We start from the raw sequence: 144179 nt of genomic DNA on the forward strand, positions 1-144179 counted from the left end.
ACATTAGTATGGACAACCTATAACCTTGATACTCTTATCAAATAATAACTTCCTCATAGTTATAATTTTTTTTTATAATCATAGGAACATGCACAATTTTGCCCCATTGTACATGACCCACAAGCCACCAGCACTAGCTAATAATTGTCACCGATCACTGGTGCCAGAAAAAGGTTTCCAATCGCCTAAAAATTTTGAAGTCACTTTTCAACATTAACATTTGTTTGTATCATACTTAGGGCCTCCGTATTTAGACCTCGTATAAATACTCGGGGGACTCAAATATAATTATGTAATAAATGAATGGGCAAATATGTAATAAGTGGGGAGTCCTTATTCTATAAAATGACTCCTTACTCTCCTCATTAGGGGAGGCCAATTCTTAGGCCTGACTACCACCCTCAGAAGCCTCACTCTCCTATTCAGAGGCTCTCTATCCCTCATAGACAAATACAATATCAGTGTGGACGTAGCCCAAACATTGGGGTGAACCACGATACATCTTGTGTTATTTACATTTCTTGCAGATTCACGGTCGAACTTACGTTGTTCCAAGACCTCCGGTTTTGTGCATCAACATTTGGCGCTGTCTGTGGGAATCGATACGAAAAGTTGTGTCGGTTCTTTTTCATTTTTTTCACCTCCGTAGTGAATCTGTAAAATCACAAAGCTATCGACACTCCAAGCACCGTGCTCGCTCTCCCACTTCCGCTCAAACCCCATTCTCATCCTCCGTTACACCTCCCTTAAACCCCTTTCTTCCTTATCCTCACAGCCCGTCACCCACTTCACCATCACAGACCAATCCCTCTGAGTCTGTCTTATCAATTTCAATCCCCATGCTTGCTTATAGCTTTCGAGACCATAATCTCAACTGGGTGTCCATTGTTTTCAAATTTTTGATCGGAGTAGAAGAAAATTAAGAGAACCCATGAGTCTTCTTCCTTTTGAGCTTGGTTTGCTACCATTTCCAGAACTGGGTTCTTTATTCCATTGAAGATTTTCAAGTGGGTTTTGGTGCAAAGCTTCAAGCTTTGGAAGTTTCTGCTGCCATGGATACTCCCCCGGCAGAGGAGGTCTGAAGAAGATCCAAGTGCTGGAAGCGGGTCAGGCTGACTTCAAGAAAGAGATGACCAAGCTCAGGCACTCCGAGTATGTCAAATCAGAGCACCAGAGGGCCCATTCCGTCTTGCCGCAACACTCAAGTTTCTCGTCTGTACCCAGAAGGAGAATCGCTGAGGACGACGATGCTGCTGGTAATGGAGGTCACGATGCGGCGGCTTGGAAGATAGGGTTTTCTTCATTTCGGCATTCCTTGCCACTTCAGAGGGAGAGCCGCAGCCATGATCTTCCCATTGGAGGCAGTGGCGGCGGCGACGACGTCAATGGAGGAAGTAGTAGCACCGGACCTTTAACTGTGAACTTTACGGATAGGCAGTATCTGAACATATTGCAGTCAATTGGGCAATCTGTGCATATATTTGATATCAATGGGCTTATAATTTACTGATAGAAATGCAAGAGCAGGCAACAAGTTATCTCGCTGCGAGCTCTCTGCCTTCCAGCAACAGAATAATGAAAGCAGAAAACAAAAGCAAAAGAGAGGTGCGGTGGAAAAGAGAACGACAAAAGCAAAAGAGAGAGGTGCAAGCTGTGGGAAACAAAAGCGGAAGCAAAGCAAAAAAAAAAAACTGAGAAAAAACATAAAGCAAAAGAGAGTTTTTCCTCTGCGAGAGCACATGGGGACACTGCAAAAGCAAGGAATAAACACCCCACCAAAATGATGTGATTTACTTTTCTTGTTTTTTGAATGATTTGATTTATTTTTCTTATCTTTCGGAGACAATTGTATAAACCCATTAGAGGGTAAAAAACAAAAAAAAAAAAAAAAAAAACAAAAAGGCAAAGCCCAAAATAATGGGCTAGAATGTTATGTGGAGGGCGAAGGCCCATATGCCCAAAAGAGCCAAGCCCTCTATTATCACCAACCAGGTGATCAAAAGTACGTCAAGTGCTACAAAAAATTATTCAGCAGTCTGCCGTTATTACCACCAACTTGGTGATCAAAAGTAAGCCCAGTACTCCAAAATTATTCGGCAGCCTGCCGCTATTATCACCAACCAGGTGATCAAAAGTACGCCCAGTACTCCAAAATTATTCGGCAACTTGCCGCTATTATCACCCACTAGGTGATCAAAAGTACGTCCAGTACTCCAAAATTATACATGAGCATCACTGATGTCAATCATACATAAACATTCATGAGCATCACTCATGACAATCATACATAAACATTCATGACCATCATTCATGTCAACTTTTATGAGCATCACTCATGCCAACATCCATAAGCATCACTCATGCCAACATCCATGAGCATCACTCATGTCAATCAACATAAACATTCATGAGCATCACTCATGTCAATCTAGCTTCAAATGTTTCATTTACAGAGTTCTAGCTTCAAAAGCTTCATTTACAGAGCTCTAGCTTCAAAGCTTCACTTGAAAAGTTTTGCCTACAAAGCTTCAGTGCAGGGTATACAAATACTGCATCCGAACAACCGCCACTTCGGCCCATACATGGATTCAATTTGAAGTCTCCAGCCAACAGACTCTATTGACCGAAGACTTGCGGAACTACATTATGTACCATATATTGTACCATATATTGGGCCTCATGAAAAATACTTGGGGGACTTAGCCCATTATTTATGTATTGAGGAGTGAGCCCTTATTCTATAAAAGGGACTCCCTAACTTTCATTAAAGAGCATCCATTATTCATGTACTGATGAGCGAACCCTTATTTTATAAAAGGGACTTCCTCACTTTCATTAGAGAGCATCGCCGCCAGCTGAGCAACCGCCTCGCAGTGAGCATCACTCCTAACCCATTATTCATGTACTGAGGAGCGAGCCCTTATTTTATAAAAGGACTCCCTCACCTTCATTAGAGAGCATCGCCGCCAGCTGAGCAATCACCTCGCCGCGAGCATCACTCATAACCCATTATTCATGTACTGAGAAGCGAGACCTTATTTTATAAAAAGGACTCATTCACCTTCATTAGAATAGCATCACCACCAGCTGAGCAACCGCCTCACCGCGAGCATCACTCTTAACCCATCACTTATGTATTGAGGAATGAACCCTTATTCTATAAAAGGGACTCTCTCACCTTCAACGCCACAAGCCGAGCCAACCAAGGCAACATAAGCCACAAGCAGAGCAGCCTCGCAACATGTGCTACTTCTAGTTGAACATCATTTCAGATCGGGTATCGCCTCATATCGAGTATCAATCCTATAGGACATCTAGTTACTTCGGCTCACACATGGACTGAGTTTCAAGTCTCCAGCCAAAAGACTCTTTTGACTGAAGACTTAGGGGACTACTGTTTGTACCATACTTAAGGCCTCCATATTTAGACCTCGGATAAATACTCGGGGGACTCAAATGTAATTATGTAATAAATGAAGGGGTAAATATGTAATAAGTTAGGAGCCTTTATTCTATAAAAGGACTCCTCACTCTCCTCATTAGGGGAGGCCATTTCTTAGGCCTGACTACCACCCTCAGAAGCCTCACTCTCCTATTCAGAGGCTTTCTCTCCCTCATAGAGAAATACAATATTAGTGTGGACGTAGCCCAAACATTGGGGTGAACCACGATACATCTTGTGTTATTTACATTTCTTGCAGATTCACGGTAGGACTTACGCTGTTCCAAGACCTCCGGTTTTGTGCATCAACAACATTAATAAAAATAACATATGTGCAACTTTTTTTACTAAGTTTAGTTTTTTTTTTTTCAATGAGAACTTTATTAATTAGTCATGAGATGATAATGGTGTTCCACTCACGGAGGAACTTACTTGTTCTCCCACTTATTATTAATGTACCATTACTCTACGAACTTAATAAAACGACCCATTCATACTCTTTATCATCATCTAAAAACAAGGTATACCAAAAATCCTTCAATTTGGAGGTCTTTTAGCAATCTATAGGTGTCACATTAATTAAGCGGTTTTTGTAACAAATAACATACTCATGATGAAGCATCCATTTGCTTGATGCATATAAATGACTAAGGGATCTCCAAATTGAATGATTTTTTTGCAAATGATCTTTAGGTAATGACAAAGAGTATAAACGGGTTTGATTATAAAGTTCATACGGTAAATATACGTTAAATATAAGTGGTGGAACAAGTAAGTTACCCCATATGTGAAATATAAGCATTATCCTTAATTAGGTTTAGGTAAATGAGGAATGTCACATCGATTCCTCCTATGTAGATAGTTAGAAAATAATTTTTCGGTCCATTAGTGATTAGAAAAGTAATTTACGTCTATCACTTATGCAATGTTACTTAATGAGGCCGTTTATTTCCCTTTTTTCTACATGTATTGCATTACAGTGTACGTTGTGTAATTCTGCAAATTCAAATTAAAGTCGTATTAAAGTATCTATTTTATTATGGTCAAACTAGTCGCACCCAACTTTCGAACAGTATATTTGACTAATTTGGCTACAATAATATCATAACATCTTATTGATTTAAAAATGAATTTCCCACGTATATATGAAAAAGTTCGAGAAAGTTCAAACTTGTAAAATATATGAATAATGAACTATATTTTCGAAATTTCGAGATTACTTTGATTTGATCCAATCTAAAAAAAATTAAAAATAAATTAACCACCTAATCTGAAAAGTAGAAATCTTATTTACTATCAGATATGTCTGAAAATCACCCTTAACCCGGCAGTTCCATTCCTGCACATAACTGCATTTCACTAGGAAAAGTAAACCGCCGCTTGATCAACATATTGCAATATGAACGACCACTTACAACTTGTACGCTGTCTAGTTTATCACACTCACATGGTAATGCTTCCGCACTCAAAATCTGTGCTCCCTTTAAAAGGCTCCCTGATCTGTTGGTAGGAAAAATATGAGAGAAACTATTGTGAGGTGCATATATACCAACAAATAAAGCTTCATGTGAAACAACAAAGAAAAATCAATGTTAATTGCATCACAAATAGCTTAGATATTTATGCTAACTACGACAAGATTCATTGTGTCAAGATAGGTTGTGAGCTTCAACAAAAAGTTACCCATTAATTATGCAACTATTGGGTTCGGTGTCTTGTAAGTTTTAGAAAAGAATCAAAATATGGACTCTTTGGAAACAACATTGTGACTCCAAAGTCATCTAAGCAGTAACTAATTAATCCATTCTTCATTGGTAAAATTAAAGGAGAAAATATAGCAATTCCCCTTGTACTTATCATTTGTTTAATTTTCGATTGGTCAGTAGAACTTTCTATCAAGTTTCAAGCCCTCTAATCTCTGAAAATGTCGAAATTCCTCTCTTCTTGGGTCCGTCAACTTTTCCTTTAAATTTGAAGTCATTTTTGTTGAATTCAAACGGGATTTCCCCACATTTATAAGAATAAACGATAAAGTGTTTGCTCTCCAATTTAAATCAAGCATCCAAGTATGTGGGTTTAGTTACGAAAAAGCTCTTCTTAATGACAATGATAATAACCTTAAAAAGTACTAACATTCCTGTGTATATGCTTATATAGTATATATTATATAAGAACATAACATATATATAAGGAATTGTTATTAGCATTCCAAAAATCACATTTGGCACTCCAAACTTTCTATAATTAGAAAGAAATATACACTTGTGAGGAGTGTAGAATGAGATTTTTGGAGTGCTAATAACAATTTCCTATATATATATATATATATATATATATATATATATATATATATGTATGGAGACAATCTACTTACAATGGAGTCGAGCCGGCAATATTCCTCTCACCCAAACTGTAGAAAGGTATCAAGAAAGCACGTTGGGTAAAGAAAGGAAGGTCATAACCAGGTGGAGCTATCTTCCCTATCATTGGCTCGTCGAACAGTTCACCTTTATGGCTTTCAAGGTCCCAGCTAAAGATCAATTCTGAAGTGCCATAGAAAATGACATGAGCATTCGGACTTATTGCATAGGGTTTCAACACTATATCTGCACTGGGTATAAGCTTTGTATCCGACCCCCATACCCAACCATTCCAAACAGCACTATATTTGAGAGTCCATTGGTCACCAGATTCACGTCGATCATTATAAGACCAAAAACGAAAAGTTTTTGAACTATCACATGTTACATAACAAACAAGATCCTTTGACACCCCAAGACATCCCATTGTTGCACCTGTCTTATCATCGTCCCCAAGAACACGAGGGAGTTCAAAGGCTCGAGCTTTAACGGTATTGAGGTCAATACATAAAACTTTCTGTGAACTAGCAAGGCCATATAACACCCCGCGCAAGTATACAAAATGCCTGCAAACCTTGGAAGTTTTAAATCCATCAACAAAATTGGGGTCGAGTTGCAATCCACGACGAGCCCACTGTCCAGATTGCGAAGAAAATATGTCCATCATCAGAGTTAGGGTTGGGGTTGGGGTTGGGACTGGGCAACCACTGGATTTGGATTGTGGGGAATAATCAATTCGAACAATTCTATAGTGGTTGGATTCAAGAGGGTCAAAAGCCAAGGCAGCGCAAAAATGCTCACGCTCATGTGCACATGCTATAGGTACGGAGACATGTTGTTTGGTGATGGGGTTGAACACACAGAATTGACAAGTGCGCAGGTTGAAGAACAGAATTAACCCATTACAACAGTCAAGATAACTGTCAGATACGTCGCGCACCTGAGTGACAACTAGTTTATCGGGTTCTAGAATGTCATTATTCCAGAATGTGGTCCAGTAGTTATAATTATGATGCAAACATACGTAATTGAGTTGAAGATACGAATCATCATCAGCTGGCCACAGAGTACGGTAGTAAAGACCTATAATAGGAGACTGCGACCAAAATCTCCGCAACCAAACATCAGAGATTATTCGATGCCATGACTTGGCAACTATCTTGCATTTCATCAAATCTAACTGTGATAATCTGCTCAAAATATGAAACCACAAATCATCACACATACATAAATCCCTCGTACCCGAATCATTCAATTCGACAGCAGCAGCCGGAGAGCCAACCATGATGATCTCTAGTTATTCTGGTAAAGTTGAAAGAAACAGAAGTATCGGAAACCCTAAAATTTTGAAACTTAAGGGCAGCGTCCGAAACCCGAGAATTCAGAAATTCAATCAGGACCTGAATTAAGCCTCGAAAGAAACCATCGACTAACAATAAACTGTACGCAGATCAATTTGTAAAGTCTTCGTACTACATCTTATGTTGACGTGTGAGTCATAAATCAATTAGTATTGGAATGTAATTTGGTTTCCTACATTAAAGGGATTCCTACCTAGTTTAGGATAAACTCTTTTATTATTATTCATTGTACCGCAAGGTGTGGATGTATATATATTGCCTCCATATTGGAGATATGAGAATAAGAATCAATCAAAGTTATTTTCCTATTCCTATTCGGATTGGGATTTTTTATTTGGATTTGATGACTTTAAACCAAGCATCATGCTACTGCCTTTTTCCCCCTTTAGCTTCAGTTACGAAATATCGTGTAGTTTTGATATGAAATGACAACCTTACCCTCACTCTAAGCACCCTTAATTCCTATCTAGGATTTCTCCACAACCGCGTTACTCTCTAAAAGCCTCTCATGCCTCTGTGTAGATGTAATCAATTGATTATCATAGTGAATAACCAAAGATATGACATTAGCATAGACATAACCTAGAACCTCAGTACTCTTATAAAATAATAACTTCCTCGTACTTATTAAAAAAATTTAATTCTAAATTGGGCCAGTTATATATAAGAGTACAACTTGAGTGGGTTGCAAGGTCAACCCAACTCTAACCCAACCCTCACAAAAGTGGTTAAATTTTAGATTGGATTTCATTCGGGTTTATTTGAGGTCAGACCTATTAAATAGTAAATAAGAAAAAATAGTTAGTCTGTTGTGACATATGTTCTTATCAATATGTGATTGTGTAAATCCTAAGTAGAGATAAAATAGGAATCCTTTGGGATCTAGAAGATCTTTCCTAATATACTTTGTATTACTTGGAGATCAAGTTTCTCTCCTCCTAATTACTATAAATAAAGGCACAAGGACTGGGGAATTAACAAACAATTCCTCAAGTCTATTCTCCAATCTCTCTTCTTCTCTTTGATGCACATCTCTGTACAATATAGGCCACAACACGTTATCAGCACGCTCTTCACGCTGTGCTTAAAAGAATTTAAAGAGAATTTATTCGTCTACAATCAGGGGAGTATTACGTTTCAATTATTTTTAATTGATTAAATCTTGATTTTATTGCATTCATATATTCTTATTGATTAAATTTATTTTTCTTCTTATGTTGAACGTGATACAAGCTTGAAGATGAAAGTCGAAATTGAAGAAATAATTTTTCTGCATCAAACCAGTTCATTCATATCATCACGCAATCAGGTTCTTCCAAAACAACGGTTTTTAACTCGATATTTTTGAAGCCCTGATCGCATGAACATTCACCATGATGCATGACCCAACTTTACGTTTAACGTATTTTAGATTCTACATAAATTGTGTATGCCTCATAACCAAAATTGCTACAATTATGTGAATTTGATATTTTTCATGAATTGAATCTTACATATGTACATGCATTGAAACTATTATTTGCATATGCATCAAAGTAAATACGTGATTCATTGAAATATATATACAATTGAATTATTTATGAATATAATTGAATTGAAAAAAAAAAAATTTGGAAACGGGAAAATTAGGGTTCTTCGAACCCATGCCTTTGCATTATGCAAAAGCCGCAAGAACCCTAGGGTTCCCTCCCCGTGACCCCAACAATATTGGGCTCACACGAGCCCACTATAGATTGCAAAGCACTGGAGCAAAACCCTTGCTCCATCTGAAAAACGCCTTCGGCATCAAACCCTAACACAAGGTGCCGCCCGAAGTCGGCCACGGCTTCAACGCCGTTATTGCTGGGCAATCACACTTGCAGTTGTGATTGGGACCTCGCCATTGTCGAAGACGATGGGTTTTTTTTTTCAGAAACCCGATGAACATCGACGGGTTCTTTGAACCCCAATCGTTCTCGGACCTCTGACTTTGAAACCAAAGTTTCCGTCTACAACTCGGGTTCCCCAGTTGAACCCCCAAGCTTTGCATTGTCATAGACCCCGAGGACAGTCGCCAGAAGCGACACCGGCGTTCCCCCGGTTCGAATCTGACACCCAGCGACGCTGGGTTGTTCTGGTTTTCTTCAACCCGAGCCCTATTGGGCTCCAGTTCCTCGGCCCGTGTGAAAAGAAAAAAACATTTTTTTGGCCTGCCAGCAGCAGCCCAACCCATTCCCCGTGAGCCTGCAGCTCACCCGTGACCCCCCTTAGTTATTTCTCTCCTGCCCGTGGGCCTGCAGCCCCGCCAGAGACTAAACCTAGCCCAATTTTGGGCTTAGGTCACATGGCAAGATTTATATATAGCCACTCGAGGACTTATTTTGGGCCACAAATTTTATTTGCCTAATTATTTTAGGCCCAATGGGTTATATATTTTTTCACCCACATTTTAATTTGGCCCTGAAGTCCAAATAAATTAATTCAATTATAATTATAAACCTGAAGTTATATCTTTGTATATCCTTGTTGTATATTTGCTTGCATATATATATATATATATATATATATATATATATATATATATATATGTGTTTGTCTGCAGATATTATGAACTTAAAATTCATACTTCCGAACCCCAAGTTTCGGAAAAGTGCCATATGAACCTGAAGTTTCTTAATGCGCAACACTCATGTTGAGACCCGAAGTTCTCCATGCTTAAATCCGTTTAAACCAAACCATGTCTTAGAACCTGAATGTTCTAAATTTGTTGTTTATGGAAATTTTATTTCCTAAAACACCAATCACATTCTTGTTTCCTCCATTCAGCGTATTGTCGAACCGTAACAAGTTCTAAGACATGGCACTACCCTATATTGTCCAATGGTATTAACTTTACCATAAACATTTGGAAGAGAGAAATTTGACATGGCACTACCCTATATTGTCCAATGGTATTAACTTTACCATAAAGGGAAGCCTTATACTCACTTCGTTCCGGAAGAACACATTTTTGAGCTTTAAGGATATTCGAGAGTATTATTACCATATTGAAACCAATGTAGAAAAATGGAGTAAAATTCCTTGGCATATTACCATTTTGCACTTCTTACGAATATAGTTAAATGCATATTCTAGAGAAGATGGAACGCTTAACGAATGGATTACATCCATTCAAGTCCACTATGTGGCCGGCCAGAAGCCCGCGATTCCTAAGGAATTTTCGCTATGGATGTACGTTTGGGATATCTAGGATGATTCGTGATGCGCCGTTTTGGGCATCCTTTTACCAGAAGTAAAGAAATCATACCTGGACACGTATTATACCTTAGCACCCTCCATCTTTTTAGAAAGGATTCAAATGGGACATTTGTGGATAGATTCAACCACCCTACGGACCATTTAAATATTCTATAGTATTGGTTGATGCTTCTACACGTTTGTCACACGTGTGGTTGTTGTCCACAAGTTGCATTCTCCACACTGGTAGCTCAGATTAACAAGCTCAGGGCTCACCACCCTGATTATCTGATCAAATTTATTTGATTGGATAAGTTGGAGAATTTACATCGACATTTACATCGAACAATTTAAATCTCGATGGATATTGCATGTCGGTTGGGTTTTTTGAAAGTTGAACATCCAGTCTCATGTTCATACCCAGAACGACCCAGCAAAAGTATTCATTAAACACCTTCAAATGATTGCGTGGTCGACTGGTCATACGTACCACAGTTCCCGACCTCTGCTTGGGGCCATGCAATATTGCAAGCAACCATGTTGGTCTGCCTGAGGCCCGTCACGACCCAACCTTATAAAGCGCGTGTCAGTTGGTTACCAGATACGAACCCGACATATCGCATCTGCGCATCTTTGGTTGTGCGGTCTATATGCCATTTTGCGCCGCCCTTACGCACACAAAAACAAAGGGGTCTTCAGGGAAGGATGGAAATCTATGTCGGTTATCATTCTCCTTCTAATATTCGTTACTAAAAAACCTTTGACAGGCGATCTCTTTACCGCTCGTTTTGCGGGTTATCACTTTTATGAGACAGTCTTCCCGTCGTTAGGGGGAGATAAGAACGTCACCGTTCCTAAAGAACGACGCGAATTATCGTGGACGTCCCCACTATGTCTCATATCGATCCTAATCTAGATCGTCAGAGTTTAACCAGACACTTCCTCTGATCTAGTAAAAGTGACGAGATCACATATACCAGCTGCAAATGTGCCTGCAAAGATGTGTACCAAATGTACTTCGGACCTTTGTCCTGAAAGTAGGAAAGCCACAATTGTGGCCGACCCTCGTACATTGACGGCTAGCCAATCAATCTATCTTATGCCAGAAGCATGGTAGATCACTCGGTTCGAGGATTCACCTCCCCAAAAGAGGAGGAACGTGGCACGAATGAATCCGCCCCTCGATCGCTGTCTCAGACCTTTTCATCTCATGAGATTAAATTCAGATAACTCCCGAGACCTGAAATTCTTGGTCCAGTATACTAGTTTGGATGAGATATGGAATTGGAATGAGATTATCATAAATGATGTTTCATTTATATGGTACCGACATAAATGAAAAGCGACGATAACGAACCGCGTTCCGTTGATTAATATCAACGTAGAACTGATTGGTCAACTAAAAGAATCAATCTATGACAAATGAGATGAATGAAATAGTGCAATATGACGCCTTGTGGCGCAAGGTTTCTCTCATACGCCATGTGATTGATCGCAGCATTACAAACGTGGTTGTAGTATCTCTGGGATCGTGATATGAACCTACATGGAGTTTCCAAAGGACTTACATGTACTGATTCAAATAGTTCTAGACCACAAGAACATCCTCTTGATTCTCAAGCGGCCTTCACTTTACAGATGCAGAACTATCCGGGCATATGTGGTATACCCGTCTAAGTGAATGTTTGATCAGTTAGGGATATATGCCCCTGCGTGTATAAAATCCGAAATTGCTAAAGTTGAGAAAATTAACTCACATATCGGACTATAAGATGAATGATCTTGGGAGAACTTGACATTACCTCGACCTGAAGTTTCGAGCTAGTTTTGATGGTATTCTGGTTCACCACTCAAACTAGACCCAGAAGGTGTTACGTCTGAGTATATCCTGATCATCTGTATGCTAGATGCAAATGAGACCTTTACGAAGGGTATGGAGCATAAGGTTCCATATTGGAACGTGAGGCAGCCATATCTAAGTACCATTGGCGTTTGTTGTACTTAGCTCAAATGCACTAGATCAGACATCTTATGTGCTGATAATCTTTTGGCATAAAGCAGCACTGCGCCTAACACGCCACCACCAAATTTGGTGTTAAAGACGTTTTCTGTTACTACGGATTTGGGCTTATTCCCTATGCATCTCAGAATAGACCACACCCCCTTGATCTTCGGAATGATGCCTACCTTGTGGGATTCGCTGAATCAGACCATTTGTCTGACCGCACAAGGTATATTCCCGCATGGTTATGTCTTTACCATTAAGGAACACCGCAATATCTTGGAGGTTAATTAGATAGACCTTTTGTTGCGAAATCTTTTTGAATCGTTCCAAGACTCACTATGTCTCATCACGTGAGAGATATGGTCGAGAATTCTTGTTGAGCATATTCAAAAATCCTTGCGATTTTCATCCATCGTTGAGTCCCAACAACGATCCATGAATACAACGCTGTATGTATCGACCAGATCATGATACATCCAAAAAGTCAACACCAAGCATATTGTATCTACATCAGCATGAGCATCAGAAGATTGAAGTCAAGCAGTCCAATCCCAGACAACCTTACCGACATCTACACAAAGTCACTACCAAAGTCTACCTTCCAGAAGCTTGTCCAATGAATTGGTATGCGTAACTTTCTCATTTGCAATGCTTGTAGTTTCATTTGGAAGTTTTGTCAAACTCAGGGGGAGTATCTAGAAGTATACTCACTTGATCTTAATGTACTCTTTTTCCCTACGATTAGGAGCATTTTTCCCACTGGGTTTTTGCTACCTAACTAGGTTTTAACGAGGCACCCATCTTGGGCTGATCATACCCTTGTGAGCTCTTCTACTTGCGTCCAGAAGACGTATAGTTTTGACTTAATGCAACTTCTCACTTTTCTCCTTAGCCTATGGGCTTTTCTCCCACCTTGGGTTTTGCCATAGTAAGGTTTTGTGAGTTTTACCACTCCTGCATTCTTCCGTCTTTTGAGACTCGCATTCGCTACTTGTGCCGACTAAACGAGACGATTTCATCCACTACTTCTACATTTGCCTGAAGATCTGATGCGCCATCTACATGAGTATTTGCACACTCAAGGGGGAGTGTTGTGACATATGTTCTTATCAATATGTGATTGTGTAAATCCTAAGTAGAGATAAAATAGGAATCCTTTGGGATCTAGAAGATCTTTCCTAATATACTTTGTATTACTTGGAGAGCAAGTTTCTCTCCTCCTAATTACTATAAATAAAGGCACAAGGACTGGGGAATTAACAAACAATTCCTCAAGTCTATTCTCCAATCTCTCTTCTTCTCTTTGCTGCACATCTCTGTAAAATATAGGCCACAACATAGTCGTATATATTTTATATGTGAAACAATTATTATTAAAGCAAAATACATAAAGGACATAATAATTACCAAATGGAATCAAGTATCTTTAGTGCTACATGAAACCCGATGCCAAAAACTTAAACAATATCAACTACACCTATAAATGGAATTTAAAATAGACACCTGCTTTAAAAATCATATATATTAACACTAAGCTCAGTATCTTAGAAGGAAGAAGAAAGCAATGAAAACCTTCATAGAAAAATGTAGAGAGATAGAAGAGAGAGAAGAATGAACTGCTATGAATGTATTGATTGATTGAGAATTACAGATAATTGCTATATATACTACAACCTTCGATTCATAGCTAAGTAATCAAAAACTAATGAACTTCTCTTATCCTTTTAGTTGTCTAACCACAATCCTAACAACCTTGGCTAATGTGTAAGCCATATGTCAAAACCCTATCTTGCCGATGTGTACATATATCTATCAACATCGCCCCTCAATCTCAGCTGGGTTTCCAAGCTTGAGATTGAATGAATGCTTGAGGAATGAAGGACTCTGTAGACCCTTAGTTAGTATGTATGCAGTTTGACCTTCAGTAGGTAGATATTGAACTTGCAAATCCCCATTTTGAACTTTCTCCAGTACGAAATGATATTTGTGTCTAAATGTTTGATCCTCAAGTGAAAAACTGGTTTGGCAATTAATCCAATTGCATATTTGTTATCACAGTATATCACTGGAGGAAAAGGTAAGACAACATCCATATCTCGAAGAACATTTATAATCCAAGCAACATCAGCTGCAGTATGTGCCAATGCGTTATACTCAGCTTCTGTAGAACTCCTTGATACAGAATCTTACTTCTTTGACTGCCATGAAACTGGGTTATTACCAATGTATACAACATAGCCTGTCACAAATCGCCTTGTGTTCAAATCTGTAGCCCAAACATAATCACTAAAGGCTGTGATCCCTATTGCAGTGTCAACTGAAAATCTGATACCACTTTGTATAGTTCCTTTTAAGAATCGCAGGATCTTTTTTACTACCCAAAAATGTATCTATGTGGGAGAAGTCATGAATTTACACACAAAATTCACAACATATGAAATATCTGGCCTTGTAAAGGTCAAATACTGCAATGAGCCAACAATACTACAATACAAACTTGGATCAGGCAATATGGTACCTTCAGTGACTAGCAATGGATTATAAGGCTTGCATGGTGTAGATGCTGGTTTGCAGGACTCCATACCAGTTTTATGCAATAAGTGTTTTATATACTTAGATTGGTTGACACAGATATCACCATTCTTCTTGTAATTAACTTGCAAACCAAGAAAATAAGTCAACTTTTCCATATCTTTAAGCTCAAACACCTCAGATAACTCTGTGATTACACTTTGTACCTTGCACGAGTTTGATCCAGTTAAGATAATGTCATCTACATACAACAGTATAATGACTACATCACTATTATCTTGCTTAACAAATAAACTGGAATCTGAAGCAGAAGCTTTGAACCCCATTGCAGGTAAGTAACTTGTGAACTTGGAGTTCCAGGCCCTCGGAGCTTGCTTAAGACCATACAACAACTTGATTAACTTGCAAATATACGAATGATTGGCTATATCCACAAATCCCTGAGGCTGTTTCATGTAAATTTCCTCTTGAAGATCACCATGCAGAAATGCATTCTTAATATCTAACTGCCTTAGCTCCTATTAATTAATTGTGGCCAATGCTAATAATACTCTCACTATGGTATGTTGAACCACATGACTAAATGTTTCTGAGTAATCAACTCCTTGTTCCTGTGAAAAATCTTGTGCGACCAACCGAGCTTTATACTTAGAGATTGAGCCATCAGGATTCCTTTTGAGTTTATAAGCTCATTTGCTGCCAACAATTGACCTGTCATCAGGTAGTGGAACAATTTCCCAAGTTCCTTGAGCTATAAGGGAATTATATTCTGCATTGTGGCATAGATGCAGCTTTTCGAAACGTTGTTGGTTCTGCAGCATTAACAGAACTGGCTATAAATGAAAAACCTCCACCAAAAAGCTTATCTTGAGTTAATTGCAAAGATTGCAGCTCAGGTAAGGCAACAAGATATCCCTTATGACTCCTTTGTGGTAACACACCACTCTTCGATCGAGTAATCATTGGATGCATTGAATCAGCTTTGGAGTTACCAACATCAGATAAGATGGGAGTTAAAATAGGAAGTATTACCTCAAGTTGTGTGTCATGATGAACATGCAACATTTGTGACATACTAGAAGGAGTGGAAGTGAGGGTAGAAAACTCCAGTTGTGAAGAAGTACCATGTGACAGTGAACTAGAACTAAAGCTTGTATCTAGAGAAAAATTTGATGTCTATGAGTATAAGCCATGTGAAATTGGTACCTGTTGTAATGAAGTATCATGTGTAGAAGAACTAGTAGCAGCACTACTTTCAGATATTGAAACAGACATATTAATTTGATATTCACTATTATCTTTCGTTTGATTTCTGTGAGGCACACTAAGAACATAGGTATAGGCATTTGAACCACAATGGGTCTTTGAACCATAGATTGAGCTTGGTGTGATCTATCTGCACTTGCAGTTGAATGTACCTTATAGGGAAACCTCGATTCATCATGTAGTACATGTCTAGACACTAACAATTTTCTAGTTGTCATGTTGTAACAGATTACTCCCTTATATCCCATAGCATAACCCAAGAAGAGACACTGCACTGACCTTGCTTCCAGTTTGTTTGAATTGTATGGCCTGAGGAAAGGATAAACAACTGTACCAAATACTTTTAGATGTTGTATTTCTGGTACTATACCAAATAGAATTTTATATGGAGATTTCATCTCTAATACCCTACAAGGCATTCTATTTATAAGAAATGTTGCATAAGCACATGCATGAAACCATAATGTTGAAGGTAAATTTGCCTCAGCCATTAAACTCAATGCTGTCTCCACTAGGTGTCTATGTTTCCTCTTAGAAATACCATTATGTTGAGGAGCATAAGGACATGAAATTATATGAATTATGCCTTTTGATTCCTGAAAATTAGTAAACCATTTGCTCACATATTCTCCCCCTCCATTTGTTGGTACACACTTAATTGAAGTATTAAACTGATTAGACACAAAAGCATGAAATTTCACAAACATAGACATTGCTTCAGACTTGTTAATCAGAGGAAAGATCCACACAAATCTGGAATACTCATCAATAAAACTGATATAATATATGTATCCTTCTATTGAAATCTTTGGAAAAGGCCCCCATACATCTAAATGCACTTTTTCAAACATACAACTAGCTCTACTTTGCCTTAAAGAAAATGGTTGTCTACACATTTTATTAGTAATACATGAAGAACACACTTAATGAGACACATCTATACTAACTAGTACTTTTGCAAATCTCAACATAATTGCCAATATTTCCTCAGAAGGGTGCCCCAACCTCTTATGCCATATTGCAATTTTAACTGCCTTCCCTTGTGTAAGGGCTGGTTTGGTATTGCTGTGATTTGAAAAAAAAGCTGCTTCTGCTGTGCTGTGAGAATAAGCAGCTGTGAAATAAAGCAGCAGAACGTTTGGTAAACTTTTTTGTAAAAGTGCTTTTGGAAAAAAAAAGCAGTATGATAGTGTTTGGTAAACTTTTATGTAAAACAGTTGTGACTGTGTGAAATGACCAAAAAGGGTATAATATTGGATGTGCTATTAATTTAATTTTCTTAACAAATAAAGGTGAATTACTAAATATAATTTATTTTTAAAAGAAAATTATTTATAAACTTTATCTTAAATATTAATTAGTACGACAAACTACTTCAATTGAAATATTTTAGACTAAATAGCTAAGATTCATTAGTACAATATTGTTAATGTACTTGAAAGTAGTCTAATTAGATGCATTCATCAAATTTGCCGCTATTCTATTTCTTAATGCCTCTATCTCATGTGATCCTTCAACTTGATAATTTAAGTATTCTTCATCATCATCATCACTACTATCGCTCTCTTCACAAAAGTCACTGGGATCATCAAAATGACGATCACGTTCAAAATAAAAAGCACACAAAAACAAAGTCTCCAAAGGTTGTCAAATGATGTTTCTTTTGGGTACAGTGGACAGAAACAACACCAACAACACAACACAACTTGAACAGAAACAAGACGAGGTCTGGCTAAACCAACCTTGTCGTCGCCAAGCAACTCCTGATACACAGTTGCACAAGAAAGTGTTTATCATATTGCTACATGAGTACCAGAACAAAGCATTTATCATATTTTCAAAGCCCAATAACATTTCTCTTCATTAGATGAAATAATACATCATGTTATTTGTTCTAACCTCAAATTAAACTCTAAAACAAAACAGTATAGCCAAAATTGGATGCTGCATATCAAAGGTAAAATTCAACCTAAACTTCAAACGGATCTCCTTTATATCACAAACAAATCTTGATCATATCAGTGTTAGCGCCGTGCAAAGCCACGACTGAGGCTTGCAGAGTCCCTTTGCCTTTGCATGTTCAACTGCAAACTGTATGCTCTCTTCTGTGGACTCGGCATGAGAAGCTCTAACGAGAGCTGAGAAGAGAAGTGGCAGAACGCCACGGTAAACAAGGTCATGCCTTGTCGGAGCTGCATTGCTACATGAGGTCTCAAAATAAGCTTCGTTGTGCTTCCTCCTTTCTTCAGCATGAAAATCATCGCTGCCTTGATGCAATTAGCCACAAGCTTCGCCGTCCAAGAAGTTGAAGCAAGCCACATTCATCCCAGCGAATGTTATAAAGCAGAACCCTGATGAGACAATCCAGACCTGCATAAGAAAAAGAGTAAACTCTCTGGATATGATTCCATAATTGCATTTTGTACAAAATATTAATAATTTGCACATTGGCAAGTTGAATGTAATTATAAAAGCGCAAATAGAAATGGGTATCGACATGCAACAATACATCACAAACCTACCAAACTGTCATGCATTATTAAACTCACTAGACAATTCTATAGTACATAAATCACCAATGATCATCTGACCTAATGGCATCCAATCTCCACTTTCTTGGACAATGTCCTGAGATAAAATCTCATGAACAATAATTGTTGACTATAAACAAATCATTCGTTATGGGAATCATAAGACAAGAATGAGGTGATGCAAGGTCATCGTAACATCTAAGTAATATGGACCTACAGTACAAAAGTATTCTAAGTCGTATCTTTCATAGTCAGTTAAGAAACGAGTCATCATTTATTAAAGGCAACCCATGCTACAACCGAAACAAATGGATAAATAAAAAGGGTTAGTATTACGCTGAAGAAAAACCCACAAATGTAGAGACAATATATGGATCTACAAATAACAGCTAACAAGTTATTATCCTCGTTCTTCAATCATAAGAGCTTAAACATATAGCTAAGATGCTTGAACCGAAATGTTGCATGGAACTACACAAGCAAAGTCCTCTAAGTAAAAAGCTTCCCATTCTAAAAACTACTATACCTTGACTTTGTTATCATCTGCTCTAGTGGCTAACAGTTGTGCATCTGGTGAATAAGCAAGACAATTCACATCGAAGTAATGCCCCTGCTGCTTCAATATATAACTCTCTGACTTCCACTCCCACACAAGCAACTGTCCAAGTTTCGCACACCCAAACGTCAGCCAATTTCCAAGTTCATTAAAAACTGCGGTTGTAATTTTCTCTCTTAATATCGACAACAAGTGCAAGCACACAAAATCAGGCATTTCATACAACCCAAATACACCATTTGAGAACCTAACAACCAACATATTAAAAAATGAACAACTTGTGCGCGTATTTGAACTCTTTAATCCAAATCAAGATTTAGGGAACATGCATTATCACTTCTCACGCTTAACATGCATCAAGATTCAGTCAAGGAAAATGAATAGAGAAGTAATCAATTTTTCTTACTTCTCTCTCAATTCAGTACACAGCTCATTAACATGACTTACATTGGAAACTATGGCGTGCATCCATTTTCCAGGTACATTTATGTTTGTACCACAACTATATGCGTCTATATCGGTGTATCTATAGTAGCTACAACAGTGATATACTTACTGGGTGCTGGGGTTGAGGAAAAAGATGCAATCTAAGCTTGGCCATCACCATTTAAGATAGAGCTCGACTGCGGGAGTTATGCTAATTTTGGTCGCGGTAAACCAACAACACAGCCAGATCATTCTTTTATATGGAAGGGTTTGTATTTTTTTCTCTTCCGCCAGAAGTTTTTTGTAGGACTAATTTGTAGAGTTACCGAAACAGCAGAAGTACGGGCTGATTAAAGTGTAATCCTCACTATAATAGACACATTTGGAAAAAGTGTAATCCTCACTATAATGGTGATCTGTTAGACAACTACCAAACCAAGTTTGCAGGAGAATTCAGAAACTCTCCATAACCAAGTTTCATGTGTTGATCCGGTGGATCTTGGACCAACGTAAATCCGACCGTGAATCATACAAACACACAAGAACACAAAGATATATCGTGGTTCACCTCAAGTTGGGCTACGTCTACACTGATGTTGATAAATGTTGATGAAGGTTACAGTATGCATGGAGGCTATAGAGGCTTAGTATTTGCTCTCTGTATTATTTTCTGCCTCTCTGTCTGTTTCCTCTCTCATTCAGTCCCCCCTAAGTGAAGGTGAGGTGGATCCCTTTTATAAAATAAGGGTTTCCTTCTCTTACATAAATCATGGGCTCAGTAATGAAGCCCAAATATCGAGGCCCAAATATATGGTATAACATGAGTCCCCCAAGTCTTCAGTCAATAGAGTCTTTTGGCTGGAGACTTCAAATCCAATCCATGTGCGGGCCGAAGTGACTAGATGTCGTCCAGAACTAGTACTTAACATGAGACGGTGTTTAACGTCAAGCAATACTCAGCTAGAGGTAGCACACGTTGCGAGGCTGCTCGGCTAGAGGCAATGCTCTCGGTGAAGTGATTCCTCGGCTGTAGGCGGTGCTCGTTGCGAGGTGGCTTGGCTTGTGGCGTTCCTCGTTGCGAGTATGCACTTGACGTCAGCGTGCGCTCATTATAAGCAAGTGTCTGAGCAAATAGGTGTTCGATCAGACAAGAGATCATCGTTCGGACTAAATCTTTGTCACCGTAAGCATGTGTCTCATCAGTCTATAAGTTGGTAGGCTTTTTTAATCAGTGACAATGTTGATCAATAGAGCTAGTTGCTCAATAATTCCTAACAATAAATGATCGTATAAGTATGAACACATAATGATTAAATCAAATTGACAAAGTTTGTCAAGGAAAAATATTGTACTAGGTGCCTACTACAAGTAATAATTTATTCAGTTGTGTGGTAAATCACATGTTGTATAAGTGACATAGTTAAAGGCAATCACATGACACTAGGCAGCACGTTAAGGTTGCACAAATAAATGACTATTTAAACATGTGTGATGCGACTATGATTAGTGAAATCTGAGTTATGGATTTGGGAAGCATTCTTAGCATAATAATCTTAACATGATGAATGTAGGTATAATACACACATATACATACATGCATAACTATACATATATATATACATGCATAACTATCATATATATACGTGCATAACCCTGTATTGTGTACCGTGCCCTAACATTCAAATAATGAAAATAAATGGTTTGATCAGAATATGCCACGTGTTGTAGTATAATCATGTGATAAAATCATTAAATAATGTAAACGGTGTAGTGGGTGTAAAGAATAAAGAGGGTTCTAGGTGGATGTGATCAGTAGTCATGTATGACAATAATTATAATAAAATATTTAAGTAATGAATGTAGTGTTCATGAATGATTAAAGTTGGCAAGATTAAGTTGTGTGTCAGACGGTCTTGTAACAAACATTAGTAATAATAAAATAATAAATAAATAATTTAAGAAAACATAATGATGTTTTCTTTCATTCATGGTCGACAATTTCAAAGGTGAAAAGTAGAGACATTATGCAGACTAGCTTGTATACTTTTGGCCGCCAACTCACATCCACTTTTAGCAAATAAAATAAAAAAGGAAAAGTAAAAATATTATCATGATTGTTCCTTTATTTGACCCATTTTTTCAAAGGCAGAGAATTTGTTTATTTACTACAACCTATTGCTTTTTGGAGAAAGTGGAGCACCATTTATAAAATAATTGAGAAATAACATTAAGAAATATAAAATCTTGTCTTCTTCGTGAGTGTTTCCACTGGTGGATGGTGGTGACAAGGGTTCAGCCCCCACTAGCAAGCTTTTTTAGTGTGGTCAGGATCCGTTTTGTTAGGGTGACGGTGATGAGGCCCTTGCGGGTGACGGTGATGAAACCCTTGCGGAGGCCGTCGAGGCCGGGGATCGTGAGAACCATGATCGCCTGACCAACCTGTTGGCGCCGTTTTCTCCATGATTACCAGGTCCACAGGGTAAGCCGCGAGGAACTGCGGGGTCACTATCGTCATTGGGTTTGCCAATGGCTGTGTGCTCGGCCATTTGGTTTAATAATATAGGTACTCTTTTCCACTACTTCAGCTCTTCAGATGATGAGACTCTGGGATAAGAGGAGCCCTTGATGGGTTTCTGGCCGTACTTTCTCCAAGCCCAAGAATCTGACGGCGGCGAAGTGTTGTTGTTCTCATTTTTATGGGTACCGACACCACTCGTTTCTGTATAGCTCGCCGAGCACTTTTTTTTGTGGGAGAAGGTGGAAGTGGTGATCTTGGAGTGGTCGCTAAAATTGGTGGACGGTGGGGGAGAGTCTGACCTGTTTTCCGCCGTGGAGGATGTGGTGTTGTCATTCTCCTCCTGATTGCTTATAATCTGTTTGCTATTGCTGCTGAAGAATATGGGGTCCATTTTTGGAACTTTTGGAGCTCTGAATTTGATGATGATGCTTGCAGAGAAACAGAAAGCGACTACTCAGAGCAGAGACGAAGGAAAGAGAGAGGTTAGAGAGAAAGGGAGATAGAAGTTTGTGGTTTGATGAGGGGGGTTTGCGAAGGTTTTCTGGAAAAGCCAAAGATAGAGGTTTTGGGTTCTTGGGTTGTGCAGATTCAAGGTGGTGAGATGAAAAAAATGAAAGATAACCGATATAGCTTTTCGTGTTGTTTCCCACAGACGGCGCCAAATGTTGATGCACAAAATCCGGTGGATCTTGGACCAACGTAAATCCGATCGTGAATCATACAAATGCACAAGAACACAAAGATATATCGTGGTTCACCTCAAGTTGGGCTACGTTCACACTGATGTCGATAAATGTTGATGAAGGTTATAATATGCATGAAGGTTATAGAGGATTATTATTTGCTCTCTATATTATTCTCTGCCTCTCTGTCTGTTTCCTCTCTCCTTCAGTCCCCCCTAAGTGAAGGTGAGGATGATCCCTTTTATAGAATAAGGGTTTCCTCCTCTTACATAAATTATGGGCTCAATAATGAAGCCCAAATATCGAGGCCCAAATATATGGTATAACATCATGTAATGGTGGAATGAAGAATTCAGAAGAAAAAAAGAAAAAAAAGACACATAGCTTAAATGAATAATTCAGAAGAAAAAAAATATAAAACACGATAGCAAACTGAAAGAGAGATAAGATACGAGCACTGACCTGGAGGTTAGAGTTTAAGAAGAGACTACGAGAGCTTGAAGAAGACGATGAAACAACGTCGTAAAGGGGTGTGCTGAATCGCAAGAGACGAAGGAACGGTGCATGACAAATCAGAAGCAGAGCAAAGCTTTATAAGAAATTATCCTTTACCTAAACCCAAATCAGAAGTAGACCTCCACAAACCCTAATTTTTTTTCCCCAATTAATTTTTTCCACAAACCATATCACCTTCCCCAATTAATTTTTTTCCCACCCTTCATCCCCAATTGTTTTTCCCGACACCCATACCCTCATCCCTTTGCTCTTCCCACCCCTCTTTCCTTCTTAATCTCCCATCCCCAAATTTAAAAATCCAAACTAATAAATAACAAATTTTTACAAGAGAAGCTTACCAAAGGAACCCGGAGAACGAGAGAACGAGAGAGATCGCTGGTTTTCCTGGTTCAGGTATGCGAGAGTGTGCTAAAGGCGAGAGGAAAAGAAGGCAATTTTGGGTTATTGACAAATTCATTAAATGCACCACTGTTCACCCATGTTTTAAAAAATAAGTTGTTTTTGGGAAGCTGCTATTTGCAGCTTCAGGTTTTGGCTTATTTTCACCCCAAACTTTGAAATAATGCTGCTTTTGAAAGTTTACCAAACACCAAAAACCCTCCTAGCTTTTTTTCATACCAGCTTATTTTTAATCACCTCAATCTCAAACTGCACCTAAACACTATCATAGGTATGGTGAAGTGTTCCCTATCACTCATTCCTTGATATAGTATCACTTTGGTTGCCTTGTCCTGTATACAAAACACAAGATCATCACATATAAACCAGCATCCATTGTCATGACATAACTTCTTCACTAATAATAAGTTCACAATAATATTAGGAACATGTAAGACATTTTTCAAATATAGAAAATGAGCTGGAGTGATTAGAGTAGTTGAACCAATATGTTTCACATCCAAACCTTGACCATTGCCAATGATTATCTTCTCATCTCCATTGTAAGATGTGACTTGATTTAAATTGTTGACATTTACAGTCATATGGTGTGTAGCTCCAGTGTTTAACACCCATGTATCTGCAGCAGAAAAACCTTGTGGAAAGTTATCAATCCTTGTTGGAGAGAAGCTTTGAGTTCCGTGAGCAATCATGGCAGTGATTGTTGGTGGTGGGGTTGGTGCTCCTTGATAGGCATAGTTATTCCTATGATAGCAATCCAGGGCAACATGGCCTTTCTTACCACATATCTGACATACTAATATCTAGTATGGATTAGGATTGGAACCATTGATACTCTGAAAATGACAATTAGGTGTTGTGTGACATCTCCAAGAACAGATTTGACATTCAGGTGTAATGGATAATCTGAAGTTGGTATTACCATTCCAATTCTGCCAAGTAGAACCACTTTTAGAACCACCAATAAATAACTGATCATTATAACTAGATTGTGATCCCTTGCCTTAACCAGAAGAAAAGCCACCATTATTCCTTCTGAATTTGCTACCAAAATATGGCTTTGAAGCATTGTTTCCATATGCATTTCTATTGGAATTAGATATGCCATGATTGGTTTGAGAATTGAATGACCTGTGATTACTGCCAGTAAATCCATAACCCTTTTGATAACCATTTGCTCTCATGTTTGAACTTTCTCCCATTTAAGTACCATTACCTTGATATGAACCATTTCCAAAACCTCATTGATAACCATTTGCTCCCATATTCAAACTTTCACTCTGATAAGTCCCATTAGTACCACTGTTATGATCAACAGACCTATCACCATTCATGTATATTGCAGACATAGTACTAGTAAGAGAAGTAACTTTGGACTCAAAATTTAAATCAGCACTGAAAAGTTGTGCCCTCAAGTCTTTTAAAGAAATCGGAGTGTCTCTTGCCAATATTACAGTCTTGATCATATCAAACTCCTGTGGCAAGCCAGTTAGTGCAGCAATAACCAGATCATTGTTAAAGTCCCTTTCTTCTGTAGAAATCAATTGATCCCTTATAGCTTTCAGTCTTAAAAGAGAATTTTCAATTGAATCACCTCCTTTGTGTGCAGTATGCAACTCAGTTTTCAACTGATTAATCTGTGATACTGACACAGAAGCAAAGCGATCTTGTAAAAATTACATGCTTCCTGTCATGTAACACTTCACAACTTCTAACACATAATGGCAATCGGCCTTAGAATTCATCAAATAGAAAGAAATGCTCACTGACGCAAATCAACAAACAACTAGAATGTGCAAACCTTTGCTATGTTGAAACACCATAATTCGAGCACCAAGAACAGCAAATCACTCACACGAACCGAGCAACTACAAATCATGCGGCGGAATAGCGAAAACAAATCACCAAGGTTCGACCTTCAGCGATGATACCATATTAACATTAAGCTCAGTATCTCAGAAGGAAGAAGAAAATAAAGAAAACCTTCACAGAAAAATGTAGAGAGAGAGAGAGATAGAGAGAAAAGAGAGAGAATAATGAGCTGCTATGAATGTATTGATTGATTGAGAATTACAGAGAACTGCTATATATACTACAATCTTTGCTTCATAGCTAAGTAATCGAAAACTAACTAACTTTTCTTATCCTTATAGCTATCTAACCACAATCATAACAACCTTGGCTGACGTGTAAGTCATTTGTCAAAACCCTAGCTTGCTGATGTGTACATATATCTGTCAACAATATTTACTTGTAAATTAAAAGATGTTGGGTAAATCTCAATTTACTACCCTCAAGTTTCATGGTTTTCAACATTTGGTACATAAAGTTTTTTTTTTTGTCCAAGAGTCATACCTAAAGTGTTAATTTTGGGACAGTCTCATATATCCGTTGATGTGAGAATTACTTGACACACAAATTAAACCCTCTTTTGACAATTGTAGTATAGATGTAAGTAGGGTATCGTTCTAGGCCGGGGATTAGGAGGGATTGCTAATCTATTCTAAATTAATTTAAAAATATTAAACAAGACTCAAGGACACAAAACTAGGCTAAAAACTCTAATAACTCGAAACACACTTAGAATGACTCAAAATAATGAAAAAAATCAAATTAGACACTAGGAACTGAAATGAACGGAAATTGAATTAATAGACTAACAATAAAGAAAACTAACTAAATAATATAATTTAATAATGGATGGGTGTTTGGTTTTGATGAAAAGTAAATTAAACTTAATTAAATTACAGAATTGACAAAAACATAAAATTAAGGTAAAATGATAAATGACGGACTAGCTAGAGGGTTCTTCTCCACACATGACACATATGCAACCTAAATTGATTTTCAGTTGTTCTTTCAATAAATTGTAAATCTCAACGCCCCAAATTAACCGTGAATTGCACTAATTAACCCTCAGTTTTTCCACAAGTTATTAGGTTGGATGATTGCATACGACAACCCAAAACATTCCCTACAAGTTCCCTACATGAATTGCATAATAGAGATACAAGCAAGAATCATTAAGTTCTATGAAAAACATAAGCATTGACGAGGCACTCGTTACTATGATTTGCATGAAACTTATGCCAAGAATTTACTTAACGTGATTGTGACTAGCAACCTTTACTACTTGTGAATATAAGTTCATAACGATTAGGTGAAATTCACTTATATTTTAGCATCAAATTCATGCATGTAAATTAAGGGTGCACTCTCAACCAACATACACAAATCAGTTTTTATACGAACGGATAAGTAAATTGAATTCACAACTTATGAAATCACAACTGAAGGTAATCAATTCATATTACAAATATAATCATGACTTTGAATTAACCTCTAGCCAAAATCAGTTTATTTACACATTATTACAAAACAGAAATAAAAGAGAAGTTTGGAAAGATTAAACCGAAAGAGGATCTGCTGCGTTCGTGCCCACTTCTCTCTCTCCCTGCCCGCGTCAGTCTTCCTTGCGTCAGTCTCAGCTGCAAGGGTAGCTTCCCCCGTGCTCACCTCTCTCCATACTCACCATGCCGTGCTCACCTTTGGACTCTCCCCGCTTCACTCTTCTGACCGTCCTTGCGAGCTGCCCCTCTGACTTTTCTTCCGCTGCCAAGCTAAAGCTGCCCAAAGGCAGCTTTCCTCCAAGGCTCCTGCCCTCTCGTTTCTCTCACTACCGCTGCCCAATGGCAGCCCTCGTGTTCTCTGTCCGTGCTCACAGCTGCCAAATAGCAGCTGTTCCTCTTCAGCCTCCTGTCCGTTTCACTTCTCTCTCTCTGCGTCTCTGCGAGCTGCCCAAAGGGCAGCTCCTTTCTTTTCTCCCCCTTCTGCATGCCCCCTTCTGCACCCCCCCCTTTCCGTGCCTTTCTATCCCTATTTTATTTCTTTTCTATCCCACCTAACTTCCCTCTATCCTCCTTTCTTATTTTTCTTTCTTTCCCCACTCAAACTGCGCTGTCAGTCTCTCCCCGCCAGTGCTGTGCCTCTGTTTCCACCTCTCTCTTATTTTATTTCCACTCACGCTGCCAAGGGCAGCTCCCCCTTATTATTTTTTTCGCACTACCTCAGTGCTTTCTCTCCACTCGGGTTCCGCGTTCCCTTCTCCTATCTTTTCCCTATTTTATTTTTCTTTCCTGCTGACCAGTCCTCCCCTTCTTTTAGCTGCTGTGTCTTTTCTTTTCTCTAAGCTCAGTTAAACCTGGAAGATTTAAGTCTTCTATATCAACTTCATTTGATGAAGCATAATGTCCCTGTATAACCTCCAGTAGCTCTTTAAGACTTTCAGTATATAATCTCACTGACTGCAAACTCTGAATAAAGAGATCCTGCATGCAAATTTCACACAAACATGTCGAAAATGAGTTTTTCATTAAATTACTTTTCAGTTTATGTTTTTGGCTAGATAGTAAAGACGTTAATTACTCTATGTACTTATTTCCAACTTATTTTAATGGAATACAATCTTGACGAAGTTATTACATAAAATTTCACTTGTTCTATTTTTATTTTCTTTGCATAACAAATCCTATAAACACAAATCCTATACTACAATCTTTGCTTCATAGCTAAGTAATCGAAAACTAACTAACTTTTCTTATCCTTATAGCTATCTAACCACAATCATAACAACCTTGGCTGACGTGTAAGTCATTTGTCAAAACCCTAGCTTGCTGATGTGTACATATATCTGTCAACAATATTTACTTGTAAATTAAAAGATGTTGGGTAAATCTCAATTTACTACCCTCAAGTTTCATGGTTTTCAACATTTGGTACATAAAATTTTTTTTTTTGTCCAAGAGTCATACCTAAAGTGTTAATTTTGGGACAGTCTCATATATCCGTTAGTCTGGCTATTAAGTCTCCCGTTAACTAATGACGCGGTGCCCATGTGGACAATAAGTGGGCACCACGAGTCATTAAGGGGTCCACGTGAAAATTAAAAATTCAAAAAAACAAACCCACCCTTCTTCTACCTTCCCTAACCCCCTCCCTCCATTCTTTCCTCTGCAACCCGTACCCTCCCTTATCTCCTCTGCAACCTGCACTCTTCTCTTCTCTCCTCTGCAACCCGCACCACCCTCCTTCATCTCCTCTGCAACCCACACCCACCTCTGAAATCAACATTCCTAGCTGCAATCAATATTAAAAATCCAGCTCACAACATCACTAACTGGTCAATCTAAACAACCCAATTAAACCCAAATTCCCAAATTACTAAAAGTTAATTCCCAGTATTAAAATTAACGATTTTTAACATTTGAGAACCAAAATCAACAAGAAAACATCAATCAGAGAGAAAAAAAAAGACTACCCAGAAGAAAAAAACGGAACAATCAATCCGTTTGCAAGAAACCCAGTTGGATTTAGATGAAAATTATGAGCTACCAGTGTGAAACTCCATATAAATCTCAAAAATAAAATCAAGAAAATTAAATCAAAATAGGGAGGGAACGGGGGTCAGGTGAGGTAGGAGAGGTGGGTGTGGGTTGCAGAGAAGATAAGGGAGGGTGGTGCGGGTTGCAGAGGAAAGAAGGGAGAAAATGGGTTGGGGGAGGTAGAAGACGGTTGGGTTATTTATTTATTTATTTATTTGAATTTTTAATTTCCACGTGGATCCTTTAATGACACGTGGTGCCCAGTCATTGTCCACATGGGCACCACGTCATTAGTTAATGGGAGACTTAACCGCCAAATTAACGGATGTATGAGACTGTCCCAAAATTAACACTTTAGGTATGACTCTGGGACGAAAAAAATTTTATGTACCAAATGTTGAAAACCTCAAAACTTAAGGGTAATAAACTGAGATTTATCAAAAAATGTTATATAAGAGTATCGTCTGATGAGTTTATAATGTTTTTAAGACATAAGAGCAACTCCAGCATGGGCTGGTGCTTAGGGGGAAGGGGAGTTAACAGGGCTAGATAGCCCAACTGAAGTGCTCCAGCATGTGGGAGCCCGAGGAACAGGCCAGGCCCAAGCAACATGCTTGAGAGGAATTGCCAGCCCGCAAGCCCGAGTGGATGTGACGCCAGTCTGCTGATGTTACAGTTGGGAAGCCATGTGGCTTCCCACGGTCCATTCGATCTCAACGACTCTTTAAATTGGACCGTCCGATTTGCAATGGTAATAAAAATAAAAAAAACTTATTTAATATCAACCGTTGGATTTAAGATCAACGGTTGATATTATTCTACTTTATAAATTAAAAAAAGAAAAAATATTTTTAAAATTAAGAAAAGTTACCGTTGTGACACATGGCACAATCTGGAGTGTTGGAATTCAAAACTTTTTTTAAATCGAACGACAGAGATTAATTAGTTCAATAAAAAATTTAAAAAAAATTGTAAAAAATCTGAATTTTTAAAAAAAATATTGTTTTTACTTTTCTATAAATACCTTCTTATTATCATTTACCTTACACCACAATTTCATATTTTCCCAACTACTTTCTATCAAATTCCTATCTTTCTCTCAAAGTTTCAATCCAATTTTTTTCAACAAAATGACTACTGTTGTAGGTACGAATTGGTGGCTTCTTGAAGATGTTGCGTTGTGTACTAGCTGGGTTGAAGTTACTCATAGTTCGCTTAAGGGTAATGAGATGCAGTTGCGAGAAATATGGAGTCTTATTCATACCAATTATCTTGAGAAAATGGGTGGGAAAAGAACCAAAGAATCGATGTCCAGTCATTGGAAATTACTTAGCCAATCGTTTAGTACGTGGAGAGACGCCTTGGCACAAGCTAGTACTAATCTTCGAAGTGGGGAAAATTACACGGATCATGTAACAATATATTATTTATTTGTTTGTACTATATCCAAATTTACATTATAATTATTTGTTTGTATTATTTATTTGTTACCTACTTTCATTATAATTATTTCTTCTCCCGCATTGTGTAGCAACTTCATGCACAAGTTTTGTATGGTGCCAAAACCAAAAATAAATCATTCAACCGGTGGGAATGTTGGAATATTGTCAAAGATTATCCTAAATTCAGAGTTGTGCATGTCGGTCCAGAAGTTTTCATAAACAGCACCCCTCTACAGTCTACAACCGATCATGGCTCCTATGTTCATGAAGATGATGCAGAAGAAGTGCCCGAAACGCCCTTCCCAGAACTAGCGTCGAGTTCGACCCGTTATCCAATTAGGCCTGAAGATAAGAAGGCTTCAAAGAGAAAAGGGAGTGTTTCCAAAAATGATTATGCAAAATACATGGAAGAACTTGCTCGCCAAGGTGAATTGACTTTGGCGCGGGAAATGGCGAAATTTGAGGCTGATAAGGCTAGAGATAAGACAAAAGCTGCAGCTATTGAGAGAGAATTTCAAGCTAATCAGAGAGAAAGAGAGCTACTTAAGCAAGAAAGGGAACATGTTAGACAAGAAAGAATGGTTCAACGAGATCGTGAAATTATGAGCACACCTTTAGAAGGGAAGTCTCCAAATTCTAAATATTTTTGGAAGTCGGAGAAAGCAAACGTGGTGCGAATGAGGAGTGCAAGATAAGCGAGAGCAAGAAAAGATCATCCTAGCACCACAAATTGGTTAAGTGATGATGAATAGAGTAGTTTTGTAATCGAAGCCCATAATTTTCCAATCACTTTGGGTTGTAATTTATTATTTATTGAATAGAGTACTTTATGTTGTTTCCAATTTATTGAATTTAGTACTTTATTTAAAGTGAGAGTAAATTTATTTAATTTGGTAAGTTATTTATACTAAGAGAATATATATTCAAATGACAAACACACACCAAATAAAATTACATAAACATACCAAATAATAAAAAATGAAGTAAAAAAAAAACACACCAACTAAAATTAAATAAACACACCAAATAAAACCAAACACACTAAATGAACTTATGCAGCCATTAGTAAGGGAGTCCCAATCAGGTTTTCGCTTTGAACCTCTTGAGGTTGGAGAAGAAAGAGGTGGAGTTACAGGAGCACTATTGGATATTCTAAGAGGAGGAAGATTTGTGGGAATGGAAGCTATGTTACGCAGGAACGGAAGAAGGTAAGAGGGGTTTCCATCAAAACGAGTAGGACTTGGGAAAGAGGAGGAGGATGGACTGGCATGGTAAGATGGCACAAGACTTGGGAAAGCTGAGGATTGTGGACTTTGTTGAATAGAGGAACATGCACTCATATTTGTTGGGGGGCCTGCAATTTCCATTGGAGATGGCTTGCATCCCTGCATCCAAAACAAGCATTCCGCACACAAACTCAACAAAAAAGGATACAATATGAACGAATAAACCAATTAACAGAAAGCTAAATCAGTAGCTTTAAAATTCCTGGGTTTTCCCCTAATGTCAATTGAAATCCAACATATTGACACATGGAGCAGAGTAAATTGATGACCTGCTGAATCCTTAGAGCAAAGAAAAACAAATACTTTCGAGAACAAACAACATCGGAGATCTCACAAAAGATTGAAGACAAAATTGCATGCCTAAATCTCAACCATTTCACCCACAACTTTCAACAAATCAAGACAATTTCATAATCCATCTTCTTAATCTAGTGAGAGACCCAATTCATGATAATCCAGATCCTGACTCATATCAGAACCAGAACAGAGAAACAGTAATGCAAAAAACAGAAGGGTTTGGTTATTTTGTGAGAACAAAAAGCTTCCCACTAATTAAGATCAACAAGAAACAAGCTCCTTAAGCTGGAATCACCAAGCTTCAATCCACACCTCCTTATCCAATGATCCTCAAAGATCAAAACCCAGCTGGGATTTCAACAAGAAAGCAAGGATTCACAAAATCAACCAAAACCAAGTCCAATATGATTTTGCATGCAGAGATCTATGAAACCCAAAAGCGAAAAGCAAAAGCAGAAACCCAGTTATAGAAAAAGCGGATTCAGTCAAATCTGCATAACAGTCGGATGAAATCCCACAAACCTTGCGGTAGGTGGTGCCATCCTCTTCCACAACCCAGCCAGCTTCAGCACAGAGAGCTTTCAAGACCTCGTTGTTATCGCAGTGCTTGGGAAGCTTGTAGCTTCCCTGAGCTCTGAGACCAGAATACATCTTAGCAGCAATGGCTCTTCTCCTCCTCTCTCTCCTCTTATTGTTCTCTCTCTCTTTCCATGTTGGTAACCTCCCCGATGAACCACCGCCTGTCATTTAGCTTTTCCGAGACGGCCACCTCCTACCCTTCTGAGCTTTCTCTCTCTAGAATCTGTTTTCTCGTGGGAGAGAGGCAGAGAGAGAGGGGTATGGTATGGTATGGTATGGTATGGTGTGTTGCAGTGGGAAGGGGAGGGAAGAGGAAGAGGGAGCACTATTTTTCTGGCTGTCCCACGAGGAAAGCGCTTTCTTTATTCAAAGGGTCTCGATCCTCTTCCCTATTACACATATCATGCAAATTGGATTTCCAAAGGCACAATTTTTTATAATAAGTTGGTAATTTGGGTTTAATGTTAATGAGGTGGGAATTTTTTAATGGAATCCAAATCTTGGGTAGTAATTTGATTTAAGCTTGAAAAATCGATATCTACGTTCGCTTGAAAAATAAGCTACGTGATGGACGGAATAAAAAATTTTCAACTCAATTGAAATAAGTCTGTACTTGGAAAGATGTAAACGAAATTAACTATGATCTCTTTTGTATTTTAGTTTGTGTAATGTACACGAGAGAAAAGAGTGAGGAGGTTGTGTTTAGTACGGAGTTGTGATCCAAAACGACTAGAAAAACATTACAAAATATGTCTGTTACGATTAGATTGTAAACTCAAATATCTTAAATGCTTGGAAGTAATCTTAAAACTTGGCCCTAAAAAGATGTAAAATTTTCGTTACCTGAAAGAAGAGCCTAACAACTTCAAAGAGAAAATTGGAAAATCATGGTGATTGACAACGATTTTTTGACGTGACTTTCAAACTTGAAAGTAGGCATGTTAAGATCTAAAGGAGGAAACCCAGACAAACCCTAGACCACTCAAAGTAATGTGTTAGATGTGGACCTATTATATTCACTCGAGTAAACATATTGCAATCTCATCATGTCAAAATAACACTCTACTTCCACTTTCGACCACATTAACAGCTCGAGGCATAGATTTTGTAGTATGTTTCGGAATATCTTATTAATTAGAGCATACTAAAATTTCAGAATTTATAAATTGATAGTTGATAATATAATAAACTTAATACTAAGGACGATACAATAAGATTGAAGAAGCCCATATGTTAGGGCAAAGCGGTGAACTTGATGTGCATTGTCGTTCTTTACGAAATGACAGTTCATTGCCTAAATCAAGATCATGTTTGATTAAGAAGGAAAATCTGTTAAGATTCTTGCGATGAAAATTAATACTATAAATAGTCTCTGATAGTCTCTAATCAATTATTTGGTCATTTCGTCAAGAATGACCGTTAATTTGAGAGTATTTTTGTCAAATTAACTATTCCACGTGAATTGATAGTTTCTTTAATTTAACGGAGATTCTTTACAAAATAACTAAAATGATTTATAATAAATAATCCAAAAACCACTTTGGTTGATTTTAAAATTTTAAGAATATTCATAAAGACTATTTTGATTAAAAAACCATTAAAAAGCCAAAATTGGGGATTGCTCTGACGTGATGTTCAGTTTGAACGGTATAGATACGGACAAACAATGAGCTCAGAAATTGAAAAAAAGTTGTAGGGCCCGCCCGTCCTCCCTCCATCTTAATAGCCTCCAAATCATGTTAGACCCGCTGGTACTTTTTCTGCCAACAGGATCCTCTCTAGAATTTTTTTGTTAAGGATTCCGAAAATTCGTTAGGTGTACGTAGTACAATTAATTATTATTAAGTATTATTTATGTTTAATTTTAAATAAAAATATTTAAAAATATTTTTAACTACACGATATACGATAAATAAATATAATTTAAAAATTTTCAAAATCTTCACAAAAAGAATCCGACAAGAATCTGAATTCTTTTTCAAGGATGTAGTGGTCAGTCGGCTACACACTGTGAGACACATGAACCCATATACAAGTATTATACGAAAACATGCCTCTAGGCCCCCTAATCAAAGGCCCTACCCCAGCTCGAGAAATTATTTAGTGTGATTAGTACATTAGGTGGTATATCATATGTCATTATATAAATAATGAGATATATGTGTTAAAAAGTTAATAACTTAAAAAATAAAAAATTTCACCACTTGTATAAAAATAAGTGGTATACCCTCCTTCGTATTCCGATCTTAATAAAAAATTTCTCTCCCGGCCATCTACGACGGGGACCACGACAACCCTTGACATGTCCACCAGTGGCTCTTCACAGATTGTGGTTCCCACCTAATCTCTTTTCCTTTTCTTTTTTCTTTTTAATTTTTTGTTAATACAAAGTTATATTTCTAATATAAATTACTCCAAAAAATGGGAAGATTTGCACAAAAAATGTTGTGAGTTAAAGATGAATGCTCCGACTTCTTGAACAATTCAGTGCTTGTTTTCTGGGAACGGGCAGGTTGCGCATCGCCGGAATTGAAAAGCTACATGAAGATGAGGTTGCCCTTCGACAATAAACCCTGAAGAAAGAAAGTGGGTGGGACCCACTTTGTATTAATTTAGTTTTGTTTTTAAATTACTTTTTTAATATTTAATTGTTTTTATATGCCACCTCATCAAAACATGTTGGTTTTCTATTTGACACGTCATTATTTAACAACACATCTAACTGAATATTAACTGTTGTATGAAGTTGAATTGAAATATAAGTAATTGTATGAAATTGAAATATTTTAAAGATATTATATGAGGTTGTAATTGCACAAAAACTTATAATCCCACCTCATGAATTGTTTTGATGGACCGAGTCTTCCTCTCAATTTTATTGTTCAAACCCTCATCCTTTCAATAGCTATTATAAATTTATGGCACGCTTATATAAAGGTAATCGTAAAAAAAAAAAAACGTAATTTTGATTATAGAAAACTCATGTTTACCAAATATTGAGAAATCAAGAGAGAGTTGGAGCCCACACAAATTAAGGAATCTAAGGTCATCTCCAATCGAAAGGTCCAGAGGGCCAGAAAGCCGAAAATAGCCCGAAAACCGTCTCCAATCGATGGCTAAGCCAGAGGGCTCTGGAATCTGGGAGGGGCCCCACGGGATCGGAGAGGGCTAGAGGACTGGAGGGTTGTTGGGCTGGCTGGCTATTTTTTTTTTAATGCTTTGTTATTTCTGTCGGTTATAGCCGACAAAAATAATATATATTATATTATTAGTGTCGGTTATAACCGACACTAATAGCCAGTGGCGGATCCAGGAAATAATGTTTGTGGGGTCATAGCGCGCGTAGCGCGAAATTTTTTTTTAGCCTCGTTTGGTACTTCGGACTGTACTGACTATTTCAATCGGATATGATAAATAGTCGTCGGATGGTACTAACTACATTAGTCGGGCGTTTGGTGCAGTGTCGAATTAATCTGTGCATAGAAGTTCCATGCACAGATTAATTCGACACTGCACCAAAATAATTCGAATTAATCTGTGCATGGAAGTTCCATGATGGAACAATAATAAATTTTTTTACTAATTTTTAACAAAATAATTGGTGTTAAAATGAAAAAACTCACAATATAAACAAATCATCAATATAATCAAAATAAATATGAATTGAATTTCAATTAAATTAAATATATTCTACATATACAAAATATTCAAAATAAATACTCACAATATAAACAAACCATCAACATAATCAAAATAAATATGAATTGGATTTCAATTAAATTAAATATCTCATCTTGCATTCTACATATAAAAAATAATGAAAATAAAAACTCACAATATAAATTATGTTTTGCCCCATGACCTTTTGGCCCCATGACCTTTTGGCCCTCGGTTGGAGACGGTTTTTTGTGACAAGGCTAAAACGAGCCCTTTGGCCCTCGGTTGGAGACGGAGGCAAATATGGCCATGTACTGTTCATTAAAATATTAATATCTTGGAGAATCTTGGAGGGCCAGAGGGCTAAAACGAGTCCTCTAAGGCCATCTCCAACCGAAGGCTGGCCAGAGGGCTCGTTTGAGCCCTCTAGCCCTCCAAGATTCCCCAAGATATTAATATTTTAATGAACAGTACATGGCTATATTTGCCTCCGTCTCCAACCGAGGGCCATAGGGCCAAATATAATTTATTATTTAAAAACTACAATTTAATGTTGTATAAATGGCCTAGGAAGTTATACGAAAAATAGAATTGAAAAAAAATATGAAACAAATTTTGTGAAATAAAAGTTATAGGAAAACAAATATGGAACAAAATTTGATTCATATGAAAAGGAAAAAAAAAGGGGAAAAAAAGAAGTTTACATTCATTAAAAAAAAAGAAGTTTAAATTCATTAAAAAAAAGAAAAAAAAAGAGGCCTAATAATACAACGGCTACTAGCCGTTATATTAAAAAACATTTCAAACTATTAGTGTCGGTTATAACCGACACTAATAGTAGAACTATTAAAAAAAGAATATCTTTAATGCTGTCGTCTATAACCGACAGCAATAGGAAATCATTAAAAAAAAATAGCCAGCCGCCAGCCCTCCAGCCCTCTCCGATCCCGTGGGGCCCTCCCAGATTCCAGAGCCCTCTAGCCTAGCCCTCGGTTGGAGACGGTTTTAGGGCTATTTTCGGCCCTCTGGCCCTCTGGACCCTTCGGTTGGAGATGGCCTAAGGCCATCTCTAACCTAGGGCTGGCTAGAGGGTTCGTTTTAGTCCTCTGGCCCTCCAAGATATTAAGGCCATCTCCAACCGAAGGGTGTCCAGAGGGCCAGAGGGCCGAAAATAGCCCTAAAACCGTCTCCAACCGAAGGCTAGGCCAGAGGGCTCGGGAATCTGGGAGGGCCCCATGGGATCGAAGAGGGCTGGAGGGCTGGAGGGCTGGCTGCTTTCGGCCAGCCAGCCAGCCCCGGGCTGACTATTTTTTTTTTAATGTTTCTCATTTCTGTCGGTTATAACCGACAGAAATAACAATTTGAATTTAAACTTCCAACGGCTAGCGCCACTAGCCGTTGTAAACCTCTTTTTTTTTTATGAATTTAAACCTTTTTTTTTCTATAACTTCCTATAACTTCTATTTTACAAAATTTGTTTCAATTTTTTTAATTCTATTTTTTTCCTATAACTTATATTTTACAAAATTTGGTTCATATTTTTTTTTCATATAACTTCTATTTTACAAAATTTGTTTCATATTTTTTTTAAATTCCATTTTTTTCCTATAACTTCTATTTCACAAAATTTGTTTCATATTTTTTTTAAATTCTATTTTTTTCCTATAACTTCCTAAGCCATTATACAACATTAAATTAAATTACGTAACATGAAACAACATTAAACAATATGAAACAACATTAAATAACATTAACCAACATAAAAATTATACAACACTAACTAACATGATTTTTAAATAAAATTAAGTTGTAGTTTTTAAATAATAAATTATGTTTGGCCCTATGGCCCTTTGGCCCTCGGTTGGAGACGGTTTTTTGTGACAGGGCTAAAACGAGCCCTCTGGCCCTCTGGCCCTCGGTTGGAGACGGAGGAAAATATGACCATGTACTGTTCATTAAAATATTAATATCTTGGAGAATCTTGGAGGGCCAGAGGACTAAAACGAGCCCTCTGGCCAGCCATCGGTTGGAGATGGCCTAATATTTTAATGAACAGTACAGGGCCATATTTGTCTCCGTTTCCAACCGAGGGCCAAAGGGCCAGAGGGCTCGTTTTAGCCCTGTCACAAAAAACCGTCTACAACCGAGGGCCAAACATAATTTATTATTTAAAAACTACAATTTAAATTCAAATCCAACGGTTAAATGTTTTTAAAAATGTTGTTTAAGTTTCATGTTGTTAAATTTTTTTTTATGTTATATAATTTGTATGTTGGTTAATGTTATTTAATGTTATTTCATATTGTTTAATGTTGTTTCATGTTACTTAATTTAATTTAATGTTGTATAAGTGGCCTAGGAAGTTATAGGAAAAAAATAGAATTGAAAAAAAATATGAAACAAATTTTGTGAAATAGAAGTTATAGGAAAAAAAAGGAATTTTAAAAAATATGACAAATTTTGTAAAATAGAAGTTATATGAAAAAAAAATATGAATCCAATTTTGTAAAATAGAAGTTATAGGAAAAAAATAGAATTTAAAAAAAATTGAAACAAATTTTGTGAAATAGAAGTTATAGGAAAATAATGGAATTTAAAAAAAAATATGAAACAAATTTTGTAAAATAGAAGTTATAGGAAAAAAATGGAATTTAAAAAAAATTGAAACAAATTTTGTAAAATAGAAGTTATAGGAAAAAAAATAGAATTTAAAAAAAATTGAAACAAATTTTGTAAAATAGAATTGAAAAACAATATGAAACAAAATTTGATTCATATGAAAAGGAAAAAAAAGGGAAAAAAACAAGTTTAAATTCATATAAAAAAATAACAAAGTTAATACAACGGCTACTAGCCGTTATATTCAAAAAATTTCAAACTATTAGTGTCGGTTATAACCGACACTAATAGTAATTAAAAAAAATTGCCTTTGAATAACTATTATTGTCGGTTATAACCGACAGTAATAGAAAAACTATAAAAAAAAAATAGCCAGCCCGAGGCTAGCTAGCCGGCCGAAAGCAGCCAGCCCTTTGGCCCTTTGGCCCTTTGAAATTCCGTGGGACCCTCCCAGATTCCAGAGTCCTCTGGCCTAGCCCTCGGTTGGAGACGGTTTTAGGGCAATTTTCGGCCCTCTTGCCATCTGAACCTTTCGGTTGGAGATGGCCTGACCAGCCATCGGTTGGAGATGGCCTAACTCTTGAAATTGAATTCCCTATATAGATGATGTATTTGAGTTCCGAGAGGGTAAGGGAATCGGAATGCATTTTTCCATCTTTTATGCCCTCTCATTTGTCTGCTCATCCTTGTGATTCTCGCTTAAGAGATGGTGGACGTGTTTCTCGCTCACTGGTTAGTCCTCGTGTGATGTCGCTTTCACGACCGCAAACACGAGGTCTAGAGCCAGATTGCTCGCGACTTTGGCAATATCAATGCTCGTCTGGTCCTTGACGGCTACAATTGCTTTCGAAATCGTGCTATGCACGATGAAATTGGTTGCCGGGAAGCTGAATTTGGCTATAATTGTGTTTGGTGGGTATAATCATGCTTAGTGGCTTTCTGGGCTGTAGAGTGGAATGGGTGGGTTATAATCTTGTTTGGTCTTCGAGGAATATGAATTTGGCGAGTTTTTTTAAACTATTCTTTAACCAAAAAAATTTATAAAAAAAGACAAATTTTTTATAGTCACGACATTTTAACTCTTCATGTCAAGTTATCAACGGACATGGGTCCTCTCTGGATTCATGTATCTTAATCCACCAAATCCATGTATCTGGACCATTAAAATTTGATTCAACGGCTACAAACAAATTTTCACTTTAAAATTTATAATAACTTTAGCCGTTGAATCAAATTTCAACAGTCCGGATTCATGAATTTGGTGGATTAGGATACATGGATCCGGAGATGACACATGTTCGTTATCAACCAAACAAATGAAAACAACTATTTTTTTTGCCGGAAAATAAAAACAACAAATTAAAATTTGGAAAAAAAAACTAATTAAAAATAAATATATGAATAAAATAAAGATTTTGTTTAATTTTTTTATTTTATAAATAATAATGCTAAGGAGACCAAACTTTCATACCAAATGATGTGTTACCAATAGAAAATAAGTACGTTAACGAATACTTAAGTAATAATCAAATAATCAATTTGGTTTAAAAAATTTAGTTTCTCTAGCATTACCCTTAAATTTCATATTGATTCTTATTCCAATTCAGGTGAATTAGGTCAATTTGACTCCTACTTTGATTTTAGAACATTGAAGTTAATATCTTCAACAAAAATCTGATTCTCACTCCTCATTCTAACTCCTTGTCAATTCAATTCATTCTCAATCCATTTTTTCCTATTTTGATTACGGCAACGTAAACGAGTGATTAGTATAAGTTATTCTATCATTTGTCAACAAAAGAAAAATAAAACATAAATTCTGAAGTTAATAAACATTTATCCGTAAATGGAAATCGTATACTGAAAGTTGATCGAATATAAAAACGCAATAACTTTTGGTGACTTGGGAAAATACAACATAACAAAATAATACCATATTGTTCTTCGTTTGTGGGCAATTCCTTGTGACATGCAACATAAGAATTCACGACTACATTCAGTTTGGAATTACATAACAGAGCCCTTAACTGGAAGCCACAGCAAGCGCTGACTAAATGAGTCCCTTAAAATGATGAGCGGAAGAGCGGAAGAACCCTAGTTACTATCCTAATGAACTTGTTCGACAAAGAAAGCAGAAGATAGATATAAAAACAAAATGGTTTTCCTTATGGTCATTTTCAAAGAAGCATTCAATCCACGTACATCGATGCAATGCTACATAACACAATGAAAAAATTCACATTGACAGCAGTAAATCACTTGTTTGTATGACTTTGAACCGCCTCCGAGAATAATCCAACTTATGTCGATCAAACAAAAATGTACAAAGAACCCTAAGTTATCGATTACGACTAGTGGAAATTCTTTGTTGAGCAGGAAAAAAGGAAAAGAGGTACCTAAGCTAAAAGCTGACCTGTTTAGATAGGGATACCGAAGCCTGTGATGTGTGGTACTCAACCTTGAACTGGAAAACCCAGTAACATCAAGCACTTTCCATGACATATGGTACTTACCCTGAAAAAACCAAGGGGAAATATACTTGTAAACAAAAAATGTTATGCAAGCTTCCTTCTGATCAGTTTCTAGTGTTTTTAAGACATAAGGGCTCATCATGAATAACTGCAGTTGAACATCATTTGCGCATGCGACTTATAAGGTTCTCACCTCTTTCTAGTTTCTAGACCACTCGTATATCACAATATAATTATAATGCAAATATAAATGAGCAAATGATTTCAGACAAATTCACTCGTAATTTTAGAAAATGTACATTGATAATGATAGATAAAGGAGATCCACGTAAGATTGTACATAGTATCCTTTCAAGAGGGAGAAACATACAAAGTGGTGGCGCATTCTTAGAACTTTAGACAACTTTTACGACTTATGATGTTATTCTATATTAGCAATTGAGCAACATAACCCTGGACGGTATCAAACTCTCATGTTTTCAACAGTACATTGTCAAGTGTAAGTTTTTTCTTCATATAACAATGCATTATTAAATTAAAGAGTCAAGTAGCGATAAACCTGTTTTTATACAAGTTATCCCAACAATTGGAAGCATAAGAGATTCACAAACTTAACAATGTATTATTAAATTAAGGAGTCACGAAATGTATCAGGATAACAATTAACAAAGTAAGCTTTTAATTGACTCTTAATCCTGAATTAACACTCGCTGATCCAGCTAATAATGAAGGTTAGTGTTCGTGAGCTGGCTGATTCTCGCCGTAATACTGTTGATATGTTAACATTTTATCAATTCAAAATTGTCATTATATACTTTAAAAAGGTTGAAAAAATTCAAAAACTTGTAAATTATATGAATAATGAATTATATTCTGGAAATTCCAAAATTACTTTGATTTGATCTAATCTAAATTTTTATTTAAAGAAACCACCTAATCTGAAAAGTAGAAATCTTATTCATGGTGATCGGATAGTCTGAAAATCACCTTTAATCCGGCAGCTCCATTCCTACACATAACTGCATTTCACTTGGAAAAAGAAACCGCCTCTTGAACAACATATTCCAATATGAACGACCGCGTACAACTTGAAAGCTATCTTTTAGATTATCACACTCACATGGTAATGCTTCCGCACTCGAAATCTCTGCTCCCTTCAAAAGGTTCCCTGATCTGTTCAGTAGGAAAAATATGAGAGAAAATATTGTGAGGAGCATATGTACCAACAAATTAAGCTTAATGTGAAAGAACAAAGAAAATCAAGGTTAATTGCATCACAAATAGCTTAGATATTTAGGCTAAGTACGAAAAGATTCATCTTTTCAACTGTCAAGATATAGGTTGTGAGCTTAAATAAAAAAATTGACTGATGCCATGTTTTGCACTGCAAATTAGGGTGTTTTGCAGTACGCATTGTGTCTGGTATCTTGTAAGTTTTAGAAAAAAACCAAAACATACTCTTTGGAAACAACACTGTCTCCAAACTCATCTAAGCAGCAACTAATCCATTATCCATTATTAAAATTAAGGGGGAAAAATATAGCAATTCCCCCTGTATTTATCATTTGTTTTTTATTTGTCCGCTGAACTTTCTATCAAGTTTCAAGACCTCCTATTCCTAATCTCTTAAAATGTGTGCAATTTCTCTCTTCTTAGGTCCGTCAACTTTTCCTTTAAATTTGGAGTTTTTTTTGGTGAATTCAAATGAGATTTTCCCTTATTTATAATAATAATGGAAAAATTGTTTGCATCCCAAATTAATTCATATAAAAACAAACCGATAGTCTTAACATGTTCAAGTATCCAAGTATATGGGTTCAATGCTTTCTTAATGACAATGATAATAACCTTAAAAAGTACTAACATCACTGTGCATGTACTTATATAACATATAAGAAATATAAAAGAGAGAAGGAGACAATCTACTTACAATGGAGTAAAGCCGGCAATATTCCTCTCACCCAATCTGTAGTAAGGTATCAAGCAAGGACGTTGGGTAAAGAAAGGAAAGTTATAACCAGGTTTTGAGCCATCTTTACCTTCGACTTGTTGAACAGTTTACATTTCTGGCTTTCAAAGTCCCAGCTAAAGATCAATTCTGAAGTGTCATAGAAGATGACATGAGCATTCAGACTTATTGCATTGGGTTTAAACACTATATCTGCACTGGGTATAAACATTGTATCCGCCCCCCATACCAAACTATTCCTAACAACACTATATTTGAGAGTCCATTGGTCACCAGATTCACATTGATCATTATAAGACCAAAAACGAAAAGTATTTGAACCATCACATGTTACATAACAAACAAGATCCTTTGACATCCCAAGACATCCCATTGCTCACTGGTCCTATCATCGTCCGCAAGAACACGAGAGCATTCAAAGGCTCAAGCTTTAATGGTATTGAGGTCAATACACAAACCTTCCTGTGAACTAGCAAGGCCATATAACACCCCCTGCAAGTATACAAAATGCCTGCAAACCTTGGAACTTTTAAACCCATCAATGAACATGGGGTCAAGTTGACCCACTGTCCAGATTGCGAAATATGTCTGCCATCGGGGTGAAGGTTCGCGTTGGGACTGTGGAACCACTGGATTTGGATTGTGGGGAATGATCAATTCGAATAACTCTAGTGGTTGGATTCAACAGGGTCAAAAGCCAAGGCAGCGCAAAAATGCTCACGCTCATGTGCACACGCTATAGGTATGGAGACATGTGGTTCAGTGATGGGGTTGAACACACAGAATTGACAAGTCTTAGGTTAAAGAACAGAATTAACCCACTACAACAGTCTAGATAATTGTCAGATACGTAGCGCGGCTGACTTAGAACTACTTTACCGGGTTTTAGAATGCCATCATTCCAGAATTTGGTCCAGTAGTTATAATTATGATGCAAACATACGTAATTGAGTTGAAGATACGTATCATCATCAGAAAATGTACACAACTATTATATAAAAAAACAAACAGATATCATGATGTTGTTATATCCTGCAGATATAAATGAGCAAATGATTTCAGGTAGTTTGCTCGACTTATAACACCAGAAAATGTGCACAACTATTATATAAAAAAACAAACAGATATCATGATATTGTTATATCCTGCCTCTTTCACAACCTCCCAACATTTAGGGAGAAAGAGAGCCTGGTTAGTCTTACCAATGGATGGCACTGGCACTGGCTCGGCAGAACAATTGGCATGTCTTGCTTGGTGCTGGCTCACTGGGTCCCCAAGGGCATGGATTCACTTGGATTGACCCTTTTCCGGCCTGATTTTATCATCACATCGGTTTATAAGATATTTGGACCCAACTGGATTTGGCTGCTTTCTGATTAAGAAATCAGTAATCAGATGTCTCGCCCCCAAAATCAGTCTGGAATGGTGAAGATTACCCTGAATACCCTTTATATCATGCCCAATGGGTCAGTGTTGAATTCTGCAACAAATCGCCACAGGTAGAGAGGGGAGTAAAATTGGAGGAAAGGAACTAAATTAGGTTAGACTCTGAAGACCTACAGGGATTGAAAGGGGATTTAAAACTTGAATACAAAACCGATAACTTCGATCCTGGTTGGCAACTCTATATATATATACCATTTTGCCCCTACTAATAATGGCTGAGAATAGGGTTATTTAGGGTATTTAGATAACACTCGACTAAACGGCCCGAACGACGCCGTGTCTGATTCTTCAAATAAGCAACCTTCCCTCCATTTCTCGAACCAGAAACAAATCGGAGAAGCAAACAGCTCGGAGCTCCGCTCTCCTCGACGAACAGAACTGCAAGGAACGAATCTAGATCGGAATTTCAGGTTTGATATATAATATCCTCCAAATGTTATGAGTATTTATAACTCTTTCTCAATTTCTTGAATGTAGTTTATAGCTTTTCTTCCATTTCTTGAAATCAGACCAGTAAATCGGAGCTCTGCTCTCCTACGAAGAACAGGAGTGTGAGCGACGAATCTAGATCGGAATTTCAGGTTTGATATATAATATCCTTCAAATGTTATGAGTGTTTATAACTGTTTCTCAATTTCTTGAAATGTAGTTAATTGCTTTTCCTCCATTTCTTGAAATCAGACCAGTAAATCGGAGCTCTGCTCTCCTACGAAGAACAGGAGTGCGAGGGACGAATCTATATCGGAATTTCAGGTTTGATATGTAATATCCTTCAAATGTTATGAGTATTTATAACTCTTTCTCCATTTCTTGAAATGTAGCTCATAGCTTTTCCTCCATTTCTTGAAATCCGACAGGTAAATGCTGCAGCTTGTAGCTCTGCTCTGCTATGACGAACACTGTGAGGGATGATTTGAATGCATTAGAGCATGCCTGGAGACGGAATCGGTCCTTTGTCCGATTAAGAAAACAGAAATTTTCGTTTGCAGAAAGATTGGCGGGAAGGTAATTGTTTTTATTTTTTTAATTGTTTTTTTTTTTGTCTTGATTTTATTAAGGTTTTCTTTAATCTTTAATCTTTAATCTAATTTAATCTTGTGTTTTCTTATCAAGGCATCGAAATACGAAAGCGAATACATACACCGCAAACTGCTAGGTTAGTTGAATTACTTGATTTTTGTATTATTTTTCTTTTTATTTGTAAATTTTATTTGATTTTTAATCTATTTATATAGGAAACATTAGTATCCGATCCCTAGTTCTTACTGTTTATTAACTAAGACCTTATTAGTTATCAAATTTTGATTCAAGTCCCTAGAATTAATGTGATAATGAATTTACATGTTTATTATATAATTTTTTAATATAAAAATTAGTAATTAATTTAGGGTTTAATACTCACATCTCTATTAAACTTCTAATTAATTTTCAATTCAAACATTTCCAAAATAATAAAAAAATTAAATTAAGTTTGTACCTATTAGTTTTTTTTATATATAAAAAGATTCTTAATTTTTAATCTTAAATGTACCCATTCATATAATTTTTCAATTTTTAAATCTTAAATGTACCCATTCTCAAATATATCAATTTGTTATATGTAAAATGTACCCTTTTTTAATATAAAATCCATTCAAATTTTTTAATCCATGTTTAAACTTATATGGGTACATTCTTTTTCGTTGATTTGAGAATGTATCGATGTTTTGGTACAATAATTTTTTTTGTTAATTTTGGTTAATGTACCCATACATATATGTACACACATACACACACACAATATAATAGAGAGTATAATTTATATTTTATTATTTTTAATCCCATAAATTATGGGTTTTATTTAAAATCTCATTAATATAAACAATTACAAATTTCAATTTTTAATTTTTAATTTACAAAATATAGTAACTTACATTATTACATTAATGTCAGGGACCTCAATCAAAAACTAAAAACTAACAAGATTTCAATCAAAGAATATTGATAACTAAGGATCGCATCCAAAGTGTCCCATTTATATATTTAAGTAGTTTGACTTATTGTTATTTATGAGTTAATAGGAAAAGGAGCTTTTGGATTTGTTGTGGTTGTAGTCACATCTCGGACGGCAACGATTATGCCGTGAAATGGGTACGTTTCGGGCAGGACAATCTTTCATTTGAGAAGGTGCAGAGGTGAAAAAAAAATCATAATATTTTTTATTTATTTTTATTCATTTATCTAATTTAAAGTGCTGGTATATATTATATACTTTTTTTTGTAATTTTGTTTGCATTTCTCAGTGAGGCAAAGGAGATGTGCAATCTCGTTCATTCCAACGTGGTTCGCTATTTCTCGGTAAGTATGAACACTATCCTAATCTCTTCTTTTCCTATTATCTTCTTTGTTTAAAAACATTTTTTTTCTTTGGACACCCATTTTTTCCATTGTTGTTTGTATATAAAACATGAGAATTGTTATCGGTACTTTAAAAATCTAGTCGGCGCACTTCAAACTTATATTAAGAAGAAAATTAGAGTGTCAATAATCATCGTCTAAAAGATATTTCAATTTAAAAGAATTTTTCAAACGAGTCAATAGTCACATTTTTCTTGGTTTAAACCCAATTTCACCATTTGGTTGCTTTATTTCTCTGTACATCCAAAATATGCAGTCCACTAGTAAAGCAAAATGGACCCAAAACGACCTAGTAAAGCAAAATGGGCCCAAAGCACAATTCTTGTCCGGTTTTTGTCAATTTTATTAACCACGAAAATGCTAGTTCGTCTCTAGACACCCTTTGTTTATCATATACCCAAATTGTAAATTTTTTTCTAGGCAACCCCTTGTTTTTCATAACACCCCAGTTTATTATTATTATTTTTCTCTAGACACCCTTAATAGTTTTAATATACCAAATTAACCTTCTTCACATTTCTCTTTTCATAAATTTTATTTTATTGATTTATGAATACAATTTTATATTGTATTAATTTATTCTTGTAAATTAGACTTGGTACGAGCCACCAGGTGTCCGGACATTTTTTGGTGAGGTCGATCTTAAAGCGGCAGTGCCTTATCATTATATCTGTATACAAATGGAACTATGTGACAGGTAATTGATACTCAATATTTATGTGCAATTTGATTTGTTTATTTATTTTTATTTATTGTTCATAAGTATGTAACTTTTGTTGTTGTTGCAGCGGTGCTGCTGTTGTATGATGTGACACACAGGTCACTGGACGAACTGCTTAAGGACCAAAAAGAAAATGGCAAAAAAGGATTGGAGGGTAAAGCATTGCCTTACTTCATTCAGATCTTGGAGGGGTTGAGATACCTCCATAGCAAAGATGTCATTCACGGAGATTTAAAACTTGACAACATACTTCTTCACGATGATCAGCTTAAAATTTGTGACTTTGGGACAGGTAAGTAGTGATTTAGTTTGTTTTATGTTTCAATTTTTATTTATTTATGTGGTTGTTTTATTTAAATAATTGATTTCTTTTAGTTGGCATTTAATTTGAAGTCTATACTCTAGAATGACCAAACTTAGGGGCAAGTCTTCAATCGTCCGGCTTTATATTCATCCAACTTATATTCATTTTTTCCTTCATTCAATCTTCACCATCCAGACAATTAAAGAAAAATTACAAACTTAAACCTTTGACTCACCTTCAAAAATCTTAAATTCGCTGTCAGCCCCAAATTTCAAATTACCAAAACCAATAAGTCAACAAATACAAACTAGAGTGTGAATTGGAATACATTCTAATGTCGAGGGGAAACGAAAAGTAGCATTCCTTTAATGCCAAAAGTGACAATCAAAACTCAAATGAAAAATTGAACTCTTAGCTCCAAAGCAATTCATTGCAGTTCAAATAACTAGTGAAGAAGTTTGATCGACGACGTTCACTCCTATGGAAATAAACAACGCAACAAAAAGCAGCAACATGTCCGAAAGGTTGATTTGCTTCCTCTAGTTACATCCCAATGTCAATCCCAAATTCCGACCAAAAACTGTCAATCTCAAACCCGAAAGTTGAAAGGAACCGTTAAATCCTAAAACCAGTAACTTCATTTCAGTGGTCTGTCACATCCAAAATTGATCAAACAAGCAGTGGCTCCTCCTCCTAGAATATACCCAACAAGCAGAACCAGGTACGTCAGCCACACTCACCACCATCCAACACAACCAAACACATCCTCCTCCACCCCCACCCTTCTTCTTTCCCTCTCTCTCATGTCACTTCGGTAGAGGGCTCAGTATCAGATTGCGGAGGGGAGAGGCAGCTAGGAAGGGAATGGTGGTCGTTTGGCCTGAGATTTGCTGTAATTTTTTGGAAATGTTCAATCTTTTTCCTCTTTTCAATCGAATTTTCAGTTTTCCTATCTCTCATTTTTGTTGTTGGCTGTGTATTTTTCCTTAATGCATACAGTCTAGTTGGTATCTAATTTGAGTTGTCTCTTTATTGTAGCCAAACTCACTAGAGAAGCAAGTTATGTAAAGGTATCTAATTTGAGTTGTCTCTTTATTGTAGCCAAACTCACTAGAGAAGCAAGTTATGTAAAGGATATGAATGATGTGGGGCTTATATTCTTCCAAATGGTCAATGGCATAAACCAAAAGGATCTCCTCCTTTTTAAGTACAAAAACACATTACCTGCCACATGGAACGAGCAAACAGAAGGAGCAAGAAACTTATTGTCCATTTTGAGGGCTAAATGTCCTCCCACAGCGTTTGAAGCTTTGCATTCAGCTAAACTGCAGAGGGGTGAATCTCTCCTTAATTAGATAGATAGTAGTCGGATGATAAAAAAGAAAAATTGTACAGAAAACATAGTCATACTAGTACTAGTTTAAAGCAAAAGAAAAATTGTACAAAAATTTCTTTTTCAACTGCACAACAATTGTGTGCAGACTAGGTATTCAGTGATGTGCCTGACCCTCAGCTGGAACGCTACTGCTGCAAATGGTCCTATGTTTGTTGAGGTTGTCCTTGTCAAACACCAGACCACTAAGCCTTTTCTTGAGCTTTATCAGAGAAGGTGTTTGGTTACGATGCAAAATCTGTGGATCCATGCAAGGCTCAAGGGCTGGGCTTCTTCTGGTGACGACGGCAGTTCCAGTTGGTTTGTGTTTCTTGGTTTACACTCTTTTGTATCTGTTTCTCAGAAAGGACCGCGAAAATAAAACTGGATTCTGCTACCATATCCAACCATCAATGATCACAAGTGCACTGGAACTTGCATTTGGGTGTAATTCTCTGCTGGAAGTGCTAATACAACAACAACAACAAAGCCTTTTCCCACTAAGTGGGGTCGGCTATATGAATCCTAGAACGTCATTGCGCTCGGTTTTGTGTCATGTCCTCCGTTAGATCCAAAATCAAGTCTTTTCTTAGGGTCTCTTCCAAAGTTTTCCTAGGTCTTCATCTACCCCTTCGGCCCTGAACCTCTGTCCCGTAGTCACATTTTCGAACCGGAGCGTCAGTAGGCCTTCTTTGCACATGTCCAAACCTCGGATATCCTCATTCCCAATCTTATCCTTTCTCGTGTGCCCATACATCCCACGAAGCATCCTCATCTCCGCTACACCCATTTTGTGTACGTGTTGATGCTTCACCGCCCAACATTCTGTGCCATACAACATCGCTGGCCTTATTGCCGTCCTATAAAATTTTCCCTTGAGCTTCAGTGGCCTACAACGGTCACACAACACGCCGGATGCACTCTTACACTTCATCCATCCAGCTTGTATTCTATGGTTGAGATCTCCATCTAATTCTCCGTTCTCTTGCAAGATAGATCCTAGGTAGCGAAAACGGTCACTTTTTGTGATCTTCGCTAGATTGCTCCGGTCATTAGTGTGGATAAGTATATAAATGGATAGAGATAGGAAAGCAAACACAAGATGTACGTGGTTCACCCAGATTGGCTACGTCCACGGAATAGAGGAGTTCTCATTAATTGTGAAGGGTTTACACAAGTACATAGGTTCAAGCTCTCCTTTAGTGAGTACAAGTGAATGATTTAGTACAAATGACATTAGGAAATATTGTGGGAGAATGATCTCGTAACCACGAAACTTCTTAGTACTGGAGTGTGGTATCGTCTTGACTTTCCTTATCTGTCTCATAGGTAGATGTGGCATCTTCTCTAGAAGTACTCTTCCTCCATCCAGGGGTGGTATCTGTAACTGATGGAGATGCACAAGGTAATGTATCAATGTCACTTGAAGCTTACTTGTAGTTTCAGGCTTGGTCAAGCACGATACAAACCATGTAATAGGAGTCCCCCAAGTCGCCGAGCTAGGGGATCTGCTGAAAGAGGTGACAGACAAGGTAAGCAATTAGAGCTCCGGCTGATTGTTCACATTCTCCCTATCTTGCAGGCAGCATGAAGGATAAAGAGAAGAAAAATGAGAAGAGATGATATGGGATACTTTTGCTTTTGAAGAAGTAACTTTCCACAGGCTTATTCTTGAACTGGACTGGAGGGTTTTCTGGTTTCCTCCAGAGATAAGGCCGACTGAAGAATTTGAGGGTCAAAACAAGTCCATCAAATCTAGAGTACGTTCGACCCTGCTGATATGGGATACTTTTGCTTTTGACAGAGTAATGGATGTATCGGCACGTGTGCTGTTACGCTTGTCTCCACATGCTTCCTTGTATCCTTCTCACTTGCCCTATCTGTTCCTCAGGCAGATGCGGGATCTTCCCTGGAAGCATAAGGTGTTGAAGATGAGTACTCGAGAGCAATGCCAGGTAAGTAATCAGGTAAGGGGTTCCAGGCAGTCAGTTCCTGGCTGGAAGCTTGATTCCAAGTGCTGACTGATTGCTCTCTTTCTCCTTGTCTTGCAGGTAAGAACAAGGCCAAAAGAAAAGACAGGGAAAAAGCATGATATGGGATACTCTTGCTTTTAACCCTGATGATATGAGATATTCTTGCTCTAGTATAGCTTGTTTACAGAGGTATTATCGGGGGGAAAGAAAGCTTAATATTTCGAAAGGCTTCGTTGGGAGTGCCCTCTCAGATAAGAGGAAGGGTTGAGCATTTTTGCAGGTCTGCCTGTCCGTTGGGGATGGAGGTCGACATATATAGGAGTCTCCCTAACATCAAGTAATAATGCTATTCCTTTACCCTGCTTGGTCATAGCACGGTAGTGGGAGCTGCCAGCTTCACAAGTTTTAACTCTGTCAGAGCACTTTGAAAAAGTGGTCTGTGGTATCTGGAAAGCTGATGTTGCGTGTGAAGATTACAGACAAGCTTTATCCAAGGAGATCCAGCTCTTGAAGTTGGGAAAGTGGTGCCTCTTCGGTTTTCGAACAAGCAATCATGTTGGGGATCTGGCTCTCGAGATTCGGAGAACGATGCCTCTTCGATTTTTGAGAAAGCAATCCTACTAGGGGTCTGGCTCTCGAGATTCGGAGAGCGGTGTCTTCGATTTTTGAGAAAGTAATCATGTTGGGAGTCTGGCTCTCGAGATTCGGAGGGCGGTGATGCCTCTTCGATTTTTGAGAAAGCAATCCTACTGGGGGTCTGGCTCTCGAGATTCGGAGAACGATGCCTCTTCGATTTTTGAGAAAGCAATCCTACTGGGGGTCTGGCTCTCGAGATTCGGAGAGCGGTGTCTTCGAATTTTGAGAAAGTAATCATGTTGGGAGTCTGGCTCTCGAGATTCGGAGGGCGGTGCCTCTTCGATTTTGGAGCAAACAATCTTGTTGGGAGTGTTTTCTCGAATGTGAGTAAAGGTTGGGCATGTTTGCTAGTCTACCTTGCCACGAAGCACAGAGGTTGACACACAGGGACTTTCCAATTATCCAGCAGTGGTACTGTTCCTTTACCCTCTCTTCGATTTTTGAGGAAGTAATCATGTTAGAAGTCTGGCTCTCGAGATTCGGAGGGCGGTGCCTCTTCGATTTTGGAGCAAGCAATCTTGTTGGGAGTGTTTTCTCGAATGTGAGTAAAGGTTGGGCATGTTTGCTAGTCTACCTTGCCACGAAGCACAGAGGTTGACACACAGGGACTTTCCGATTATCCAGCCGTGGTACTGTTCCTTTACCCTCTCTTCGATTTTTGAGAAAGTAATCATGTTGGGAGTCTGGCTCTCGAGATTCGGAGGGCGGTGCCTCTTCGATTTTGGAGCAAGCAATCTTGTTGGGAGTGTTTTCTCGAATGTGAGTAAAGGTTGGGCATGTTTGCTAGTCTACCTTGCCACGAAGCACAGAGGTTGACACACCGGGACTTTCCAATTATCCAGCAGTGGTACTGTTCCTTTACCATTGTGGGTAATAATATGGTAGCTAGACCTTCAAAATTTATGTGTCTAAACTTTGTTAGTGTTGTTTCTTTGCTAATCTTTTACCCTTCTTGGTCAGAGCGATGTAGTGGGAGCTGCAAGCTTCACGTGTCTCAACTTTGTCAGAGAACTTTGGCAAAGTTATATGTGGTACCCATGAGCTACTGTTGCGTGTGGGAAGTGGGTGATTGAACAGTACGATTCATGTGCTTTCTACTTCGCCAGAAATCTTCGACAGAATGCCTATAATTTCCGCAAAGCTGAGTGTGCGTGTGACAGGTGCTGACAGGGCTGGAAAAGTAGGTGCCTCTTCGATTTCTGAGATCGGCCCTCATGGTCTCTGAGCAGCCCAGCTTTTGAGAAAGCAAGCCTCTTCGATTTCTGAGATCGGCCTTCGTGGTCTTTGAGCAGCCCAGCTTTTGAGAAAGCAAACGCCTCTTCGATTTCTGAGATCGACCCTCGTGGTCTCTGAGCAGCCCAGCTTTTGAGAAAGCAAACGCCTCTTCGATTTCTGAGCAGGCGCCTCTTCGATTTTTGAAGCTTCATCGAGTGCAGATTTTTATAGGGGCAGACATTAAGTTCCAAAGCACACTTGAATATCCACCAGTAGAAGCTCCATTCTTGCACTTCTAAGATCTTGATTTGTCCGACCTCTTCTCTCTTCAACACCTTTGAAAATGTCTAGCCCCTCCGACCGTCGTTTTGACTTGAACCTTGTTGAAGAGGCAGCCCCGCCTTCTCCAGACAACATATGGCGCCCATCCTTCGTCTCCCCTACTGGTCCTCTTACCGTTGGGGATTCCGTGATGAAGAATGTATGACCGCTGCGGTAGTGGCCAGGAACATTCTCACTCCCAAAGATAACAGACTACTTTCCAAACGGTCTGATGAGTTGGCTGTTAAGGATTCTCTGGCTCTTAGTGTTCAGTGTGCAGGTTCTGTGTCTAATATGGCCCAACGCCTATTTGCTCGAACCCGCCAAGTTGAATCATTGGCGGTTGAAGTGATGAGTCTCAAACAGGAGATTAGAGGGCTCAAGCATGAGAATAAACAGTTGCACCGGCTCGCACATGACTATGCTACAAACATGAAGAGGAAGCTTGACCAGATGAAGGAATCTGATGGTCAGGTTTTACTTGATCATCAGAGATTTGTGGGTTTGTTCCAAAGGCATTTATTGCCTTCGTCTTCTGGGGCTGTACCGCGTAATGAAGCTCCAAATGATCAACCTCTGATGCCTCCTCCTTCTAGGGTTCTGTCCAGTACTGAGGCTCCGAATCATCCCCCTCCGGTGCCTTCTCTGTCTGGGGCTCTACCGACTGCTGAGACTTCTCCTAAGCAACCTTTGTGAAGGCTCCCTCTTGTTTGTTTATTTTGACTCAAGTATATGTACATATTTGTAACTTATCGGGGATATCAATAAATAAGTTTTCCTTCATTTCAACGTATTGTGTTAAATACAACAAAGCCTTCTTCGCTAAGTTCTTTGAATTTTCTTTTGTTGAAGCTTGTATGTTGAAGCTTTGTGAGTGGAGCATATAGGTTGAGGTAGTGTTCCCTTAATTTCCCGAGTGAGGAAAACTTCTCGGTTAGAGACTTGGAAAATCCAAGTCACTGAGTGGGATCGGCTATATGAATCTTAGAACGCCATTGTGTTCTGTCCTGTGTCATGTCCTCCGTTAGATCCAAGTACTCTAAGTCTTTTCTTAGGGTCTCTTCCAAAGTTTTCCTAGGTCTTCCTCTACCCCTTTGGCCCTGAACCTCTGTCCCATAGTCGCATCTTCTAATCGGAGCGTCAGTAGGCCTTCTTTGCACATGTCCAAACCACCGTAACCGATTTTCTCTCATCTTTCCTTCAATTTCGGCTACTCCTACTTTACCCCGGATATCCTCATTCCTAATCTTATCCTTTCTCGTGTGCCCACACATCCAACGAAGCATCCTCATCTCCGCTACACCAATTTTGTGTACGTGTTGATGCTTCACCGCCCAACATTCTGTGCCATACAGCATCGCCGGCCTTATTGCCGTCCTATAAAATTTTCCCTTGAGCTTCAGTGGCATACGGCGGTCACACAACACGGCGGATGCACTCTTCCACTTCATCCATCCAGCTTGTATTCTATGGTTGAGATCTCCATCTAATTCTCCGTTCTTTTGCAAGATAGATCCTAGGTAACGAAAACGGTCGCTCTTTGGTATTTCTTGATCTCCGATCCTCACCCCTAACTCGTTTTGGCCTCCATTTGCACTGAACTTGCACTCCATATATTCTGTCTTTGATCGGCTTAGGCGAAGACCTTTAGATTCCAACACTTCTCTCCAAAGGTTAAGCTTTGCATTTACCCCTTCCTGAGTTTCATCTATCAACACTATATCGTCTGCGAAAAGCATACACCAAGGAATATCATCTTGAATATGTCCTGTTAACTCATCCATTACCAACGCAAAAAGGTAAGGACTTAAGGATGAGCCTTGATGTAATCCTACAGTTATGGGGAAGCTTTCGGTTTGTCCTTCATGAGTTCTTACGGCAGTCTTTGCTCCTTCATACATATCCTGTATAGCTTGGATATATGCTACTCGTACTCCTTTCTTCTCTAAAATCCTCCAAAGAATGTCTCTTGGGACCCTATCATACGCTTTTTCCAAATCTATAAAGACCATGTGTAAATCCTTTTTCACATCTCTATATCTTTCCATCAATCTTCGTAAGAGATAGATTGCCTCCATGGTTGAGCGCCCTGGCATGAACCCGAATTGGTTGTCTGAAACCCGTGTCTCTTGCCTCAATCTATGCTCAATGACTCTCTCCCAGAGCTTCATTGTATGACTCATTAGCTTAATACCCCTATAGTTCATGCAATTTTGTACATCGCCCTTATTCTTGTAGATAGGCACCAAAGTGCTCGTTCACCACTCATTTGGCATCTTCTTCGTTTTCAAAATCCTATTGAAAAGGTCAGTGAGCCATGTTATACCTGTCTCTCCCAAAACTTTCCACACTTCGATTGGTATATCGTCTGGGCCTACTGCTTTTCTATGCTTCATCTTCTTCAAAGCTACAACCACTTCTTCCTTCCGGATTCTACGATAAAAAGAGTAGTTTCTACACTCTTCTGAGTTACTCAACTCCCCTAAAAAAGAACTCATTTCATGTCCTTCATTGAAAAGATTATGAAAATAACCTTTCCATCTGTCTTTAACCGCGTTCTCTGTAGCAAGAACCTTTCCATCCTCATCCTTGATGCACCTCACTTGGTTTAGGTCCCTTGTCTTCTTTTCCCTTGCTCTAGCTAGTTTATAGATATCCAACTCTCCTTCTTTGGTATCTAGTCGCTTATACATATCGTCATAAGCCGCTAACTTAGCTTCTCTCACAGCTTTCTTCGCCTCTTGCTTCGCTTTTCTATACCTTTCACCATTTTCATTGGTCCTATCCTTGTATAAGGCTTTACAACATTCCTTCTTAGCCTTCACCTTTGTTTGTACCTCCTCATTCCACCACCAAGATTCCTTTTGGTGTGGGGCAAAGCCCTTGGACTCTCCTAATACCTCTTTTGCTACTTTTCGGATACAACTAGCCATGGAATCCCACATTTGGTTAGTTTCCCCCTCTCTATCCCACACACACTGGGTGATTACTTTCTCTTTGAAAATGGCTTGTTTTTGTTCTTTTAGATTCCACCATCTAGTCCTTGGGCACTTCCAAGTCTTGTTCTTTTTTCTCACTCGTTTGATATGTACATCCATCACCAACAAGCGATGTTGATTAGCCACGCTCTCTCCTGGTATAACTTTGCAATCCTTACAAGTTATACGATCCCCTTTCCTCATTAGAAGAAAATCTATTTGTGTTTTTGACGACCCACTCTTGTAGGTGATCACATGTTCTTCTCTCTTCTTAAAGAAGGTGTTGGCTAAGAAGAGATCATATGCCATTGCAAAATCCAAGATAGCTTCCCCATCCTCGTTTCTCTCCCCAAAACCATGGCCACCATGAAAACCTCCATAGTTGCCTGTCTCCCTGCCCACGTGTCCATTTAAATCTCCTCCTATAAATAACTTCTCCGTCTGAGCAATTCCTTGCACCAAGTCTCCAAGGTCTTCCCAAAATTTCTCCTTCGAACTCGTATCCAACCCTACTTGAGGTGCGTACGCACTAATCACATTGATAAGTTCTTGTCCTATTACAATCTTGATTGCCATGATTCTATCTCCTACCCTCTTGACATCTACAACATCTTGTGTCAAGGTCTTGTCCACGATGATGCCAACACCATTTCTCGTTCTATTTGTGCCCGAATACCATAGTTTAAACCCTGAGTTTTCTAGATCCTTTGCCTTACACCCAACCCACTTAGTTTCTTGTAGGCACATAATATTTATCCTTCTCCTCACCATAACTTCTACTACTTCCATAGATTTTCCCGTCAAGGTTCCTATATTCCACGTTCCTAAACGCATTTTGCTCTCTTGAACTCTACCCTTCTGTCCTAGCTTCTTCACCCTTCCCCGTCTAATAGGATCAAAGTACTTCTTTTGTGTGTCCCGTGTAAAGTTGATAGGAGCATATGCTCCCAAACAACTTTGAGTGGAGTCGTTCGAAAAGAAGTTTCTATAGCCCCCTTGCTCATTTAACACTACATCCGGGTGCCGATGGAGATACAGCGACCCTTACTCACTTATCACTGTGCTCAGGCCACACAGCGCGCCACTTACGGGTGACGCCCTAGCTTTAGCGCGATTTCGTTCTGGATTCATTTTCATAAGGATTCAACGTGATCATGGAGTGCCGGCTGTCGACTACCTGACGCCTCCCCCTCCTCCTTTATCCGGGCTTGGGACCGGCAATGTAAGATAAACTTACAATAAATGTTTTGAGACAATTCAAGGGGAAGGGTTTTCTGCTTTCTTGGGCACATATTGATGCTTTTAGCTGTTCTCCAAAAGAGTGGAGAAGTTCGTGAAGCTGAAATGGATGGGAAGGAAAAGAAGAGTCTGCAGAATGACTTTCTGTTTACTGGCCCGGGGATATGGTCCCAATGCTATTTGGCACCATGAGATTCTTCATTTTGATCGTGTGCTGCAAAACAACGCCTTTCTCCTGTCAACATGGTGGCTGTAGTGTATGCGATAGCACTGGCAACATGTCATCAGTTGAAATTTCGTGGAATTTGAAAGAGGCATCACCCTATGGGCTTCATCAATCTGAATGCTTGGATAAAAAGCTACACAATGCAAGGGCCACACTAAGTATTCAGGTAACTACATCAGCGTGAAAGTTATGCTGATTAAATCGTATGGCAAAGCATCAATCTTTGATTTCACACGCTTTGGAGTTCTCTTGATGGAACTGCAACTCTGCTGAGCTCCAATTTTCTTTTCTGCTTGTCAATTGTCATGCCACATAAGTTGCTTTTCAATACTGTTCTCTCTGCTGGAAGACTGGAAGTGGTGCCAATAAAGGACTTAAAACTATCTGTGAGGTGAAGGGATGGCCCCAATCTCGTTGCGTTTCTTTAATTTTTTTCTTCCAACTTAATTTTCTCAATTCTCTTCACATTCCGCACCCGCGCCACCAAAAATCATCTCAGTATCAACTGTGGATGCAAATTTTTTCCTCCTTGATTTTGGACCAAATTGCACCTACAAAACAATTAACACCTTTGGTTAAGGCCAAAAGCCTCATGCTTCCACGATGAATGGGGGGCTTTGGCCGAAGAACCTTCGATTCCAAAGTTAAAATTTAGAGGGAAAAGTGTTTGGAGAGTTTTGCAAGAGTGTTGGAACTTAGGTTTTTAGAGAAAATGAGGTTGAATATATAGAGCATGGCAAGTCCCCTTGGGAGAGAGGGTGGCCGGCCTCTTGTGTATTTTTTGGGTGCAATTGGTGATTAATTTGGTAATTAATGGATTAATTAGGTAATAAATCCATTAATTAGCCAATTAACATAATTTAAAAGGAATGTTTTGGAGGTTATGGAATAATTACCTTGTGGAGAATATAGGGTGAGGATGGATGAAATAATTTTGAATTTGTTACCTATTTGGGCACCTTTGACTTGATTGAGGGATGATTGTCCACTGCTCGCGCGTAGGAATCCCGATATGCCTCGAGGGTAGTTTTGTCATTTTTACCCAAAAAATCACGTGTCGCCTCTTGATTATTTTTGGCTCCACAAATACCCCCACACCTGTTGGGCTGCTCGCAGGAAAGGGCAACAGGTGTAGAGATCTTCTTGCTTAAGGAAACATAAGATTGTTTCCTATCTTGATGTTGATTCCCTCTTTAATTGGAAATTAGATCCTTTTAGGGAAGGGAAATAAATTTCTCTCAAAGCCTATTTAAGTCCACCTTAAGTGAGTTATTAAATCAACTTTGGAGAGCAATTTATTCTACCCTACAAGAGAGAGAGAGCTTAGAGGATATTTGTTCCCCCTCCTCTAGCAATCTTCTACATCTTGCTCGTGTAAAGGACTGTCTTTCGTTGCTTTCTTCGTCTTTTCCGTGCCGCACCGAAGTAAGAAAATTTTAATTTTCCTTGTCTTCTTCTTGGATAGTGCTGTTGCGGGGCAGCCGTCTGGGTGGTGCGGCACGTCGGCTGGCAGGGGCCAGGAGTCGGCTCGGCATGGGCCAATGAGGTGTTGTGGCAGGGACCACTGCTTGGGCCGCTTGGCTTGGCTAATGCCAAGGGAAGCTTGCTCGATTGGGGCTGCGGATTGAGGCGCTGGGGCGCAGTGTTAGGCGAGTCGCATGGTTCTTGTCCTTTGGGCTCTTGGTCCTGACGCGGGCCAGGCCGGCGATTGAAAAAAATGAAAAGGTTGCGGGCCTCATGGGCTGCTAGAATGCTGGGCATGCAGGCCTCCTACTTCTTGCCTGCCGGTTGAGAAAACTGAAGACTTCATCCGCTGCTTGTGAGGGTCTGCCTGCTGCCAATAATCTTGTGATTAACATGACTTCTTCCAATAGGAAGAAAAATGAGGCCGCTAGATCTGAGTATGTGGCACCTGCCATGTCGAGAATGGCTTGTACGATTGCTGACAGTATTGCTCAATGTAGAGGTTTTGTCATGTCCCTAGTGTCGAAGTCTGTGCCAAGACGTTCGTTGGAAGCAAAGTCCGGTTCTCCTTTGGAAAGGTTTGCTATTATGAATAGCGATAAGGTGGACTCTGCTGCTAAAGTGGAGCTAAGGCCCACTCCTTCTGCTGCTGAGACTGATTCGCCTGCTGGGAAGGAGTAGACTGCTCGCGTGGGCAACTGTGAGAAATCCACTGAGCCTGCTTCTGGGGAGGCGGCTAAAATCTGTGTGCTCTTGAAACCAGATCTGCTTGAAGACATGGACACTTGTGCCAAGTTTGTTGATAACGTTTAGAAAGGTTTGTTTGCCCAAGTTCCTTTGCGAAGCATACGACCCAATATAGAATGACTGCTCTGCTTGCTATGATGCAGATATAGCAAGGTTGCCAAGGAGGTAGCGAAGACTATGGCAGTTGAAGCTTATTCCTCGGTCGAGGAGATCAAGATGTTGGATTCTGAGCTCGTTGCTTGAAGGGGTCTAATATTTCTATCCCCACTTCTCTGCAGCTTGAGACCGCTCGCCAAGATATTGTTGACTTGAAGACTAAGCTTGATGCGATCCAAGTTAAGTATGAAAGTGCAGAGAAGGAGATTGAATGTTACATACCTCAGATTCAAGATATTGAGTTTACAGCTTCTGAGCTTTGTTTCGCTGTTTATGCAAAGGATGAAGAGTTGATTGCTTCTTATAATCAAATTATCCATTTCAAGAGAATCGTCGATAGGCTTGAAGCCCAAGTGTGGGAACTTCAAAGTGTAGTGAAGATCAATGAAAATCTGAAGAAGGAAGTGGATGAGTTGCAGCGCGTCCGTGTTGGTCTGCTTGAGGAGGATGAGTAACTGAATGGTAAGAATGATAGACTCGAGGTTTTGAGACATTCTCTATTTCTCCGGAAGACTTGCTCACTTTTACTTTTGAGGCTTCCATTGGTGAAGTAGTTGGAGAAGTTCGTGCCCAGGCTGGGGCAGCTGGGGGTGAAGCGCTGGATGATGCCACTGCTAAGAGCATCGCGACTGCTGAAGGTGTGGCGACCGAGTAGTCGTGGGATGTCCAAGCTGCTGAAGTGTAGTATTCTAGGTAGCCTTTAGGATTTTCTTTGTTTTTCCTTGTAGCTCTTGTTTTGCTTGAACTCCTTCAGCCTTTGCTAGTTGTTTATAAACATGCTTCTTTCAATTTTCTTCATCTTCACTTCTTTTGTTCATGCCCTAACCTTTAGACTTTATAGACCAGTTGCATGCGTGCTACTTTTTTATAAGCAGACAGGCCTGCATAGCCTATGCAGCCGTAAATGTTGGTGTAGAACTTTACAAAGTTGTTTTCCATAGGGTTAGCAGCCGGATGTCTTACTTACAGAAGTAAACAAGTCCGCGTAACCACTAGGCTGTTAACCTTGGCTTTCTCCAATTTCGTAGGTTACGTAGCAAGTATCACAACACTTTAGGACTTGGTGTAGGTTGTTCTGCGCTTGACAGAGGTGAGGTTTATCGACTACGTAGCATGTCAACAGTGGATAAAGCTTCGTTTATGCAAGCTAGCTTATTTAACCTTTCACAAGAATGTGCGGTTTGTATAAGTCTAGCGTGGTTTTACTGCTCGAAGGGTAAGCCGTAGGTAGTCTTCCGGAAACCGTAGGCTACCTTAGTGCACTCGGTAGCAGCTTTAGGGTTCCAAGGCAGCCGTCTGTAGGGTGTACTGCGTAATGTGCCCCCTCCGTCTCTAAGGCCCGGTTCCCCGTGGATTAGGCCAAGAGACCTAAAATCCTTTAGTTAGCTAAGCCTTGAAAAAAACCATTGTGGATACTTCTGGGAATACCGACGCAAGCCATCATGCATCTAGTTATACTAGGGCAGCCAGGCTCATCCACGTCTGGATATTCGGAGTGTAGAGTTTATCCTTCCATCTTGGAGAGCTGACCCATGTGGGTGTCGGGGAATTGGTTTACCATTTCGCACTGAAGAGCAATTAGTTTGCCCTTTCGTACTGGAGAGCAATTAGTTTGCCCTTTCGTACTGGAGAGCATGGTTCGTCCCTTGGGGGGTGCAATTCCTGTGATGAGTCCCTAAGAAGGGCACGGTCTTCTTTGGAGTGATCATTTGTTGTAAGCATGCATCCAAGCTAAGTTATGATTACTTTTGAATTCCTTATTGAAAAATGAGTGAAACGAACGAGAACTTAGTTTTAAGGTAGGAACTGCATAACAACTGGATAGTCCTCGGCTTGTGAGGTGGTGCCCGTCGAGTTGCTTGAGTCTTCGGGCTTTGATGTAGCGGAAGGTTACACATGGTACTTCCTCATATTGTAGACGCTCCACTGCTTTTCGATCTTTTATCGTTTCATGGTGGCGAGGGTGTAATTACTCTTGTCGCCTACTCTGCTGATCTTGTACGGACCTTCCCATATGGGATCCATCTTTTTGGAGCCTTCTCTGTGGGCAGTGATGAAGGCTTTTCTTAGGACTAGATCTTCAGGCTGGAATTGCCGGATCTTGGCCATTTTGTTGTAGCTGGAAATGAGCTGTTGCTGGTAGGCTGTGATGCAGGTGATGGTCTGCTCGCGCTTCTCCTCTGCCAGATCTAAGCTTGTGGCCATCTCTTTAATGTTCTGCTCAATGCTTGGTAGTACAGCGGTGATACTTGGCTTGATGACATTGGGATAAATGATTGCTTTTGAGCCAAATGCCAAAGAGAAATGAGTCTCATCGATTGCTTTTCTTTTGGTGGTGCGATATGCCCATAGACATCTGGGGAGTTCATCTGGCCATTTTCCCTTCTTGTTGGTGAGGGATTTTTTGAGGCAATCGAGGATCATCTTGTTGAATGTTTCAGCCCGCCTACTGCCTTGAGGATATCTTGGCATGAACATGTGCTGCTTGATGCCATACTTTTGGAAGAACTTTGCCACATCTTAGCCCACGAATTGCGGGCCGTTGTCGATGACGATGGATTGAGGGATGCTAAATCGGCAAATGATGTTCCTCCATATGAAGTGCTCTATATCCGTATGAGTTGTGGTCGTCTTGGGCTTTGCTTCTACCCATTTGGTTAAGTAATCGGTTGCCACGATCATCATGCCTCTGCCTCCAGTAGTAGGTGGCATAGATCTTACCAGATCGATTGCCCACTGCATGAACGACCAAGGATTCGTTTGCAGGGGTAGCTCGCTGGTAGACAGTGATCGTACCGACTTGTAACGTTGGCAATGGTCGCACTTTTGTACTAACTTCTTAGCATTTCGGTGCATAGTAGGCCAACAGTAGCCTGCGTTAAGAGCCTTCTGTGTTAAGGATCGACCTCCGAAGTCAAACGCCTTCGTGGGTTGAGTTTAGAACCTTCAAGTCATCGAGAGGCGCTAGGCAGCAGAGATGTGGTATGTGACACCTCGGCTGCTGGCTTCGCCTCTATGCTTGGCTCGTCTAGATACTCTATCGGAATAAAGCGTTTAAATTGGTGGTCGAGGGCGGAACCTAGGCTGGCTAGTGCGTCCACGTGAACGTTGTCTGCCTGTGGAACTTGAGTGAGGGTGTAAGTATGAAACGCCTTAAGCAGTCAGGCTATTGATTAGCTGGGAATCAGAATGAATTGCCATCTTTTTCACTGCCAAGCTTTTGCCATTCGGAGGCCTGCTAGTAGGGTCTCGTATTCTGCTTCGTTGTTGGATGCTTTGAAGCCTAGAGTGATCGCCTGGTCAGACATCGAACCGTTTGGGTGACAAAGACTATGCCTGCTCTCGAACCTTTGTAGTTGGATGTGCCGTGGACATGCAAATGCCATAAGTCTCCGTCGGGTGAAGCAGGCACGGCTAGGGCGTGCTCGGCTACCTTTGGGGTCTCATTGGGTCGCCCTGTTACGTCGTCAATGCGTGGTAGAGAGTTGTGGAGCTGGAGCCATGTTACACACAACAGGAGATGCTCAACCGCCAATATTGGGCCACTCTAGAATTGAATTATAGAGCAAGGGTCGACTGGGGCTATGCGACACGTAGCAGGAAATGGTGCTCAACTGCCGATACATGTTGTTTCTATGTAGAATCTTTTGGGGTGATGAGGGAAAAACTTGCTTCCGAGTTTGTCTTTCCAATGTTCATCTGCCATTGGCGTGTCTTTTGGGCTGAGTTGTTGCGTTCGTCAGAAACTTTGCATCCGCCAAGGTTTACGCCTTTATCGTCGCGCATCTGGATTGGGTAGAATAGTGCGTCATGAGGATGATTGCGTGCGTTTGAAGGTAAAACTTGAGCTTCTAGGTTGCAACAACTATCGCCAAAGTTAGCTTTTGAATTTCTGATAACATCGATGAGAGCTTTTGAACTGTGGAATACATGTAGTCGGGCCCCAAGCTCTTCTCGTATGATGGTAGAGCTTATTACTGTTTTAGATACCGTTAATCATGCGAATAAGTCATCCGCTGCTTCCGTTTGAATAATAGGGAGGTGATGTCGGGTACTTCTTCAAGTCATTGAATGTGCATCGGCGAGCCTCGTCCCAAAGTGCAGGCTTATCTGCCAGAGTGAAAGAGTCTGCTAGAGTTAAATCTTCTTTCATGATCAATTTTTTGAATAGTGGGTGGTCTGCTGGAAGTCTTTTTTTGAAGGCTGCTTTAGCTATCGAGTCATTGCATCCGATTATCCTTGCCTTCTTTGCTTTGAACTTCTTCACATAGTCACGAAGTGACTCTTTTGGGTTCTTCTTGACGTTGAACAAATGGTCGGACTTCTTTTTTATCAAGCGATAGGATGAATATTCTTTGGTGAAAACCAAAGAAAGTTCGTCGAAACTTCAAATAAATTGTGGCGGCAGGATGTAGAACTAATCTTGCGTCTCGCCTTGTAGAGTGGTGGCGAATATCTTGCAAATGAGATCGTGGTTGTTTCGATAGAGGATCATTGCGCTTCAGTAGTGCTTTAAGTGTCTCTCTGGGTCTTTATCCCCTTTGAAAGATGTGAAATGTGGCATGCTGAATTCAAGTGGAGGCTATGTCTGCTCGATCTCGTTCGTGAAGGGAGACCTGTTTATGTTGGTCATGTTCCGTCGTAGTGCCTTGTCGGTGACCTCGTTGCGTTGGATATTACGCAATCGCTTGGTTAAGAATCTATTTACTTCTTCCTGAATTTACCTTTGTTGGGGGTAGCGGAGCTTTCGGCTGCCCTCAACCACTACTTGCTGGTTTAGGCTGCTTTTCTATGAGTTTGGCTCATCTATGCTGCAGATGCGGTGCGTGTGGTGAGTTCCTAGCAGCGAGCGAGTTCTTCGTAGATTGTCGATTGAACTTGAGCTGGATTGAGTGATTGCTTCTCTCCATCTGTCGTGCTACCTACTCCGATGTACGGTGGAGGATGCTCATTGCAAGCTTAGCAGCGAATGAACACTTCACCTGGAAGGTTGCTCATGTTGACTATTGGAGTGTGACCTCAACCGTGAATGTATGCTCGTCCGTTGGCCTAGTCGAGAGTGCATGCTCCTCCGCGGGCTAAGACGAGAGTATACATTGCTTGAATGCTCGGTTCATGGCTGGTCGAGTGGTTGCTTACCGGGACGCTGTTAGAGAGGTTCTTTGTTTGCCCTTATCCTACTTCGAGACACCTCGTTTGGGGCACGTTGCATCTCAATGCGCTGCAAGAGTTGGTTCACCAAGGTCATCTGTTGTGCGAGGGCGCTCGTCAACTTTATGATTTGTCCAGACAAGTGTTGTTCTTCATTTGGGTTGGAATAACTTGGAAGTAATGCGTCTCCTTGAGCAATGGAAGTGTGGTAGACTACGGGCACTAGATTTGAGTTGGGAAATGTCAAATCCGTAGAAAAATATGGTGAAAATGCTTCTAGTTCGATCGTTGGTCTGAAAATTTAGAGCCGGGATGGTTGAACTAATCTTGGATCGATTTGGGCTGCTTGGAAGGCCACAGAAGCAGGTTGGGCCACAAGAGCAGGTTGGGCCGCAAGAGCATGCTGGGCTATGAGAGTGGGCTGCCCGGCGGGAGCAGGCTGGGCCACGGGAGCAGGCTAGGCCACGAGAGTGTGTTGCTTAATAGAAGTAAGCTGGGCCACTAGAGTAGGCTTGGCCACAAGAATGAGCTGCTTGGCAGGAGTAGGCTGGGCAACAAGAGTGGGCTGCTTGGCGGGAGTAGGCTAGGCCACAGGAGTGGGCTGCTCGGTATGTGGCATATATGGGTGCGAGGCTAGGGCTCGGCTTGGCAACACGCTGGGCTTGGAGTGACATGGCTTGGGCTGTGGCTTTGGTGCCATGGGCCTTGGATGGCACGGTGTAGGTTTGCTTATATGGCACGGCTCGAGCCATGGTGGTGACACCATAGACCTTATTGCGGGTGGCCACCGTGGTGGAAACTCGTGGTGGTGGTGCCGTTCTACTTATTGTCACATTTAGCCTCATGGATCGCCGCGATCCTATCTCTTGAATATTGGAATTTTCAATTGTAGAATTTTCTAAATTTCTACCCATTGTATTTCTCTTTTACGTTTTATCAAAGAATCTTTGCAAATAAAAAATTCTAATAATAAGAACATACGAAAAATCTACAAATGGACAAGAAAATAGAAAAACCTTTTGATGCGAGAGTCTTCTATGAGTGTGTGACTATTCTCTCAATGAAAGCACCAATTTGTGGATGCAAACTTCTTCCTCCTTGATCTTGGACAAAATTGCACCTACAAAACAATTAACACATTTGGTTAAGGCCAAAAGCCTCACGTGCCCACGATGAATAGGGGTGGGGGGAGTTTTGGCCGAAGAACCTCCGATGCCAAAGTTCGAATTTAGAGAGAAAAGTGTTTGGAGAGTTTTTGGGAGTTTTCCTAGAGTGTTGGAACTTAGGTTTTTAGAGAAAATGAGGTTGAATATATAGAGCATGGTCGGTCCCCTTGGGAGAGAGGGTGGCTGGCCTCTTGTGTATTTTTTGGGTGCAATTGGTGATTTAATTGGCAATTAATTGATTAATTAGGTAATAAATCCATTAATTAGCCAATTAACATAATTTAAAAGGAATGTTTTGGAGGTTGTGGAATAATTACCTTGTGGAGAATATAGGGTGATGATGGATGAAATAATTTTGAATTTGTTACCTATTTGGGCACCTTTGACTTGATTGAGGGATGATTGTCCATTGCTCGCGCATAGGAATCTTGATGTACCTCGAGGGTAATTTTGTTATTTTCACCCAAAAATCCACGTGTCGCCTCTTGATTATTTTTGGCTCCACATCAACTTTAATTCTTTATCAACCTACTGATGAAACGCTTGGAGTGTACGATTATATTTCTAGTACCTCATGTTGGAGTTTTGAGCCTCCTTTAGTCCCACATCGGGGTACTCAAATTCCCTAGAGGTCTTTATATTAGGTTAGTAACCTTTATTAATGAATAGGTATTGGACCATTTGGAATGAGAATCAAGGTTTAGGCCATTAATTGTGTAGATTAGGTTTGATGATTATATCATAATATTAATATTAATTTTAATATCGAATTAAGTTTTTAATTAAATTAATTAAAAACCGTTTTGATTAATAGACACAATTGTTTAGAAAGAGTTGTGTGGTTTCAGATACATCCAAAAGGTATTTGAAGAGATATGAAATAGCCTATATAACTGAAGACTCAGTTCCATCGTAAATCATCTTTTTCCTTTCTCATCTCTCCCATACAAAACCTTATAGAGAGTAAACACACAAAGCAATTCGCTAGAATTTTATAATCCGGTGCGGATTATAGGATTAGATAGTTGTATCATGGTCGGGCAGACGTCATCAAACCAAGAGCACAAGAGTGCGGCAGAAATACTGTTCGAATGGCATAGCTTTTGTGCTAGCCTCTATCTGTGATTTAATCAAGTTAGAAAAAACACCTCACGATTCTCGTCTATGCCCAGAAGGAGAATCGCTGAGGACGACGGTGCTGCTGGTAATGGAGGTCACGATGCGACGGCTTGGAAGAGAGGGTTTTCTTCATTTCGGCATTCCTTGCCGCTTCAAAGGGAGAGCCGCAACCATGATCTTCCCACTGGAGGCAATGGCGGTGGCGGCGGCGTCAATGGAGGAAGCAGTAGCACCGGACTTTCAATTGTGAACTTTACAGACAGGCAGTATCTGAACATATTGCAGTCAATTGGATGGGCTTATAATTTACTGATAGAAATGCAAGAGCAGGCAACAAGTTCTCTCGCTGCGAGCGAGCTCTCTGCCTTCCAGCAACAGAATAATGAAAGCAGAAAACAAAAGCAAAAGAGAGGTGCGGTGGAAAAGAGAACGACAAAAGCAAAAGAGAGAGGTGCAAGCTGTGGGAAACAAAAGCGAAAGCAAAGCAAAAAAAAACCGAGAAAAAACAGAAAGCAAAAGAAAGGCTTTCCTCTGCGAGAGCACATGGGGACACTGCAAAAGCAAGGAATAAACATCCACACTACAAAACCAAGGAATAAACACCCCACCAGAATGATGTGATTTACTTTTCTTGTTTTTTGAATGATGTGATTTATTTTTCTTATCTTTCGGAGACAACTGTATAAACCCCATCAGAGGGTAAAAAAAAAAAAGAAAAAGAAAAAAAAAAGAAAAAAAAGGCAAAGCCCAAAATAATGGGCTGGAATGTTATGTGGAGGGCGAATGCCCATATGCCCAAAAGAGCCAAGCCCTCTATTATCACCAACCAGGTGATCAAAAGTACGTCCAGTGCTACAAAAAATTATTCGGCAACCTGCTGCTATTACCACCAACCAGGTGATCAAAAGTACGCCCAGTACTCCAAAATTATTCGGCAGCCTGCCGCTATTATCACCAACCAGGTGATCAAAAGTACGCCTAGTACTACAAAATTATTCGGTAGCCTGCCGCTATTATCATCCACTAGGTGATCAAAAGTACGTCCAGTACTCCAAAATTATACATGAGCATCACTCATGTCAATCATACATAAACATTCATGAGCATCACTCATGTCAATCTAGCTTCAAAAGTTTCACTTACAGAGCTCTAGCTTCAAAAGCTTCATTTACAGAGCTCTAGCTTCAAAGCTTCACTTGCAAAGCTTCACCTACAAAGCTTCAGTGCAGGGTATACAAATACTGCCTCCGAACAACCGCCACTTCGGCTCATACATGGATTCAATTTGAAGTCTCCAGCCAACATACTCTATTAACCGAAGTCTTGGGGGACTACATTATGTACCATATATTGTACCATATATTGGGCCTCATGAAAAATACTTGGGGGACTTAGCCCATTATTTATGTATTGAGGAGTGAGCCCTTATTCTATAAAAGGGACTTCCTCACTTTCATTAGAGAGCATCCATTATTCATGTACTGAGGAGCGAGCCCTTATTTTATAAAAGGGACTCCCTCACCTTCATTAGAGAGCATCGCCGCCAGTTGAGCAACCGCCTCGCCGTGAGCATCACTCCTAACCCATTATTCATGTACTGAGGAGCGAGCCCTTATTTTATAAAAGGGACTTCCTCACCTTCATTAGAGAGCATCGCCGCCAGTTGAGCAACCGCCTCGCCGTGAGCATCACTCCTAACCCATTATTCATGTACTGAGGAGCAAGCCCTTATTTTATAAAAGGGACTCCCTCACCTTCATTAGAGAGCATCGCCGCCAACTGAGCAACCGCCTCGCCGCGAGCATCACTCATAACCCATTATTCATGTACTGAGGAGTGAGCCGTTATTTTATAAAAGGGACTCCCTCACCTTCATTAGAAGAGCATCGCCGCCAGTTGAGCAACCGCCTCACCGCGAGCATCACTTTTAACCCATCACTTATGTATTGAGGAGCGAGCCCTTATTCTATAAAAGGGACTCCCTCACCTTCAACGCCACAAGCCGAGCCAACCAAGGCAACATAAGCCACAAGCAGAGCAGCCTCGCAACATGTGCTACTTCTAGTTGAGCATCATTTCAGATTGGGCACCGCCTCATATCGAGTATCAGTCCTAGACGACATCTAGTTACTTCAGCCCACACATGAACTGAGTTTCAAGTCTCCATCCAAAAGACTCTCTTGACTGAAGACTTGGGGGACTACTGTTTGTACCATACTTAGGGCCTCCGTATTTAGACCTCGTATAAATGCTCGGGGGACTCAAATGTAATTATGTAATAAATGAAGGGGCAAATATGTAATAAGTGAGGAGCCCCTTATTCTATAAAAGGACTCCTCACTCTCCTCATTAGGGGATGCCAATTCTTAGGCCTGACTACCACCCTCAGAAGCCTCACTCTCCTATTCAGAGGCTCTCTCTCTCTCACAGAGAAATACAATATCAGTGTGGACGTAGCCCAAACATTGGGGTGAACCACGATACATCTTGTGTTATTTACATTTCTTGCAGATTCACGGTCGGACTTACGTTGTTCCAAGACCTCCGGTTTTGTGGATCAACAACATTAATAAAAATAACATATGTGCAACTTTTTTTACTAAGTTTAGTTATTTTTTTTTCAATGAGAACTTTATTAATTAGTCATGAGATGATAATGGTGTTCCACTCACGGAGGAACTTACTTGTTCTCCCACTTATTATTAACGTACCATTACTCTACGAACTTAATAAAACGACCCATTCATACTCTTTATCATCATCTAAAAATCAGGTATACCAAAAATCCTTCAGTTTGGAGGTCTTTTAGCAATCTATAGGTGTCACATTAATTAAACGGTTTTCGTAACAAATAACATACTCATGATGAAGCATCCATTTGCTTGATGCATATAAATGACTAAGGGATCTCCAAATTGAATGGTTTTTTTGCAAATGATCTTTAGGTAATGACAAAGAGTATAAACGGTTTCGATTATAAAGTTCATACGGTAAAGATAAGTTAAATATAAGTGGAGGAACAAGTAAGTTACCCCATATGTGAAATACAAGCATTATCCTTATTTAGGTTTAGGTAAATGAGGAATGTCACATGGATTTCTCCTATGTAGATAGTTAGAAAATAATTTTTCGGTCCATTAGTGATTAGAAAAGTAATTTACGGCTATCACTTATGCAATGTCACTTAATGAGGCCATTTATTTCCCTTTTTTCTCTTTTTTTTATTTTTTTATATTTAAGGGTCAGATCAAACATGTATTGCATTACAGTGTACGTTGTGTAATTCTGCAAATTCAAATTAAAGTCGTATTAAAGTATCTATTTTATTATAGTCAAATTAGTCGCACCCAACTTTCGAACATTATATTTGACTAATTTGACTACAATAATATCATAACATCTTATTGATTTAAAAATGAATTTCCCACGTATATATGAAAAAGTTCGAGAAAGTTCAAACTTGTAAAATATATGAATAATGAACTATATTTTCGAAATTTCGAGATTACTTTGATTTGATCCAATCTAAAAAAAATTAAAAATAAATTAACCACCTAATCTGAAAAGTAGAAATCTTATTTACTATCAGATATGTCTGAAAATCACCCTTAACCCGGCAGCTCCATTCCTGCACATAACTGCATTTCACTAGGAAAAGCAAACCGCCTCTTGATCAACATATTCCAATATGAACGACCACTTACAACTTGTACGCTATCTAGTTTATCACACTCACATGGTAATGCTTCCGCACTCAAAATCTGTGCTCCCTTTAAAAGGCTCCCTGATCTGTTGGTAGGAAAAATATGAGAGAAACTATTGTGAGGTGCATATATACCAACAAATAAAGCTTCATGTGAAACAACAAAGAAAAATCAATGTTAATTGCATCACAAATAGCTTAGATATTTATGCTAACTACGACAAGATTCATTGTGTCAAGATAGGTTGTGAGTTTCAACAAAAAGTTACCCATTAATTATGCAACTATTGGGTTCGGTGTCTTGTAAGTTTTAGAAAAGAACCAAAATATGGACTCTTTGGAAACAACATTGTGACTCCACAGTCATCTAAGCAGTAACTAATTAATCCATTCTTCATTGGTAAAATTAAAGGAGAAAATATAGCAATTCCCCTTGTACTTATCATTTGTTTAATTTTCGATTTGTCAGTAGAACTTTCTATCAAGTTTCAAGCCCTCTAATCTCTGAAAATGTCGAAATTCCTCTCTTCTTGGGTCCGTCAACTTTTCCTTTAAATTTGAAGTCATTTTTGTTGAATGACAATGATAATAACCTTAAAAAGTACTAACATTCCTGTGTATATGCTTATATAGTATATATTATATAAGAACATAACATATATGTTGGGAATTGTTATTAGCATTCCAAAAATCACATTTGGCACTCCAAACTTTCTATAATTAGAAAGAAAAATACACTTGTGAGGAGTGTAAAATGAGATTTTTGGAGTGCTAATAACAATTTCCTATATATATATATACATAGATATATATATATATATATATCTATGTTTATATATATATATATATATCTCTATGTATATATATATGTATATATATATATATATATATCTATGTATGTATGGAGACAATCTACTTACAATGGAGTAGAGCCGGCAATATTCCTCTCACCCAAACTGTAGAAAGGTATCAAGCAAGCACGTTGGGTAAAGAAAGGAAGGTCATAACCAGGTGGAGCTATCTTCCCTATCATTGGCTCGTCGAACAGTTTACCTTCCTGGCTTTCAAAGTCCCAGCTAAAGATCAATTCTGAAGTGCCATAGAAAATGACATGAGCATTCGGACTTATTGCATAGGGTTTCAACACTATATCTGCACTGGGTATAAGCATTGTATCCGACCCCCCATACCCAACCATTCCAAACAGCACTATATTTGAGAGTCCATTGGTCACCAGATTCACGTCGATCATTATAAGACCAAAAACGAAAAGTTTTTGAACTATCACATGTTACATAACAAACAAGATCCTTTGACACCCCAAGACATCCCATTGTTGCACCTGTCTTATCATCGTCCCCAAGAACACGAGGGAGTTCAAAGGCTCGAGCTTTAACGGTATTGAGGCCAATACATAAAACTTTCTGTGAACTAGCAAGGCCATATAACACCCCGCGCAAGTATACAAAATGCCTGCAGACCTTGGAAGTTTTAAATCCATCAACAAAATTGGGGTCGAGTTGCAATCCACGACGAGCCTACTGTCCAGATTGCGAAGAAAATATGTCCATCATCAGAGTTAGGGTTGGGGTTGGGTTGGGACTGGGGAACCACTGGATTTGGATTGTGGGGAATAATCAATTCGAACAATTCTATAGTGGTTGGATTCAACAGGGTCAAAAGCCAAGGCAGCGCAAAAATGCTCACGCTCATGTGCACATGCTATAGGTACGGAGACATGTTGTTTGGTGATGGGGTTGAACACACAGAAATGACAAGTGCGCAGGTTGAAGAACAGAATTAACCCATTACAACAGTCAAGATAACTGTCAGATACGTCGCGCACCTGAGTGACAACTAGTTTATCGGGTTCTAGAATGTCATTATTCCAGAATTTGGTCCAGTAGTTATAATTATGATGCAAACATACGTAATTGAGTTGAAGATACGTATCATCATCAGCTGGCCACAGAGTACGGTAGTAAAGACCTATAATAGGAGACTGCGACCAAAATCTCCGCAACCAAACATCAGAGATTATTCGATGCCATGACTTGGCAACTATCTTGCATTTCATCAAATCTAACTGTGATAATCTGCTCAAAATATTAAACCACAAATCATCACACATACATAAATCCCTCGTACCCGAATCATTCAATTCGACAGCAGCAGCCGGAGAGCCAACCATGATGATCTCTAGTTATTCTGGTAAAGTTGAAAGAAACAGAAGTATCGGAAACCCTAAAATTTTGAAACTTAAGGGCAGCGTCCGAAACCCGAGAATTCAGAAATTCAATCAGGACCTGAATTAAGCCTCGAAAGAAACCATCGACTAACAATAAACTGTACGCAGATCAATTTGTAAAGTCTTCGTACTACATCTTATGTTGACGTGTGAGTCATAAATCAATTACTATTGGAATGTAATTTGGTTTCCTACATTAAAGGGATTCCTACCTAGTTTAGGATAAACTCTTTTATTATTATTCATTGTACCGCAAGGTGTGGATGTATATATATTGCCTCCATATTGGAGATATGAGAATAAGAATCAATCAAAGTTATTTTCCTATTCCTATTTGGATTGGGATTTTTTATTTGGATTTGATGACTTTAAACCAAGCATCATACTACTGCCTTTTCCCCCCTTTAGCTTGAGTTACGAAATATCGTGTAGTTTTGATATGAAATGACAACCTTACCCTCACTCTAAGCACCCTTATGGCGCGTTTATGTAACGGTAATGGAAATAGGAGGAATCGAATTGAGGAGGAATTGAATTGAGAAGGAGTTGGAATGAGGAAAAGTCAGAATCGGATTCTTGTTGCAGCTGTTTACTTAAATGTTCTGGAATCGGAATAGAATTCCATAAAACTGTTTACTAATTCAGCAGAATCGGAATATAAACCAGTATGATTACTAAAATGCCCTTGTCCCAAATCAAATATTTTATATACTTTAATGGGTTTATAAAGAATAGTCTTGGAAATAAAAAAAAGTAAGAGGGCATAAAGGGAACAAAACTTTCATTCCGATTGCCCAAACAAGCAGGAATTGGATTACCACCTATATCTAGGGAATCCAATTCCACCAATACAAGGAATTGAATTCCAAAATTTGTCCCACTACTTTTTTGATTCCTTTATATTTAGTAAACACCGGAGTACTCCGTAATCGGAATTCAATTCCACATTCTCATTCCGATTACGGATACGTAAACACGCCCTTAATTCCTAGCTAGGGTTTCTCCACAACCGCGTTACTCTCTAAAAGCCTCTCATGCCTCCGTGTAGATGTTATCAATTGATTGTCATAGCGAATAATCAAAGATATGACATTAGTATGGACATAACCTAGAACCTCAGTACTCTTATAAAATAATAACTTCCTCGTACTCATTAAAAAAAATTAATTCTAAATTGGGCCAGTTATATATAAGAGTACAACTCAAGTGGGTTGCAAGGTCAACCCAACTCTAACCCAACCCTCACAAAAGTGGTTAAATTTTAGATTGGATTTCATTCGGGTTTATTTGAGGTCAGACCTATTAAATAGTAAATAAGAAAAAATAGTTAGTCGTATATATTTTATATGTGAAACAATTATTATTAAAGCAAAATACATAAAGGACATAATAATTACCAAATGGAATCAAGTATCTTTAGTGCTACATGAAACCCGATGCCAAAAACTTAAACAATATCAACTACACCTATAAATGGAATTTAAAATAGACACCTGCTTTAAAAATCATATATATTAACACTAAGCTCAATATCTTAGAAGGAAGAAGAAAGCAATGAAAACCTTCATAGAAAAATGTAGAGAGATAGAAGAGAGAAAAGAATGAACTGCTATGAATGTATCGATTGATTGAGAATTACAGAGAATTGCTATATATACTACAACCTTCGATTCATAGCTAAGTAATCGAAAACTAATTAACTTCTCTTATCCTTTTAGTTGTCTAACCACAATCCTAACTTGCCGATGTGTACATATATCTATCAACATCGCCCCTCAATCTCAGCTGGGTTTCCAAGCTTGAGATTGAATGAATGCTTGAGGAATGAAGGACTCTGTAGATCCTTAGTTAGTATGTCTGCAGTTTGACCTTCAGTAGGTAGATATTGAACTTGCAAATCCCCCTTTTGAACTCTCTCCAGTACGAAATGATAGTTGTGTCTAAATGTTTGATCCTCAAGTGAAAAACTGGTTTGGCACTTCATGCAATTGCATATTTGTTATCACAGTATATCACTGGAGGAAAAGGTAAGACAACAGCCATATCTCGAAGAACATTTATAATCCAAGCAACATCAGCTGCAGTATGTGCCAATGCGTTATACTCAGCTTCTGTAGAACTCCTTGATACAAAATCTTGCTTCTTTGACTGCCATGAAACTGGATTATTACCAATGTATACAACATAGCCTGTCACAGATTGCCTTGTGTTCAAATATGTAGCCCAAACAGAATCACTAAAGGTTGTGATCCTTACTGCAGTGTCAACTAAAAATGTGATACCAGTTTGTATAGTTCCTTTTAAGAATCACATGACCTTTGTTACTGCCCCAAAATGTATCTCTGTGGGAGAAGTCATGAATTTACACACATAATTCACGACATATGCAATATCTGGCCTTGTAAAGGTCAAATACTGCAATGAGCCAACAATACTACAATACAAACTTGGATCAGGCAATATGGTACCTTCAGTGACTAGCAATGGATCATGAGGCTTGCATGGTGTAGATGCTGGTTTGCAGGACTCCATACCAGTTTTATGCAATAAGTCTTTTATATACTTAGATTGGTTGACACATATATCACCATTCTTCTTGTAGTTAACTTGCAAACCAAGAAAATAAGTCAACTTTTCCATATCTTTAAGCTCAAACACCTCATATAACTCTGTGATTACACTTTGTACCTTGCACGAGTTTGATCCAGTTAAGATAATGTCATTTACATACAACAGTAGAATGACTACATCACCATTATCTTGCTTAACCAATAAACTGGAATCTGAAGTAGAAGATTTGAACCCCATTGCAGGTAAGTAACTTGTGAACTTGGAGTTCCAGGCCCTCGGAGCTTGCTTAAGACCATATAACAACTTGATTAACTTGAAAACATACGAAGGATTGGCCATATCCACAAATCCCTGAGGCTATTTCATGTAAATTTCCTCTTGAAGGTCACCATGCAAAAATGCATTCTTAATATCTAACTGCCTTAACTCCTATTAATTAATTATGGCCAATGTTAATAATACTCTCACTATGGTATGTTGAACCACATGACTAAATGTTTCTGAGTAATCAACTCCTTGTTCTTGTGAAAAATCTTGTGCGACCAACCGAGCTTTATACCTGGAGATTGAGCCATCATGATTCCTTTTGAGTTTATAAACTCATTTGCTGCCAACAATTGACCTATCATCAGGTAGTGGAACAATTTCCCAAGTTCCTTGAGCTATAAGGGAATTATATTCTTCTTGCATTATATTCTGCATTGTGGCATAAATGCAGCTTTTCGAAACGTTGTTGGTTCTGCAGCATCAACAGAACTGGCTACAAATGAAAAACCTCCACCAAAAAGCTTATCTTGAGTTAATTGCAAAGATTGCAGCTCAGGTAAGGCAACAAGATATCCCTTATAACTCATTTGTGGTAACACACCACTTTTCGATCGAGTAATCATTGGATGCATTGAATCAGCTTTGGAGTTACCAACATCAGATAAAATGGGAGTTGAAATATGAAGTATTACCTCAAGTTGTGTGTCATGATGGACATGCAACATTTGTGACACACTAGAAGGAGTGGAAGTGAGGGGAGAAAACTCCAGTTGTGAAGAAGTACCATGTGACAGTGAACTAGAACTAAAGCTTGTATCTAGAGAAAAATCTGATGTCTATGAGTATAAGCCATGTGAAATTGGTACTTGTTGTAATGAAGTATCATGTGTAGAAGAACTAGTAGCAGCACTACTTTTAGATATTGAAACATACATATTATCTTGATATTCACTATTATCTTTCGTTTGATTTCTGTGAAACATACATTTTGTTGTAGCTGGAAATGAGCTGTTGCTGGTAGGCTGTGATGTAGGTGATGGTCTGTTCGCTATTCTCCTCTGTCAGATCTAAGCTTGTGGCCATCTCTTTACTGATCTGCTTAATGCTTAGTAGTAGAGCAGGGATACTTAGCTTGATGACATTGGGATAAATGATTGCTTTTGAGCCAAATGCTAAAGAGAAATGAGTCTCATCGATTGCTTTTCTTTTGGTGGTGCGATATGCTCATAGACATCCAGGGAGTTCGTTTGGCCATTTTCCCTTCTTGTTGGTGAGGGATTTTTGAGGCAGTCGAGGATCATCTTGTTGAATGTTTCGGCCTGCCTACTACCTTGAGGATATCTTGGCATGAACATGTGTTGCTTGATGCCATACTTTTGGAAGAACTTCGCCATATTTTAGCCCACGAATTACGGGTCGTTATCGATGACGATGGATTGAGGGATGCCAAATCGGCAAATGATGTTCCTCCATATGAAGTGCTCTATATCTACATGAGTTGTGGTCGTCTTGGGCTTTGCTTCTACCCATTTGGTTAAGTAATCGGTTGCCACGATCATCATGCATCTACCTTTAGTAGCAGGTGGCATAGGTCATATCAAGTCGATTGCCCACTGCATGAACGACCAAGGATTCATTTGCAGGTGTAGCTTGCTAGCAAACAGTGATGGTATCGGCTTGTAACGTTGGCAGTGGTCGCACTTTTGTATTAACTTCTTAGCATTTCGGTGCATGGTAGGTCATCAGTAGCCTGTGTTAAGAGCCTTATGTGACACCTCGGCTGTTAGCTTCGCCTCTATGCTTGGCTCGTCTAGATACTCCATCGGAATAAAGTGTTTAAATTAGTGGTCGAGGGCGGAGCCTAGGCTGGCTAATGTGTCCACGTGAACGTTGTTTGCCTGTGGAACTTGAGTGAGGGTGTAAGTATGAAACGCCTTAAGTAGTCAGGCTACTGATTAGCAGGGAATCATAATGAATTGCCAGCTTTTTCACTGCCAAGCTTTTGCTATTCGGAGGCCTGTTAGTAGGGTTTCGTATTCTGCTTCGTTGTTGGATGCTTTGAAGCCTAGAGTGATCGCCTGCTCAGACATCGAACAGTTTAAGGACTATGCCTGCTCTCGAACCTTTGTAGTTGGATGTGCCGTGGACATGCAAATGCCATAAGTCTCCATCGGGTGAAGCAAGCGCGGCTAGGGCGTGCTTAGCTACCTTTGGGGTGTCGTTGGGCCGCCCTGTTACGTCGTTAATGCGTGGTAGGGAGTTGTGGAGTTGGGGCCATGTTACACACAACAGGAGATGCTCAACCGCCAGTATTGGGCCACTGTAGAATTGAATTATAGAGCAAGGGTCGGCTGGGGCTATGCGACACGTAGCAGGAAATTGTGCTCAACTGCCGATACATGTTGTTTCTATGTAGAATCTTTTGGGGTGACGAGGACAAAACTTGCTTCCGAGTTTGTCCTTCCAGTGTTCGTCTGCCATTGGCGTGTCTTTTCGGCTGAGTTGTTGCGTTCGTCAGAAACTTTGCATCCTCCAAGGTTTATGCCTTTATCGTCGCGCATCTAGATTGGGCCGAATAATGCGTCATGAGGATTATTGCGTGTGTTTGAAGGTAAAATTTGAGTTTTCGGGTTGCAACAACTATCGCCAAAGTTAGCTTTTGAATTTTTGATAGCATCAATGATAGCTTTTGAACTGTGGAATACATGTAGTCGGGCCCCTAGCTCTTCTCGTATGATGATAGAGCTTATTACTGTTTTAGATACCATTAAACATGTGAATAAGTCCTCCGCTGATTCCGTTTGGATAATAGGGAGGTGATGTCGGGTACTTCTTCAAGTTATTGAATGTGCATCGGCGAGCCTCATCCCAAAGTGCATGCTTATCTGCCAGAGTGAAAAAGTCTGCTAGAGTTAAATCTTCTTTCATGATCAATTTTTTGAATAGTGGGTGGTCTGCTGGAAGTCATTTTTTGAAGGCTGTTTAAGCTATTGAGTCATTGCATCCGATTATCCTTGCCTTCTTTGCTTTGAACTTCTTCACATAGTCACGAAGCGACTCTTTTGGGTTTTTCTTGACACGTTGAACAAATGGTCGGACTTCTTTTTGATCAAGTGATAGGATGAATATTCTTTGGTGAAAACCAAAGAAAGTTCGTCGAAACTCCAGATAAATTGTGGCGGCAGGATGTAGAAGCAATCTTGCGTCTCGCCTTATAGAATGGTGGCGAATATCTTGCAAATGAGATTGTGGTTGTTTCGATAGAGGATCATTGCGCTTCAGTAGTGCTTTAAGTGTCTCTCCGGGGCTTCATCCCATTTGAAAGATGTGAAATGTGGCATGCTGAATTCAAATGGAGGCTCTATCTGCTCGATCTCGTTCGTGAAGGGATACCTGTTTATGTTGGTTATGTTCCGTCGTAGTGCCTCGTCGGTGATCTCGTTGCGTTGGATATTACGCAATCACTTGGTCAAGGGTCTATTTACTTCTTCCTGAATTTGCCTTTGTTGGGGGTAGCAGAGCTTTCGGCTGCCCTCAGCCTCGACTTGCTGGTCTAGGCTGCTCTTCTATGAGTTTGGCTCGTCTATGCTGCAGATGTGATGCGTGTGGTGAGTTCCTAGCAGGCGAGCAAGTTCTTTGCAGACTGTTGATTGAACTTGAGCTGGATTGAGTGATTGCTTCTCTCTGTCTGTCGTGTTACCTACTCCAATGTAGGGTGGATGATGCTCATTGCAGGCTTAGCCGTGAATGAACACTCCGCCTGGAAGGTTGCTCATGTTGACTATTGGAGTATGACCTCAACCATGAATGTATGCTCGTCCGTTGGCCTAGTTGAGAGTGCACGCTCATTCGCGGGCTAAGACGGGAGTATACGTTATCTCAATGGCTCAATCGGGAATGTACACTGCCCGAATGCTCGGTTCGTGGCTGGTCGAGTGGTTGCTTACCGAGACGCTGTTAGAGAGGTTCATTGTCTGCCCTTATCCTACTTCGAGACACCTCGTCTGGGCACGTTGCATCTCGATGCGCTGTAAGAGCTGGTTCACCAAGGTCATCTACTGTGCGAGTGCACTAGTCAACTTTATGATTTGTCGAGACAAGTGTTGTTCTCCATTTGGGTTGGAATAACTTGGAAGTAATGCGTCTCCTTGAGCAATGGAAATGTGGTAGACTTCGGGCACTAGATTTGAGTTGGGAAATGTCAAATCCGTACAAAAATATGGTGAAAATGATCCCAGTTCGATCATTGGTCTGAAAATTTAGAGCCGGGATGGTTGAACTAATCTTGGATTGATTTGGGCTGCTTGGAAGGCCACAGGAGCAAGTTGGGCCACAAGAGCAGGTTGGGCCACATGAGCATGTTGGCCTATGAGAATGGGCTGCTCGCGGGAGCAGGCTGGGCCACGGGAGTAGGCTAGGCCACGATAGTGTGTTGCTCAGCAGGAATAGGCTGGGCCATGAGAGCAGGCTTGGCCACGAGAGTGGGTTGCTTGGCGGGAGTAGGCTGGGTCACAAGAGTGGGCTGCTTGGCGTGAGGAGGCTGGGCCACAAGAATGGGCTGCTCAGTATGTGGCACATGTGGGTGCGAGGTTAAGGCTCGGCTTGGCAACACGATGGGCTTGGAGTGACATGGCTTGGGCCGTGGCTTTGGTGCCGTGGGCCTTGGATGGCACGGCGTGGGCTTGCTTAGATGGCACAGCTCGAGCAATGGTGGTGACAGCATGGACCTCATTGCGGGTGGCCACCGTGGTGGAAACTCATGGTGGTAGTGCCGTTCTACTTATTGTCACATTTAGCCTCATGGATCGCCGTGATCCTATCTCTTGAATATTGGAATTTTCACTTGTAGAATTTTCTAAATTTCTACCCGCTGTATTTCTCTTTTACGTTTTATCAAAGAATCTTTGCAAATAAAAAATCCTAATAATAAGAACGTACGAAAAATCTACAAATGGACAAGAAAATAGAAAAACCTTTTGATACGAGAGTCTTCTATGAGTGTGTGACTATTCTCTTAATGAAAGCACCAATTTGTGGATGCAAACTTCTTCCTCCTTGATCTTGGACAAAATTGCACCTACAAAACAATTAACATCTTTGGTTAAGGCTAAAAGCCTCGCGTGCCCACGATGAATAGGGGTGGGGGGAGTTTTGGCCGAAGAACCTCCAATGCCAAAGTTAGAATTTAGAGAGAAAAGTGTTTGGAGAGTTTTTGGGAGTTTTGCTAGAGTGTTGAAACTTAGGTTTTTAGAGAAAATGAGGTTGAATATATAGAGCATGGTCGGTCCCATTGGGAGAGAGGGTGGCTGGCCTCTTGTGTATTTTTTTGGTGCAATTGGTGATTTGATTGGCAATTAATTGATTAATTAGGTAATAAATCCATTAATTAGCCAATTAACATAATTTAAAAGGAATGTTTTGGAGGTTGTGGAATAATTATCTTGTGGAGAATGTAGGGTGATGATGGATGAAATAATTTTGAATTTGTTACCTATTTGGGCACCTTTGATTTGATTGAGGGATAATTGTCCATTGCTCGCACATAGGAATCCTGATGTGCCTCGAGGGTAATTTTGTCATTTTCACCCAAAAATCCACGTGTTGCCTCTTGATTATTTTTTGGCTCCACATCAACTTTAATTCTTTATCAACCTACTGATGAAACACTTGGAGTGTACGATTATATTTCTAGTACCTCATGTTGGAGTTTTGAGCCTCCTTTAGTCCGGGGTACTCAAATTCCCTAGAGGTCTTTATATTAGTTTAGTAACCTTTATTAATGAATAGGTATTGGACCATTTGGAATGAGAATCAAGGTTTAGGCCATTAATTGTGTAGATTAGGCTTGATGATTATATCATAATATTAATATTAATTTTAATATCGAATTAAGTTTTTAATTAAATTAATTAAAAACCGTTTTGATTAATAGACACAGCTGTTTAGAAAGAGTTGTGTGGTTTCAGATACATTCAAAAGGTATTTGAAGAGATATGAAATAGCCTATATAACTGAAGACTCAGTTCCATCGTAAATCATCTTTTTCCTTTCTCATCTCTCCCATACAAAACCTTATAGAGAGTAAACACACCAAGCAATTCGCCATAATTTTATAATCCGGTGCGGATTACAGGATTAGATAGTTGTATCATGGTTGGGCAGACGTCATTGAACCAAGAGCACAAGAGTGAGGCAGAAATACTGTTCGAATGACATAACTTTTGTGCTAGCCTCTATTTGTGATTTAATCAAGTTAGTATCATTTAAGTCCTGTAATTATTTTTGTTATTTCATTCTGTATTGCAAGTATTTTTCATTAATAAAGAATTAGTATTTCAATTTATGTTATTTTATTTATTTTCTGAATTGTTCTCCAACATTGGTTACTTTATTGGATGTTTGACACTTCGTCAGATTAGAAGATTAGTTGTTATGGTTAGTATTGTGTTTATTGTTGTTAATTGGTTAGAAACTTAACTTGCACGTGCAAAGCAAGTAATCATTGAAAAATATATTGTTGTTGATTATTTCAGTCATAGAATTATAACATATGCCGCACGGCTTACTTAGAACTACTATTCCGGGTTTTAGAATGCCATCATTCCAGAATTTGGTCCAGTAGTTATGATTATGATGCAAACATACGTAATTGAGTTGAAGATACGTATCATCATCAGCCGGCCACAAAGTGCGGTAGTACAGACCTATAACAGGAGACTGCAACCAAAATCTCCGCAACCAAATATCAGAGATTATTCGTACCATGACTTGGCAACTATCTTGCATTTCATCAAATCCAATTGTGATAATTTGCTCAAAATATTAAACCTCAAATCATCAGACACATATAAATTCCTAATACCCGAATCATTTAAGTCCACAACAGCAGCCGGAGAGCCAACCATGTTCATCTCATCTATAGTTATTCTGGTGAAGTTGAAAGAAACAGTATCAGAAACCGTAAAATTCTGAAACTAAAGGCCAGTGTCTGAAACCCGAGATTTCGGAAACTTAATCGGGACCTTAATGTTGGATATAAGTTAACAATCCGTGATATAATTATCTATGCTAATAAATAATAAATGCGAATAGAAAAATTAACAGAGTATGAACAAAACAAAAATATAAAACAGACAACTTGAAGATCGAGACTTGCGTACTGCAATCATGGACAGAGCTACATAAGGCCCAGGGAGGGCATCCGCCCCCATTCAGATTTTTGGGTTAGGAAAGCAAAAATGTCATGACAATTAAAATAACAATTAAAATTTTGATTTTGGTTCCAAATATTCCACGTTTTCTAACCTAAATCAAACTCAATTGAACTGGGGGTTTTGATAAATACATTGGATTCAACTAATGAAGTATCATAATTTAATACAAAAATTTTACTCCAAAGTATTTTATATGAATTTACTTCATTCATTTGTTTGTGGCATTACAATTTAGAATTTAACTTTCTAATTTAGAGATTTTTTACTGTATCTAGTCCTCAATAACCTAAAACCCATTATTTTACTTGGTTGTTTTAACACGCCCCCAATCAAAAAAAATTCTAGCTCCGTCCTTGACTGCAATGTCCTTGAAACAGAAAATTTGTCCCTACGCAATGCTTGTAGTTCTACTTTTTCTTTCGGCAAAACCATTTTGTTGTGGTGTGTATGGAGCCGTTGTTTGATGTACAATTCCATGTTGTGCACACAAATCAGAGAAGGCAGTTGTTTTCGGAGCCTTATTCTTCTTCGGCTTGGCCTTGGAGTTTCCTCCCTCGACATAATTTGCATTGGCTTCAATGGCAGTAAACCCACCAGAATGGTCTGCCTTTCCGTGGTCTTCTTCCACTCGTAGCCTTAGAATCAAATCCTCCATATTCATTTCACGACACTTGTGCTTGAGATAAATTTTGAAGTCATTCCAAGAAGTTGGCAACTTTTCGATTATCGCCCTAACTTGGAAATGCTCATTGATCTCGCATCCCTCAGAGTGCAATTCATAGATCAATTTTTGGATTTCTTTGACCTGAGATACAACAAATTTCGAAACCATCAAAATATATTTGAGAAACTTACCGATAACAAATTTATTTTAACCGGCATCATCAATCTTACACCTTTTCTCCAAGGATTCCCACAACTCCTTTGTTGTCTTGCACAGAGAATAAATGTCGTAGAGATTGCCATCCAAACTATTCAGAATATAATTTCTGCTACAAAACTCGGAATGATTCCAAGCTTCAATTGCCATGACAATCTCTTTCGTCATTGGATTCTCATTAGATTCGGAGCTTCTTCCTTGACAACATGAGCGAGATTCATTGTTGTCAGGAAAAACAACATCTTCTGTTGCCATCTGTTGAAGTCCAGCCCTTTGAACTTCTCAGGCTTTTCAGAGTATTTTGGCATAGCGCCATTCACATTCACAGATTGTTGATCCATAATTTTCTGTTTCAAGATTGTTGGATATAAGTCAACAATCCGTGATATAATTATATATGCTAATAAATAATAAATGTGAATAGAAAAATTAACAGAATATGAACAATTCAAAAATATAAACCAGACAACTTGAAGATCGAGGTTTGCGTACCGCAATGTCCTTGAAATAGAAATTTCGTCCCTACTCAATGCTTGTAGTTCTACGAACATCTACTTCATCAGGATTCAACGATCTAAGTTAGAATTCTAGCACCGAAAAACTAGACTTCTAGCGAATTTGTTTGTGGTGCTCTCAGTATGCTTGGTATATGAGGATTGATGATTTTTAGTGTTTTGAATGATATGCAGATGCATGTATTTATAGTGAGCATATGTATTTTCGCAACAGACATGTTTTTGGGAGGCGACTGTTCAATGTAAAGGGTGTGTTGCTCCATCTGTTTCTCAGATACACTCTCAGACTTCATCTGAAAAGATGAGTCTTTTCATTAAAAAGTAATTTAATTAAATTCGAAATTAATCATAAATAATTAATTAAATAATTTAATTTTCAGAGCCCAAGGCCCATCTTTTGATAATTAATTATATATCTTGATTATTAATTAATTATCAATTAATTATTACACCCCAAAGCCTAACCCCAAGGGTGAGCCCAATTTTATTCTCCAAGGTTCATCACTCCAATCACTTTCTATAAGAGACAAAGCCTTATAAAGTGAGGAAACCTTGTGGTGGTGAGTAATGTGGGACAATGAAATTCTACTCAAAATTTTCAACACTTAAGTCTCGAAAGAAACCATCAACTAACAATAAACTGTACGCAGATCAATTTTTAAAGTCTTTGTATTACATCATATTCCTATTTTGATTGGGATTTTGGATTTGGATTTGATTACTTTCTGCCAGTTAAGAGAAACTGCTTAGAACTTTTATCTTTTCATTATTTAGGGAGGAAAACCAAATATCACATAACCCTAGGCACGGGCCGGGTCGGGCCCAATTTTGAAAGAACCAGACCTTACCCGTTTTAAATAGTAACAGGGCGGACTTGATCGGGTATAGAGATTTTGAGTTTTGGAACCGAACCTAACCTGGCCCGTTTGAAACGGGCCGATTTGGGGCGGGTCCACGGGTCCAACTTTTTTTTTTTAATTTATAAACTGCAGTGCTGCTGTGAACTGCAGCAACACTGGAATGAAATTAGCAGACTAAACCGGCCAACGTCCCCATCCATTGGACTGGCGGTTCTTCGCCTGAGCAGTTCGACCAACACCGCGACAAAAGCAGCGGAAGGGAATGGCTTGCTTGTGGCCTAAAACATCTTCCAAGTACCTTTTAGCCTTTGCCAAATGCATCTTCCTGATGGCATGGGCAGTCTAAAACAGATAAACAAATCCAAATTTTAACAATCGAATCGAACCAGTCCAAGCATAACACAAACAATCCAAGATAAACAGATTTGAAAATTAATTGAGCTGGTTTTTTAAAACTAAGGTTGCACTGCACATCAATTCTTGAATATATATACCACACACACACACACACACACACACACATACTCACACACATAATCGATTCAAATTCAATTCAATAAAAGATTTGAAATTGGAGCATAATAGAGGTTAAGGTTTAACAACCCAGCAAAATTCCTAAATCTAGAAAACCCTAATTTAATTTTCAATCCTTAATCCTTAAAACATAATACCTTAAAACTGAAGAGGAGTAGAGTCGTGCGCTGCAAATATGGGTTTGAGTCAGACGGAGGAGATGACTGGTTCGAAATCCGGTTGTTCATGCTTCGCCATGATCAGGTCGATAAGGACCCGGGTTCCGGCATCAGACTCGGAATCGTTCATGCTTCGCCATGATCAGGTCGATAAGGAGTTGTCGAAGGTGATGTACGTCAGCATCGATAACGTGAGGGTCACCGATGGGGTTGAATTTGAAGTGTACGAGAACAATGATATGGTTCTATGTGGGTCTCTAGAGCGGTGGAAGGTGTTTGGATCAATGGAAATGTGCGAGGATTGGACAACGCTTCAAGAACAGGTGGAGTTAAGAGGAGAGATCGAAGTCTGAGAATCTGAGTGAAATGAGAGAAGTTGGGATGAGATATGAGAAGACAGGCCTTAGACTTCGGCTCAATTATATTCCATGCTAGAAATGGGCCGGGCCGGGGGCTCGTTCCCTCTTATTTTAAGATCCGGCCCGCCTCTCTAATTTCATATACCTGAACCACCCCGCCTCGTTTTGCGTTTAGAAATTTTGGACCTGCCCCGTACCCGCCCCGAACCTGAATTACTCGCCCCTACCCGCGGTTCCTGTACCCGTTTGCCCATCCCTATCACATACTACTGCATTGTCCCCCTTAGGCTTCAGTTACGAAATATTGTGTACTTTTGATATTAAATGAGAACCATACCCTCATTCTAAGCACCCTCAATTCCCAACTAGGGTTACTCCATAGCCCGTTACTCTCTAAAACATTTTCATGCCTCTATGTAAATGTAATCAATTCATTATCATAGCAAATAATCAAAGATATGACATTAGTATGGACAACCTATAACCTTGATACTCTTATCAAATAATAACTTCCTCATAGTTATAATTTTTTTTTATAATCATAGGAACATGCACAATTTTGCCCCATTGTACATGACCCACAAGCCACCAGCACTAGCTAATAATTGTCACCGATCACTGGTGCCAGAAAAAGGTTTCCAATCGCCTAAAAATTTTGAAGTCACTTTTCAACATTAACATTTGTTTGTATCATACTTAGGGCCTCCGTATTTAGATCTCGTATAAATACTCGGGGGACTCAAATATAATTATGTAATAAATGAATGGGCAAATATGTAATAAGTGAGGAGTCCTTATTCTATAAAATGACTCCTTACTCTCCTCATTAGGGGAGGCCAATTCTTAGGCCTGACTACCACCCTCAGAAGCCTCACTCTCCTATTCAGAGGCTCTCTATCCTTCACAGAGAAATACAATATCAGTGTGGACGTAGCCCAAACATTGGGGTGAACCACGATACATCTTGTGTTATTTACATTTCTTGCAGATTCACGGTCGAACTTACGTTGTTCCAAGACCTCCGGTTTTGTGCATCAACGTTTGGCGCTGTTTGTGGGAATCGATACGAAAAGTTGTGTCGGTTCTTTTTCATTTTTTTCACCTCCGCCGTGAATCTGTAAAATCACAAAGCTATTGACACTCCAAGCACCGTGCTCGCTCTCCCACTTCCGCTCAAACCCCATTCTCATCCTCCGTTACACCTCCCTTAAACCCCTTTCTTCCTTATCCTCACAGCCCGTCACCCACTTCACCATCACAGACCAATCCCTCTGAGTCTGTCTTATCAATTTCAATCCCCATGCTTGCTTATAGCTTTCAAGACCATAATCTCAACTGGGTGTCCATTGTTTTCAAATTTTTGATTGGAGTAGAAGAAAATTAAGAGAACCCATGAGTCTTCTTCCTTTTGAGCTTGGTTTGCTGCCATTTCCAGAACTGGGTTCTTCATTCCATTGAAGATTTTCAACTGGGTTAGTGGGTTTTGGTGCAAAGCTTCAAGCTTTGGAAGTTTCTGCTGCCATGGATACTCCGCCGGCAGAGGAGGTCTGAAGAAGATCCAAATGCTGGAAGCGGGTCAGGCTGACTTCAAGAAAGAGATGACCAAGCTCAGGCACTCCGAGGATGTCAAATCAGAGCACCAGAAGGCCCACTCCGTCTTGCCGCAACACTCAAGTTTCTCGTCTGTACCCAAAAGGAGAATCGCTGAGGACGACGATGTTGCTGGTAATGGAGGTCACGATGCGGCGGCTTGGAAGATAGGGTTTTCTTCATTTCGGCATTCCTTGCCACTTCAGAGGGAGAGCCGCAGCCATGATTTTCCTATTGGAGGCAGTGGCGGCGGCGACGACGTCAATGGGGGAAGCAGTAGCACCGGACCTTTAACTGTGAACTTTACGGATAGGCAGTATCTGAACATATTGCAGTCAATTGGGCAATCTGTGCATATATTTGATATCAATGGGCTTATAATTTACTGATAGAAATGCAAGAACAGGCAACAAGTTCTCTCGCTACGAGCTCTCTGCCTTCCAGCAACAGAATAATGAAAGCAGAAAACAAAAGCAAAAGAGAGGTGCGGTGGAAAAGAGAACGACAAAAGCAAAAGAGAGAGGTGCAAGCTGTGGGAAACAAAAGCGAAAGCAAAGCAGAAAAAAACCGAGAAAAAACACAAAGCAAAAGAGAGTTTTTCCTCTGCGAGAGCACATGAGGACACTGCAAAAGCAAGGAATAAACACCCACACTGCAAAAGCAAGGAATAAACACCCCACCAAAATGATGTGATTTACTTTTCTTGTTTTTTGAATGATGTGATTTATTTTTCTTATCTTTCGGAGACAACTGTATAAACCCATTAGAGGGTAAAAAACAAAAAACAAAAAAAAACAAAAAGGCAAAGCCCAAAATAATGGGCTGGAATGTTATGTGGAGGGCGAAGGCCCATATGCCCAAAAGAGCCAAGCCCTCTATTATCACCAACCAAGTGATCAAAAGTACGTCAAGTGCTACAAAAAATTATTCAGCAGTCTGCCGCTATTACCACCAACTTGGTGATCAAAAGTAAGCCCAGTACTCCAAAATTATTCGGCAGCCTGCCGCTATTATCACCAACCAGGTGATCAAAAGTACGCCCAGTACTCCAAAATTATTCGGCAACTTGCCGCTATTATCACCCACTAGGTGATCAAAAGTACGTCCAGTACTCCAAAATTATACATGAGCATCACTGATGTCAATCATACATAAACATTCATGAGCATCACTCATGACAATCATACATAAACATTCATGACCATCATTCATGTCAACATTTATGAGCATCACTCATGCCAACATCCATGAGCATCACTCATGCCAACATCCATGAGCATCACTCATGTCAATCAACATAAACATTCATGAGCATCACTCATGTCAATCTAGCTTCAAAAGTTTCATTTACAGAGCTCTAGCTTCAAAAGCTTCATTTACAGAGCTCTAGCTTCAAAGCTTCACTTGCAAAGCTTTACCTACAAAGCTTCAGTGCAGGGTATACAAATACCGCATCCGAACAACCGCCATTTCGGCCCATACATGGATTCAATTTGAAGTCTCCAGCCAACAGACTCTATTGACCGAAGACTTGCGGAACTACATTATGTACCATATATTGTACCATATATTGGGCCTCATGAAAAATACTTGGGGGACTTAGCCCATTATTTATGTATTGAGGAGTGAGCCCTTATTCTATAAAAGGGACTCCTTAACTTTCATTAAAGAGCATCCATTATTCATGTACTGATGAGCGAACCCTTATTTTATAAAAGGGACTTCCTCACCTTCATTAGAGAGCATCGCCGCCAGCTGAGCAACCGCCTCGCAGTGATCATCACTCCTAACCCATTATTCATGTACTGAGGAGCGAGCCCTTATTTTATAAAAGGACTCCCTCACCTTCATTAGAGAGCATCGCCGCCAGCTGAGCAATCACCTCACCGCGAGCATCACTCATAACCCATTATTCATGTACTGAGGAGCGAGACCTTATTTTATAAAAGGGACTCATTCACCTTCATTAGAATAGCATCGCCACCAACTGAGCAACCGCCTCATCGCAAGCATCATTCTCAACCTATCACTTATGTATTGAGGAACGAGCCATTATTCTATAAAAGGGACTCTCTCACCTTCAACGCCACAAGCCGAGCCAACCAAGGCAACATAAGCCACAAGCAGAGCAGCCTCGCAACATGTGCTACTTCTAGTTGAACATCATTTCAGATCGGGTATCGCCTCATATCGAGTATCAATCCTATACGACATCTAGTTACTTCGGCTCACACATGGACTGAGTTTCAAGTCTCCAGCCAAAAGACTCTCTTAACTGAAGACTTAGGGGACTACTGTTTGTACCATACTTAAGGCCTCCATATTTAGACCTCGTATAAATACTCGGGGGACTCAAATGTAATTATGTAATAAATGAAGGGGTAAATATGTAATAAGTTAGGAGCCTTTATTCTATAAAAGGACTCCTCACTCTCCTCATTAGGGGAGGCCAATTCTTAGGCCTGACTACCACCCTCAGAAGCCTCACTCTCCTATTCAGAGGCTTTCTCTCCCTCACAGAGAAATACAATATTAGTGTGGACATAGCCCAAACATTGGGGTGAACTACGATACATCTTGTGTTATTTACATTTCTTGCAGATTCACGGTAGGACTTACGCTGTTCCAAGACCTCCGGTTTTGTGCATCAACAACATTAATAAAAATAACATATGTGCAACTTTTTTTACTAAGTTTAGTTATTTTTTTTTTCAATGAGAACTTTATTAATTAGTCATGAGATGATAATGGTGTTCCACTCACGGAGGAACTTACTTGTTCTCCCACTTATTATTAATGTACCATTACTCTACGAACTTAATAAAACGACCCATTCATACTCTTTATCATCATCTAAAAATCAGGTATACCAAAAATCCTTCAATTTGGAGGTCTTTAGCAATCTATAGGTGTCACATTAATTAAGCGGTTTTCGTAACAAATAACATACTCATGATGAAGCATCCATTTGCTTGATGCATATAAATGACTAAGGGATCTCCAAATTGAATGATTTTTTTACAAATGATCTTTAGGTAATGACAAAGAGTATAAACGGGTTTGATTATAAGTTCATACGGTAAATATACGTTAAATATAAGTGGTGGAACAAGTAAGTTACACCCCATATGTGAAATATAAGCATTATCCTTAATTAGGTTTAGGTAAATGAGGAATGTCACATGGATTCCTCCTATGTAGATAGTTAGAAAATAATTTTTCGGTCCATTAGTGATTAGAAAAGTAATTTACGTCTATCACTTACGTCTATCCATTAGTGATTAGAAAAGTAATTTTTCGGTCCATTAATGAGGCCGTTTATTTCCCTTTTTTCTACATGTATTGCATTACAGTGTACGTTGTGTAATTCTGCAAATTCAAATTAAAGTCGTATTAAAGTATCTATTTTATTATGGTCAAACTAGTCGCACCCAACTTTCGAACATTATATTTGACTAATTTGGCTACAATAATATCATAACATCTTATTGATTTAAAAATGAATTTCCCACGTATATATGAAAAAGTTCGAGAAAGTTCAAACTTGTAAAATATATGAATAATGAACTATATTTTCGAAATTTCGAGATTACTTTGATTTGATGCAATCTAAAAAAAATTAAAAATAAATTAACCACCTAATCTGAAAAGTAGAAATCTTATTTACTATCAGATATGTCTGAAAATCACCCTTAACCCGGCAGTTCCATTCCTGCACATAACTGCATTTCACTAGGAAAAGTAAACCGCCGCTTGATCAACATATTGCAATATGAACGACCACTTACAACTTGTACGCTGTCTAGTTTATCACACTCACATGGTAATGCTTCCGCACTCAAAATCTGTGCTCCCCTTAAAAGGCTCCCTGATCTGTTGGAAGGAAAAATATGAGAGAAACTATTGTGAGGTGCATATATACCAACAAATAAAGCTTCATGTGAAACAACAAAGAAAAATCAATGTTAATTGCATCACAAATAGCTTAGATATTTATGCTAACTACGACAAGATTCATTGTGTCAAGATAGGTTGTGAGCTTCAACAAAAAGTTACCCATTAATTATGCAACTATTGGGTTCGGTGTCTTGTAAGTTTTAGAAAAGAATCAAAATATGGACTCTTTGGAAACAACATTGTGACTCCAAAGTCATCTAAGCAGTAACTAATTAATCCATTCTTCATTGGTAAAATTAAAGGAGAAAATATAGCAATTCCCCTTGTACTTATCATTTGTTTAATTTTCGATTGGTCAGTAGAACTTTCTATCAAGTTTCAAGCCCTCTAATCTCTGAAAATGTCGAAATTCCTCTCTTCTTGGGTCCGTCAACTTTTCCTTTAAATTTGAAGTCATTTTTGTTGAATTCAAACGGGATTTCCCCACATTTATAAGAATAAACGATAAAGTGTTTGCTCTCCAATTTAAATCAAGCATCCAAGTATGTGGGTTTAGTTACGAAAAAGCTCTTCTTAATGACAATGATAATAACCTTAAAAAGTACTAACATTCCTGTGTATATGCTTATATAGTATATATTATATAAGAACATAACATATATATAAGGAATTGTTATTAGCATTCCAAAAATCACATTTGGCACTCCAAACTTTCTATAATTAGAAAGAAAAATACACTTGTGAGGAGTGTAGAATGAGATTTTTGGAGTGCTAATAACAATTTCATATATATATATATATATATATATCTATGTATGTATGGAGACAATCTACTTACAATGGATTCGAGCCGGCAATATTCCTCTCACCCAAACTGTAGAAAGGTATCAAGCAAGCACGTTGGGTAAAGAAAGGAAGGTCATAACCAGGTGGAGCTATCTTCCCTATCATTGGCTCGTCGAACAGTTCACCTTTATGGCTTTCAAAGTCCCAGCTAAAGATCAATTCTGAAGTGCCATAGAAAATGACATGAGCATTCGGACTTATTGCATAGGGTTTCAACACTATATCTGCACTGGGTATAAGCATTGTATCCGACCCCCATACCCAACCATTCCAAACAGCACTATATTTGAGAGTCCATTGGTCACCAGATTCACGTCGATCATTATAAGACCAAAAACGAAAAGTTTTTGAACTATCACATGTTACATAACAAACAAGATCCTTTGACACCCCAAGACATCCCATTGTTGCACCTGTCTTATCATCGTCCCCAAGAACACGAGGGAGTTCAAAGGCTCGAGCTTTAACGGTATTGAGGTCAATACATAAAACTTTCTGTGAACTAGCAAGGCCATATAACACCCCGCGCAAGTATACAAAATGCCTGCAAACCTTGGAAGTTTTAAATCCATCAACAAAATTGGGGTCGAGTTGCAATCCACGACGAGCCCACTGTCCAGATTGCGAAGAAAATATGTCCATCATCAGAGTTAGGGTTGGGGTTGGGGTTGGGACTGGGGAACCACTGGATTTGGATTGTGGGGAATAATCAATTCGAACAATTCTATAGTGGTTGGATTCAACAGGGTCAAAAGCCAAGGCAGCGCAAAAATGCTCACGCTCATGTGCACATGCTATAGGTACGGAGACATGTTGTTTGGTGATGGGGTTGAACACACAGAATTGACAAGTGCGCAGGTTGAAGAACAGAATTAACCCATTACAACAGTCAAGATAACTGTCAGATACGTCGCGCACCTGAGTGACAACTAGTTTATCGGGTTCTAGAATGTCATTATTCCAGAATGTGGTCCAGTAGTTATAATTATGATGCAAACATACGTAATTGAGTTGAAGATACGTATCATCATCAGCTGGCCACAGAGTACGGTAGTAAAGACCTATAATAGGAGACTGCGACCAAAATATCCGCAACCAAACATCAGAGATTATTCGATGCCATGACTTGGCAACTATCTTGCATTTCATCAAATCTAACTGTGATAATCTGCTCAAAATATTAAACCACAAATCATCACACATACATAAATCCCTCGTACCCGAATCATTCAATTCGACAGCAGCAGCCGGAGAGCCAACCATGATGATCTCTAGTTATTCTGGTAAAGTTGAAAGAAACAGAAGTATCGGAAACCCTAAAATTTTGAAACTTAAGGGCAGCGTCCGAAACCCGAGAATTCAGAAATTCAATCAGGACCTGAATTAAGCCTCGAAAGAAACCATCGACTAACAATAAACTGTACGCAGATCAATTTGTAAAGTCTTCGTACTACATCTTATGTTGGCGTGTGAGTCATAAATCAATTAGTATTGGAATGTAATTTGGTTTCCTACATTAAAGGGATTCCTACCTAGTTTAGGATAAACTCTTTTATTATTATTCATTGTACCGCAAGGTGTGGATGTATATATATTGCCTCCATATTGGAGATATGAGAATAAGAATCAATCAAAGTTATTTTCCTATTCCTATTCGGATTGGGATTTTTTATTTGGATTTGATGACTTTAAACCAAGCATCATACTACTGCCTTTTTCCCCCTTTAGCTTCAGTTACGAAATATCGTGTAGTTTTGATATGAAATGACAACCTTACCCTCACTCTAAGCACCCTTAATTCCTAGCTAGGGTTTCTCCACAACCGCGTTACTCTCTAAAAGCCTCTCATGCCTCCCTGTAGATGTAATCAATTGATTATCATAGCGAATAACCAAAGATATGACATTAGCATGGACATAACCTAGAACCTCAGTACTCTTATAAAATAATAACTTCCTCGTACTTATTAAAAAAATTTAATTCTAAATTGGGCCAGTTATATATAAGAGTACAACTTGAGTGGGTTGCAAGTTCAACCCAACTCTAACCCAACCCTCACAAAAGTGGTTAAATTTTAGATTGGATTTCATTCGGGTTTATTTGAGGTCAGACCTATTAAATAGTAAATAAGAAAAAATAGTTAGTCGTATATATTTTATATGTGAAACAATTATTATTAAAGCAAAATACATAAAGGACATAATAATTACCAAATGGAATCAAGTATCTTTAGTGCTACATGAAACCCGATGCCAAGAACTTAAACAATATCAACTACACCTATAAATGGAATTTAAAATAGACACCTGCTTTAAAAATCATATATATTAACACTAAGCTCAGTATCTTAGAAGGAAGAAGAAAGCAATGAAAACCTTCATAGAAAAATGTAGAGAGATAGAAGAGAGAGAAGAATGAACTGCTATGAATGTATTGATTGATTGAGAATTACAGAGAATTGCTATACATACTACAACCTTCGATTCATAGCTAAGTAATCGAAAACTAATTAACTTCTCTTATCCTTTTAGTTGTCTAACCACAATCCTAACAACCTTGGCTAACGTGTAAGCCATATGTCAAAACCCTATCTTGCCGATGTGTACATATATCTATCAACATCGCCCCTCAATCTTAGCTGGGTTTCCAAGCTTGAGATTGAATGAATGCTTGAGGAATGAAGGACTATGTAGACCCTTAGTTAGTATGTCTGTGGTTTGACCTTCAGTAGGTAGATATTGAACTTGCAAATCCCCCTTTTGAACTCTCTCCAGTACGAAATGATATTTGTGTCTAAATGTTTGATCCTCAAGTGAAAAACTGGTTTGGCACTTAATGCAATTGCATATTTGTTATCAAAGTATATCACTGGAGGAAAAGGTAAGACAATAGCCATATCTCGAAGAACATTTATAATCCAAGCAACATCAGCTGCAGTATGTGCCAATGCGTTATACTCAGCTTCTGTAGAACTCCTTGATACAGAATCTTGCTTCTTTGACTGCCATGAAACTGGATTATTACCAATGTATACAACATAGCCTGTCACAGATCGCCTTGTGTTCAAATCTGTAGCCCAAACAAAATCACTAAAGGCTGTGATCCCTACTGCAGTGTCAACTGAAAATGTGATACCAGTTTGTATAGTTCCTTTTAAGAATCGCAGGATCTTTTTTACTACCCCAAAATGTATCTCTGTGGGAGAAGTCATGAATTTACACACAGAATTCACAACATATGCAATATCTGGCCTTGTAAAGGTCAAATACTGCAATGAGCCAACAATACTACAATACAAACTTGGATCAGGCAATATGGTACCTTCAGTGACTAGCAATGGATTATGAGGCTTGCATGGTGTAGATGCTGGTTTGAAGGACTCCATACCAGTTTTATGCAATAAGTATTTTATATACTTAGATTGGTTAACACAGATATCACCATTCTTCTTGTAGTTAACTTGCAAACCAAGAAAATAAGTCAACTTTTCCATATCTTTAAGCTCAAACACCTCAGATAACTCTGTGATTACACTTTGTACCTTGCACGAGTTTGATCCAGTTAAGATAATTTCATCTACATACAACAGTAGAATGACTACATCACTATTATCTTGCTTAACAAATAAACTGGAATCTGAAGCAGAAGCTTTGAACCCCATTGCAGGTAAGTAACTTGTGAACTTGGAGTTCCAGGCCCTCGGAGCTTGCTTAAGACCATACAACAACTTGATTAACTTGCAAATATACAAATGATTGGCCATATCCACAAATCCCTGAGGCTGTTTCATGTAAATTTCCTCTTGAAGATCACCATGCAGAAATGCATTCTTAATATCTAATTGCCTTAACTCCTATTAATTAATTGTGGCCAATGCTAATAATACTCTCACTATGGTATGTTGAACCACATGACTAAATGTTTCTGAGTAATCAACTCCTTGTTCTTGTGAAAAATCTTGTGCGACCAACCGAGCTTTATACTTAGAGATTGAGCCATCAGGATTCCTTTTGAGATTGGCCAATGCTAATAATACTTGGAGATTGTGGTTCCCACCTAATCTCTTTTCCTTTTCTTTTTTCTTTTTAATTTTTTGTTAATACAAAGTTATATTTCTAATATAAATTACTCCAAAAAATGGGAAGATTTGCTCAAAAAATGTTGTGAGTTAAAGATGAATGCTCCGATTTCTAGAACAATTTAGTGCTTGCTTTTCTTTCAAACTTTTGAATACTATGTTGGACTAAAAATCTAAAGCCTAACTTTTAAACAAGCATGGGGTTAAGTCCTTTTAACAAAAACTATTTTGGTGTAACCACGTAACACTGTGACATGACGTTGACAGTTGTTTTAATAACATCTTTAAAAGACTTGTTAGATAAGTTGGACGTAACTAAGTTTTGCCGTCATGTTGCGTCTCATATCTAATGATACATTGTCAAGTATATTTTCAAGTATAAGTGTTTTCTTTATATGATAATGTATTATTAAATTGAGAAGCCACATAGCAATAACCTGTTTTATGTAAGGTTTACTCCCACGATAGTTCAAAAATTGGAAACATAAGATATTCACACACTTAGGGCGCGTTTACTAATCCTTAACTCAGATTGAGAAGAATTGAATTGAGGAAATTAGATTGAGGATGGATTGAAATGAGGTGGAATTAGAATCAGATTTATGTTGAATTTGTTTACTAAAACTGTCTGGAATCGGAGTATGTCACATCCCGACCCGGGCCCCCACCATATCCCGGGCTCGACTTCGTCGTAATATGATATTGTCCGCTTTGGGCCCCGACCACGCCCTCACGATTTTGTTTCTGATAACTCACACGAGAACTTCCCAATGGGTCACCCATCATGGGATTGCTCTCACGCGAACTTGCTTAACTTCGAAGTTCCTACGGAACCCGAAGGCAATGAGCTCCCAAAAAGCCTCGTGCTAGGTAGAGATGAGAATATACATATAAGGCTTACAGGATCCACTCTCTTAGGCGATGTGGGATGTTACAGAATAGGAATGATATTGAGTCTGTATAAGTTGTTTACTAATTCACTTCAATCGGAATTAAAACTAGGTTGATTACTAAATTGCCCTTACATAAATAAATTATTTTTATACTAATTAATTAAGTTAAATTTCTTAATTAAATTTATATAATAAAATTTAGCTATATAAAAATATAAAAATAGGTTTTATTTATTTATTAAAAGATGGTTATTTTCATCCATCCCCCACATCTCTATATTTCCCACACCTCCCTTTCATCCTGAAGGTCTAATTGCACTGCCTTCCACCCACTCCTGCCTTTCCTTGCCCTGTCTCTATCTTTCACCAATTTACGCATGCATAGCCACCGCCCCATAGCTAGGCCATTCTTGGTCCAGTGCAGAGCAGTCTCGTCGTCGTCTCGATCCCGGTCCATTACGTTAGTTAAGAGTGCAACGATCGAATTCAGGTAAAAGCCCAGCAATTTGGTGAAACGAATGGAGATTAGGTTAGGTATGTGATGCGGCCCTACGTGGTAGAAGGTGTAGTGTTAACAGAGATGGAGAATGAGCAGTGCTGGATGAGTGTTAAATGAAGGGCAATGTTGGGAAACAAGTGAAGGCATAATTGGTAGAAGAAATCCATTCTGGATTCATCAGGTATCCAGGAATTGAAATACCTTTCTCATGTAGGGAGTCCAATTCCTTCAAAATAACGAGTGGGATTCCCAAATTGGTGTGGATCCCACATACAATTTAATTCCCCAAAGTTAAGTAAACGAATGAGTATTGTCACACCCCGGCCCGAGGTGGATCACTTCCCGGGCCCGCTCCACCACCGTAGCATGATATTGTCCGCTTTGGGCCCTAATCATGCCCTCACGATTTTGTTTCTGGGAACTCACACGAGAACTTCCCAGTGGGTCACCCATCATGGGAGTGCTCTCGCGCGCTACTCGTTTAACTTCGGAGTTCCGATGGAACCCGAAGCCAGTGAGCTCCCAAAAGGCCTCGTGCTAGGTAGGGATAAGAATATACATTTAAGGATCATTCCCCTGGGCGATGTGGGATGTTACAATCCACCCCCCTTAGGGGCCCGACGACCTCGTCAGCACACCACGGCCAGGGTTAGGCTCTGATACCAATTGTCACACCCTGGCCAGGGGTGGATCACTTCCCGGGCCCGCTCCACCACCATAGCACGATATTGTCCGCTTTGGGCCCTGACCACGCCCTCACGGTTTTGTTTCTGGGAACTCACACGAGAACTTCCCAGTGGGTCACCCATCATGGGAGTGCTCTCATGCGCTACTCTCTTAACTTCGGAGTTCTGATGGAACCCGAAAGCAGTGAGCTCCCAAAATGCCTCGTGCTAGGTAGGGATGGGAATATACATTTAAGGATCACTCCCCTGGGCGATGTGGGATGTTACAAGTATTCCGTAATCGGAATACAACCCTTTAAATTGATTCCGATTACAAGACATAAACACGCCCTTAAGTTTGAATAAGGCATGCATGTGAAAGAGGATTCTCTCCGGAGCAATTCTATCAGGATTCGAGAATCAATAAATCTTAATCATTAAAAATAGATTTTACGATCAGAAATTCTCTTTATTTTTTCACGTACAATACTCTTTCACATCTCTGCCCTTCTTGCCTGCCATGGATTCCAGTAAGAGGTTTCGACGGCCAACGAGTTGGGCAGGCTCATCCTCATCCTCATCTTCACTAAACTCTGTAATGTAACAGATTTTCTCCTTCAGATTCACTTCTTCACCACTCACAAGTCACCCATTACCATGATAGTCGTCATCCCACCCTCATCCCCTCCTCCTCCCTCCCCCATCAACTGCACCCTTTTCCCTCTGGTTTCATGGCCGCACGATTAAATTTAAAAGAACACTAACGAAAAGTCCAAAAAAACTTTAATTGTAATAAAAAATGACAAATAAAGGTGTAGTGAATAGTACTAGAAAAAGGTAAAAAACTGGTTTTTCGTTAAAAGTGAACAGTACCAGGAATGTTTCGTTAAAACTCCATAAATTTAATGGCTATAATTAATGAGTCCATTGGCTCCGGAAGCAAAGTTCTAGAGACAATCTTAGTTCCCAATGCATGCATCCACTCAATGCAAGGGCACCAAAAGCCAATTGTCGTTGCTTGACTAATATGGAAATACATGCAATTGGAAGATGTCACAAAATGTATCAGAATAACAATTAACAAAGAAGCTTTAATTAACTTTTAAACCTAAATTTATGAACAATCAGCACGTGTGGATCTAGCTAATTAAGGTTGATGTTTGTGAGCTGGGTGCTATGGCCAGTGGCTGAGTCAAGTCGTTGAGGCGTGAAGGCAATAAAACCTGGCACACGTGTGGGGGGACAGATAGCCATGTGTGTCGTTTATGCGGGGACCCAAATTCTGTGACTTATTCTTCTTCTTATAATGTAGAAGGGGTCCTCCCCTAATCTTATATTCAGTCCTCACCATTGGTCCAAGAGACCACATGGGGGCCCATTAGTCCCAAACCATTCCCTTGGAATTAACAAATAAATTTATAAGGATAAATTACATTTTACCACCTCAAGTTTGAGTGTAATTACAACATCATACATCATCTTTAAAACATTTCAATCTCATACATTACTTATTATTTCATTTTAGTTTTATACAATCGTTAGCAAATTTGTTAAATTAACCATTAAGTGATGACATGGTAATAATGTGTTTTATATTCTTGTTGACGTGGTTGACAACTTCTGACACATGGCCAAACAAATAATATTTTATTTAAAACTTAAAAATGAAAAAAAATCAAGGGCCGATTTTTCAAACCACCCTACCTCTTCGGAGAAGATGCATCAACGGCGGCGACAATGAATCCCTCTCTGCCATGATATCCTCTCTACTGAGCCCTCCCTCTCTGCCACTATATCTTCTCCACGAATCCCTCCAGCTCCCACCTCCTCCTCAATGTCGGCGACCTCCGCCTAAAATCATGGTCATCTGGTTGCTGGGTTTTAAAGCTTAAAGCTTGCAAATGGTGGGTTTTTTTTATCTGATTTGTGCCCAAATTTTGGGGTTCTGGTTGTTAAATTTGTTCTTTCAAGGGTTTTGTGAACTGAGAAGAAGACATTGGATTTTGCCCAAAAATTCTGAATTAGGGTTTTCTAACATTTGATTTGGGATTGTATTTTTGTAATGTAATGGTAGCTGTTGTAAAAGTGACTATTTTTGTCTTTGAATTTAGAAAGTTTGGTGATGATGAAATTGATATAATAAGCCAAAAAAGTAGCAAAATTTAGCATTCAATTTCACACAAACATGTCGAACTAAATCCTTTCAATTCCCAATTGCCCTGGAACAATGGCGAATGCATTGAGAGGCGGACAGAGATCCCAGCCGGATCTCCCCCACCAAGTCCTAAGGATCAGGAGGTTCGGACAGTTGAAATTTGATCAAACAACTACAATTATTATCACTTTTAGAAGGACCCCCTGTTTGTAGCTATTAGATCAAATTTCAACGGTCCGGATCTCCGTATCCTTAGGATTTGGTGGGGTGAGATCTGATTGGGATCTCTATCATTGAGGGGCAGGGGGCCAGCTGACCCCCCGAACTTCGATGAACGTCCATAAATACTTTGGGTGTTGACCCTCCGAACTTCAATGAATATCCATGGATACCTTGGGTGCTGCCCTTTTGAAGATTAGAGTTGGCTTCATACATGCCCTCTAACCGACTTTAAGCCACCAAGACTCGATGAATGTCCATGGATACCTTGGGTGCTGCCCTTTGCATGCATGTTATTTCTTGTAATAAAAAATTTGCGCGTTACACGCGTTATTCTTACTGACCCCCTATTATTATTTCTTAGATCCACCACTACCTTAGAACCTTTGCAACTTAGGTTTCGGATCTTGGCTCTTTTAATCGGGTACCTTCCATTATTAGCCTTTCTTATAATATTCAAAATTCAAAATTTTTGAATCCCGGATCTGCCCAAGGCAGTATCACCCTACCACTGTTGGTCATCGTCCTGCTACTGCTGGTAGGGTGAGAACTCGCTGGAGAGTGAAGCCATTGGCGACAGTGAAAGAAGGTACTGGAGGCCATAACGCACTACCTAGAGAGCCTAGTGCCACGAGTGAGGCACAAAGGAAGTGGATTTCCAGGAACCCACGAGTGAGGCCTAAAGGAAGTGGGTTTCCAGGAATGGGTAGGTTGCGCATCGACGGAATGGAAAAGCTACATGAAGATGTTGGGCATAAGCAGATTGCCCTTCGACAATAAACCCTGAAGAAAGAAAGTGGGTGGGACCCACTTTGTTTTAATTTAGTTTTGTTTTCAAATTAATTTTTTAATATTTAATTGTTTTTATATGCCATGTCATCAAAACATGTTGGTTTTCTATTTACCACGTCATTACTTAACAGCATATCTAACGGAAACAAATTAAATAAAGTTCTAAAAATAAATAGCAAATTAAATAAAGTACTACAAATAAATACGAAATTATACAAAGTCTGTGGAGCTAGGATATGTGGTGCTATGATCTTCGTTGCTATGATTTATGTAGCTAGAACCCCCTCGACTCGTTTCGGCATCTCTTGCACGCCTCATTCACACGACCTCTTTTTTTTCCGCTGTCCAAAAATATTTTGAATTCGGAAACAGTCCTACTAGAGACTTGTTCATAGTGTCACGATCTGCTTGAGCCATCATTTCTTCTCAATGAAGTGCTTCTCTAATCATCTCGTTCTCTTGATTAACTATTTCTCTTTGTCTCTCAGCCGACGCATCACAGGCCTCAGTAGTTGCTATTATTGCTGCCATAGCAGTAGTTTTTTCCTCATCTCTAGCCTTTTCCCACGCCATGTTCAGTTCACCTTGGCAAGCAAGTTCCTCCATATATTTAGTGTAGTCATTTTTGGAAGAACTACCTTTTTTCTTTGATGCCTTTTTACCTTGAGGCCTGAGGGACTGACGAGTCGATTGGGTCTTCGGCACTTGTTCAGGCATCCCTTCTGTGTCTTCAAATGCGTCGACTTCTTGTTCAGCCGTGTCTACTTCTAGCAAACTGTGTAGACCCATGCCGTGCATGACAACTTCTGGACCGGTTGCCACAATTTTGTATCTAGGGCAATCTTTGACAATTTGCCAACATTCCCATTTGTTGAATGATTTTTTCTAGTTCTTTGCATTGTAGAATGTTTGTGCTTGTAGTGTCCATAAAAATGCGGGATAAGATAGTATTAAAAAATGCGGGTGTAACACAAATAAATAAATTAAAATATTAATGCGGGTGGAATGCATAAAAATTACATAAGAAATTAAATAAATTAAAATATTGATGCGGGTGGAATGCATATAAAGAAATAAAAATATTGTCACATGATCCGCTAAACTTGTCTCACTACGCAGATTACCAGAAGCATGAGAGATGACGTTTTTCCAACAAGTAAAGGATGCGTTGAGTTTTTCCAACAACCTTGAAGACCTTGACTAGTTCTGGCGTCTTTTTCATGTACATCACAAAACACTTTCATAATTTTACTCCACATTTCTCGCTTATCCATCTCATTACCCGTAATTGGGTCATGAGTAGTGTGAACCCAACATTCACACAACGTAACATCTTCAGTGAGCTTCCAGGAAGTCATTTTTTTCTCTCAAAATGTACAAAATATTGAAATGTAGAAAGTGTAGAAACTATTGAAATGTGGTGTAAGATGGAAGATGAGGGTTAGGTATTTATAGAAAAAAAAATTAAAAATTTTAAAATTTTTCTGTATTTAAAAAAAAATCATAATTTGTAATTATTTTTTAATAAATTTTAATGTTGTTAATTAATCTGGACCGTTGGATTTGAAAAATATTCAAATCCAACAGCCCATGAGCTGCCACGTGGCCTACAGTCATAATTCTGACCATTGGGCCTTTTTTGGGGGGGGGGAATGTGGACCGTTGATCTGTGATCGGACGGTCCAGTTTAAAAATGAAATTCAAATTTTTTTTACTGTTGGAAATCCAACGGTCTAGAAAAACTAGACGTTGGAAATCCAACGGCGTAGAGTGGGCCACATCGCCTAGCTTGAGTGACATTTGAGTGCGTCCGTCAGCAGGCCCCGCCTCTGATTTCTTGTCTCCTACTCGCGCCCACGGGCACGTGAAGGCCACGCGCTAGGCGCAAAAAAGCAAACGGGCCGGTCCCTTGGTCAATTTTAGGCTGGCCTGGAGACTGGCTTGAGCTGGATGCCAATCTATTCCACGGTCTGGAGTGGATTGGCCAAGTCCCAGCCTATTTTTTCCACTGGGTGCTGGCCTCTTTTGCTTCCGGTGGAAGTGCTCTAAAATGATGAGCGGATGAGCGGAAGAAGCCTAGTTACTATCCGAAGGAACTTGTTCGACAAAGAAAGCAGAAGATAGATATAAAAACAAAATGGTTTTCCTTACGGTCATTTTCAAAGAAGCATTCAATCCACGTACATCGATGCAATGCGACATAACACAATGAAAAATTCACATTTAGACAGCAGTAAATCACTTGTTTGTATGACTTTGAACCGCCTCCGAGAATAATCCAACTTATGTCGATCAAACAAAAATGTACAAAGAACCCTAAGTTATCGATTACGACTAGTGGAAATTCTTTGTTGAGCAGGAAAAAACAGAAGAGAGGTGCCTAAGCTAAAAGCTGACCTGTTTAGATAGGGATACCGAAGCCTGTGATGTGTGATACTCAACCTTGAACTGGAAAACCCAGTAACATCAAGCACTTTCAATTCAAAATTGTCATTATATACTTAAAAAGGTTGAAAATTTTCAAAAACTTGTAAATTATATGAATAATGAATTATGTTCTGGAAATTCTGAAATTACTTTGATTTGATCCAATCTAAATTTTTATTTAAAGAAACCACCAAATCTGAAAAGTAGAAATCTTATTCCTGGTGATCGGATAGCCTGAAAATCACCATTAATCCAGCAGCTCCATTCCAGCACATAACTGCATTTCACTCGGAAAAAGAAACCGCCTCTTGAACAACCTATTCCAATATGAATGACCGCGTACAACTTGAAAGCTATCTTTTAGATTATCACACTCACATGGTAATGCTTCCGCACTCGAAATCTCTGCTCCCTTCAAAAGGTTCCCTGATCTGTTCAGTAGGAAAAATATGAGATGAAATATTGAGGAGCACATGTACCAACAAATTAAGCTTCATGTGAAACAACAAAGAATATCAAGGTTACTTGCATCACAAATAGCTTAGATATTTAGGCTAACTACGAAAAGATTCATCATGTCAACTGTCAAGATATAGGTTGTGAGCTTAAATAAAAAATTTGACTGACTCCATGTTTCACATTGCAAATTAGGGTGTTTTGCAGTACGCATTGGGTTCGGTATCTTGTAAGTTCTAGAAAAAAACCAAAACATACACTCTTTGGAAACAACAGTCTCCAAACTCATCTAAGCAGCAACTTATCCATTATCCATTATTAAAATTATGGGGGAAAATATAGCTATTCCCCCTGTATTTATCATTTGTTTTCGATTTGTCCGCTGAACTTTCTATCAAGTTTCAAGCCCTTAAAATGTGTGTAATTTCTCTCTTCTTAGGTCCGTCAACTTTTCCTTTAAATTTGGAGTATTTTTTGGTGAGTTCAGACGAGATTTTCCCTTATTTATAATAATAACGGAAAAAGTGTTTGCATCCCAAATTAATTCATATGAAAACAAACCGATAGTATTAACAAGTTCAAGTATCCAAGTATATGGGTTCAGTTGCGAAAAAGCTTTCTTAACGACAATGATAATAACCTTAAAAAGTACTAACATCACTGTACACGTACTTATATAACATGTAAGAAATATAAAAGAGAGAAGGAAACAATCTACTTACAATGGAGTAGAGCCGGCAATATTCCTCTCACCCAAACTGTAAAAAGGTATCAAGCAAGCACGTTGGGTAAAGAAAGGAAAGTCGTAACCAGGTTTTGAGCCATCTTCACCTTTGACTTGTTGAACAGTTTACATTTCTGGCTTTCAAAGTCCCAGATAAAGATCAATTCTAAAGTGCCATAGAAGATGACATGAGCATTCAGACTTATTGCATAGAGTTTAAACACTATATCTGCACCGGGTATAAACATTGTATCCGCCCCCCATACCAAACTATTCCTAACAACACTATATTTGAGAGTCCATTGGTCACCAGATTCACGCCGATCATTATAAGACCAAAAACAAAAAGTATTTGAACCATCACATGGTTACATAACAAACAAGATCATTTGACACCCCAAGACATCCCATTGTTGCACCCGTCTTATCATCGTCCCCAAGAACACGAGGGCGTTCAAAGGCTCGAGCTTTAATGGTATTGAGGTCAATACACAAAACTTTCTGTGAACTAGCAAGGCCATACAACACCCCCCCACAAGTATACAAAATGCCTGCAAACCTTGGAACTTTTAAACCCATCAATGAACATGGGGTCGAGTTGTAACCCACGACAAACACACTGTCCAGAATGCAAAATATGTCCGTCATCACGGTTAGGGTTGGCGTTGGGACTCTGGAACCACTGGATTTGGATTGTGGGGAATAATCAATTCGAACAATTCTGTGGTGGTTGGATTCAATAGGGTCAAAAGCCAAGGCAGCGTAAAAATGCTCACGCTCATGTGCGCATGCTATAGGTATGGAGATATGTTGTTTGGTGATGGGGTTGAACACACAAAATTGACTAGTGCGTACGTTGAAGAACAGAATTATCCCATTACAACAGTCAAGATAATAGTCAGATACGTTGCGCGGCTGACCTAGAACTATACTGGGTTTTAGAATACCATCATTCCAGAATTTGGTCCAGTAGTTATAATTATGGTGCAAGTGTACGTAATTGAGTTGAACACACGTATCATCATTAGCCGGCCACAGAGTGCTGTAGTAAAGACCTATACAAGAGATTGCGACCGAAATCTCTGCAACCAAACATCAGAGATTAATCGATGCCATGACTTGGCAACTATCTTGCATTTCATAGTGTCTATATACGGATATGGTTCCCAGCTGTCTAAGCAAAAAGCTAACCTGTCTGTATACGGATAAGATAGTGTTTTCAGGCCATAATGGCTCATTATGAAGAACTGCACTTGAACATTATTCGCGATCAGAACAAATATGATTCCCAGCTCTTTCCAGACCACTTATGTATCTCAAAATTATATCCTGCAAATATAAGTGAGCAAATGATTTCAAATAATTCGCTCCACTTATAACACTAGAAAATGTACACAACTATTATATATAAACACAAATAGATATCATGATAGTGTAATGCTTTGAGGTAGCTTTCCATGAGCAAAACAATGAAGAACTAATTAATAAAATCCTCTTTCACAACCTCCCAACATTTAGGGAGAAAGAGAGCCTGGTTATTCTTACCAATGGATGGCATTGGCACCGGCTTAAAAGAACAATTGGCATGTCTTGCTTGATGCTGGCTCATTGGGTCCCCAAGGGCATGGATTCACTTGGACTGACCCTCTTCCGGCCTGATTTTATCATCACATTGGTTTATAAGATATCTGGACCCAACTGGATTTGGCTGCCTTCTGATTAAGAAATCAATAATCAGATGCCTCGCCTCCAAAATCAGTCGGGGTCAACCCTGAATACCCTTTATATCATCCCCAATGGGTCAGTGTTGAATTTTACAACAAATGGGCTTTTTGTCACAAAAATTCAACTTCCACTTCTCAGCATCAGAACCTAGAAAATGGATTAACCGCTGAAAGTTGCACATAGATTACAGGTTGCGCCATAAGAAGAGAAACTGAAGGTGATTTAGGATGTTAGGGAGAAGGGAAGGGAGTAAAAATGGAGGAAATGAACTAAATTAGGTTAGATCATTTGTGTAAGAATACCTACAGTGATTGAAAGGGGATTAAAAACTTGAATACAAGACCGATAACTTTTGTCCCTGATTGGAAACTGAAGGATGTGTTGATTGTAAAATGATATCAAACCATTAAAGGAAAGAATGGAGACACTATTAAACAACCATCCATAATAGGGAGAAGCGGTACTGATAAATGAATCTCCGTAATGGATGACTCATCATAAAGAAGTGCACATGAAAATCATTTGCAATCGCGACCACTCTTATATCTCAAAATAATAATCCTGCAGATATAACTGAGTAAATCATTTCAGGTAATTTGCTCCACTTATAATTCCAAAAAATTTACACACACTGCACACACACACATATGAAAACAAAAGTGATCATAATGTCAATCTCCAAAACATCAAGATTGGCACTGGAAAACAAAAAGGCTTGAACTTAGAAGAGGTATCAAACTAATTAGCAAAAGGCTGTAATCTGAATTTCTTTTCCTATCCAAACTCTTCATAACAAAACCCATATAGTAAATAGCACCCCAAAATTCTCAGAATTATTAGAAAAAAAAACACCAATCTCATATACAAGTTTCCAACAACCATGATAAACCAATTGATTACGCTAATAAAAAAATATGAGAGATATTACCAATTAATATAGGAATTACCACACCATGAGAACTAAGTCGTTCTCAAATCTATCGGTACAGTCAGCTCGGCTTACATGCGAAATGGGGACGGGAACCCAGGGAAGGGAGAAGTTAAGAAGAGATGGGAGCTTGTTAAAGTATCATTTTGCCCCTACTCCATAATAGCACAGGATAGGGTCATTTAGATAATTATCAAACTATAACCACCCGAACGACGCCGTATCTCATACTTCAAAGTTCAAATATAAGAGGCAACTTTCCTTCCATTTCTCAAACCCAGAAAGAAATCGGTAAGTATACACAATAGCTAAGAGCTCTCTGCTTTCCTCTAACAAACAGAATGAGAGGGATGATTCTAGATCGGACTTTCAGGTTTGACTATTATCGCCTTCAAATTTTATGAGTATTTCAATAATAGTTTATAACTTTTACTCCACCAATTCTCTAAATCAGAGAAGTAAACGTTGCAGCTCGAAGCTCTTTGCTCTCCTCTGACAAACAGAACTGTGAGCGACGATTTGGATGCAGTAGAGTGTGACATGGAGACGGAAGCGGTGTTTTGTCCGATTGACAAAATAGAAATTTTTGTTTGCAAAAAGATTGGCTGAAAGATAAATGTTTTAATTTATTTTTTGTCTTAATTTTATTAAGGTTTTACTTTATATTTTAAACTTTTAATGTTTTTAATAATTTAATTTTTTGTTTTCTTATCAAGCCATCAAAATACAAAGTGAATACATACACGGCAAACTCTTAGGTTAGTTAAATTACTTGATTTTTTTGTATTTTTTTCTTTCTATTTTGTAAATTTTATTTGGTTTGCTTATCTATTTATATATTTTAGTAGTTTAACTTATTGTTATTTATGAGTTAATATGAAAATGAGCTTTTGGATTTGTTGTGGCTTGTACTCATATCTTGAGCGGCAACAATTATGCTGAGAAATGGGTACGATTCGGACATGACAATCTTTCATTTCAGAAGCTGCAGAGGTAAAAAAATTTATAATATTTTAATATGGGTTTTCCTTACAAATGGTTTCTGAAATTTGCCTATCTCATCACGATGATCTTTGAAATTGAAAATCAATCAATGTAGTCCTTGAAAATAAGTGTAGCAAATCAATGTAGTCCTTACATTATAATTGCATCAAAAATTCTGTTATGTGCTGATGTGACACATAAATAGATTCCACACATTTAATTAAATATTATTATGTGAATTAAATATATTTAAACAATAAAAAACAATTTTTATATTTTTATAATTAAAAACTTTGAAAAGAAAATGGAGATGATTGAACATTGTTCATCATCTTCTTACCGTGAATTTGGAGTCACTGGATTCGAAGTCGGAGTTCGATCTTATGAAGCCTTGGGCATCCGGTTTTGATAATGTGATCAGCCTGATACGCAATTCGAAATTGGAATCCAGTCTTGATGAAGCCTTGGGTGAAGAAGAAGACGAAGGTGGTGAGCCTAGGAATTGGATCTCCAAAGGCAAGAAAGCGGCAGCAAAATTCAGCATTTTCGTGAGGTTCAATTTGAAGAGAAACTGCCACGCTTTTTTGGCACCTGAGTTTTGACGAGAGGTTCAATTTGAAGAGTGAAGAAGAAGTAGAGAGTTTGTGGCTGTTGAACAAAAATAAGGAAGGAGGGACGCTGAGGGAGAAAGAACGGGAAAGCAGTCAGTAGTGTGTAATATCTTGGACTCCATTGCCCCATTGCCCCAAATTCATGGGAAGAAGATGATGAATAGTGTTCACTCATCTTCTGTTTTTTCCTTTTCTTTTTATTTTTAAAGTTCATAATTATAAAAAATAGAATATGTTTTTTTACTATTTAAATATTTTTAATTTACATAATAATATTTAATTAACTATGTGGAATCCGTTTATATGTCACATCAACCCATAACAGAATTTTTTACGAAATTATAACATTAATCGATTTTCAATTTTAAGAATCATCTTAATGGGATAAGTAAATTTCAAGGACCATTGAAGAGAAAAATCCATAATAAAATATTATAATTTTTTTACCTATGCACCTTCTGAAATGGAAGATTGTCCTACCCGTATAGTACCCATTTCACAACATAATTGTTGTCATTCAAGATGTGAGTACAAGCCACGACAAATCCAAAAGCTCATTTTCCTATTAACTCATTAATAACAATAAGTTAAACTACTAAAATATATAAATAGATAAACAAACTAAATAAAATTTACAAAACAAAAAGAAAAAAATACAAAAAAAAAAGAAAGTAATTTAACTAACCTAGGAGTTTGTATTCCCTTTGGTATTTTGATGGCTTGATAAGAAAACAAAAATTAGATTATTAAAAACGTTTAAAAAACAAAGTAAAATTTTAATAAAATCAAGACAAAACCACGAGTTAGTGGCCGGGTGATAAAATGTCGGATTGTGAGGTTTCCTTCAAATTAAAAACTTGAGGTTTTGAGTTCGAAACCTGCTGCTGATGCAAAAGCCATTAAAAACTGGAGGTCTTAGGTTCGAAACCCGCTGCTGGTATAAAAGCCAGACTTGTGGTCAGAAGGAGGCTGAAATGGCTCTGTGAGTCTTCCCGACCCCCGAAAAGGTGGATAACCGTGACTTGCCACAAGTTGTCCCCTTTTAAAAAAAAAATCAAGAATTTTTTTTTTTTAACATTTACCTTCACGTCAATCTTTCTGCAAACGAAAATTTATGTTTTGTCAATTGGACAAAACACCGCTTCCGTCTTCATGTCACGCTCTACTGGATCCAAATCGTCCTTCACAATTCTATTTGTCGGAGGAGAGCAGAGAGTTCCGAGCTGTAGCGTTTACTTCTCTGATTTTGATAATTGGTGGAGGAAAAGCTATAAACTACTATTGAAATACTCATAAAATTTGAAGGTGATTATAGTCAAATTTGAAAGTTCGATCTAGAATCGTCCCACGCACTTCTGTTCATCGGAGGAGAGCAAAGAGCTCCGAGCTGCAGCGTTTACTTCTCCAATTTCTTTTTGGGTTTGAGAAATGGAGGGAAGGTTGCCTTTTATATTTGAACTTTGAAGTATGAGATACAGCGTCGTTCAAGCGGTTACAGTCTAATAGTTATCCAAATGCCCTAAATAACCCTATCTCGTGCCACTATTGAGTAAGGGCAAAATGGTATTTTAACAAGCTCCCTTCTCTTTTTAACTTCTTCCTTCCCTAGGTTCCTATCCCCATTTCGCATGGAAGTCGAGCCAACTGTACCGATGCATTTGGGATCAACTTAATTCTCATGGTAATTCCTATAATAATTGGTAATCTCTCATATTTCTTTTATTAGCATAATTAATTGGTTTATCATGGTTATTGGTTGTTGGAAACTTGTATATGAGATTGGGTTTTTTTTTTCTTCTAATAATTAGAATTTTGGGGCGCTATTTATTATATGGGTTTTGTTATGAAGTGTTTGGATAGTGAAAGAAATTCAGATTACAACCTTTTGCTAATTAGTTTGATTACCCTCTCCCTTCTCCCTAACGACCTAAATCACCTTCAGTTTCTCTTCTTATGGCGCAACCTATAATCTCTGTGCAATTTTTTATATACTTCAATTTCTTGTTTGCCAATTTAGGATTATCTCTGGCATATTTTGCCAACATCCAAAAGAACACAAAGAGAAGCGTAAAAGAAGAGGAGAGTATACTTATAGAGCCATTTAACATAATTCCCATATAAGGAGCTCTGCAATTTTTCGAAAGGAAAAATTCAATGGTAGAATGAAAAAAAAAAAAAAAAGAAGAACCATGTTATGTGACATATATGATAAGGCTGTGTGAGAAATCCAACTAGTGACAGAGTTCTATTATGTGCCAAACAAAAGAAATATAGCAAAATCTGAAGGCTTTGAATTTTCCACTGAATGCATATCTTTGCATAGCTAAAGGGGCTGCCTTGAATCAAATCAGATACTCACAGAAGGAACCAATGAATTAACTGAGAAAGGGAAATGAGTAAAAGCTTAAACTGAAGTTACTCTGATTTTTAAGTAAAGTTCTTAGTTAATTCATTGGTTTATTACGATTCGAAACTACGATTACAAATAACAATTCCTAACAATCTTGCTAATGATCTCGAACCCTAAGTTAAATAGAATCTTATCTTCAAGATCAAATGAGAGTTTGATAGAGAGAAAAGATCAAATAACAGGTTGAAAGATTAATAACATTTGGAGGGAGATTATAGATCAAACCTGAAAATTCGTGCTCGAATATTCCCTCACAGTTTGGTTTGCCGCAGAATCGTCGCTCGGAGAAGAGCGAAGTCCAAGCTCGAATCTTACTTATCTGGTTTCTCTCTGTTTCTCAGTAGAGTTGAAACAAACACAAGTATCGGAAATTCAATCAGGACCTCCAGCCTCCAAGGAAACCATCACATCCAATTCCTATTCAGATTGGGGATTTTGGATCTGGATTTTAACTTATCCAACCCTAATTCTCAAGAAAAATATTTAAAAAATTCATTATTTTTAAAAAAAAAAATTCTTAAGAACATCTTTTAAGAATAAATTTTTTTTTTTTAAATTTATAAACTTGTTTAATATGAAATTCACAATTATTTTTGAAGAAAAAAAAACACTCATTCTATAGTGGGACTTCTAAACTTTTAAATTCAACAGATAGAAAGAGGAGAGAGGTAGAGAGGAAGTGGAGAGACAAAAGGAGAGAGGAGAAAGAAATAAGAAAGTGAATCCGAGGAGAGAAAGAGAAGAAGAGAGAAAAATATATAGAAAATGGATCGAAGGAGAGAGAAAAGTGTAGAAGAGAGAGAAATGATTGAGATAAATGAAAACAGAATAGGTGTGAGTGAGAGGAAAAGGAAGAGAGAAAGTGTGAGCTTTAAATTTAAAAATTATAGTAGAGTTTGTTCAAAATTAAAAAAAAAATAAACTTATTCTTAAATTAATTTTGAGTCCAATTTTTTTAAAACAATCCTATCAAACAATATTTTAAATACCTAAAAATAGCTATACAGACTCTAACATACCAAATTTGCTTCACAGAAAAGCTCAATCTATATTCCTTTTGACCAGAAGATAACCTAACAACACCACAAAATTTAAGAGTCAGTTGAAAGAGATTAAAGAGAAACTCAAAACCCAAAGCCAAAATCCAATAAAGATATTGAGCGGAAGCGAATCTGGCATGAATGAGCTTGGGAGAGGGAGAGAGAGTAGAGCTTAGAGATAGATAGTCGGTCAAAGCTCAGAGAGAGAAACAAAAGGCACAACCAATCATAGAGAAAGTGAATCGATTTGGGGTGTGAGCGACTGAATAGATTTGAAATTGAAATTGAATCGATTTGGGCGTTAGGAATTAGGTTTGGGTTAGGAACTTGAGAATAAAAATTGAATCGATGTGGGATGTGAGCGACTGAACATCACGGGAATGCTACGATGCGTTTGAGAGAGAGAGAGAGAGAGAGAGAGAGATAGAGGAGAGAGAGGAGAGAACATTGAACAAAAAGGCGATGGAATCTTTTATTTTGGTATGAAATAAGACCGCTCCCATTTAGAGCAGTTCCAGCGTTGGCTGGTGCTCGGGGGAAAGGCTGGTGAACAAGGCCGTAGAGCCCAAGTGAAGTGCTCCAGAGTGTGGGAGCCCGATGGACAGGCCAGGCCCGAGCAAGAGGCTGTGAGGAATCGCTAGCCCTCGAGTTCGAGGTGGACTTGACGCCAGGCTGGCATCAGTTCCTTTTTTAAATTTTTTTCTGTTAGGCGCGTGCGCCTCACCCGCGCATGGGGGCGCGTCAACCGACAGATTTCAGACCCCAGTAGCCCGTGTCGCAATCTGTCTCAGTTACCGTTGGGAAGCCACGTGGTTTCCCACGGTCCGTTCAATCTCAACGGCTCTTTAAAATGGGCCGTTCGATTTGCAACGGTAATAAAAATAAAAATAACATATTTAATATCAACCATTGGATCTGAGATCGACGGTTGATATTATTCTGCTTTATAAATAAATAAAGAAAAAATAGTTTTAAAATTTAAAATAATCGTCCTAGAGATACTCACCTCGTCGTTGCCTGTCTCTATCAATGTTTACAGCACGGCTGGGCCTGCAGATCTGAGCCACAACTTGGATGACTCGACGGGAATGTGAGGCTCTTGCCATTCTTGATTCGTCGTCTCTTCGTCTACGCTCTTCATCCTCTTCCCTCTCATTTTGGGCCGCCTGGCGTTTGAACATTCCTTCTAATTGGTTAAACAATTCCTCCTCTTGCTCATCGATTTCCCACATCATCCTTGAGGAAGAAGAAGACATTATAAGAAAGAAGCAAAAACTATGAATAATTTAAGTGAATAAGGAAGCAGAAACTATGAATAATGATAGAGATCTTGAGAAAATTGGTGTGAGATTTGTGAGGATGGATGGTGGATTATATGGAGGATTTTGAAAGGATTATGTTGTAGATAATGCCACGTGGCATGCCGTCATTCGTTAAAAATCTGATAGAAATCTATCATCAAAGATTGTAAACAGATTATGACACGTGGCGCGACGTGATTGGTTAATAATCTTATCGGAAATCCATCACCAATAATTGTATTTTCGAATAATGACACGTGGCGCAACGAGAACGATTAAAAATTTTATCGGAAATTTATCACCAATAATTGTATTTTTCGAATTATGACACGTGGCGCAACGAGAACGATTAAAAATCTTATCCGAAATTACAAATAAAATTATTTTGTATTATTTTATAAATAAAAATATACTATTATTTTATTGCCTATTGCCAGGGGGAGGGCTTCCACACTGGAAATGCAAAAGGCAGTTATTGTTCATTAAGGGCAGTTAATGTTCACTAGGTGGATTGAATAGTGAATTGCTTGGGGGAAGGGCTCCCACGCTGGAACTGCTCTTAGAGAGGTTATTCAGTGTGACCGGAACATGAGATGATACATCACGTGTCACTATACAAATTGTGGGATATGTGTGTTAAAAAGTTAATAACTTAAAAAAAAAAATTTCCATAACTTATATAAAAACACATGGTGTACCACGTCACAATATAAATTTTCTCCTTATTTTAGAAGCTCTAAAGACAAAATAATTCGCCTACAAATTGTAGGGTAACACGAGAATTTTCGTCAGCTAAAACTGACCTCATTAATTGGTTCAGCGTGAGTATTCAGCCGATAAATTAAAAATTTTGTCGGAAGAGGAGTTTTGTGCCGACAAAATTTGGCTTTGTTAGCTTAGAATTTGTCGGCAAAATAAAATTTTCTAGTAGCATGGGGTTTAATTCTGTGCTGGAAGTGCTAATAAATGTGCTAAATGTTTCGAGACAATTCAAGGGGAAGGGTTTTTTGTGTTTTCTAGGGCACATACTGTTGCTCCAATAGTGTGTGTTGATGCACAAAATCAGCGAAGACTTTGGTACAACAGAAAGTGTCAGGTTTTGTGACCTTCGCTTGGTTGCTTCGGTCACTAGTGAGGATAAGTACGTAAATGAATAGAGACAGAGAAGCAAACACAGGATGTACGTGGTTCACCCAGATTGGCTACGTCCACGGAGTAGAGGAGTTCTTATTAGTAGTGAAGGGCTTACACAAGTACAAAGGATCAAGCTCTCAATTTAGTGAGTTCTTGTGAATGATTTAACACAAATGGCATTAGGCAATATTGTGGGGGAATGACCCCTATTTATAGAAAAACTTGTAGCTTTGTCACATTGACATGTGTCATGTTATGATTGGTTCTTGATGTCGACACGTGCTGCGCTCTGATTGGCTTCTAATCTTGACACGTGTCGAGTAGTGATTGGCCTCCTGGTCGGAGGGGAACTCTTCTGGGTCCTTGACAGTATAGCGTTGGCCGGTGCTCGGTAGTTTCAGGATTGGTCAAGTATGGTACAAACAGTGCTCCCCTAAGTTCCCGAGTGAGGGAAACTCCTCGGTTGGGGACTTGCAAGATCCAATCCCTTGAGTAATCACGAAACTTCTAAGTACCGAAGTGTGGTCTGATCTTCATCTGCCCTTCTCTGGAAGTACCTTTCCTCCATCCGGGAATGGTGTACTTAGCTGATGTTGACGCACAAGGTAATGTATCAATTTCACTTGAAGCTTAGTTGTAGTTTCGGGCTTAGTCAAGTGTGATACAAACCCTATAGTAGGAGTCCCCCAAGTCGCCAAGCTAGGAGATCTGCCGAAAGAAGTGACAGACAAGGTAAGCAGTCAAACTTCCAAGTAAGCAACCCAGGATCAGAGGTTTGACGTCGGCTTCCGGTTGATTGTTCTCATTCTCCTTGTCTCTCATTCAACTGCCAGGATAAGGAGAAGCAAATGGATAAGAGATGATATGAGATACTTTTGCTTTTGAAGAAGTAACTTTCCACAGGCTTATTCTTAAACTGTGCTGGAGGGTTTTCTGGTGCCCTTCAGAGTATAAGGCCGACTCAAAAATTTGAGGGTCAAAACAAGTCCATCAAATCTAGAGTACGTTCGACCTTGATGATATGGGATACTTTTGCTGTTGACGGAATAATGAATGTGGTATGGAAAGGTGTCGTGCTGTAGTGATCTGTTTCAGCTCACCGTTGAACCTTCTGCTTCAATCTTTTGCATGGCAGGAGTGGTGTGCAACCTTTGCATTTAAATGGTCCTTCAGAACATTCCTTCATAGTGACTCATCCACGCTTGGCAGCTTCAGTGTAAAGAGCCAATATCTGATCAACTGTCATGAGGTATTTGCCGGTGGAATTCGTGACCTTGACAGCAGTTGAGGATGAGTACTCGAGAGCAATGCTAAGTAAGCAACCAGGCAAAGGCTCCAGGCAGTCAGTTCCAAATTGGAGGTTTGATTTCAGGTTCCGACTGACTGCTCTCTTTCTCCTTGTCCTGCAGGTGTGGACAAGGACAAAGACAAAGACAGGGAGAAAGCATGATATGGGATACTCTTGCTTTCGACCCTGATGATATGAGATACTCTTGTTCTTGGTGTGGCTTATTTGCTGAGGTATTATCGGGGGGAAATAAAGCTGAGTATTTCGAGAGGTTATGTTGAGGGTGCCTTTTCGAATGCGAGAAAGGGTTGAGCATTTTTGCAGGTTTGCCTGTCCGTTGAGGAGGGAGGTCAATGTATATAGGGATTTCCCAATAACAAGTAGTAATGCTATTCCTTTACCCTTCTTGGTCACAGCAATGTAGTGGGAGCTGCCAGCTTCACGTGTTTTAATTTTGTCAGAGCACTTTGAAAAAGTGGTATGTGGTATCTGGAAAGCTGATATTACGTGTGAAGATTACAGACAAGTTTTATCTAAGGAAATCTGGCTCTCGAAGTTCTGAGAGTTGTGCCTCTTCGGTTTTCGAACAAGCAATCCCGTCGAGGATCTGACTCTCGAGATTCGGAAAGCGGTGCTGCTCCGGTTTTTGAGAAAGTAATTATGTTGAGAGTCTTTTCTCGAATGTGAGTAAAGGTTGGACGTTCTTGCCAACTTGTCTTGCCGCAAAACACGGAGGTCGACACACATAGGGACTTTCCAGTTGTCAAGCAGTGGTGCCGTTCCTTTACCCTTATGGGTAATAGTAGGGTAGCTGGAACTTCGAAATTCTCGTGCCTAAACTTTGTCAGAGATCTTTGACAAAGTTATATGTGGTACCCGAGGAGTTGATGGTGCATATGGAGAGCGGTGATTGAACAGTAAGATTCACGTGCTTTCTACTTCACCAGAAATCTTCGACAGATTGCCCGTAATTTCCGCAAAGCTGATTGTGCATGTGACAGGTGTTGACGAGGCTGCAAAAGCAGGTGCTTCTTCGATTTCTGAGATCGGCCCTCGTGGTCTCTGAGCAGCACAGCTTTTGAGAAAGCAAACGCCTCTTCGATTTCTGAGATCGGCCCTCGTGGTCTCTGAGCAGCCCAGCTTTTGAGAAAGCAAACGCCTCTTCGATTTCTGAAGCTCCGTCGAGTGCAGATTTTTATAGAGGCTGGCATTAAGTTCCACAGCACACTTGAATCTCTACCAGTAGAAGCTCATTTCTTGCACTTCTAAGATCTTGATTTGTCTGACCTCTTCCTTCTTCAACACATTTGAAAATGTCTGGACCCTCCGACCGTCGTTTTGACTTGAACCTTGGAGAAGAGACAGCCACGCCTTCTCCAGACAACATATGGCGCCCATCCTTCATATCCCCTACTGGTCCTCTTACCGTTGGGGATTCTGTGATGAAGAATGATATGACCGCTGCAGTGGTGGCCAGGAACCTTCTCACTCCCAAAGATAACAGACTACTTTCCAAACGGTCTGATGAGTTGGCTGTTAAGGACTCTCTGGCTCTTAGTGTTCAGTGTGCAGGTTCTGTGTCTAATATGGCCCAACGCCTATTTGCTAGAACCCGCCAAGTTGAATCATTGGCTGCTGAAGTGATGAGTCTCAAACAGGAGATTAGAGGGCTCAAGCATGAGAATAAGCAGTTGCACCGGCTCGCCCATGACTATGCTACAAACATGAAGAGGAAGCTTGACCAGATGAAGGAATCTGATGGTAAGGTTTTACTTGATCATCAGCGGTTTGTGGGTTTGTTCCAAAGGCATTTATTGCCTTCGTCCTCTGGGGCTGTACCTGGTAATGAAGCTTCAAATGATGAACCTCCAATGCCTCCTCCTTCTGGGGTTTTGTCAAGTACTGAGGCTCCGGATAACCACCCTCCGGTGCTTTCTCTTTCTGGGGCTCTACCGACTGCTGAGACTTCCCCTAAGCAACCTTTGTGAAGGCTCCCTTTTGTTTGTTTATTTTGACTCATGTATATGTACATATTTGTGGCTTATCGAAAATATTAATAAATAAGCTTTGCTTCATTTCAACATATTGTGTTAAATACACCAAAGCCTTCTTCATAAAGTTCTTTGAATTTTTGCTTTTGTTGAAACCTGTATTGTTGAAGCTTTGTGAGTGAAGCATGTAGTTTGAGGTAGTGTTCCCTTAATTTCCCGAGTGAGGAAAACTTCTCGGTTGGAGACTTGAAAAATCCAAGTCACTGAGTAGTCACGAACTTTTGAGTACCAAGGCGTAATAGCATATGGTGGGAGTCCCCCAAGTCTCTAGTCGAGGGAGTGGACGAATGAGGTGTCTTGCTAATAGTCCATGTCGTAAGTACCAAAACTTCATTCTTTTGTTTTCTAAGTGGTAGCCCCGGACTTTTTCTTCATATATTTTGTTTATGAAGGTTGCTAGGCCCGAATAAGTGGAATTGCAGAAGGTGTAACGGTTGGTAGCTGTTTTATGGAAAGCCATCTGACTACGATAGTCTTGCACAGGATGACTATAGGGAGATACACACACATACTGCTATGATAGAGGGTGTAACCGTTGGTGCATTACAATCATAATGGAAGCATCACAATGATGGAAGCATCACAATGATGAAAGCATCATAATGATGAAAACACCATAATGATGAAACATCATAATGATGTTTCTTTGGTGGAATTGTTTTTCATTTCCCCTAACACCCTGAATTGGTTTTCAATATAAGACCATCATCTGTAGCTCGAATCACAAAGTTGTCTTCATGAAAGTTGTTCTTTAATTCCTTAACTACAACATATCCAAATTTGAGAGCCATCAGATCAGTACAACTCTAGAAATTCAGGTACGACGAGTGATTGTTCATCATTTGTCTGTCAACACGTCAGACCTGTTGTGAGCTTCAAAAACTCCATTTTCTCTTGCTTAGATCAACATACTTTCTTCATCGAAGTTGTTCCTTAACTTGTGAACTACAACATATCCAAAATTGAGATCCCTCGGAGCTGTATAACTCAAGAAATTCAGGTATGATGAATGACTGGTTATTCTTTTTCTGTCAACCCGTCAGATTTGTTGTGAGCTTCGAAACTCCATTTTCGATTGTTCAGATCAGCATGCTTTCTTCATTGAAGTTGTTCCTCATTGTCTCTTTCATAACATATCAAAAATTCAGAATGAACTAATGGTTAAATATTTCCAGATCTTCGAAACATCACAGCAGCTTCGAAATCTGCAAGAATCCGACTGTCATGCTTGGAGCTTCAACACTTTAATTTCCGTGGCTCAAACAGAAATGGTTCCTTCTTGAAAGTTGTTCATCTGCTCAAGAACTAGAGGGTGTCCAAAATTCAGCTCCATTGGAGAAAAGCAGCAGCTGCAAAAATTTGATAGAGAAAAGGAGGCGAAGCTTTGTTGGATTTCTAGGCTGGGGAAGATTCCAGTTTTTGTAGCAACTTCAGTACTGGTGAATTGCTTGTATTTTTGTCCATAACTAAATTTTGGACTTTGAAGTATTATTTGATCTATCATAATATGTTTGGGAACATATATAAGTGAACAAATAAGAAGGAAAATTTTGGGCCCTTGTGGGTGTAAAACAAAAAATGTTTATGTTTACCCAAGTGTTTTTGTACAAGTTCAAGGGCATCTTGGGTTTTGTGAACAAAATTTGTTTATTTGGAGCAAGGTTTTGTGTTGAAGCTTTCTAGGTGAAGCTTTGATGGTGAAGCTTTGATGGTGAAAGTATGTAGAGGGAGCTTTCTAGGTGAAGCTTTTTTAGGTGAAGCTTTTTTAAGTGAAGCTTTTCGGGTGAAGTTTTTTGGGTGAAGCTTTGTGGGTGAAGCTTTTTAGGTGAAGCTTTGTGGGTGAAGCTTTTGTAGGTGAAGCTTTGATGGTGAAGCTTTGTAGATGAAGCTTTCTAGGTGAAGCTTTGATGGTGAAAGTATGTAGAGGGAGCTTTCTAGGTGAAGCTTTTTTAGGTGAAGCTGTGTAGGTGAAGCTTTTTTAAGTGAAGCTTTTCGGGTGAAGTTTTTTGGGTGAAGCTTTGTGGGTGAAGCTTTTTAGGTGAAGCTTTGTGGGTGAAGCTTTTGTAGGTGAAGCTTTGATGGTGAAGCTTTGTAGATGAAGCTGTTTTTTTTTTTTTTTTTTTTTTTGGGCGCTTGACACGGTCTTCATTTGCTTGTTTTGTAGTGATTGTGGAAGACGGATTGCTTTCTGATTGAGAAGGGTTCCGGCATCGCTTTGCACCATCTTCATGTGGGTAATATAGGAACTTCCTTATGTTTTGATCATGCATGTAGTGATAGAATTTGTTTCTTCTTATTGTAGATGTCAGAGCCTGGAAGTTCTAGTGATGAGGGCTCTTCTAGCTTTAGCTCTAAGTCTGAGTCTGCAATGTCGGAGTCTTCAGGGTCTTTGTTAGAGTCCTGTACTAGAGAAACATTGGATGATCTTCCCAACCGTCGAACTTTAGCTATTGCTAGTTCTTCCTCCATGGCGTTGGGTGAGGGGGTTGTTTTTGATGCCATACCCATAGTTCGCTCTGAGTTCACAGCAGACCATCTAAAGAATAACTTGTTAAATAATGAGAAGCAGGTTGAGGCACTAAGGCAGTCATGTAATATCCCTCGTAGTGTAGGGATACGCTTGGTACATGATGAAGAATGGCCTTCTGAGCCTCCCCAGGGTCATGTTATGTTCTACACCCAGATATTACTGACTTTAGGGGTGAGACTACCTTTACATCCGTGGTTGCAAAAGATGTTATCTTTGATCGGATATGCACCTGGGCAACTCAATCCTGGTTTCTGGGATACTTTGATTGGATTTTATACCATTTGGATGGAGTGTGGGTTGTGTGAGCCTTCCTTCCATCAGTGGCGTTACTGTTACAAGATGCGCCCAGCAAAATCATGCACTGGTTATGCCGAGTGTGCATGTCGGAGTGAGAGAGAGCGTATTGTGTATGGTAAGAAAAAGGCATACTACACATGGAAAAACCGTTGGTGCTTTCTGTATAATGATTGGGAGTATGATAAGGGTGTCACGCCTGAGCGACGTGTGCTTACTCACTTCCAGACTGTAGGTTGTAACGTATCAACCGTTCGTACTATTTGCTATTTGTTGTGGTCTTTTCTTGCTTCTAACACTTTGTTTCATGTAGTGACGCGGGGCACCATCCAACTGTTTGGGCAGGAGCTATCTGACATAGAGAAGGTGTTGAGGGTGCCCAAAGAGGATAGACACTTAAGCAAGCTACGACCCTTATTTCGTTGGTACGGTTTCCAACCCTTAGTTTCCGAGAGCCAGGGACGATCGAGTAAGTTGTATCCTTCATGTAAACTTAGCTCAATTCCTTACTTTATTTGGAAAGTTGTATTTCTTATTTTGATTTTCCTTATGCAGTGGAGAAGGTAAGCAAGAAAACAGGGACTAGCACCCATAAAAGGAGAGCACCAGTGTTAGTTCCTTCGGAAGACATCCTACCGCATAAGAAAATTCATAAGTTCCGAGGGGAACCATCCGTTAGACCTAAGTCCCAAGATGGGGTCCTTAAGGGGCCTGCCTTTAGGAAGACTGGAGTCGAGGCCGTTGAAAATGCTGCTGCCGTAGTTGTAGGAGAAGGGAGCCGACTGTTGCCTCCTCCTCTTACTATGGAGCACACTGTCCAGGAAAATGATCCCGGTTCCCGCCATGAGGGGAAAGGCAAGGAAAGAGCTGGCAGTGTCCCGTGGAAGGACTTGAGGATTGCCACGCGGCCAAAGGATTTTGGGGATATCAACAATTGCTTGGCAGGGCGTCGATTCGCCTTCGATGAGCTCGAAGAGCCCTTAGCTAAGGATGAATCGGATTACGACCGGATGTTGAAGTTGTCTTCATATGTGAGTGTTACTTTGTCATTTCCTTACTTTTTCCTCTTTATTATCATTATTTAGGTAGTGATGATCGTCTTGCCATGCAGGTCATGGCCGAGTATCACGACAGACTGCAAGAGGTTGAGCGGTACAAGGCAAAACTGAAGGAGAATAAGCAGCTTGTGGACGAGGCCCGAAGGAATAAGGGACTTTTGACTCAGGCTCTCCAACTGAAGGACGAAACCATGGAGAGCTTGAAAAGGCGAAATGGTGAGAACCTAAGGCTTAAGAAATTGTTTGAGGCAACTAAAAAACAGTTGGAGGTGGCTACCTTGGAGGTATCCAAGGTTAGGGGAGAATTGGATGGTGCCTTAGTTGAGATTTCTGAACTGGAGAAGAGCATTCCAACTGAAAGGGAGGCTGCTGTGCAAGAATACTTAAGTTCTTCGACCTTTCATCTTGCTATTAAACCCCACTGTGCTCAAGAAGCTCGCTTTGAAAAAAGGAAATGGATGGCCGTCCTTGATCGTTATGATGATGGGAGCATTCTTCGAAAATACCACGAAGATATAGATGAGCATCATCGAAAGGGCGAGACATTTGTCCTTGCTGTTGATCCTAGCAGCGAAGATGAGTCTGATAATGAAGGTAGTGCTGATGCACAGACTCAGCATGGTGAAAAGGGTCTTGGGGATGCAGAGGATGATGGTAGGACGCGGAGTGATACTGCCAGGGGTTCGGCTTCAGATGAGAATGAATAGCAGTGTCTTTACTATCTGCATGTATTCTGGATGTAGTAGTCTGATGTGTGTATAACATGTGCCCATGTTATAAGCTTGAGAGTTTTGGATTTTAGGTGTTTATGAGTGTTTGCACTATTATTAATGCATGTTTGGCTATGTATGAATAGATCTATTGTTTGGATATAAGCCCTTGTTTGGTTGTTCCTTTCTTTGTATAGTCTTGTCGACACATACTTAGATTTTGTTTCGTGTTGGATATATCTGCTTTGAGGTTTCAACACTTGAGTGTTCCATTGCTAGGAATGTAAAAGAGTGAGGGCTGAGTTGGCTAAATTACCTCTTTATTGAATTCATTGCCAAATGGCCTTCATTACATAGGATGCCGAACGGCTATAGCTCAACACTTGTACATCGTGAGTCTATTTGTAGTAGTACTTCAAGTGATCAGCGTTCCATGGATGGCCAAGGGTCTTGCCATCGGAGCTTCTAAGTGTGTAAGAGCCAGGGCCACTGATGCCAATGACTTCATACGGTCCATCCCAGTTTGGACTAAGTGTGCCTTCACTCGGGACTCTGTCGCAGAGTAATCTTTTCTTTAAGACCCAGTCTCCTATTTTGAAAGAACGAGGCTTGACCCTAGAGTCATAATAGTTGGAGATGCGCTGCTTGTAGGCGACATTCCTCAAGTGAGCTTGGTTTCTGTGTTCCTCGACTAAATCCAAGTTGAGGGTGAGTTGTTTGTCATTTTCACTTTGAATGTAGTTCTGGACTCGGAATGTTGCTTGCTCGAGCTCAACAGGGACAACCGCCTCTGTGCCAAAGGCAAGTGAGAATGGAGTTTCTCCTGTTGAAGTCCGATATGAAGTGCGATATGACCAAAGAACTTGGGGTACAAATTCTGGCCAACAGCCTTTAGCTTTGTCCAAGCTGGTTTTCAAAGTGCGCTTGATTATTTTGTTGATGGCCTCAACTTGTCCATTAGACTGGGGATGAGCTGGAGAGGCAAAGCATAAGTTGATGTTGAACTTAGAGCAGAACAACCTGAACTTCTTGTTGTCAAACTGTCGCCCATTGTCAGTGACTATCGTATTGGGAATGCCGAATCTACAAAGGATGTTCTTCCACACGAAGTCTTCTATCTTTGCCTCAGTAATGGTTGCCAAGGGTTCTACTTCGGCCCACTTTGTGAAGTAGTCCACTGCAACGACTGCGTAACAGACTTTGCCCTTCCCTGCCGGCATTGGGCCGATCAAATCAAGTCCCCACTGGGCGAAGGGCCAAGGGCTGATCATAGGAGTAAGAGGCTCTGGAGGGGAATGAGGAATAGTTGCATATCGTTGACATTTGTCACATGAGCGGGATACTTTGATGGCATCCTGGTGGAGTGTTGGCCAGTAATATCCTTGGCGAAAAGTCTTGTGTGCTAGGGACCGAGATCCAGCATGATCTCCACAGACTCCCTCATGTATTTCCCGAAGGACGATTTCCGCCTCGGCAGGCGTAAGACACCTTAAGTATGGCAGGCTAAAACCTCGCTTATAGAGTTGATCATTGATGATCAGGTAGCGGGTAGACTTGTATCGAATTTGCTTAGCCTGGACTTTATCATTTGGGAGGGTGCCATGAGCAAGGAAATTATAGATCGGGGTGATCCAACTATCCCCCTGTTGTAAGTTGCATACTTCTGCGGCCATGGTGCTTGGTGTTGCCAACAGTTCGACATGAATTTTTCTTCCAATCTTGTCTTCCACAGCCGAGGCGAGGCGAGCCAGGGCGTCTGCATGACTGTTTGCCGCTCGAGGAACTTGGGTGATCTGGTAGTGGAAGTGCTTGAGCAAAAGTTGTGTTTGCGTAAGATATGCTGCCATGGAGCTGTCCTTAGCATCAAAGTTGTTGGTAACCTGGTTGACCACCAATTGGGAGTCACTGAAAATATCAATTTGTTTAACCCCGAGGTGTTTAGCCAAACGTAATCCTGCTAGAAGGGCTTCATACTCGGCCTCATTATTTGATGCCTTGAATTTGAAACGAAGAGCATACTCCATTGCTACTTTGTCGGGTGTAGTCAAGACTAGTCCCGCTCCACAGCCCTGTTGGTTGGATGAGCCATCAACATACAGACTCCATGCTGGGGTTGTTGGTTCTATCTTCTGAGCTTCCGGGGGTAATGAAGCCACTGCTTCAGGTGTAGAAGCAATGTCAACCGGATATGTGAAGTCGGCAATGAAGTCTGCCACTGCTTGGCCCTTCTCAGCTGGCTTTGGTTGGTAGGAGATGTCAAACTCACCCAACGCTATTGCCCATTTGATCATTCGCCCTGAAGTGTCAGGACTTTGGAGTATCTGTCGAAGAGGATAATTGGTAAGCACGATGATGGAGTGCGCTTGGAAGTAAGCGCGGAGTTTTCGAGCAGACATGACCAATGCCAGAGCCAATTTCTCAATGTTAGAGTACCGTGTCTCCGCATCTTGTAAGGCTTTGCTAGCGTAGTAGACAGGTCGCTCAATATTCCCATCCTTTCGAATGAGAACGGAACTTACGGCTGAAGCTGATACCGATAGGTAGATAATGAGAATGTCTCCTACCTCGGGCTTGGAGAGTAGAGGGGCTTTACTCATGTACTCCTTGAGGTTTTTGAATGCCTCGGCACATTCATCAGTCCATGTAATGTACTTCCTACTTCCCTTAAGTGCTTTAAAAAAGGGAGCACATTTGTCTGTGGCCTTAGAAATGAACCTGGTTAAGGCTGCCACCTTGCCAGTAAGGCTCTGGATGTCCTTTGAAGTTACCGGTTCCTTCATGTCGAGGATTGCTTTGATCTTCTCGGGATTAGCTTCAATGCCTCGTTGGCTAATCATGAAACCTAAGAATTTGCCAGAGCCTACGCCGAAGGCACATTTGTTGGGGTTTAACCTCATTCGATACCTCTTCAAAATAGTGAAAGTTTCAGATAGGTTGGTGATGTGTTGGTCAGCATGTTTGCTCTTGACTAACATATCATCAACGTAAACTTCCATGCTCTTCCCAATCTGCTCGGCGAACATTGAGTTGACTAGTCTCTGATAAGTCGCTCCTGCATTCTTTAGGCCGAAAGGCATGACTTTATAGCAGTATAGTCCTCTGTCGGTAGTGAAGGCTGTGTGTTCTTGATCCGAAGGGTTCATGAGGATTTGGTTGTATCCTGAGTAAGCATCCATGAAGCTCAGGAGTTCACACCCGGCCGTAGAGTCTATAAGTCTGTCAATAAGAGGAAGAGGGAAGCTATCTTTCGGACACCCTTTGTTTAAGTCGGTGTAGTCAACACACATTCTCCACAAGACCTTTTGAAGCAAAAGACTTTCTTTGGTCGGATTTTTCTTAACAAGGACCACATTTGCTACCCATGTCGGGTAATTGACTTCGCGGACAAAGCCTATGCCTTTGAGTTTTTCAACTTCTGCTTTCATTGCCTCGTATCGTTCAGCGTCATAAGATCTTCGCTTCTGTCTCACCGGCTTGATCTTGGGGTCAATACTCAAACGATGACAGATGACATCGGGAGAGATGCCTGGCATGTCCTCGTATGACCAGGCGAAGACTTCAGTGTTCTCTTTCAAAAAAGATATCAATGTTAACCGAAGGGGTGGTGACAATGTGGTGCCAATCTTCACCATGCGATCTGGATAATCTCTTGAGATAGGTACCTTCTCCAACTCTTCAGCAGGTTGGGCTTGCTGGGTGAAAGAGTCATCTCGAGGATCATCGGGTTGATTGTTGCTATCAGGAAGATCCAAGTTCGCTTCATCTAGGCTGGTCTTTGTGACTTGGTCATGTACAGACAGGGTTTCCTTGGATCCGGGCAAGTGTTGTTGCTTAACTGAAGTGTTGTAACATGATCGTGCACTAAGCTGATCTCCTCTGATGTAGCCGTTGCCATGGGGGGTTGGAAATTTCATCAACAGCATATGCGTGGATACCATAGCCTTGAGATCATTGATGCCTGTGCGCCCAAAGATGACATTGTATGCCGTTGGGCAGTCAACCACTAGGAAGTTAGTGGTAATGGTAGCCGTGTAAGGGCCTGTACCAATAGTAAAGGGTAAATGTATGCTCCCTAAGGGTTGCACGATATCACCGGAGAAGCTTATCAGAGGAGAAATCGAGCGATCGAGCAAGTGTTCAGCTACACTGAGTGCCCTGAAAGCTTCGGCAAACATGATATTGACCGAAGCCCCCGTGTCTACGAGGATTCGTCGAACATCAAAGTTGGCTATGTGAGCTTCCACGATCAATGGGTCGTTATGAGGGTAGATGATGCCTCTTTCTTCCTCAGGGTAGAAACATATCGGATCCCAGTTAGGTTTTTGATACTTCCCTCCCCTGATGTCTTCCACGTGAAACACTTGGTGACCAGGCCTCAGACTTCGTTCACTGTTTTTCATGGCCCTATTGGAAGATTCAGATATGGGTGTGCCGCCGCTTATGGAATATATGACATTCACCTGGCGTTGGTTACGGTTATCCCTTTGAGGGTGAAGAAGGAATTGATCAATTTTTCCTTCTCGTGCCAAAGCTTCAATACGATCACGGAGGATGATACATTTCTCGCTATCATGGCCGTTATGCTCATGGTAGCAACAAAACATGCCCGCGTTATTCGGGGGCGTGTAATCTGGGTGCCTCGGCTTTGGCTTTGGTATCAGGTGAGCTATGCTGGGGTAAATGGCCGCGCATGTGGCATTCAAGGGCGTGTATGTCTCATACCTTGGGGTAGGGGGTATCTTGACGCGGGTTTGACCCACTGCATTGACTGCCTGGGGGCGAGCGTTATTGTGGCGATACCCTTGGTTATCGGGATAGTGTCCCTTACTCTTTTTACTGAAAGGAGAGTGGTGAGGATGGAAATCCTTCCTCTTGCCTTGAAATTGATATGTCTGTTGATTCGGTGAAGCATTATGCAAGGCATGGGGAGGTGCCACTGCTGTTTGGGAAGTCGAGGTCTTCTCATTTAGGTGAGTCTGGCTTCCACCTCCCACTTGTTGATAAAGGATGGTTGTAGGGGGTTTCTCCTGATATGTCTTTGCCTCGGCGGAGGCATGGTTATAAGCCTGCGCCATCACCTCAGAGTAAGTCTTCCAAGTATTGGCATTGATCATGTATTTAAAGAAACAATCACGTAGGCCTGCCGTGAAGGCTTTGAGGGCAGTCTTGTCGTCTGCCTCGGCACACCGGGAGTATTCATGGCTGAAGCGGCCAGCATACATACGTAATGATTCGTCTGGCTTCTGGCGGATAGTGTACAAGTCATCTGCAGAGTGCAAGCGATCGGTTTGGAAAATGTGTTGGGAAACAAATAGTTTCCTCAATTCCTCAAATGAGTCTACCGTCTCAGGTGTAAGACGACAATACCAATTTAGAGCTCCGCCAGAGAGGGTGGAGGGGAAGAGAAGACATCGCTCTTCGTCGGTGTGCATCCGGTATGCCATGGTGGACTCAAAGAGGTTAAGGTGCTCAATCGGGTCCTCTTTTCCAGTATAAAGTTGCAAGCCAAGCTTTTGCTTTGTCTTTGCTTGAAGGGGGGTGTTGAGGATCCTCCTTGTAAGAGGGCCAGGCCTGGGTTGGTTCCAGTCAGGTATTTCAGCCTGACGTTCAGCCTTCAGCTTGTTTACTTCCTCAAGGAGCTGCAGGACAAGGGGGTCCTGAGTGGAGTCGTGCACCACTGGAGCTTTCTTTCGTAAATCTCCATCTCCTCTTGGAATTAGGAAGGTTTGATCAAGGGCATGTGATTTTTCCCTGGACTCGCTGTACTGGCTTCCAGGGTATGTCTGTCGGAACACCTCTGAGTCCCCTGTACCCTCATGTCTCTCTAGGACTTGTTGCCCCTTCCCCAAATTGGTGGCCGGCTTGGGCCGTGGCAGGGGACCGAGTCTCTCAGAAATCCTTGGGTCATTAATCTTTGAGCTTATATGGATGGAATTCTCTCGACGTTGCTTCAGGAAATCCCGACAATCGCGAAAGACGGCTTTCGATCCTTCTGCCCCTTCAGCAAAGAGGTGTCTCCCTCCACTTCTCATGGTTCGGGTCGAAGCAACTGGGTTAAGAGAAGCCTCATGTTGATTATCAAGTCGAGGGGTAATCTGTTCCCTATCAGGGATATCTATGTCGAATGCATGTGACCCTCCATGTTGGAGGGCACCCAGTTGATGGTTGACTTCCACGGGGGCAACAAGCTCGCGTGTCTGAGCTTGCCTAGCTTCGTGGAGTGTCTCGAAGAGCTTCTCATATTGCTCCTGGAGGACCTCATTCCTCATTGCTATCTTGTTGTTCTGAGCTTCCAACTCATCGACTTTAGCTTGAAGAAGAACTCGTTTTCCTTCCTTCTTTCGTTGTTTCGCACTATGTGCAAGGGGGGTGTCATTCTGTGTGCTGTGGCTTCCTTCGCTTCCCATGTTGGAGAGGGATGCCTGATCAAAAGAAAGTGTACGAATGATAGAAACCAGCTTGACACAGCTGAAGAGAGTAGGAATAAGTGTCGTTTCCCACAGACGGCGCCAAATGTTGATGCACAAAATCAGCGAAGACTTTGGTACAACAGAAAGTGTCAGGTTTTGTGACCTTCGCTTGGTTGCTTCGGTCACTAGTGAGGATAAGTACGTAAATGAATAGAGACAGAGAAGCAAACACAGGATGTACGTGGTTCACCCAGATTGGCTACGTCCACGGAGTAGAGGAGTTCTTATTAGTAGTGAAGGGCTTACACAAGTACAAAGGATCAAGCTCTCAATTTAGTGAGTTCTTGTGAATGATTTAACACAAATGGCATTAGGCAATATTGTGGGGGAATGACCCCTATTTATAGAAAAACTTGTAGCTTTGTCACATTGACATGTGTCATGTTATGATTGGTTCTTGATGTCGACACGTGCTGCGCTCTGATTGGCTTCTAATCTTGACACGTGTCGAGTAGTGATTGGCCTCCTGGTCGGAGGGGAACTCTTCTGGGTCCTTGACAGTATAGCGTTGGCCGGTGCTCGGTAGTTTCGGGATTGGTCAAGTATGGTACAAACAGTGTGGAAGGAGTTCGTGAAGCTGAAATGCACAGGAAGGAAAAGAAGAGTCTGCAGAAGGACTTTCTGTTTGCTGGCCTGGGGATATGGTCTCGATGCTATTTGGCACCGTGAGATTCTTCATTTTGATCGTGTGCTGCAAAACAATGCCCTTCTCCCGTCAACACGATGGCTGTAGTGTATGAGATAGCACTGGCAACATGTCATCAGTTGAAATTCGGTGGAACTTAAAAGAGGCATCAACATATGGGCTTCATCAGTCTGAATGCTCGGATAAAAAGCTGCACAGTGCAAGGGCCAGACTAGGTATTCCGATGCGCTTGTAAACCAAGTTAACTGCATCAGCGTGGACGTTATGCTGATTAAATCGGATGGCAAAGCAGCAATCTTTGATTTCACACGCTTTGGAGTTCCCTTGATGGAACTGCAACGCTGCCGAGTTTCATTTTTCTTTTCTGCTTGTCAATTGTCATGCTACATAGGTTGCTTTTCAATATTGTTCTCTCTGCTGGAAGACTGCAAGTGCTGCTAATGAAGGACTTAAAACTACCTGTGAGGTGAGGGGATGGTCCCAATCTCGTTGCCTTTCTTTAATTTTTTTTCTTCTTCAAACTTGATTCTCTCAATTGTCTTCTGCACCCGCGCCACCAAAAATCTTCTCAGCATCAACTTTAATTTCTGTATCAACCTACTGATGAAACGCTTGGAGTGTATGAATACATTTCTAGTAGCTCAAGACTCCCTTATTAGATGTTTGACACTGTCTGAATGCTCTGTTTTAGTTTATCTCACTCACATGGCAATGCTTCCGCACTCAAAAACTCTGCTCCCTTGAAAAGGTTCCCTGATCTGTTTAGTAGGAAAAATATGTAGATAAAAACTTGTGAGGAGCATATATACCAACAAATTAAGCTTCATGCGAAACAACAAAGAAAATCAAGGTTACTTGCATCACAAATAGCTTAGATATTTAGGCTTACTATAAAATGATTCCTCGTGTCAAGATAGGTTGTGAGTTTAAACTATTACCTACTAATGATGCAACTGTTTGACTGACTCCATAATTTACATTGGAAATTTGGGTGTTTTGAGTACCCATTGGGTTCACTGTGGATATTTTCGAGCCTAGGCATTGTGTGTCTTGATCTCCGGCGAATTCAAGGGGTGCGGGTTCATGCTGGGTGGCTGGTGCTCTGGCGACGGAACAGGATGCCGGTGGTTGCTAGGTTTTTCTTTGTGTTTTGTTGCTTTGGGCTCCAATCCGGGTGATGTACTGGCCTTTTTCCTTCGACTGTTTTGAAGGTACATATTTTGCTTTGTACTTCGAATTAAAGAGAGAGTTCATCCCTAGGTACATGTCAACCCAAAGTTAAAGATGACACGTGACAATCTTTTTTCATGTCATAAATTTATCATATGCTAATTGTTTATTGTATGAGTTGTGCATTCTTTAAATACGTGACAAACATATATTGAAAATTAACGCAACTAAAACTAAAACTTTGTTGTATGAGGAATCTCTTGCCAACTGAGATAAGACAAAGTTGAAAAACGAAACTTGAAAACTCCCAAAAATTTAAGAGACAAATTTGTAATTTACTCACTAAGGCCTTCTACAGTAGACCAGAAAATTGAGTATAATGTCAATAATATAACAATCAAACTCCATTTAGGCCTGAAAATCTTAGTGCAATGAGAGTGATTCTTATTTTTTAGTACAAAATATTGAACTAATGAAGGTGATGCCAATATAATAAATGACAAGAGAAAAAAAGAGATCTAATTAATCATAAAATAGAGAGAAAAATGGATGAATTCCGCATTTAATATATAAAACTCAGTCATATCAAATTCACACTAATATAACAATGACAATAGTATAATATATGTTTTTTTTTTGTACATCGATATATTTTTACACTAAGAGGATAGAGATAAGGTTGTTGCTGGAGTTGGTGGCATTGGTGTTAACTTCTGACGACATGGTAGAAGGTAGTGGACAATGGGAAGAAGAAAAAAAAAATTGGATCGTTGTTGGACTCAAAAGGCTCTGATACCATAAACAAACTCAAGAACTGCAGGTTTTGTATCTTTGACAAGAGGGTTGTTTCACATCAACTTTGCATACCCAAGAAGACTTGGGTTGCGTATATTTATAGCCAACATACAGAACATACAAATTACATTTAGGGTTTGAAAACCCTAGTTACATAAAGTCCTAAGCCTATCCAACTCCGAAGAGAGAGGTCGTTGAAACCAAATACAAGACTTCAAACAAACAGTCTTTGAAACCAAATACAAGACTCCACACAAACTAACGACTTGGTCTAACACGGTTAAGCCATACAATGAACAACCTAATTTGATATTAAATTCGTCATGTATAAGATTCAAGTTTTACACCTCTCATAATACATGTTAAAATTTTAATGCATGATTATTATATATAGAGGTTACCCTCACCTAAACATGTGGAAGGCCTAATAATCAAAATATGAGACGCAGCCGATTTAGACAGATTCTTCCACCTCATAGTATTCAACGAAATTTTTTTTATTTTTTTTATCAACAGTATTCAACGATTTCACCAACGAACATTTAGAAAGGCGCGCGTTTTGAAAAGGACCTTAAAGAAATGTAATCATATCAATAAATCTGATCGTAAATATTGCAAAAACGTAAATGGCTAGATTCCCATGTTAGACATAATCTGTGAATATTCGTTTGGAAATTTGGTGTTGAGTCCGTCGGAGGTCAGATTGTCAAAGGCAAGTTGGGGTGCGTCTCAGATCCGCCGTAGACGCAGGGCTTGTCCTTTCGGTTTCCTTGGAGTTTGGGCTCGTGGGTTCTTAATTAATCATGTTTAAGGGACTTAAACGGGCATTAATCAGATTCCCATCATCTTATACTTGGTCTCGGTCGAAATCTGGTTTTTTCAGAAGTTTGCAAGCCATGAGGTGAGTTTGGTTCTTCCCACGTTGTTGCTGTTCCTTGAATTTTTCGAAAGTCGTTTCCTCTTTTCTGGGATTCATGGGTTATAAAGCATGTGTGTGTGTGTGTGTGTTTTCAGTCAATAGTTGCCTGGTTTTAGTTCGACGTTTCAGATCTGGCAAGCCACTCTAACTGTATTTACAACTATGAAGTGGATAACATTAATTGAAGTACATGACTTGGCATTGTTCTACTCGCCAATTGTAAATCCTTGATGTGGTTTTCAACACAATATATGTCCTAGTATGCTTGTATGCGTTCTTGATGGAAATGTACTGAAGAATTATGCTCTTGATGCAGCTGATTTCTGGGGCTTAGTTTCACATTGCATTGAGTCGTTGATTGTATACACTATATCGCGTTAATACGTTTTCTTTTCACAGGGCGAGAAAGATTTTTGGGATTTCTCTGTCTCTCATTCTGATCAATTTGGCTGCTATAATGGAGCGTGCTGACGAAAATCTTCTCCCATCTGTTTACAAAGAAGTCAGTGAGGCTTTCAATGCCGGGCCATCTGACCTCGGCTATCTGACATTCATTAGGAACTTTATACAGGGATTGGCATCTCCCCTTGCAGGTGTACTTGTTATTAACTATGACCGCCCTTCAGTTCTTGCAATGGGCACTTTTTGCTGGGCCTTGTCAACAGCTGCAGTGGGTGCAAGCCGGATTTTCTCACAAGTTGCATTCTGGAGGGCAGTGAATGGCTTCGGATTGGCAATTGTTATACCAGCACTTCAGTCTTTTATTGCTGATAGTTACAAGGATGGAGTGAGGGGGGCTGGGTTTGGGATGGTAAGCCTCGTTGGTTCCTTGGGCGGCATTGGAGGTGGTGTTCTGGCCACACTTATGGCTGGCGATCAATACTGGAATATACCGGGATGGCGATGTGCTTTCATTCTCATGGCATCACTAAGTTCTCTAATCGGGTTCCTTGTTTTTGCTTTTGTGATTGACCCGCGGAAGATAGTTTCTGACTTGAGTTCTGATAGGTATGAGATGATCATTTTATCACTTCTGCATGTAATTTCATTGATTATATCAGTTTCAAATCCCTGAACAAATTGTGAAGGAGTTCACTGGTGCGTTCTCCGTATCCATCTTATGTGATGATTTGGTTCCTTTATGTTGCAGGGAAGATTTGATAATTAAGGGACCTGCAAGTGCAGCATCAGTTTGGCTGGAGTCTTGGACAGCCATGAAGGCAGTTGTTAAAGTGCGAACGTTTCAAATAATTGTTTTGCAGGGCATTGTTGGCTCACTACCCTGGACTGCCATGGTGTTCTTCACAATGTGGTTCGAATTAATCGGTATGAGCTACTGAAAATTCTTTTCTTGCTTTAGATTATGCACACCATACTTCAAAAGTGGAATTGGAATGCTACTGTTAGCTTGTTATATGTTGTTTTGTTTCTCATTCCTAACAACTCGAGCATTTCGGGAGCAACAGTTTTCTGGCATGGAAATCAAAGGCCTAGATCCATGAGGTTTTTAGTTTGAAATTTCTCTTTCCTATTTCTCACTTATTGTAAATTTCTACGCATATATTTTTTTGATTTTGTAGCGTAATATATACTCTATACATCGGTGGAACTGCTTTTGGTTCACCTTCTACCTCTCATTTGTTTGCTGAACTACGAACTTTTAGCTTCTACTTTCATGACATATGACGTCTTCTAGTTCGTTTTGTTAGGTTTTGATCACAACAGTACAGCAGTACTCCTTAGTCTTTTTGCTGTTGGTTGTGCTATGGGGTCTCTTCTCGGTGGACTAATAGCAGACCGATTGTCACGAATCTACCGTCACTCAGGCCGTATCATGTGTGCGCAGTTCAGCGCCTTCATGGGCATCCCCTTTTCGTGGTTCTTACTCAAAGTCATCCCACAGTCAGTAGACAGCTATTACACCTTTGCAGTCACCCTCTTGCTGATGGGCCTGACTATCAGCTGGTGCGCTACCGCTGCAAATGGCCCTATGTTTGCCGAGGTTGTCCCTGTCAAACACCGAACCATGATCTACGCCTTTGATCGAGCTTTCGAAGGATCATTCTCTTCTTTTGCAGCACCCTTGGTCGGAATCCTTTCAGAGAAGATGTTTGGTTACGACGCAAAATCAGTGGATCCAATTAAAGGGTCTACGCGGGAGGCCTTTGCCTTATCTCAAGGGCTTCTTTCGATGATGGCGGTTCCGTTTGGTTTGTGTTGCTTGTTTTACACGCCTTTGCATCTGTTTTTCAGAAAGGACCGCGAAAATGCCAGGAACGCTAGTGTCAAAGAGGAAGAGATGAGGTGAGAACTCATTCCATAGTTTGAAGGAGCAACCAAGCGCATGAGATGAGACAACCATTTAGCCTCCCCAAGCCGCGGCAGTCCTGACCAGCTCGAGAAACTGCTTTGTGAAGCGATACTCCCTTACTTCGACACAAAGATTTTCGATAGCGAAGTAAATTTTTTTGAGATTGACACATTTGTAATGCTGATTAGGAAATAATGAAACCTGTTGGGTATATGCCTAGCCTTGTAATACATCGTCGCATCGAAACTTGTCGTGATTATCCCATGTCATTATCTTAAACAGGCTCATTAACAAGTAATGAAACTCGTTATGCTCCAAAACTGCTATCTGAAATAGCATATCGCCATTGAAATCCTGTCATCCAGGCGTTTTCCCAAATGCAGTATTGTATGCTCAACTCACTGCTACCACACTAGCATGTATACGGCAAACCACAACCGTATATACATGTGCGTATAATGTACGGTCACGTGACGTGATCAATTACTGTGAAAGTATTTTGTGTGTGAGTGAGAGATGCATTCAAGACAACAAGGCAATATTTAGACAAGACAAGATACTACAAAGCATTCCGAAAAGTTACTATGACGTACAATTTTAAGCCTCCAACTCAATTGATTGAAAAAGAAAATGCAATCTGCAACGAATATTACAACCACATTTGCATTTCGGACGTTGATAGTATGTCAATTGGCGCTCTTTGGTGCTACCAAACGAAATCTATGTGCACCGGGGGAACAAGGTTTGCCCCACATACCCACCGGCCATGGCCCTTCTTACATTAGATTCAAACATCTTTGGGTTGTCTCTCAACACTGCAGCTGCATCATGATTTAGTGGATCTTCATAATTTGGTTCCTGCAAATGATATTAAAGAGACAATAAGCGACATTCAGATACCAGATGGAAACAAATCACATAGGAATGGAGGACTACAATGAGAGTCATTAGTACCGTGAAGAGATGATATAGTCCATAAATGATAGTGTTTATATTGAGGACAGGTTTCCAATCTTCTCGTAGGATGTTGAGGCAAACATTTCCTTCCAAGTCAATATTCGGATGGTAGACCTGTGAGTGGTTTGTAGTACCAAGTACACAAAAATGTTTCATTTAAGCTATCAAATAGAAGAAAGGGGACGAATAAAGTTAAACAAAACTAGGTGAAATTTTTATTGGCAGCTTTACCTTGGTCTTACACTTGACTTTTGGTGCTTCATGTGGGTAGATAGGGGCAACTTGGAACGTAAACAAAAACACACCACCTCTGCAATAACAAATGGAAAGATAATGTAAAAAATGATTGCTATGCTAATTTTACAAGACATCAGAAACAATACATATATAATATGAATCCTTCCAACACCATTGCTTGTTGTGTCCATATTGACTTCGTCGCATGGTTAACTAAAACAATGGTTTGCAGGCACTCACAATGTCCAGTGTCTCACAATTGTAAATTCATGCACACGTATATTAACAGACATATTTGCGTGAGAAAGTGTTGTGTATGTGGAAACGAAAGAAGAAACCAGCTTCTCTTACAATTAAAAGGTGTCTAAAAAAAATACGTTCGTCAAACTTTTGCACACAATATGTAGAATTCCTTACTTGTAATATCCTTCATCAGGACGAATTGTAACCTCAAAGTTCATCAGCTCATCCTTGCCATCAGGATAATGAATGCTACAAGATTTTGGTAAATTCAGCTCAGACATATCTGCATCAGAAGCCACAAGAAGTAAGTTTTGTTTTTATTAAACGGATGGGTAAATTTAGAGAAACAATACAACTCCATACATAGTCAAAAAAAACCCAGTAAAAGTAATTCAGCATGAAAATAAGTTTAAAACGAGCATCCTTAACCAAATTATAACAAATTTAGAATTACATGTTAAATTCAATCAAGAATGCTAGAAAAGATTCAGTTGCCATTCCATTTGCTGATACTTTATAATCAGAAAGAAAAAAAAAATTATCTCAACTTCGTATATCAACCGAATGTGAGAAAAGATGAGACGTTAATCCATTTGCTAAAAACTGTTATGTTCAAAATTGGCTTAAAACTCCACCAACCTGAACACCTCTAAATAATTTTAATTATAGCGGAACCAAGGACCAAGGACCACTCATAAGCACCGTGGCTTAAAATTTTAAGTTCCAGTCCAGTCCAGGATACACTCAAACTCCTCATTAACCCAAAACATTGAACAAGTGAACCATCAACAGTACAGAAACCATCTAACGGAATTGATACATACTGCTTAACAATCAACAAACGCTTTTTCGAAAAGAATAATGAAAATGAGAAAGTTTCAATTACAATAATAAAACATATCAACCGATGCAATCATTAAATAGAAGGAAAACCTTTATTAAGACGCAATTTCCCAGCAGACTGCTTCGTAAATGGCGAGGCTCCAATGGCATTTTGTGCTCTCAGCTTTTCCTTTTCTTTGAATAGCCTAATCATGTCTCCTGAAAATGAAAACAGAAAAACACTATTACCCCCAAAGGGCCTAAATCTGTGACAGGGGAAAACAATGGCACAGAATACACAAGATAAATGTCAAGCGGATCAATACACTACATAATGTCGAAAATAACCAAACAAACATCAAATTGAGTACACAGCAAGCAAGAAAAACATAATCAAGAAACTATAAGAATTGTTATTCACTGGCGACTGGTCCGTTAATTCCTCCTTGTTGCCTTTGTTTTTGTTGTATTATTGTTTTTTTTCTGGACCCTTCAGGGTTAAAGGGCAATACTCAAAACCCTGTATCAAAGATGATAATATTCTCCAAAAAATTACAATCTCCTCCAAAATAATATCCCAAAAGTGATCAAACACTAACAAATTACTCCTTTTTATAATACCTTTTTCGAATTAAGTCCAGTTCTCTAGAAAATTCATATAAACAAGTATCATATATTTCTAAAGGGAAACAAAAATCAGATCTTTCTGGAAAACTAAAACCCAATAAGCCCCAAAAGTTTACAAACATAAACAAGCAATCAGATGCCAAAACCCAAGTGGCACAAATAATAAAATATCAAAAATTGGGGGGAAAAGGTGAATACTTAAGCACCTGATGGGGTTGCCGGCAAAATTTAACAAAGCGAAAGAAAAGAGACTTGCAGACATATAAATATTGCGATGGGTATATGCTGACCTGGTTGAGAAGAGAAGCTCTGCAAAAGAAGAGTTGAGGATGAGTGAGAAGTGAGGAGAGGGAGAGGGAAAGGGCAGATTTGGAAGGGAACGACCCGTCGTTTAGGGGTTTGGGGAACTATGGACGATTGATCGTCGTCTCCTCTCCCTGGGTTTATGCCTGACTTATTTATGGACTCAGATACGTTGGCTTTGGTGTTGCTTTATTTATACGCCGTCTCTTTACAGAATCCGGATAAGGAAATGTTTGACATGCGCTTGCTTTTTGGATGTAAAGAGTTTAATAATTAAATAACTGTTTTGGATATGGGTTATTATTCATGTCATATACAACTTGAATAAATTTCCGAAAATCCCGAAACAAACCAAACAAATCCCGATTTCAATAAAAAAAAAATCTCAAACCGAAATTCTCAAAAAATTTGGAATGTCATACTAAACCAATTCTAAACCATTCGGTACAGGATTTGGTATTACATATTTAATAGTTTGGGAATTTTGAATGGAACCAAAACTATATATATATTGGAGTAAATTGTACAAATGGTCCTTCAACTTTAATCAAATTGGAGCAATGGTCCCTCAACTAAAAATCCATTACCATTGGTCCCTCAACTTATCAAAATGTGTAGCTATAGTCCTTTTTATCAATTTTGTCAAAATTTTGTCAAAATAAGCTATGTTGGAATGACCATTTATATAATTAGGGTTCATTAACTCATCAAAGTGTATAATTATGGTTCTTTTTGTCAACTATGTCAAAAAATTTGTCAAAACGAGTTATATTGGAAGGACCATTGCTACAAGTGGATTAAAGTTAAAGGACCATTTCTCCACTTGAATTAAAGTTCAGGGACCAATGGTAATGGATTTTTAGTTGAGGGACCATAGCTGCACGTTTTGATAAGTTGAGGGACCAAAGGTAATGGATTTTTAGTTGAGGGACCATTGCTCCAATTTGATTAAAGTTGAGGGACCATTTGTACAATTTACTCTATATATTGCCATGGCAGATTGGCCAAAAAACTTGCAGAATAACACTGTAAGATCAATTTGCCAAAGGGCTTCGAATGGTAAAGTCACAAGTGTTGAAGAGAAACTGAATATGGTGGTGTTTGGGCCCAAAATAATAGTTTGGGCCGAGGGTAGAATCACTCTCGGCCCGAGAAGCCGTGCGACGAAAGGGTCAGGGAGCGTTCAGCTCATGGGCTTCCAAGCCTAAGTCGGTTAAATCAGAACGCAAGTCGAGTCTTAGTACAATAGGGACTCTCGACGAGATCAATAATCTAGAAAGCAAATCCGGCTCAGTTAAGGACTAGATTCGTAGTCCTAGCGGAGATAGGACTGATCGAGGGGATGTTAATCCGGAGAAGGAAACCTAGTCCGAATAGGATTGGAACTCGGGCTCGATGTTCTGCTACTATAAATACAAGACATTCAGCAACAGAGAAAGTCCCACAAAATCAATACAAAATTGCCCTGCGCAAACTCTCACAACTTGTGATTTTTCTTTTTCCTTTTTCGCTGACACATCTTCTGTTGGCATCAACAGCACTGTGGAAGCAACCGGTGATATCTTAAGTCGGCATAGATAGCTCTGTCACCGTAGAGTCAGTTGGTCTCGCAGTATCTTCCGTTGGCATCAACAGCACTGCGGCGAGAACGATTGATTACCTATCCAAGTCTCGGTCGAGAAGGGTTTCTAAATCCTTATTGGTCGAGGTCATCTCATCAGCCTTCTCGGCGAAGTGAGGTGTTACATTTATTACATTCGGCACATTGAAAGCCGAATTTGATATTGAACTTCGTAAGAATAGTAACCTTGTCTTCAGGTTCGAGAGCCCAAGAGGCCGAGACGTGTTCCTTTCTCGGCCGCAATCGCAAGACGCAGAAGTCAGTAGCGCGACCCAACGCAACATCAACAAATTTACTCCTCGGCCGAGCTCGGCCGACGAGTTGGCACGCCCCGCATTCACCGAATGACGTAGTTAGCTCATTAATTACTCGGCCTGCGCGCCACGTAGGCTTTGTAGTTTCTAGGGTCTACATTTTGGCACGCCCAGTGGGACCCAGTGCTAAACTACGAAGTTCATGCCAATTGAAACACGATCGGTAAAAAAGAAAACAACTATGGGAAAGTCGACAGCCGATTTGCCGAATCAGAGCCTCGGACAAAGCATGCCGCAGGCGCAGAATCCCCTTAGCGCTGTGACACCTGAGTCCACGAGCGCGACTCGCCGAGAGAGAGAAGTTAATCTCGGCGGTCAACTCCGTGGTTTAGAAATCCGTAATAGAAACACATGCATTCTCAATGAATGGATAGTAGAGGAGTGTGACGAAGATGGTGGTGAAGGATCTGACCCACCAACGAGGTCGTTTCTCCGAAAGCGACTAGACGAGCAGTCTCGGTCAGTCGAGCAGACGTTCAGTCGAGGCATTGACAAGCTGCATGACGCGATACTCAGTTCTAATGATCGACAAACCAGGCTGCTCGAAATGCTAGTCAGTACAGTTGGTGGCAGCAGGCCTTTCGATCTTCTCCAACATTGTCCACCAGGGAACAACCCAGTACCGATTGTACCGGCCGAGCCTATTCCTGCTGCGCTCAAACCAATTAACTTGGAAAAAGGAGGAGGGTCGAATAGTAGGTCAGACGGAACCGACCAGAGGATCGAAGCAACACCTGTTGATATGACCGAAGTTCAGCGGATGATCGACTCGGCCATGAAGAAAGGGCCGAAGTTTCCTAAGTTTATTCATCCGTACCCAGCTTACGTAGAAACGTTTGGATACCCGAAGGGTTTCAAGATCCTAGATTTTAGTCTTTTTGTCGGTGAATCGTCCCTGTCTTCGTTGGAGCACGTGGCTCGTTTCACCGCGCAATGCAGAGATGTTAATAGTGATTTCCACAAGTTACGGCTGTTCAATTTTTCGTTGACCGGCTCGGCATTTGCCTGGTACATCAATCTCCCTCCTAATTCCGTCCAAAACTGGGAGGAGTTGGTCGATAAGTTCCATGAGCTGTTTTATCGGCCGGGGATGGAGATGTCAGTCTCTTCATTAGCACGGATGGCTCAAGCATCTGATGAGTCACCAATGGATTATCTTACCAGGTTCAAATCAGCTAGGAATTGGTGCCGAGTGCCTTTACCCGAAGTCGAATTTGTCAGGCATGCTTTGAACGGCCTTGATGTTGAATACAAAAAGAAATTCTTGGGGGCAAATTTTCGGGATATGTACGAATTAGCCCAACATGTCGAGCAGTATGATTATTTGCTCCGCGAGGAAAAGACTTCGAAGACTCCAACTCGGGGAACGATTTACAAGAACCCTACTGTCAATTATGCATCGACCGAAGATGAATGTGTTAGTGTGGATGCGGCTGAGATAGTAATAGATAAGCCATACATTTGCAAGGCATTGACTCAGGTTGATTCTAGAGAAGCCAAAAGTCGCTCGGCCACTGAAGGAACATCGAAACCGTCAAAGGTTTATACTTTTGATATTACCAAGGCTGACGCAATTTTTGACCAACTGTTATCAGCAAAAATCATTAAGCTTCGGCCTGGTCATAACATTCCTAAGGCCGAAGAGCTTAAAGGAAAGGTGTATTGCAAATACCACAATTCGAGCAAACACACGACAAACAATTGCGTCGTATTTCGCGATAACGTCCAAAGCTGGATTGATAATGGCAAACTGAAGTTTCCCGAGAAGAGGATGAGTGTTGATACTGATCCGTTCCCCACGGCAACAGTAAACATGGTCGACGCGTACCTACCCAAGGACAAAGGGAAAGGCAAGGCTGAAGTGGTTGAGACACAACGCCTGCGGAATCAGAATGTTCGGCCACGGTTCATGGCCGATTTTCGTTCAAACAAACCACCTACGGCTTTAACGGGGCCCGCTATTGTCAAACCTATGATGGATTATAGC

At 39.6% G+C, this 144179-nt stretch overlaps 6 protein-coding genes and 2 pseudogenes across 7 annotated transcripts; 3 read left to right on the plus strand and 5 right to left on the minus strand.

Annotated features, from left to right (window-relative positions):
* Positions 1 to 4684: 4684 nt before the first annotated feature.
* Positions 4685 to 45103, minus strand: LOC126603924 (uncharacterized). Its single transcript, XM_050270957.1, has 3 exons — positions 43893 to 45103; positions 5817 to 6237; positions 4685 to 4942 (listed from the first exon to the last, which is right to left on the minus strand). The coding sequence occupies exons 2-3, from the start codon at positions 6227 to 6229 to the stop codon at positions 4762 to 4764; spliced, it is 594 nt and encodes a 197-aa protein (XP_050126914.1). The 5' UTR covers positions 6230 to 6237; positions 43893 to 45103; the 3' UTR covers positions 4685 to 4761.
* Positions 41218 to 43895, minus strand: LOC126603922 (uncharacterized; annotated as a pseudogene).
* Positions 45104 to 45847: 744 nt separating the features above from the next.
* Positions 45848 to 49735, plus strand: LOC126602813 (mitogen-activated protein kinase homolog MMK1-like). The gene is made up of 6 exons (XM_050269668.1): positions 45848 to 45963; positions 47052 to 47132; positions 47241 to 47295; positions 47949 to 48027; positions 48144 to 48368; positions 49482 to 49735. Exons 1-6 carry the CDS (start codon positions 45848 to 45850, stop codon positions 49733 to 49735), a joined length of 810 nt encoding a protein of 269 aa, XP_050125625.1.
* A 22016-nt stretch (positions 49736 to 71751) lies between these two features.
* LOC126603920 (uncharacterized) lies at positions 71752 to 114814 on the minus strand (annotated as a pseudogene).
* On the minus strand, positions 75881 to 99403 carry LOC126603918 (uncharacterized mitochondrial protein AtMg00810-like). The gene is made up of 2 exons (XM_050270953.1): positions 96508 to 99403; positions 75881 to 75963 (listed from the first exon to the last, which is right to left on the minus strand). Exons 1-2 carry the CDS (start codon positions 97573 to 97575, stop codon positions 75943 to 75945), a joined length of 1089 nt encoding a protein of 362 aa, XP_050126910.1. The 5' UTR covers positions 97576 to 99403; the 3' UTR covers positions 75881 to 75942.
* A 7928-nt stretch (positions 114815 to 122742) lies between the features above and the next one.
* Positions 122743 to 124945, plus strand: LOC126603912 (uncharacterized). The gene is made up of 3 exons (XM_050270946.1): positions 122743 to 123458; positions 123545 to 124020; positions 124101 to 124945. Exons 1-3 carry the CDS (start codon positions 122834 to 122836, stop codon positions 124752 to 124754), a joined length of 1755 nt encoding a protein of 584 aa, XP_050126903.1. The 5' UTR covers positions 122743 to 122833; the 3' UTR covers positions 124755 to 124945.
* Positions 124946 to 132312: 7367 nt separating this feature from the next.
* On the plus strand, positions 132313 to 137327 carry LOC126603913 (uncharacterized). Of its 2 annotated transcripts, none has more exons than XM_050270949.1 (4): positions 132313 to 133084; positions 135157 to 135765; positions 135908 to 136083; positions 136467 to 137327. In XM_050270949.1, exons 2-4 carry the CDS (start codon positions 135215 to 135217, stop codon positions 137063 to 137065), a joined length of 1326 nt encoding a protein of 441 aa, XP_050126906.1. In that variant the 5' UTR covers positions 132313 to 133084; positions 135157 to 135214; the 3' UTR covers positions 137066 to 137327. The 2 variants fall into 2 exon arrangements, with proteins under 2 accessions (XP_050126906.1, XP_050126905.1); XM_050270948.1 differs by lacking the exon at positions 132313 to 133084 and adding an exon at positions 134122 to 134739.
* A 262-nt stretch (positions 137328 to 137589) lies between these two features.
* On the minus strand, positions 137590 to 140447 carry LOC126603926 (NEDD8-conjugating enzyme Ubc12-like). The gene is made up of 6 exons (XM_050270962.1): positions 140245 to 140447; positions 139439 to 139546; positions 138680 to 138788; positions 138257 to 138335; positions 138023 to 138139; positions 137590 to 137926 (listed from the first exon to the last, which is right to left on the minus strand). Exons 2-6 carry the CDS (start codon positions 139539 to 139541, stop codon positions 137789 to 137791), a joined length of 546 nt encoding a protein of 181 aa, XP_050126919.1. The 5' UTR covers positions 139542 to 139546; positions 140245 to 140447; the 3' UTR covers positions 137590 to 137788.
* Positions 140448 to 144179: the final 3732 nt, after the last annotated feature.

This window comes from Malus sylvestris, chromosome 15 (assembly GCF_916048215.2).
Source record: "Malus sylvestris chromosome 15, drMalSylv7.2, whole genome shotgun sequence".
NCBI classification, from domain to species: Eukaryota; Viridiplantae; Streptophyta; class Magnoliopsida; order Rosales; family Rosaceae; genus Malus; species Malus sylvestris.

Bases quoted from the DNA above. Each gene is read 5' to 3' on its own strand.
- LOC126603924 (XM_050270957.1), bottom strand. From the start codon at position 6,229: ATGGGATGTCTTGGGGTGTCAAAGGATCTTGTTTGTTATGTAACATGT. The intron at 4,943-5,816 runs GTAAGTAGATTG...TCCTACCAACAG, and splicing joins ATTGCCGGCTCGACTCCATT to ATCAGGGAGCCTTTTAAAGG.
- LOC126602813 (XM_050269668.1), top strand. From the start codon at position 45,848: ATGACGAACACTGTGAGGGATGATTTGAATGCATTAGAGCATGCCTGG. The intron at 45,964-47,051 runs GTAATTGTTTTT...TTGTGGTTGTAG, and splicing joins GCAGAAAGATTGGCGGGAAG to TCACATCTCGGACGGCAACG. The intron at 48,369-49,481 runs GTAAGTAGTGAT...TCTTTATTGTAG, and splicing joins AATTTGTGACTTTGGGACAG to CCAAACTCACTAGAGAAGCA.
- LOC126603918 (XM_050270953.1), bottom strand. From the start codon at position 97,575: ATGAAACAGCCTCAGGGATTTGTGGATATGGCCAATCATTTGTATATT. The intron at 75,964-96,507 runs GTCAAACCACAG...TACCTACTGAAG, and splicing joins TCAATATCTACCTACTGAAG to GTCAAACTGCAGACATACTA.
- LOC126603912 (XM_050270946.1), top strand. From the start codon at position 122,834: ATGTTCTACACCCAGATATTACTGACTTTAGGGGTGAGACTACCTTTA. The intron at 123,459-123,544 runs GTAAGTTGTATC...TTCCTTATGCAG, and splicing joins CGAGAGCCAGGGACGATCGA to TGGAGAAGGTAAGCAAGAAA. The intron at 124,021-124,100 runs GTGAGTGTTACT...CTTGCCATGCAG, and splicing joins TGTTGAAGTTGTCTTCATAT to GTCATGGCCGAGTATCACGA.
- LOC126603913 (XM_050270948.1), top strand. From the start codon at position 134,642: ATGTTTAAGGGACTTAAACGGGCATTAATCAGATTCCCATCATCTTAT. The intron at 134,740-135,156 runs GTGAGTTTGGTT...TTCTTTTCACAG, and splicing joins AGAAGTTTGCAAGCCATGAG to GGCGAGAAAGATTTTTGGGA. The intron at 136,084-136,466 runs GTATGAGCTACT...TCGTTTTGTTAG, and splicing joins AATGTGGTTCGAATTAATCG to GTTTTGATCACAACAGTACA.
- LOC126603926 (XM_050270962.1), bottom strand. From the start codon at position 139,541: ATGATTAGGCTATTCAAAGAAAAGGAAAAGCTGAGAGCACAAAATGCC. The intron at 138,336-138,679 runs GTAAGGAATTCT...TTGTTATTGCAG, and splicing joins CCTGATGAAGGATATTACAA to AGGTGGTGTGTTTTTGTTTA. The intron at 138,140-138,256 runs GTAAAGCTGCCA...AACCACTCACAG, and splicing joins AAGTCAAGTGTAAGACCAAG to GTCTACCATCCGAATATTGA.